At 44.4% G+C, this 121,896-nt stretch overlaps 1 protein-coding gene across 2 annotated transcripts; it reads right to left on the minus strand.

Annotated features, from left to right (window-relative positions):
* Positions 1 to 67,323: 67,323 nt before the first annotated feature.
* Positions 67,324 to 119,367, minus strand: Colq (collagen like tail subunit of asymmetric acetylcholinesterase). 2 transcript variants are annotated; one of them, XM_051177845.1, is made up of 17 exons: positions 119,182 to 119,367; positions 96,108 to 96,220; positions 95,449 to 95,547; positions 92,496 to 92,540; positions 92,143 to 92,169; positions 90,554 to 90,625; positions 88,336 to 88,398; positions 87,948 to 87,974; positions 87,268 to 87,312; positions 87,063 to 87,098; positions 83,397 to 83,477; positions 78,505 to 78,610; positions 72,595 to 72,734; positions 71,873 to 71,992; positions 71,394 to 71,514; positions 69,754 to 69,856; positions 67,324 to 67,620 (listed from the first exon to the last, which is right to left on the minus strand). In XM_051177845.1, exons 1-17 carry the CDS (start codon positions 119,285 to 119,287, stop codon positions 67,551 to 67,553), a joined length of 1,374 nt encoding a protein of 457 aa, XP_051033802.1. In that variant the 5' UTR covers positions 119,288 to 119,367; the 3' UTR covers positions 67,324 to 67,550. The 2 variants fall into 2 exon arrangements, with proteins under 2 accessions (XP_051033802.1, XP_051033804.1); XM_051177847.1 differs by lacking the exon at positions 119,182 to 119,367 and adding an exon at positions 100,944 to 101,187.
* Between the last annotated feature and the right edge of the window lie 2,529 nt (positions 119,368 to 121,896).

Consider the following 121,896-nt stretch of genomic DNA (forward strand, 5'->3'; position numbering starts at 1 on the left):
CTCCACAAGCCTTACCGCCTACTTCTTTAGATTCTGGCATACACACAAGACTGGCTACAATGTTCATTCTTGTGGACTGAGCAACTACTCGACTCTTGGACTTTCCATTCATTCTCAGCCATTAAAGGTTTATCAACACAGCCAGTAACACACTGCAAAATCCTGTCTGTCTATTTGCCTGTCTGTCTGTCTATCGAGAGATTCATTATTATAATGGCTGTTACTCTAGACAGCCCTGACTAACACACCAGGAATGTGGAAAGGACATTCTGGTGCAGCTGGGCTCTCAAAACACTCTCATCTCACTTATGAATTCCCAACTGCCACCTTCCCTTAACCTTATCCTTCCTGGGGAGCCTGTTCATATCAGAGCACTCAACCCTCCACCTCCACCTCATCCTGACCTAGTTCCTCTGTATGATTTAATTCTCATATTATTGTGTAGGGATGTTGAGTTGTGGAAGAGTCAATTGTGGGCAGTGTTTATAAAATGAGTCTTCAACTTCCCTTGGGTGAAAGAGTAAAAGGATTCTACTCAAGCAGAGAGGACTCTCTAGCTTTGAAAGGATGAGGACTCAATGGATTCCCCTGTGCCCCAGCAGAGGCTTCTGGAAAGGAAACCTCAGCTTCTGGTCAGTCCAGGGACAACAACTAACAAGGAGGCAAAGGCAGTGCCCCATGACATCAGCAGTCCCTTCTCTGGACATTCCTTTGTACCCTGGAGAGCTCTTGGAACTCCCTGTGATGTCACCAGTGTTGTAGCAACACCAAGCCTCTCAGCCCATTCGTTCAGTGCCTATAAGGTTCACCTATAGACATGTTGTGAAGACTGAGAAGTCTTCTTGGGAGAGAGAATGAAGAGTATAGAGAGACCAGAATGAGACAGAAGGAGCATACTGTAGGTCTCACTGGAAATCATGGAGAAATAAATGGTCCTGGGTAAGTCAAAGGGAGTTCAAGGAAGGGGCTGTGGAAACTTATGGATGTTGTGGGCCTGAGCCTAACGTGGCTAGGGCTCAGGCACTGGAAGCTTCTGGAAAGCAATAGGCATATCCTGTTTCTCTGGGTCCCAAAAGAGCCCACTACATCAAAGATTCATGATGGCCATGATGGCTCAGTCTGCAATTGACAAGGGTTTGGACCTTGTGCTGGGGACCCTCAGCTTTCACTCTTGGAGGAGAAAGAAGCACAGAGACATTTTTAAGATTTCAATATGATCACTGAAATCTTCCCTACTGCAATGTTTTAGGTTGTGTGACAGTAATAGTTGGGAAAGGAGAGCACCCTGACAGAGCCGGAGGTCCTCACATTTAACATGAAAGTCACCAGCTGGGCGATAGCTACCAAATGCTACTCCATTCAACTGACATCTAATTTTTCTTGTTTTCCTATCAGTACTGGTACACAGATCTCCGGTTCACCCTGAGAGCTTTTAGAGACAGTGGCCCTGGACTGAGACTGTCCCCTTTCTGCCTGCTCTGGGAGTCCTGGGATGTCAGTAAGAATGACTTTGTGAATCTAGTCTTTGTGAATGTTTGGGCTCTGCATGTCTTCTCTATTAACACAAGACTCTGAAGCAAAGAGCAAGTGACTTGTGCATCCCTACATCAACTGAATGATGGTGACAGTAGCAATATTCTCCTGGTTCTGAAAGCATATGTTGGAGGTATCTGAAGCCAAGGTACTTACTCTATCCCTGTGAATAAGCTCGAGTAGGCTGTCCCATGGGTCACCTCATGCAGGGTGACAGGGGAGACCAGCTCACTACTGAGACATCCAGCTTCTTATAGAGAGATGGGAGAACTGACATCCACACAGTGGGAGACTGTCTGGCTTTGCAAACCTGCTAGGGCAAAGTCTCATCTGTCAGACATTTCCTACCCATCCCTCAGTATGCAGGTTTGACTGCAATGAAGTAGTGTTTAGGCCAGGCATTGCCCTTGACTTCTGGAATCTGGTATTGCTGAGATAGCTAACCTTGGATGGCATGGCTTGACAGTGTGATAATAGATAGAAAAGATAAAGTTTACCTGCATATCTAATTTTTTTCATGATCCACCGAATATACACCTAAAGGAATGGTCGAGACTTCTGGAGAATTTACAATCCAGGGAGAACATTGTGCTAGCTCTTTATTTCAATGATGTCAGTAAATTTAAAATTGTCCATGGAAAAGCTCTAGTGCAAATGACCATTTCAAATAAACTTACACATTTAATATCTAAGTTGCAAGTAGTGATGGTTTGTTTTCTGAATATATAATTTCTAGGTTTTTGTCCTAAAAACCTTTATTTGGAGGAACCTACAAAAATGGTTATATGGAATGGTTATACTCATTGTTTCTTGTTAACTGATTTCCCCAAATATATTACAAGTTACTTTGACTTATGCTGCTATATTAAAAATAAAACTTATGCTTGTTAAAGTAGTGCAGAGGACACTTAGGGTGTCCCAGCTTTACCGACAGGTGAACTAAGGGACTATCCATTCATCCACTACCCAGGAAAGCCTTGGAGGCATGCCTGCCCTTAGACACTGAAAAATAATAGCACACGTTTTGTCATGTCATTAAATAAGGCATATTCATGTAATGCAGACCGTTTCTGCACACGATGCCTTTTTAAATATACATGCATACATACAGACAGACATACATACTGACATACATACAGTGGTTAAACTCTTTCCCTTTTTTCCAGATGAGCCCACCTGTCCTTCATAACTTCTCAATCACTAATGGCATACTTATTTGGTTGAGGAAGATTTAAAGAATGTTCTGGTTTATAAAGACAGTGAGACCATTTTCCCATTATTGGAAGAGGTCTTTATGCTCAATGGAACTGTAGAATGAGATTGATTTAATTTGTGTAAATAAGATCAAACTAGAAATTCATGACACATATATCCGGACTGAACCTTTTGTGTTCATTCTTTTTTTTTTCCCCTCACTTTAAACTTGGATGGTCTAAAAATATTATTGATTCTTTGAAAAACTCAAAATGTTTCTAAAACTACTTCCACAACATTAAGATAAATTGATTACTGAAAAAAATTCACTCTTTCAAAATTTACATAAAGGTTCTCTTGAAGTAAATATTACATACATACTCTTTAGTAAGATATTTTCTTATTTTTTACGATAAAACAGTCCAGTGTAGTCTTAAAATGCATATAGTAGGTATGAAAGGTCATCTAATCCATATTTTACCAATTAATAATATCAATTATAATGTAACATATAAAGGGATATGTATGTATTGATTTGTCATACTCAATAAACACAGAATGAGCAAATATATGAACAACAGTATTCTTATTGTATACTTTTCACAAGGTAATAAAAAGTTAAAATAATTTCTTTCACAGTGAGTTGTTGTTCATTGGTGGGATTCATCCCAATAGATGATAAAAAGAAGCCCATTTACAGAACAATTAGAAACTGAGCACTGCTCAAGGCTCCCCAAGAGCAGAGGAAAAGGCTCTAAGATAAATAAATACAGACCTCATGGTCCCAAGGAAGCCAGTATCAACCTTGGGAAGCAAGGGTTCCCCCACCCCACACAATTGCAACTTTGTTACAAAAGATAAACCAGTGCAACAAGCACGACAAACCAGGGAGAGGGTTGGCTACTCCTACCAAGGCCTGTTCTTGGCAACATAATGAATTGTGGAATGTAGTAGTTTAGGGAGATGGTGACTGACTTGCTCACATTGACCTAAGAAAAATTTTGGAAACTCTTCCAAGGTAAGAGTTCTCACATCTGAACTGTAACTATTGAAAGGCCCCCACTATGCTTATTGCCTGTTTAAATTGCTCTTGCTAATTTGCCAAGGTCAAGTTATGAGAAAAGTACAGGAGGGAACCAGGTGCTGCTCTCATCCAACGCCAACCAGATATCTGTGGTCTGCAGCTTAGACCAAAGCAAGGTCAGCAGGACAGTGTCCAGTATGCTGAGATAGTCATAACTGAATTCTTTGTATTCTTTGTGCCCAACCCGAATAACCAACTGTCCTTGGTTAACTACAACTGCTACATTTAGATGACACAATGAAATCCCTGTAACCATGCTTCTGCTTCTGTAAGCCTGCTTCTTGCCACCCCAACCCTATATAAACTGCCTGAGTTGTAACCTCAGCACGCTCAGTCCCCCCAAAAGACTGAAGCGTCCACAGGTACCTGTGTAAACAATAAACAACCTCTTGCACTTGCATCCAGTGGTCTTGTCTCTTCTCGGGGCAAGGGCCTTCCCCCTGACAGGCTCCAAACTCTTGGGGTCTCTGGGGGTCTTTCACTATGGCTTTCATAGGAAAGAAGAGATGGAATGGAGTTCTTAGCTACTTATGCTGGGTAGATGTTTTTGTTTTTACTAGAGTTTTAACATATCTGACACCTTCCCACAACATAAGCACTCTGTTGTGAATATTTGGTTAATTTGTCCTAAAAGTTCCTTGGCTTTTATTTTGATAAGAACAAACCCTTGTAGTAATAGTAACAACAACAACAAGAAGAAGAAAATGAACTGAGTACCCAAAATGGAAGGGGCACCTCCCAGCAGAGTTTGAGTCCAAGTGCTCCGCAGGGCATCTAAGTATGGCTGTAGCAATGTCACCCTGCCTGGTGCCCCTGCAGCACCTCTCTGAATGCCTCACTGGTGCCCACTTCTCTCAGTCCTGGGAACAGAGACTATTGAGGCTGGCCGAGCTCAAAATCCACTCAGTGGATGCAGCAGTGTCCGAATAGGGGACCCTGGGGGTGGACATAGCATGGAACTCATGTCACATGGGCAAACAGGAGAGAAACTGGAAGCCAAGTGGTGACAAGGGATGTGAGTGGGTTTCACAGTGGGCAGTATGGGACCCACCAGGCACTGTGCATGCTGTGGAAGTAGGTGAAGTCCTTGCCCCAAGCAAAGCTGTGGGTGGAGATGGCCAAAGGTTTGATGAGTCTGCTCATCTCCAGAGTCAATGGAAAAGGCATTGTACCCACAGTAGGCTGCCCAGCAGGAAATTCATGGGTGTCAGGACTGGAATGTTCTCCAAGCTCCAGGAACATAGAGCAGTGTGGCTGCTCCTGCAGCAGCTTCCTAGGCACAACAACTTGGGGCATCTGAGGGCATGGAGTGCACTGAGGTGGGGGAGCAGGAATATGCAGATGAGGAACCAGATAAAGACAAGGAGCATGAGGACAGTGGCAGCATGTGTGCAGTGGGGCTGTAGAGCTTCAGGACAGCTCCAGACCCTTAGGGAAATGGTGGTGGCGCAAAGGGAAGCCCGAGAAATTGGCCACACATAAGGTGGGTCAACAGTTTTCTTGTTTCTGGAGGCCGCTGCTCACTCCTGCAATCCCCCCTCCTGTACTTTATGGATGAAATGACATAAACTGATGTTGCATAATGTGTGCAACACAGTTGTTTGTTGTACTTGGAGTACCAAGGGAGGCTGCACAGCTTACAGTGGCCCTGTGCAAACTGACACTTTGTCCCTTAATCACATGTGCTTCTCTCCTTGGTTGGTTGGTTGTCTTGTCGTGCACGGATTTGATCTGGGAGTCTGTGAGCATCTTCTGCTCTGCTGCTGTAAGTGCAGGAGGTGCTGGCTGTGCTCATCTTTCTCATTCAATGTGCCGTCCAGGAATTTGCTCTCCTTGTAGATGTGTGTCATGTCAGTGTGTCCTGATGGCTCCTGAGCCAGTAGTAGGAAGCCAGGCCACTTGTACCCACTGTCTGCAAGGGAGAATAAAGGGCTCCTTGAAACACTGGTGATCAGCTGCAGGCACAGGGCAATGGCGGGTGAGCACTTGCAGGACATTGGTTGGGAGGAGCACACTGTGAGGCAGGGTCTGGCTGAAGCAAGTTTAGTAAAGCGAAGGGGCAGAGAGGGATGGAAATTTGCTTGCAGAATGTGGGAGGAGAGAAGGGCAGCTGCAGAGTGGAGAGCACATTAGCAAGAGTGCAGATTTGAGTTTATTACTAAGAGTTTGCTCACTTATGTTTCAACAAACAATTTCAGTATTAACAACAACAGCCACAAAACTACATTAATGAAAGAAGAAAACCATCATGGAAGGTGAGGGGCCTTCCCAGCATAGTTTGAATCCAAGTACCTAGCCTGGTAGTAATTGGCCTGTGACTGTGTCACCTCCACCAGGGGGTCCCTGCAAACCTCTCCTAACCCCTCCCAGGTACTCCCTCCTCTCATCCATGCAGATGGAGATATCCTTGAAGATGGGTTACCCATGGCAGGGCTCCAGGCTGGGGGACTTGGAGCCACTGAGACTGCCAGACCTCAGCATCAGCTCAGGCAACTGTAGTGGTCTCCCAGTGAGTACAGGGAGAGGACATCCACTCAGTGAGTGAAGGGAACATGGACAACTCAGACAGAGGCTCAGCAGCTGAGAGCCTAAGGCCTTCAAGGGCAGCAAAAGGCCTCCAGGCCCTGCTGCTGGCTGAGGTAGTAGAGATGCTGTGACATTTGGTGGAGTGCTATATGATGAGGATATTCAGGTCCAGGCCCCAGACAAAGGCTTTGTTAGCACTAGACAGTATGAAGCAGGCAACACACTGGGCTCCTACTTTCCGGTGTCTAGAGACATATCTTGGCCTTTGTCAAACCCAGAATGAGAAAGATCCTAGGACACATGCCTGCTTCCCCCCTTCTGTCACATTGTCTCAGTGCTAACAGCGGGGCTCCCAATTATAGTTAGGCACAGGAAATCCAGAGTTGAGACATATATAGGCCCTCACATCTGGTTTGGCTATATATGTTCTGGCTGGAGTGCTATAAGCAGAAGAGTCAAGTGACTATGGGCAGCTCTCCTGAAAGGGCTGGGCCTTCTCTCTGCTTTTTCTGCCTGGAGGCCTGGCACTCTGGTAGCTACTGCAGGCTGCAGTGAATGAGAAGGCTCCTGTCTCAAAGGATGGTGGACAGTACCACTCAGCCTATGTATGAGTCCCCAAATGGCCACAGGAATTTTTGTACTTATATTAGGTTTTGTGCATGGGAGGACACCCAATAACATGTATATGCTTATTGTGGTCTGAACCACTGAGCCACATCCCCCTGACTCATATGTTTTCTCAGAAAAGAAAACCTTAAGGCATTTGGGGTTGTATCAGTTAGACATGTGGTCATGTTGTAACCTGAGGAAAGGTGACCATCAACTTTTTCCTGATATCCTTAGAAGGGACACTCAACACCATTCACAGCAGAACACTCTGATTTTTTCATGTATTATTTATGTATTCGTTGACATATGTCTGTGTTTACACACATGCACAGTTCCAGTGAGAAGTCACAGGGCAAGATTTAGGGGTTGTTTCTCTCCTCCTTCTCAGGTCCTCAGGCTTGCTGGTATACACTTGTGCCAGATGAGCCATCTCACCAAACCCATCAAGTACTTTCTAGAACAGATTCAGCTCCAAGATGACTTGATTTCTTTACCATCCAATATTGACTGAAATAGACAATTGGAAACACCCTCAAAAGGCACCAGTTTAGATAGGTACCATAGAACAATGAGAAAATGCTTTCCCCCTCATAGATCCATTGCCCATTCTGTCATCAGATACTACCATCACTCCCAGCTACTTAACCTATCCCTTGCTTGATGTTCAGATGGCTGTGGCCCATTTCAGCTCACTCTGGACTTTCTCCAGCCTAGAGGAGGAAGACAGTCTCATCCTGACTGTGCCCTGGAAGTGTAAGAGAAAACACACACTTTCTTGCACTAAAGTGCTTTCAGCCATGGTATTTGCCAGAACAAAGGAACAAACTGGGACACCTTGTTGAGACACAGAAGCCCAGGCTATCATCACAGAACAAGAACTTCAAATAGGGTTACCACACCATATTGGAGTCCATGTAGGGTTACAGAAGTTTTAAGAAATTGAAAATGCTATCAAGCACAGTGCAGAAGTCACGTGCTCAGTACTGCTGAGATTATTTCAGTGCTGCAGTGACCCTGTTGAATTTACTCATGAAGCCACAGCTGAGGACCTGGTTGATGCTCCTCCAATCCCCTTTCCCATGAGGAAGAAGCAGAGGAGCAAAGGTAGTTGGTTCTCTTCCACCTTGAACACCATCCTGAGGCACTGGACGATGTACAGGCAAAGCCTGGTACTCTTGTTTTAGTCCCTATACAGTTTGTTTCCCAGAAATAAACTTGTCTTTGGTGAAAGAATTAGGGTATTTGAGCAGCCCTTGCTTTAGGTGATAGTGCCATAGGAAGAGTTCTTGGCCAGTCTCAGCAGGAGAGTCAGTGGATGCAATGCAGAAGTTTGCAGTCTTCCCAGGGATGCAGATGTATGCCAGGAGTGTGGGGGTTCCTGGCAGCAAAATTGCCTTGGGTGCAGTCCCTGGTAGGTAGTGTGTCCAGAGGGTTGTCAGAGAAGGTACAGGTTTTTGGGATTGAAGCATGATTACATGTCCCTGGAGTCATTGGGTGAATAGAGGTAACTACTGAGGAATGTGCTACTCAGGGATATGCTACAACTGGGCATGTAACTGGGGGGCTGAACACTTTTTTTTTTTTCTTGAAACCTCCATAAGTCAACAGTAAAAGCTATTTATCACACACACCAACCACAGTATCTGCAAACATCCCATTGCCTTAGACTCTTGTGCTCAGGTACAGGGAGCAGGAAGCTCCTATGTGTTAGACAGTTTGGGGGAATTTATTGGAAAATTTTGATTGTCATCAATTCTTGGAAAGGGGGCTGATACTGTAGAGTTCTTACATTGGAGATGCCTGAGTTTGTGGGTAGGGTATTTCTATTGTTTCCAGGGTTTGTGTTTTGGAAATCTCAGGAGACCCTAGATGATGGACAGTAGGTGAACAGATGAGGGGTGCTCTTCAAATAGCTTGGAGTCAGTTCTAACTGCCATCACCTTCTCCTTCACTGTGACAATCTAAGGGCCTTTGTGGGCAGAGGAGTGAAGTCAGGCATGGAGGCCTGGGTGGGGAAAGGTCATGGTCAGATTTGGGCATGTGACCTTGTGGTGCTTTAGAACAGCCTTAGTCTCCAGCAGGAAGGCTGGTCAGTGAGCAGAGAGGCTGTAGGCACAGGCCTCAGTCCTGCAGGCTGAGGTGGTGGAGTCTTTGAGTCTTGGGAAGTCAGCCACTGTACATAAGCAGCAAATGGAATTTAGCAGCAGGCAATCCAGCTGAAAGGCAGAGTTGGGGGGCCTTTAGGTCCAACTCCTCACTGTTAATACCATGGGAGGCAGAGGATGAAATCAGCAAAAAGGGATTCTATGTGAGGGGCAGAAAGACTGAGTTTTGATCCCTCACACCTGTTTTAGACAATTTGACTCTTTTCTCTTTGTAGCTCTTTCTTCTTGCTTCCTGGAGTTCATTCTCCTAGCTGACTCAGATTACCTGGGAATTATGAACAGTGCCTCCCCCATTTTCCTTTGTGAATAATGAGGCAGAAAAGTTAGTGAAGATGCATTGCATCATGTTAAAATCCTAGTACTTTTGGGTGAGGCTCAGTTTCATTAGCTGAGAGCTGATGTCCTCTGAAGGACAGTTGGTGACTGATTCCTGTGAGCGGTGACCTTTGGAACCCTGTGGTCTTGACTTGGAAGTGGCTGGTTTGCAAATATGTAAGAGAGAGGTACTACTGAGACTTTGAGACAAGTGGTAGGCTTGTCCTCTCTGGGCTGGGGAGAATGGAAGACACTTTCTTCCATAAGGAAGGAGACATAGGAAGAAGGCAGAGTATAGATGGAATGGTGTGTGTTGTCACAGCATTGCTCAATTATCCACTTTAATTGCTATTAGAGGCATGAACCGCTTATTTGGGTTACATCTTCCCATCATAATTCATTTTTTTAGGAAGTCAGGACAGGAACTCAAGCAGAGAAGGAACCTGGAGGCAGGAGCTGATGCAGAGGCCATGGAGGCTGGTTTCTGGCTAGTGTGTCAACTTGCTTTCTTACAGAACCCAGACCACCAGACCAGGGATGGGTCCTCAAGCATCAATCACAAATGAAGCAAATGACCCACAGCTGATCTTGTGGCTGTGTTTTCTCAGGTGAGGTTCCCTCCTTTCAGATAACTCTAGCTTGTGTCACGTTGATATTTAAAGACCCACGGAGGGCATGAACCCTCACACCCCCCCACTCAGGATAGGCGGCCCTCCCAAATCACTCACAAGAATTGGTCTTGATGCAAAAGCATGAGGTCTTTTATATTCCAGTGCACTGGGGTTCGCAGCGATACTCCATGTGGGGCAGAGAACTGGGAACCCTGGGTACAGGTTTCAGACAGCTTTTATAGGGTTACAACAAAGCCCACGAATCACAAACCAATAATTTCATAGCAGTGCAGACCAATCAATTTGAACTATCCAAGCCCACATTTAGCCCAGGAACTCTGCTTTCATTAGGGCTTCTGGTTACATAAGTCCCAAATACTTTTGAAAACTTTTTCTACTCTGACATGTAAAACTTTCATTAGCTGACCTGGTCTCATTTGCATTTTCACTGATACCTTTCTAGGTGGGGGGCCTAACAGAACCTGTAATTTCCTGAGGCTTTTTCTCAATAGCTTTTCTCAAATCTTATATTAACCTCCATTCTTTCAATTTATTTTAACGACCAAAATTTAGGAAGAATTTTGTATTCTCTACTTGCTAAACTCTTTTGAGCCATCCATACAGCTTTCTCTGGCTCTCAGGACATTCTGGCTTTGACCATTTCCTACTGTTTCACTCTGCAAGACAGCCATGGGAGATGCAGATCTCCAACCCTGATGTCTCTCTCTCTCTCTCTGTTTTTTTTTTTTTTTAATATATATCCCAAGCTATTCAAGTAGTACCTATTGTTGGGATTCACACATTCACATATTCACAATCACACTTCAGACACTCAAACACTCACATGTGTGCCCACACCATACATACAGTATATACATTTTTCAGCTCTCTTTTTCTTTAGACCAAGATTAGTTTGCTGAAATAGAACATCTTTAAATGAAATCTTTTGAAGTGCAATTGTTGTAACTAAAGGTTGAATTATGAACATCCAAAATCTGAACAAATCCCAATATATGTCACTTTTTTTCTCTTATTTTTTATTTTTTAATGAGTCCTTAAAACCCTTTCTAACAGGCTGTATTAATTATTCCATACTCTTGACTGGGTGTTAGCCATGGCAGCAGCTCCTAAAGCAGCAGGCATCTAGGTCTCTTCCTGCCCTTGCTCTCTAGGCCTGGGCTGGCCAGCTGCAGCTCATCTGTGACTGCAGCTGTTTGAAAAGCAAGCAATCACCATTGCAACAACTCTGAGTTCCTGCTGACCTGGTGCATAAGCTGGGCAGCACCTTTGCTTCTCCAAGCCCCTATGCAGCTCTGAGACAGCTATGGTGGCTGCTTTCGGGAGGGAGCCACTCCTTGGGCCATGCTCCAGGGTCCTTAGGAAAGGCCCTGTCTTTCCCTGAAGATATGGTCTTTCTCTGATCTGCATGGGCACCTAGAGGCTTCTTGGATACACTCTTAAGCTCATCTTCCTCACTTTTACTAGCCTGTTGAATGGATTTTAAAATCCTTTGAGACTTTCTGTCTTTAATGCAGTTACCTGTTCCTCTAGAAGTTCCTTTAATTGAAATTCTAATTCAACCTTTCCGGGTGAATTCCCCATCTCTCTTTATTATTTCATTCTTTATTTGCTTATTTACCCCATTACATCCCTGCCAGCACAAGGGATGAACCCATCCACTTACCTCACTTTCAGAATCTCGGTGAGGACTTCCAATTGCAGCACTTGCTCTGCAGTAGAAGCCTGAGAAACTGGGGAAGGTTAATAACACTGGACTCTTGCTTGATATTAAGAAGGCTCTTTATTATCCCCTACTTTACTCCTGGGGCTAGCTTATTTACCCTGGCACCAGATGGAGGATGGGGAAGCAAAAGGGGCAGTTAGTCATCTCAGCTTCCAAGGACTGGTTAGGGTGCTTTCAGGGCCAAGGGAGCCAAGAGCATTAGCATTTTGCATTAGAAAGCATGTCTCCTGTTTTCCTGTGGTCACAGCCTCATGCCCTGAGGGCAGCAGGAGGGGGAAATGAATTCTCAGCCAAGGTCTTAATTCCCACAATGTACACATTTATGGCCAAATGATGAAGGTAAACCATTTTCCCTCTTGATTTAGGAGAAGATTGTATGAAAAAAAAGGAAGGGCTACCACAATTATGTTAAGGTGGGGACAAAATGGATTTGGAAGTTGTGGGAAAGGAAGGGAATATTGACAATGTTGTGACTGTAGAGCAAGGCAATGTCTTTCCTCTTTCCTACTCTGCTGGCTCTGAACCATTCTACCACCATTGATTATTTAACTGCATTCAATTTGGATTACTGGAGATGTTAATAAGCCTGTCTTTATCTTTCCTTAATAGGATGATTCAGCTGAAAACTATGGAAGGAAGCATATAGGGACATCATTGAAGGGAACATCCAATTAAAATGAGATACTATGTAGGGGGTGTGTTGACAGGACAATGACCCAAGCACCAGGGAAGTAGTAACAAAAAGATCCAGAGTCTTAGAAAAGCCTGGGCTATACAAGTGGGGAAACTTACACTGTTCTCAGACAACTTACTTATGACAGATCAGCTTGATCTGTTTGAGATGAATCCAAGTCTCACAACTCCCTGAATCTTATAAGAAATTTTTAAGTTCATAAAATGAGATGAAAATGTTATGTTATGTAAATTTAATAGCATTACCACTGTTTGTAATCCATACTGAAATCTTCCTTGTAGAAAAAGCAGTAGAATTATTCCTGTGAGACATAAAAAAAAAAAAAAAAAAAAAAAAAAACGTGGGGATCTCAAAATATTATTTTGGGTTAAAACATGAACACTTTTCTGATGTATCCAGCTGGTTGAATACATAGATTGAACAGTGGTATTTTAGCACAATTGAAAAGCACTTTTAAGTCTATACTTACAAAACAACCAAAGGAAGTTTCAATGTTTGAAATTGTAACAGAATAATAGTAACAGTAACAGTAACCAGCCTTGAATAATCACCTATCAGAACTGCATTGATTAATGTTAAAACTCTGAACTTTTGAAGTCTTAGTATAGCAATAGCATAGAGAGGAAGAGAAATCTCAAGCAGTTCTCATTTTTACAAAACTTAAATCAGTTCCTTAGACCTTTACAACTGGCATTTCTTTCTTAGAGCCCTCCAAGTTACATAAACTCCAAACCTGTTCTTTTCATCCAGTCACTTACCATGAGACACAGGTGGCTGATTACTGAGAACTGTCATTGTGAAGCAAGTTCCTTTAAAGAAAGGAAATAGTAAAAAGTTACATTGAAACTTGGTTTGTGAGTTTTTCTTTCACTGTGAAGTCTGTCACCAAGGTGAACTGTACCTGCCTGCCTTTCTTAGCAGACCTAATTAATAACTCTGGAAAAGTGAGCCCTGATTTTACATTTGAAATAAACTGAGTGAGTAGCTGTGGCCTTAGGGAGTTGAGTGTGACTGTTAAACTGACAAAGCTAGAGTTAACTGTCAACACCATCAGAGATCTGAGAAGGGTGAATTATTGTAGGAAGTATAATGCAAACAGTCTCTCTTTCAATGAAAATGACAGAGACCTCAGGCTACCTGGACAGTTAACCTAGGCTTCTGTGGTGAGCAGTTTCCCTAGGATCCCATAGTCTCACTGGCATCATGTGGCAGGCTGGGGTGGAGATAGGGCAAAGGTCATATGTCTTCTGACTGTCACACCAGACAGCATTATGTTGTTGGCTGCCATACAAACCAGCACAGCATTTAGCTGCCAAAACCAGAAGGTCTCAGAGTCTTTCCTGTGGAGGAGGTACTTGCTTTTTCATTAAACACTTTAAATGCCACATTCAGTAGATTTCTGAAGATTTAAGGACTGTTAGCTATTAAGCATGCCTGATTTTATTTTTTATTTTTATTTTTGGGGGCTCTGTTTCTAACTCATAAAATTATAGTAATGTTAGTACTGCCATCACAAGGTGGTTGTAATAATTATACTTATTAATATTTACAGAACACTTAGACGCATATGAGGTAGAAATGAATTCAGCATAGGTGTTTGTTGAATGCACACAATTAAAATTCTAAAGAAATTACAAAAAAAAAAGCATGCCTGATTTTCCACAAACATTAATTGTTTTTAGTTATTTGTTTTAGAGTTAATGTTGAAAACAATATATAGGAGTCTAAGTTTGTCATTGTAAATGAATTACATTAGTACTTGCCATAACTGAGCACAGTTCTAAGCACATTAAAGATTTGTTCATTTATAAAGTGACTGAGCATTACCTTGAATGTCTTAATGATATTCAACAAATTGCAAGTTAGTAGCTTATATAAATGTAGTACATTACAGCTTCATTTAGTGTGAGCCCTAAATATTATAACTGAAGATTTAATTGAAGCTCCTGTATCATCATCATGAATACAGTCCACAGAGAAACTAGGAACCTCAACTTTTTGATCATTTTATAGTGCACTGTTACACACTATCGGAGTTTCTTGAAAGACTCAGTTTTCCAAATGATATCACTATATGAACCAAGTTCGCAAAGACAAAGAATGTGAATATCTGTCTTTAACTCAGTTCCTGTTAACATGTGTAGACCTTAGGAAATTATAAACCTTAATTGTTAAACATACTGTGCTGGCTAGGCTCATATTTAAGGATGGAAAAATTTAGCCTAATTCTCCCTGGACTCTGCCCCCTAGCAGTGAGTAGGAAAAAGGTCATTCTTGACTGTTTACAAAAGGGCGGGTTTAGGGACAGCACCTGTGAGTGAATGAGAACAGGAAATGAGCCATGCCACACTACCCAGAAGCCCTCGAGAAAGCAGACTTCCTGGGCTAAGTGTGGGCTTGGATAGTTCAAATTGATTGTTCCACTCTGGATGCTATGAGATGATTGGTTTGTGATGTGCAGGCTTTGTTGTAACCCTTTAATAGCTGTCTCAATCCTGTATCCAGGGTTCCCAGACCTCTACCCCACGTGGAGTGTGGCTATGGACCCCAGTGCACTGGAATATAAAAGTTTTTGCATCAAGACTGAGTGATTTGGGGGGCCGATTTTCCTGAGTCGGAGCATGAAGGTTCACGCCCTGTGTTAGTGTTTAAATCATTGCATAATTTTCAGAAGTTATTAGGAACTATACCAATGGTTACATCCTTTTTTTTAAAAAAAGCATCTACTGGGCAATTTGTGATTCTTCTGTTGCGAAGTATATGTTTAGATGTGACCCACTAGTTTAGTTGGATTACTTGGTATTTTAGTGTCAAGTTCCTTGGGTTCCACATATTCTTTGGGGTTTAGCCCTCTGTCAGATGTGGGGTTGGCGAAGAACTGTTCCCATTATGTAGGCTGCCATTTTGTCTTATTGACATTGTCCTTTGCCATATGGAAGCTTTCTGTTTCAGGAGATCCCCTTTATTAATTGTTGCTCTCAGTGTCTCTGCTAATGGTGTACTAGTCAGGAAGTTTTCTCCTGCCAGTGTATTCAAAGCTACTTTTCATTTTCTCTTCTCTCTGGTTCTGTATATCTGGATTCATGTTGAGATTTCAGATCCACCTGGACTTGAGTTACTGCAGGGAGCTAGATAATGGTCTCTTTGCATCCTTCTGCATGACGTTATCCAGTATTGCCAGCATTTGTTGAAGATGCTTTCTTTTTTCCATTGTAAAATTTGTATTTGCTTGTCAAAAATATGGTATTCATAGGTGTGTGGATTCACATCAGGTTCTTTGTTTGGATTTCATTACCCCAACTGTCATATTTTCTGCCAACACCATGCTGCTTTTATTACTATAGCTATGAAGACTCAGACATGCTGGCCCTGCCCCTTAGCAAGTGGCAAGTTATGCACACTGACATTCATAGAGATAATTAGACAGCTCTCATGTGTTTTTTTGACTACTTCACAAGTTATGTGACTGCATATGGATTCCATATGCATGTGTAGCTTTCCCTATTAAACAAGCACCTCCCACCTATTTGTTCCTTTCCTCTTTCATTCCCCTTCCATCTCTGTTTCCCTTCTTCCCCTTCCCAACCCATCGCTGTTCCTTCTTGGCCAACATCTATACCCTACTTTGTTCCCTCTCCCAAATAATCTCCATGTGGGTTTAATTGAGTTTTGCAAAACTATATTTGGTGTCATAAAACTGGCTCTGGCTCTCCAGTGACCTGCTGACTATCAGAGACATTCTGGGACCCTGATCCTGAACCCACAGCCTGCTTTCCATCTCCCAGACTGCTGAGATCCCCACACAACACTGGCTATGATTTGGTAAGGTATCAAATCAGCATAAATATTTCCATGAACCCCTGTGTCTGATGATCGATTGCCTGGTACCCTTCTGGCATCTCTGGAAGCAGGGGGCACCACTAGAATTCAAGGACACAGCTGATCTCCCTCACTGACTATCACCTCCAATAGACTTCCCATGGGCATGGCCAAGCTCAACCTTTTTACTGGGCAGTGCATTTGATTTTCAGCTCCATTCCTTCGGCAGTTCCAAATTATTGCCTTCTCTCAGACTACAGAATCCTAGTGGTCTTAGACCTTCACCCTAGTTCTTGGATTGACAAGCTACAAGATTGACCTGTGCTTCTCTCTGCCTTGCCCATGGGAATTAAATTGAACAAAAATATATGCTCATCGATTCCAATGGGATGCCTGTTAGGAAATCAAAATATCCTTCACTTAACACTGCTTGTGAAGGCTCCCAGACTCATTCACCTGTGTGCTAATAGGTGGCCCAAATACCCCCTAGATAATAAGTCAAATTGCATGCTTGATGGCCCTTTAAATCCAGATACTTTATGGGACCTTTCCAACTTAGGACAACTCTATTGTAAACTCCATTATGCCCTCACCCTAGGACTAGATATGTAGGTCATTTTGTTCTCAATTTTCCTTTTCTTAGAGCATACTTGTTATTCACTGTTTTGTATATAGTTTTGTATTAAGCTTAAATCTTTTCTTTAGACTAAAAGGAAAATTGTAGTGAGATAGTCCATCTGTGGCACTGACCACGCCCATTGGGGGGTGGAGCGATGGGCGGAGTGACCTGTGGAAGGAGGTCTGAGGAGAACCAGGAAAGGCTCTCTCTTTCTGGCGTGACACGGACAGGAGAGGATCGGGTTGAATTTCCTGGTGTTCATCTGTCTAGGTTGTAAGTTATTTCTCCCTGAATAAATATCTATTCGGCCTATTTGTTTATCTTGATCCTTATTTCACCGCGATACATACTGACTGGTGTAAATTGCTTCTCAGACCCATGAGGGTTCTCTCTGGTTTTGTACCCTAGCACTCTCCATCCTGACAGGTACATTTGTTTCTCAAACATTTGCTGGTCTTTTGGATGTTTTGAACCCTGGTCTCTGGTGTCAGTGGGTTTCGTATATCTTTCTGCATCAATCCTGTATGGTGGTGGTGAGCATCAAAACCTGTTAATGGCAGTCACCATCTTCACTGATAGTGACCATGTGGCCTATCCATAAGTCTTCCCACTCCATGGGTTACTCTCTTGCCTCAGCCTAGGCAGAGGGATACTCTACACAGTTCCTGCTGACAAACACTTCAGCAAGATATAGTTCACTCAATTGTTTTTGTTTTTGCCTCTAAGTTCTTATTTGACTGGCTCTGTTGTGCATGGCTGCTTAGTGTAATGACATGCCTTTCCAGGACCTGGTAGGGCACATATCTCATGAAAATATCCTGCTCTCCACTGCCCAAAAGCACATACTAGAAGCCAAAAAGAAAGAAAGAATATTCCTCAAGCTGATTCACAGCTGCAGTCTTCTTTCAACTTACCCATAGAACTAACAAATCTGTGTATTGAGAAACTTGGAGAAAATGACTATGCATGATGCCTCTCTACCCAGTCTGCTGGAGTCTCTGGCTACTCGAAAAAGTGATATTGCATCCTGTCTGAACCTTGACTTTGTGAAACAACTACTTTTGCATGTTACTTCTAGCACTGCGCTTCCAAGCAAAAAGCAAAAACTAGGAATGGTCACTTATATAACAGCACATGCATTAAATAACAACGTAGTTTATGGAATATTAATAATTTTACCCACTCCCGACTGGATCATACAATCCCTCCTGCTCCTGTTCAACAAGACATCTGGCACACTTCCCACTGCTTGCCTGTGCATCTCTTCATCTGCTTCAATAAGATACTGATTGAAGGGTCTCCGAGGACAATGAGGGTAGTCACTCATCTGATTACCACAGATGGTCAGTACAGAGACAAACTGCACCTTGGTTAGGTGGCTTCACTACCCTCTTGCTGGGTTTCTTGGGAGCTTCCTTCCCCTCAGGCTTCCCCCTAACCCTTATGGTCCCCATCAAGACATCTCTTTCATTACTCTCCCTCCCCCTTATTCTGGAGCCCAATCAGGACACGTTAGATAATTTGGTTCTTTTCATCTGAAATTATTCTTCCCTGCTCTCTATGCTCAGAATTCACTACATACATGTATGATGCCTCTCTCTACCCAGTCTGCTGGAGTCTCTGGCTACTCCAAAAAATGACATTGCACTCTGTCTGAAACTTGACTTTGGCAATCGGCTCCTTATACATGTTCATTCTAGCACTCCACATACAATCAAAAACAGGGAATGGTCACGAATATACTGGCAAATGCATTAAAGGACAATGGAGTTTATGGAATAGTAATGATTTTACTAAAATGCCATACATTCTACAAGATACAAGGAGAACAAGCCATGATTACCTATATGGAATATTTTTCAAGACACAGAAGAGCTATTGGAGAGGAGCCAAATGGAAGGGAGGCATGGCTAGACCCAGGCTTGTGCAGCGAATGGAAAGGTGGTCAAGGGATCCCATGTCACATGGTTGTAATTAGTTGTGCAGAATGACAAAGCCTCGGTTAGATTCCAGTGTGGCTGCAGGTATGGCCCACTTTTCAGAAAGAGATGGTGACCAGTGTCACAGTTATTGAAATATGTACACTCCTGCCCAGAGAGTAGAGATTTCCAAAGCTACTGTTTCATGGAACCAAACTGGAACATACTGGAATACTTCCCTCACACATTAACTCTCAGTCTCAACTATCACCCTCAGAAGTCACATCTATTCCAGGGGTACTTCCAAAGAATTAAGCCCTCCTCTGGAACGAATCCTTCCTCAATACCTTCTGAGAGTTGTTACATTAAAAGGTAGAGTATCATCAACCATCCCACTCATTCTAAGTTTTGCACTGACATGCTCACTCCGCAAAAGAAGGTAGCACTACACTTACGTCCTAAGGACACCAAATAGCTTGTACCTCAACAGGCGACATTTGAAACCCTACATCCACAGGAGTATCTCCTTAATTCTGCATTTTTCTGCTGGGCCCAATCTGCACTGCCATCTAGGTGAGAGGTGACATAACTGAATTAACCTGATCCTAAGGGATTTTGAGGAATGACCCTGAAACCAGAGGCACTCTGCTTGAATGTGTGCCATCCCAAGATAAACTCTCTTGCCTTTGTCATGGGCTTTATGTTACCTTTATCCATTGCCCTGCTCTACTGCCTTGGGAACTGTACACTTTGGTACACAGAGAGCAGGCAAACTACCAGTACACATAAATATAAGTGAACGAATCTGAAAAAAGATTAGTGTGAAATAAGTAGTCCAGTCAACTGTACCTGAAAAAAATGTGTGTCCCAATATGCTTTAGTGGGGTTCGTTCTCTACCTTGCAATTATCACTGATGCTATCTTTGAAGGAAATCAGAAGCAGATATATGTAGGTTTCCTTATTTTTTTCTATATTCCCATAATGTAGGTGCATAGTTCCCGAGATGAATTAGAAGACACAGGTGAATTTCTCAAGAATACATTTCACATGATCATGTCATGTATATATGTGTATGTAGACTCCATTTCTTGGAATAGTAAATATGTGATGTCACATGTGAAGGATGGATCTTTTTCATCAAGTAGTGTCTGATAGGGAGTAGACCGTTCCGTGCCCACCGAAGACACCAACCGGGTTTGTTGCTCTGTCCGTCTGGGAAATAATAACCTGCCTAAAGTCACCAGGAAGATGCAGAGATTCATTTCCATCTGTGGAGTTGTGCAGTTACAGGAGTGTGACACCACACTTGAATAAAAGTCTAGTTTAAAAAGGAAAAGTCTGAGTTATCTTTTATTTACAAAACCAAATTCATTTGACTCAACAGGGTCTTCAACAGGGGATTTGATATATAAAACATTTAGCCTTAGCAACATATCAAGCATAGACCGAGAACAACAAAAAAACAAATGACAACTTTTCTTAGCAAAACAGAGAACATCAAAATGTCAAAGTAAGCAAACTTGTAATCAATGAACTAAACCAACAATTTAAGCCAAGCGCTATTTTTTACAGTCTGATTTAGTTGCAGGGACTCCACACCTTGGCCAGCTATGGACACATGATTGGAAGGCCGCCACAGATTGTTAAAAGTGACTCATGACAAGGATAGCCAGGCGTTTTAGGGCTTCGAAGTTCAAGCAATCATTAAGTATAGTGAGCCCTTTCATCCTCCTCCTGCCTCCCTTGCTTCCATAACCCATCTGTCCCACTCTTCCTCAGGTGCTCAAAGGAGACGGGGACAAGAGGCAAATGCAGCTGTGTCAGCTACAATCTGGATGCCAAGTGCAGAGAACAGAGAGTTCCAAAAGGAATCAAACACTTTCTTAATATGCCAACAAGAAATGACTCCAAGGATCTCTACCAATGACAGTGTGTCTTTCATTGCAGTTCACTGACAGTGGTAATGGGACAACATCCAGAGGTAAGGGAAAAATCAGCTCGCAGGGAGGATGGGAGACCCAAGGGGTGTAGTGTAGAGGACCCTTGGGGGAAATTTGCCACTTCCTGAGACCGTGCAAGATACCACTGTCATGTTGCAAATTGGTCCACTACCTAGAGAAGTGATCCTCAAACTATGGGTCATGACTCCTTTGGTGATGCCATGACAATTTCAAAGGGTGACATCTCACATATCCTTCACAGCAAATACTTACATCATAATTCATAACTTAACAAAATTACAATTAAGAAGTTGCAAGAAAATTGAGTTTATGCTTGCAGCTCACCTAAACATGACAAATTGTCTTGGAATAGTCACAGCATTGGAAAGGTTAATAACCATGGAGTTATACTCTATTAAGGGTCAGAGTCTGTTCCTGGGTGGAATCTCTGTCACAATTTGCAAAACTGAGTGTCAGCGGCACAGTATCAAAAGATGCTACCTAAGGATGCTTGCTCAGAGTCATAAGGCTAGACCCACAAGCATGGACATTGCAGTGCAGAGAAAACATTGGGTAGAGTTGTTCATTTCACAATGCTGTTTTCCCCTGGAAGATAGGCACTTACCAATAGAAGAGTGACTACTCATCCAGCTCTTGGAATTTACTGAAACCTTCTGAATTGTCCTCCTCCAACCTCTGTAGGTCGGCCATGACCTGTTTATGTTCCATCTTGATCTTTTCTAATAAAGGAGTAGGCCATTGGTAGGGCATGGAGCTAGAAGCAAAAAACCACCCTGAACAAAGCTTTCATAAATCACACAAATTCAGGCTGTGTCAAGACTACTGGAGCCCATGGATGGCCGCACCCTGCCTACTATGGACTTGACATCTTTCACTCATTACAACCACTGCCTTGAACCCCTATGCCAGCAGAGGCAGTGTGTTCCAGTGAAGAGAGGTGAGGGTGCATGAGCTTTTTCAGTAGGGTTGATAAATAGCTCACTAAGATATTTCCTGTCATCTACTTTACATGGGGTGTGCCCTCCAAAAACTGGGATGATGTGTTTCCTCTCTGCAGATCAGAAAATCTCAGTCCCACTGCCCGTCTTTCTGAATGGAGGCCAAAATGACACCATGAGCACTATTGTGCATGGGACTCAACATTTTGGAGAATGGAACTCATGGAAGATGTGTCAACCCCTGAAGGGGATTTCTCCATAGAACTAAGGTGAGCCCATTAAAGAATGGGGGGATCCATTGGGGACCCAAATGCAATCACCTGTAGGTATCACTTGGGGACTGTGAAATGGAAACTTCCTCATGCCCAACTACAGAAAGATTGCTTGCAGGGTCTAGAGGGAAACTGAAGCACAAAAGCACAGACACTTAGATATAGACACAACACACCTGTGTGTCTCGGCATGTGTGTGTGAGACAGAGAGACACAGAGAGACCGAGATATGCAGAGAGAGGAGCAAAATGGACTCCCTGCTAACCAGCTTCCTCATGACTCAGCAGAAGTAAGTTATTCCTGTGCATGATTCTTTCCTTGGACACAAAGCACGCCGTGTAGAACCCCCTTCTTCCAGGAAAACCAGATTTTCCTGATTTATTGGAAGTCAGTGAGTATATTCCACATGGGGATTGGACTGTTTTGTTCTATGGAGTAGGTGGCACACAGCCAACTGAATTGCCAGGGAGAGGGCCAGTCTTGTATGTTGTTCCTGGTCTATCCCACTACAAGGACGTAGCCCCACAAACTGAATAAGCTACAAGACAGGGGGCCTAGGCTGGTCCTATGCAAGCTCACTCACTAGATGTTGGTCCAAAGTCGTAGGTCTCCGGAGTTTAGTTCAGCTGTCTTTGTGGATTCATCCTTTCAAGAGCATGACCACCCACTCCCGACTGGATCATACAATCAATCCCTCCTGCTCCTGTTCAAGAACACATCTGGCACACTTCCCACTGCTTGCGTGTGCATCTCTTCATCTGCTTCAGTAAGCTACTGGTTGAAGGGTCTCTGATGACAATGAGGGTAGGCACTCATCTGATTACCACAGATGGTCAATAGAGAGACACACTGCACCTTTGGTAGGAGGCTTGCCTATTCTCTTCCTGTGGTTTCTTGGGAGCTTCCTGCCCATCAGGTATCCCCCTAACCCTTACGGTCCCCATCAAGACATCTCTTTCATTACTCTCCCTCCCTGTCATTCTGGAGCCCAATCAGTACACGTTAGATCATTTGGTTGTTTTCATCTGACATTATTCTTCTCTGATCTCTGCTATGTAGAGAGTTCTATGCTCAGAATTCGCTACGTCCATGCACGATGCCTCCTCTCTCTACCCAGTCTGCTGGAGTCTCTGGCTACTCCAACAAATGCCATTGCATCCTATCTGAAACTTGACTTTGTCAAAGAGCTCCTTATGCATGTTCATTCTAGCACTCCACATATAAGCAAAAATTGGGAATGGTCACAAATATACCAGCAAATGCAGTAAAGAACAATGCAGCTAATGGAATATTAATAATTTTATTAAAATGCCATACATTCTACAAGGTGAGAGGAGAAGAAGCCATGATTATCTATTTGGGACGTATTTCAAGACACAAAAGGGCTATGGTGAGGGGCCAAATTGAAGGGAGGCATGGCTAGACCCAGGCTTGTACAGCAAATGGAAAGGTGGTCAAGGAATCCCATGTCACACGGTTGTAATGAGAAGTGCAGAATGATGAAGTCTCAGTTAGATTCCAGTGTGGCTACGGGTATGGCTTACTTTTCAGAAGGAGAAGGTGACCGGTGGCACAGACAGCTATTGAAATGTGCACACTCCTCCCCAGAAAGTAGAGCTTTCCACAGCTATTGTTTGATGGAACCAAACTGGAACCCACACATTAATACTTCCCTCACACATTACCTCTCAGACTCAACTCATACCCTCAGAAGAAACATAGATTCCAGGGGTACTTCACAAGAAGAAAGCACTCCTCTGGAACGGACCCTTCTTCAAAACCTTCTGAGAGTTTTTATAGTAAAAGAGTAGAGTATCATCAGCCATCCGACTCACTTCCTAGATTTGCACTGACATGCCCATTCATCAGAAGAAGGTAGCATTGCATTTACTTCCTATGAACACTGAGTAGCTAGTGCATCAACAGCCATCATTTCCAAAAGCTACTTCGACAGGAGTATCTTCTCAATTCTCCATTTCTGTGCTGGGCCTAACCTGCACTGTCATCTAGGTGAGAGGTGACATAACTGCTTTAACCTGATCCTAAGGGATTTTGAGGAATGACCCTGAACCCAGAGGCACTCTGCTTGAATGCGTGCCATCCCAAGACAAACTCCCTTGCCTTTGTCATGGGCGTTTCTTTTCCTTTATCCATTGCCCTGCAGTGTAGTTTTGGAAACTGTATACTTTGGTACACAGAGGGCAGGCAAACTACCAGTACATATAAATATAAGTAAACGAATCTGAAAAAAGGATTTGTGTGAAATAAGAAGTCCAGTCAACGGAACCTTAAAATACCGTGTGTCCCAATATGGTATAGTGGGTTTTGTTCTCTACCTTGCAGTTATCACTTTTGCTATCTTTGAAGGAATTCAGGAGGAGATATATGTGGGTTTCCCTATTTATTTTTTTATACACACCCATAATGGTTGTTCTGTTTTCCTGAGATGAATTAGAAAGACACAGGTGTATTTCTCAAGAATCCATTGCAAATGATCATGTCATGAATATATGTGTATGGAGAGTACATTTTTTTTTGGAGTAGCAAATATGTGATGTCACCTGTGGAATATGGATCTTTTTCCATCAAGCAGTGTCTATCCAGGGAGTAGACCAAGCCATGCCCACCGAAGACACCAACCGCGTTTCTAGCTCTGTCTGTTGGGGAAATAATAATGTATCTAAAGTCACCAGGAAGATGCAGTGATCCATTTCTATCTGTTTAATTTTGCAATTACAGGAGTGTGACACCGCACTTGATCAAAAGTCTAGTTTAAGCAGGAAGAGTTTGAATAAACAAAGTCATTTGACTCAACATGGGCTTAAACAGGGCATTTGATACATAAATCATTTAGCCTTAGCAACATATCAAGCATAAACCAAGAACAAAACAATCAAAAACTTTTATGCAAAACAGAGAACATCAAAATGTCAAAGCAAGCAAACTTGAAATCAATGAACTAAACAAGCAAGTTAAGCTAAGTGCTATTTTTTTTTTCCAGTCAGATTTAGTTCCACGCACTACACACCATGGCCAGCCATGGACACACAATAGGAAGGCAGCCACAGATTGTTCAAAGCTTTTCATGACAAGTATAGCCAGGCGTCTTAGGGCTTTGAAGATGAAGCAATCACCAAGGAGGGATGCTTTGGTTCTTTAGTAGAGAATGCTATGGCTTGTGGTTTTCTGTGTCTTCCTTCGGCCTTCTGAATTTACTGAAAGGGTGCTGTGAGAGAAAGAAAGAAAGAAAGAAAGAAAGAAAGAAAGAAAGAAAGAAAGGCAATGAGATCCCAAAGTAGCCTTTTTCGTTCAATGACAAGACAGAATCAGTGCCCATCGACACCCAGGAGGCCAGAGTCAAGAGAGAAAATCCACCCAAAGAATGTCACAGTTTCTGGAAATGTCATACAATGGAAGGTCACTTGCCTGTCTCAGATGTTTAGCGGCCCTGCTGCAGCATCTCTGTCTGCCCGAGGCTCTCCTCATGCCCTGAAGCTTGCTCCAGTTCATGCTGTAGTTTTTCTGATCTGGTGGAGGAAGGAAGGCAGTTAGAGGACATTCCTAGTGGGGTCCTTGTGTGTCGGCTCTCAAACTCTGACCTCACCAAAAGACACATCGTGCCTGATGCTCAACGTTGATCTTTCGATGGAAGCCATTGTTTGTATCCCTAAGGAACAGCGGTCACTGATCCCTTAAATTGGAATGTTTTCAACCTTTAACAAGTGTCACATTTGATTGGAGTAATGTACGTATATGCTCTATGAGAAAGAATGAAGCATTCTCCATCAGTCCTGTGACAATATTGTAACAAAAGGAATAGCAAATTGAATCCATGCATAACAGCATGGGGGCGAAAACAGAATATTCGTGGTAAATAGCCATGGGCCACCCCAATTTATAGGTAGACATAATACAACATTGCTGCTCAGACAACCGGACAAAGCCACGGGACATCTTGATGCCTCCTGCTGAGAAGGAACCTTCCACCCGGGCAATATGCAGGATGGAGCCTACCATGGTGGAGCAGGATCGCCTCAGATGTGTGCCTGGGAACATGGAGTCTTCTGGGGGGTTTTGATTTAGTAAAGAAAACCGGCCTTGTTTTTCTAAGGATGAAAGCTGGGAATCGACACCCTGTTTCTCTACAAGAGTCTGCGATACAACTGGCCTTGTGAGAGTTCACAACAATCCCTCAGCAGACAAGTCTGTGTGGGTTCCCCTGGCAATGAGGGAACATAAGGTATCTGTCCAACACTTCCCATGGTAAATGGCCAAACAGAGAGAACAGGCAACAGAATAGCAAAGAGAAGCCAAGGATGGGAATCTCATCCATACAGCTTATGATTCTCAGTGAAAACGTATTTGCTTCTGGCATTTTAAGACACAGCTTTATTGAAGCCCAGGCTTAGGAGGCAAAAGCAGGCAGAGCTGTGTGAGTTCAAGGAAAAGCCCTGTGAGAAGATACCAGAAAACTCAGAAGGGAGCAAGGTGGGCATCATTCTACAACTCCCTGAATGTCGAGCATGTTATTACCTGTAGGGAACTTCTTCTTATCTGCATCAGCATGACTCTGACTTGTTATTCTTCTGATATTGTGGGGGAGAGGTGTGAATATGCAGATACCACAAAAGGCAGCGACCCGAGGTAGAAGAAGGAGATCCACCTGGATCCAAATCCCAACTCCCACTCTGGTACATACCTCATCAGGGAGACAGTCAAGTAATGCTGCAGTTTTTCTGCAAACTTCTTCTTCTGGTTGACCAGCTCCCTCTCCTTCTGCTGGGACTGCAGGTTTCCCTCCAGTCTCTGCTGCTCCTATTCATTAGAAGAATGAGTTCTTAGGAGCGTTTTGAGCACAGGCATGAGTACATTCGCTCACTGTACAAGCACGCAGGGAGGATACCAGGAGCTTGGTGGTCTTTCAGTTTTACCAAAATCAAAGCTTCTTGGTAGGAAGAATGCCCATTTCACAGCAGAGACTGACAAACCTGAAATCTCTTCAAGTGATTATGCACATGCTTGGTGTACTATATGCAACGCCATAGCGCCAAACACACCACCACCCACACTACGGAAAAAAAACAAAACAAAACAAAACAAAAGAAAACAAAACAAACCACCAAAGGGCAGAGACTGGGAGAGATCCAGAGATAGAAACGCACAGATGGAATCTGAGCACAAAAGAAGATGAGGAGGTAACATGCTAGATGATCACTTTAGTTTGGAATAAGCACAGCAGATATTTCAGAAGAATCCAATGCCTCTGAACTCCATATCCCAGGACTAAAATTGCATAGGAGAATATGTTCTGATTGGCCAGACTATGCTGCACTGTCTGGATTTTATTTTCTGAAAGCCTCAGAGCTCCCAAAAAAAACAAGCAGCCTGACACAAGCCCCTTCCCCATGCCTGGACAACCCATCGGCACCATACTGTAAGCTGCATGTAGGGAGACCTTGCCAAGGAAACACATAGGAAACGCTGGTGGCCACCTCGCACTGTGGTTCCTGACAGTGTGAAGCAAGAGTTGAGCGGAGTGAATTGACAACATTGGGATGCAGAGAATTTTAAGAAGAGAGGCCACATGGAATCCAACGCCGGGCCAATGAGAATGACTCTTTGACATTTGTAGTAGGATCTCCTAATTCCCAGCTGATTTCCCTGCTCCCAAGTGACGTCACATGGACTCTACAAAGGCAATGAGCCACGGCATAGGGAAGTGTCTCCCACAAGTCAGTACACAGCATCCCGACGATCTCCATGACTTGGAAGTGTATTTTGCTTTACTGAGCCCTCTCCCTACTTGACCTGAAGCTTCAAGAAAAGCAGCAGGGTTTGTTTGCCAGTTAATTCTTACAAGAGACTCTCTTCCAGAAACACTGATGAACAGTTGGATGTCGTCATGAGAATGAGTTGGTTGAATGAGTGTGCGAGGGCCAGGAAAGGGATAAGGGAAAGCACATTAGGACAGATGGGTAGACGGGCTAAGGTAACAGGAGGAAATGGTGCAGGGCCTAATCCGCAGACATCTGCTTGTCCCTACCTGCTGCACCTGGGTCCAGAAGACTCTGATGCCTTCTTCTTCCTCCTCAAAGATGACTTTCAGTTCCCCCAGATAGTGCTGCAGCAGGATCCATTCCCCTAGCACCTTCTTAGTCTCTTGCCTCAGCTTGTCCACCACTTTGTGCAGCTGTGTCTTCTCGTTGTGCAGTTGTTGCTGCAGATCACTGTGAACCGTCTCAGTATAGTTAGACCTTCCAGCCTCCTCCTGCCACCCCTGCCTCCATAACCCATCTGTCCCACTGGTGGTAAAGAAGACAGAGACAAGAGGCCAATGCAGCCACGACAGCTGCAATCCGGATGCCAAGAGTAGAGAACGGAGAGTCCCAAAGGGAATCACACCCTTTCTGAATATGCCCACAAGACAAGACATCCAAGGATGTCTACCAACCACAGTGTGTCCTTCAGTACCGTTCACTGACCATGGTAATGGGACAGCATCAGGAGGTAAGGGACAGATCCGCTCGCAGGGAGGATAGGAGACCCAAGGGGTGTAGAGGACCCATGGGGGCAACTTGCCACTTCCTGAGACCTTGCCCAACACCACTGTCATGTTGCAAATTGGTCCTCTACCCAGAGAAGTGATCCTCAAACTATGGGTCATGACTCCTTTGGTGATGGCATGACACTTTCAAAGGGTGATAACTCACATATACTGCACACCAAATACTTACCTCATGATTCGTAACAGTAACAAAATTACAATTAAGAAGTTGCAAGAAAATTGAGTTTGTGGTTGGAGCTCACCTAAACAGGACAAATTGTCCTGGAAGGTTCAGAGCATTGGGAAGGTTAATAGCCATTGAGCTCCATCCTATTAAGGGTCAGAGTCTGTTCCTGGGAGGAGCTAAGAGTCTCTCTCACAATTAGCAAAACTGAGTGTCAGTGGCACAAGATCAAAAGATGCTTGCAAAGGATGCTTGTTAAGAGTCCTAAGGCTAGACCCAGAAGCGTGGACATTGCAGTGCAGAGAAAACATTGGGTAGAGTCGGCCATTTCACAATGCTGTGTTCCCCTGGAAGATAGGCACTTACCAATAGAAGAGTGACCCCTCATCCAGCTCTTGGAATTTTCTGAAAGCTTCCGAATTCTCCTTCTCCAACCTCTGTAGGTCTGCCATGGCCTGTTTATGTTCCATCTTGATCTTTTCTAATAAAGGAGTAGGCCGTTGGTAGGGCATGGAGCTAGAAGCAAAAAAACCACCATGAACAAAGTTTTCACGAATCACACAAATTCACGTGGATTGCCACACCCTGCCTAACTATGGACTTGGGATATCTTTCGCTCATTGCAACTGCTGCCCTGACCCTATGCCATCAGAGGCAGGATGTTCCCGTGAAGAGGGGTGAGGGGGGCATGAGCTTTCGCCTTAGGATTGATGAAATAGCTCGCTAAGAAATTTCCTGTCGTCTGCTTTATGTGGGGTGTGCCCACCAAAAACTGGGATGATGTGTCTCCTGTCTTCAAATCAGAAATCCTCAGTCCCACTGCCCGTCTTTCTGAATGGAGGCCAAAATGACACCATGAGCACTTTTGTGCACGGAACTCAACATTTTGGAGAATGGAACTCACGGAAGACATATAAACTCCCCAAGGGGATATCTTCATGGAACTAAGGTGAGCACATCGGAAGAATGGGGGAATCCACTGGCGATCCCAATGCTCATCACAGGTATCACTTGGGAACAGTGCTCATCACAGGTATCACTTGGGAACGGTGAGATGGAAACTTCCTCATGCCCAACCACAGAAACCCTGCTTGCAGGGTCTAGAGGGGAACTCAAGCACAAATGCACAAACACATAGATATATACACACAACATGTCTCTGTGTTTCTGCATGTTTGTGTGAGAGACGGAGAGACAGAGAGACCAAGACACGGAGAGAGAGAGAGAGAGAGAGAGAGAGAGAGAGAGAGAGAGAGAGAGGCGCAAAATGTGCAGTGGTTGATCAGTTCCCGGACTTTTATCTGTACATTGAAGTGTGTCAGCAGGCATCTTGCTTGCCTCTTGAAGAAGCCAGCACGCAATGTCTTGCCAGACAAATAGAGAACCACCACAGACTCACAGAGGCTGATATCTCACAGAAGCTGCCACTTTGGCATCATCTCTCCATATGCAGCCTGGGAACTCACAGCTCTGTCCCAATCTCTGAGTTATTTGACTGGGGCCAGAGTCGCTTGTTTTCCTTCGGAGGAAACAGAAAAATAGTGCCTCCCAATCCCACTCCTGCCGGGTTTCAGGTTCTTCTTCTTGGAAGCATGTGGATCGATGGTGTCTAGCAAAGGTACTCTGTGCAAGTGTAGATTGTCAGAAACTCTGATCCTAGATGAAATAAACTAAGAGTGAAATTGTGGAACCGAGATGGTCACCAAGGCATTGGAATCAATGAATACTTAGTGTCAGGAGATCCTTCCGTGATGGAGGTGAGGCACTCTCTCAGCTCCTTTGTTTCCATGGACACTTGATCTAGCTGGCTGCTCAGACTGTCCACCTGCCGTTTCAGCTCCTTTTTGGTGAGGAGGGCTGTGGGTGGTGAAGGCTCTCCAGCATCCCCTGTGGTTAGAAGAACGCAAGTCAACTTGCATTACGACAAGCCATAGAGGATACATCGATCACTCTGAGCCCTAAAATATGTTTGTGAAAGGTCGTGTGCCTGTCACTCGATGACACACCAATGTTGCTGACCCCAGGCATCTGCTGCCCTGCAGGGAATCTTAGATCTCCCATCTGTGAATGTAGTTGCATGTCTCAGCCAGCTGCTCTCTCCTCTGTCCCCTCAGCGCATGCTTCAAGGCAAGAAAGAAAGAACGTCCTCAAGCGTATTCCTCAAACCATGGAGGATTTGCAGATCCCTCTGAGCCCTCAAAGTGTTGAAGAAAGCTCCCGTGCCTGTGACTCAGTGACAAACCAATGGAATTTGACCCAGACCTGAGTGACCTCTGCAGTGGATGTCAGTTCTCTGATCTCTGAAGGTAGTTGCATGACTCAGCCAGCTGCTCTCCCCTGCCCCAAAGCACATACTAGAAGCCAAGAAAGAAAGAAAGACTATTCCTCGAGCTTATTCACAGCTGCAGTCTCCTTTCAGATGACCCAGATGACCCGTAGCATTCACAAGTCTCTGGGTTGAGAAGCTTGGAGGAAATGACCACAGTCCACAGGCACTCAGGTGTTTTTTAGAGAAGCCAAAACATCTTGACCTGTTATTCAAAGCACACGTCTACAGGTGGGGCAGCCATACGGGTGCAGACCATGAGCACCAGACTCCCAATGGGACATCACTGGCAACTCAGGGCACACAGAGAAGGTTCACAGTACTTCAAGTTATCCACTCCCGTTCAAGTACAGTGATGACCTGCCTTATGCTGAGCACACGCCACTAGTCCCTCCCTCATTCTGGTCTCATTTGGATGCTGGTCCTCCATCAAGCCACACTGTCCTGTAAGACTGAAAACCAAGCGCTCCCAGCCGGACTTGGAGCTTTTGCCCTGCCAGTTCCTGACATTTGGGAGAGACAGATTGCTAGCCTGGAATCCTCAACTTCCCAGAGACGTGTCAGGAAGTGGAGTCCAATTTGTTCCCAGAGACCCCAATTCCTGCGCCCCCATTACCCCAATGCCAGCTAAAGGCAACCTTCTCCACAGAGCTCCTCATCTCCTGCCCAGAACTTACTGTTTTTTCTTCTGAAGCATTTATTTTTTGAGCCTTGAAAGTGAGGCTGAATGTCAGCTTTCTTCACTCTCTCTCTGGTCTCTCTCCCCTGTCCGTTTTCTCTCCTAAGGAGATTCCGCAGTCTTGCCAACATGTTCATCTCTGAACCTTAAAGGCACTGAAGTACTCGCCAAGCCAAAGGCAGTTGGAGTTGCCACAACACAGGTGACATCACAGCATTCTATTGTGTCCAGGATACAATGGAATGTTGAGGAGAGGGGCTGCTGGTGTCAAGTGGGATGAAAATGGACTCCCTGCTAACGAGCTTTCCTCATGACTCAGCAGAAGTAAGTTATTCCAATGCATGATTCTTTCCTGGGACACAAAGCACGCCGTGTAGAACCCCCTTCTTCCAGGAAAACCAGATTTTCCTGATTTATTGGAAGTCAGTGAGTATATTCCACATGGGGATTGGACTGTTTTGTTCTGTGGAGTAGGTGGCACACAGCCAACTGAATTGCCAGGGAGAGGGCCAGTCTTCTATGTTGTTCCTGGTCTATCCCACTACAAGGAGGTAGCCCCACAAACTGAATAAGCTACAAGACAGGGGGCCTAGGCTGGTCCTATGCAAGCTCACTCACTAGATGTTGGTCCAAAGTCGGTAGGTCTCCGGAGTTTAGTTCAGCTGTCTTTGTGGATTCATCCTTTCAAGAGCATGACCACCCACTCCCGACTGGATCATACAATCAATCCCTCCTGCTCCTGTTCAAGAACACATCTGGCACACTTCCCACTGCTTGCCTGTGCATCTCTTCATCTGCTTCAATAAGCTACTGGTTGAAGGGTCTCTGATGACAATGAGGGTAGGCACTCATCTGATTACCACAGATGGTCAATAGAGAGACACACTGCACCTTTGGTAGGAGGCTTGCCTATTCTCTTCCTGTGGTTTCTTGGGAGCTTCCTGCCCATCAGGTATCCCCCTAACCCTTACGGTCCCCATCAAGACATCTCTTTCATTACTCTCCCTCCCTGTCATTCTGGAGCCCAATCAGTACACGTTAGATCATTTGGTTGTTTTCATCTGACATTATTCTTCTTTGATCTCTGCTATGTAGAGAGTTCTATGCTCAGAATTCCCTACGTCCATGCACGATGCCTCCTCTCTCTACCCAGTCTGCTGGAGTCTCTGGCTACTCCAACAAATGCCATTGCATCCTATCTGAAACTTGACTTTGTCAAAGAGCTCCTTATGCATGTTCATTCTAGCACTCTGCTTCCAAGCAAAAATTGGGAATGGTCACAAATATACCAGCAAATGCAGTAAAGAACAATGCAGCTAATGGAATATTAATAATTTTACTAAAATGCCATACATTCTACAAAGTGAGAGGAGAAAAAGCCATGATTATCTATTTGGGACATCTTTCAAGACACAAAAGTGCTATGGTGAGGGGCCAAATTGAAGGGAGGCATGGCTAGACCCAGGCTTGTACAGCAAATGGAAAGGTGGTCAAGGAATCCCATGTCACACGGTTGTAATGAGAAGTGCAGAATGATGAAGTCTCAGTTAGATTCCAGTGTGGCTACGGGTATGGCTTACTTTTCAGAAGGAGAAGGTGACGGGTGGCACAGACAGCTATTGAAATGTGCACACTCCTCCCCAGAAAGTAGAGCTTTCCACAGCTATTGTTTGATGGAACCAAACTGGAACCCACACATTAATACTTCCCTCACACATTAACTCTCAGACATGACTCATACCCTCAGAAGAAACATAGATTCTAGGGGTACTTCACAAGAAGAAAGCACTCCTCTGGAACGGACCCTTCTTCAAAACCTTCTGAGAGTTGTTATAGTAAAAGAGTAGAGTATCATCAGCCATCCGACTCACTTCCTAGATTTGCACTGACATGCCCACTCATCAGAAGAAGGTAGCATTGCATTTACTTCCTATGAACACTGAGTAGCTAGTGCATCAACAGCCATCATTTCCAAAAGCTACTTCGACAGGAGTATCTTCTCAATTCTCCATTTCTGTGCTGGGCCTAACCTGCACTGTCATCTAGGTGAGAGGTGACATAACTGCTTTAACCTGATCCTAAGGGATTTTGAGGAATGACCCTGAACCCAGAGGCACTCTGCTTGAATGCGTGCCATCCCAAGACAAACTCCCTTGCCTTTGTCATGGGCGTTTCTTTTCCTTTATCCATTGCCCTGCAGTGTTGTTTTGGAAACTGTATACTTTGGTACACAGAGGGCAGGCAAACTACCAGTACATATAAATATAAGTAAACGAATCTGAAAAAAGGATTTGTGTGAAATAAGAAGTCCAGTCAACGGAACCTTAAAATACCGTGTGTCCCAATATGGTATAGTGGGTTTTGTTCTCTACCTTGCAGTTATCACTTTTGCTATCTTTGAAGGAATTCAGGAGGAGATATATGTGGGTTTCCCTATTTGTTTTTTTTTTTATACACACGCATAATGGTTGTTCTGTTTTCCTGAGATGAATTAGAAAGACACAGGTGTATTTCTCAAGAATCCATTGCAAATGATCATGTCATGAATATATGTGTATGGAGAGTACATTTTTTTTTGGAGTAGCAAATATGTGATGTCATGTGTGGAATATGGATCTTTTTCCATCAAGCAGTGTCTATCCAGGGAGTAGACCATGTCATGCCCACCGAAGACACCAACCGCGTTTCTAGCTCTGTCTGTTGGGGAAATAATAATGTATCTAAAGTCACCAGGAAGATGCAGTGATCCATTTCTATCTGTTTAATTTTGCAATTACAGGAGTGTGACACCGCACTTGATCAAAAGTCTAGTTTAAGCAGGAAGAGTTTGAATATTTATTTTATTTACATAAACAAAGTCATTTGACTCAACATGGGCTTAAACAGGGCATTTGATACATAAATCATTTAGCCTTAGCAACATATCAAGCATAAACCAAGAACAAAACAATCAAAAACTTTTATGCAAAACAGAGAACATCAAAATGTCAAAGCAAGCAAACTTGAAATCAATGAACTAAACAAGCAAGTTAAGCCAAGTGCTATTTTTTTTTCCAGTCAGATTTAGTTCCACGCACTACACACCATGGCCAGCCATGGACACACAATAGGAAGGCAGCCACAGATTGTTCAAAGCTTTTCATGACAAGTATAGCCAGGCGTCTTAGGGCTTTGAAGATGAAGCAATCACCAAGGAGGGATGCTTTGGTTCTTTAGTGGAGAATGTTATGGCTTGTGGTTTTCTGTGTCTTCCTTCAGCCTTCTGAATTCACTGAAAGGGTGCTGTGAGAGAAAGAAAGAAAGGCAATGAGATCCCAAAGTAGCCTTTTTCGTTCAATGACAAGACAGAATCAGTGCCCATCGACACCCAGGAGGCCAGAGTCAAGAGAGAAAATCCACCCGAAGAATGCCATGGTTTCTGGAAATGTCACAGGATGGTAGGTCACCTGCCTGTCACAGAAGTTTAGTGGCCCTGCTGCAGCATGTCTGTCTGCACGAGGCTCTCATCATGCCCAGTTCTTGCTGTAGTTTTCCTGATCTCCCGGAGGAAAGGAGGCATTTAGAGTACATTCCTAGCGGGGTCCGTCTTTGTGGGCTCTTAAACTCTGACCTCTCCAAAAGACACCTTGTGCCTGATGCTCAGCATTGATCTTTCGATGGAAACCATTGTTTGTATGCTTAAGGAACAATGAATGGCCACCGATCCCTTGAGTTTCAAAATTTTCAACCTTTAACAAGTGTCACATTTGATCGGAGTAATGTAAATATGTGCTCTATGAGAAAGAATGAAGCATTCTTCATCAGTCCGGTGACAATATTGTAACACAAGGAATAGCAAATTAAATCCATGTATAACAGCATAGGAGAGAAAACAGAATATTCATGGTGAATTAGACATGGGCCACCCCAATTTCTAGGTAGACATAATACAACATTGCTGCTTAGACAACTGCACAAAGCCACGGGACATCTTCATGGCTCCCGCTGAGAAGGAACCTTCCATCCAGGCAATATGCAAAATGGAGCCTACCATGGTGGAGAAGTATTGCCTCAGATGTGTTCCTGGAATCATGGGGTCTTCTGGGGGTTTGGATTTAGTAAAGAAAACCAGCCTTGTTTTCCTAAGGATGAAACGATTCCTAAGGAATCGACATCCATTTTCTGTAAAAGAGTCTGCGATAGGCAACACCTTGTGAGAGTTCACAAGGATCCCTCCGCAGACACATCTGTCTGAACTTATGGTATCTGCCAAGCACTTTCCATGGGAAATGGCCAAACAAGGAGAACAGCCAACAGAATAGCAAAGAGAAGCCAAGGATGGGAATCTCATCCATACAGCTTATGTTTCTCAATGAAAACGTAATTTGCTTCCGGCATTTTAAGACACAGCTTTATTGAAGCCCAGGCTTAGGAGGTAAAAGCAGGCAGAGCTGTGTGAGTTCAAGGAAAGCCCTGTGAGAACATGCCACAAAACTCAGAAGGGAGCAAGGTCGGCATCATTCTATAACTCCCTGAATATCGAGCATATTATTACCCGCAGGGAACTTCTTCTCATCTGCATCAGCACAACTCTGACTTGTTCTTTTTCTGATATTGTTGGGGAGAAGTGTGTATAGGCAGATACCACAAAAGGCAGAGATCCAAGAGAGAAGGAAGAGATCTACTTGAATCCGAATCCCAACTCCCACTCTGGCACATACCTCCTCAGGGAGACAGTCAAGTAATGCTGCAGCTTTTCTGCAAACTTCTTTTTCTGGTTGCCCAGCTCGCTCTCCTTCTGCTGGGACTGGGGATTTCCTCCAGTCTCTGCTGCTCCTATTCATTAGAAGAATGTGTCCTTAGGAGCATTTTCAGTACAGGCATGAGTACATTCGCTCACTGTACAAGCTCAAAGGGAGCATACTAGGAGCTTGGTGGTCTTTCAATTTTACCAAAATCAGAGCTTCTTGGTAGGAAGAATGCCCATTTCACAGCAGAGACTGACAAACCTGAAATCTCTTCGAGTGATTATACACATGCTTGGTGTACTATACAACTCACATAGCTCCAAACCCACCAACACCAACACCACCGACAAAAACAAAACGAAACAGAACAAAACATGAAAGATCAGAGACCAAGAGAGATACAGAGACAGAAATACACAGATGGAATCTGAGCACAAAAGAAGATGAGGAGGAGATAACATAGTAGATGATCACTTCAGTTTGGATTAAGCACAGCAGATATTTCAGAACAATCCAATGACTCTGCACTCCACATCCCAGGACCAAAGTTGCATAGGAGACTATGTTCTGATTGGGCAGACTGTGCTGAACTGTCTGGATTTTTATGTCTAGAAGCCTCCGAGCTCCCAAACGACCAACCAGCATGACACAAGTCCCTTCCGCATGCCTGGACAACCCATCAGCACCATACTGTAAGCTGTGTGATGGGAGACATTGCCAAGGAAACACACAGGAAATACTTGTGGCCACCTCGCACTGAGGTTCCTGTCAGTGTGAAGCAAGAGTTGAACATAGTGAAGAGACCTCATTGGGATGCAGAGAATTTTAAGAAGAAAGGCCCCCTGAAATCCAACACAGGGCCAATGAGAATCACTCATTGACACTTATAGTAGGATCTCCTAATTCCCAGCTGATTCCCCTGCTCCCCAGTGATGCCAAATGGACTGTGCAAAGGCAATGAGCCACAGGATAGGGAACTGTCTCCTTCAAGTCAGTCCACAGCATTCTGACCATCTCAATGACATGGAAGTGTATTTTGCATTGTTGAGCCCTCTCCCTGCTTGACCTGAAGCTTCAAGAAAAGCAGCAGGGTTTGTTTGCCAATCAATTCTTACAAGAGACTTGCTTCTAGAAACCCTGATGAACAGTTGGATGTCCTCATGCGAGTGAGTTGGATGATTTTGTGTGTGAGAGGGCGAGTAAAGCGATATGTGAAAGCACATTAGGATGGATGGGTAGATGGGCTGAGGTAACATGAGGAAATGGTGCAGGTCCTAACCCGGAGACATATCTGCTTGTCCCTACCTGCTGCTCCTGGGTCCAGAAACCTCTGATGCCTTCTTCTTCCTCCTCAAAGATGACTTTCAGTTCCCCCAGATAGTGCTGCAGCAGGATCCATTCCCCTAGCACCTTCTTAGTCTCTTGCCTCAGCTTGTCCACCACTTTGTGCAGCTGTGTCTTCTCCTTGTGCAGTTGTTGCTGCAGATTGCTGTGAACAGTCTCAGTATAGTGAGCCCTTCCAGCCTCCTCCTGCCACCCCTGCCTCCATAACCCATCTGTCCCACTGTTCCTCAGGTGCGCAAAGGAGACGTAGACAAGAGGCCAATGCTGCCTTATCAGCTGAAATCCGGATGCCAAGGGTAGAGAACGGAGCGTTCCAAGAGGAATCAAACTCTTTCTGAATATGCCAACAAGAAGAGGACTCCAAGGATCTCTACCAACCACGGTGAGTCCTTCAGTGCCATTCACTGACCATGGTAATGGGACGACATCGGGAGGTAAGGGACAAATCAGCTGGCAGGGAGGATGGGAGACCCAAGGGGTGTAGTGTAGAGGAACCGCAGGGGCAATTTGCCCCTTCCTGAGACCCTGCCTGATACCACTGTCATGTTGCAAATTGTTCCTCTACCCAGAGAAGTTATCCTCAGACTATGGGTCATGACTCCTCTGGTGATGCCATGACACTTTCAAAGGGTGACAACTCACATATACTGCACACCAAATACTTAAGTCATGATTCGTAACAGTAACACAATTACAACTAAGAAGTTGCAAGAAAATTGAGTTTGTGGTTGGAGCTCACCTAAACACGACAAATTGTCTTGGAATAGTGAGAGCATTGGGAAGGTTAATAACCATTGAGCTCCATCCTTTTAAGGGTCTGAGTCTGTTCCTGGGAGGAGCTAAGAGTCTCTCTCACAATTAGCAAAACTGAGTGTCAGCGGCACAAGATCAAAAGATGCTTGCTAATGATGCTTGCTCAGAGTCTTAAGGCTAGACCCAGAAGCGTGGACATTGCAGTGCAGATATTAATTGGGTAGAGTTGGCCATTTCACAATGCTGTGTTCCCCTGGAAGATTGGCACTTACCAATAGAAGAGTGACCCCTCATCCAGCTCTTGGAATTTTCTGAAAGCTTCCGAATTCTCCTTCTCCAACCTCTGTAGGTCTGCCATGACCTGTTTATGTTCCATCTTGATCTTTTCTAATAAAGGAGTAGGCCGTTGGTAGGGCATGGAGCTAGAAGCAAGAACCACCATGAACAAAGGTTTCATGATTCACACAAATTCAGGCTGTGTCGAGACTACTGGAGCCCATGGATGGCCGCACCTTGCCCACTATGGACTTGACGTCTTTTGCTCATTACAACTGCTGCGGTGACCTTATACCAGGAGCTTGATGTTCTTTGAGTTTTACCAAAATCAAAGCTGTTTGGTAGAATAAATTCCTGTTGGAGATTAGAGCCACACAAGTGTGAAATCTCTTCCAGCCATTATTTACAGGATTGTGTTGTACACCACTCACATAGCTCCAAACACCCACCATCCATACCCCCCAAAAAAAGAATGTCAGAGACAAAGAGAGATACAGATGTAGAAATCCACAGATGGAATCTGAGCACAATAGAAGATGTGGAGATAACATACCAGATGGTCATTTCAGCTTGGATTAAAAACTACAGATATTTCAGAAGAATCCAATGACTCTGCACTCCATATCCCAGGACTAAGATTGCTTAGGAGAATATGGTCTGATTTGCCAGACTATGCTGAGCTCTCCCAGAAATCCATCCAGCGTTTCACAAGCCCCTTCCTCATGTCTGGACAACATCATCACCATAGTGTCAGCTGTGTGATGGGAAAACTTCCCAAAGTAACACATTGGAAACATTTTAACCAGCTTGCACTGAGGATCCTGTCTCCCTTGTCCATATTCTCTCCTAGGGAGATCCCCAGTCTTGCCCAAAATTTTATCTTTGCACTTTAAGGGCACTAAAATACTTTCCAATGACAGTTGCTGTTTCTACAGCACAGGTGACTTGATAGGATTCCGTTGTGTCACAGATATAATGGAATAATCATGAGAGGGGCTGCTGTTGTCATGTGGAATGTAAATGGACTCCATGCTAACCAGTTTTTCTCATAACTCAGCTGAAATCAGGTATTCCTATGCAAAAATCTCTCATGGCTACAAAATTCACCCCGTAGCGCCCCATTCTTCCAAAACCAGAGTTCTCTGACTTTTTGTTACTCATTTAATAACTTCCACATGGGTAGTGAAATGTCCAGGTCTTAAGATATTCCTGACCTATTCAACTGAAAAGAATCACACAAAAAGAATAAGCTACAAGAGTGTAAAATACATGCCGAGTGCTTATGATGGTTCTCTGCAAACTCATTAGATGGTCGCCCAAACACAGTAGGTCTCAGGAGTTTATTTCAGCTGTCTTTTTGGATTCATCCATCAAGACAATGACCACCCCAGTCCTTACTGGATCATACAGTCACTCTGCCTACTGTTCAAGTAGACATCTGGCACTCTTCCCACTGCTTGCCTGTCGATCTCTTCTTCTGCTCAATAATGTACTTGATTCAGGGTCTATGAAGACAATGAGTGTAGTCACTCATCTGATTACAGCAGATGATCAATACAGAGACCCACTGCACCTTTGGTAGTAGGCTCAGCTGGTGTCTTCATGTGGAATATTGGGAGTTTCCGTCACAGCAAGCTTCTTTCTAACACTTTGTGCCCGAACCAGACTGGAGTACATTCACTACAAGTTAGATAATGTAGTATTTCATCTGAAATTATTCTTCTCTGCTCTATGCTATGTAGAGATCTATGCTGAGAATTCACTATATCCAAACATGATGCCTCTCTCTACCCAGTCTGCTGGGGTCTGGCTACTCCACAAAAATTGGATCATTAATGAATGTTGAATTAGTCAAAAAGCTCCTTAAGCATGTTCATTCAAGGACTCCACTTAGAAGCAGAAATTTGGAATGGTCATGAACATACCAGCAAATACTTTAAAGAACATGCAGTTTATGGAATATTAATCATTTTACCACAATGTCATACATCCTACAAGATTTAAGGAGAAGATGCCATGATTATTAAACTGGAACATTTATCAAAACATCAAAGAGCTATGCTGAGGACCCGAATGAAAGTGAAGCATGGCCAGACCAGACCCTTGCCTTGTTTGGTTGGGTGACATTTAATGAGTGTTTTATTTCCTTAGGGTTGTAGGTATATTAAAATTATTTCTCTGGTTTGAATTAATTTTACATATGCTCCCTATCAAATTTCATTTCTTGTATAAATTTGCAGTCTTGGGAGTAAAGTTTCTTATAATATGACCTAATGATATTCTGAATTCAGCCATTGTCTGTTCTTCTGTCTCCTGTTTTATTTTGATTTTTTTTTAATTGGATACTCTGTCTCTACCTTTTCTTTAGTTTGGATATGGGTTTGTCTATCTTGTTTATTTTCCCAAAGAATCAACTTGATTTTCATTGATTCTTTGTGTTGTTTTCTTTTATTCTCCTTCATTGATTTCAGCCCTGAGTTTGATTTTGACCTGCCATCTAATCTTCCTATCTGAGTTTGCTTATTTTTCTTGTCCTAAGTCATTAGTATGTAATTTTTTCCAAATTTGTTATGTAGGCACTTAGTGCTATGAACTTTCCACCTAACTTGTTTTCATAGTGTCCCATTAGTTTGGGTATGTTGTACATTCTTTTTTGTTGACGTCTAGGATCTCTTTAGTGTCTTTCTTTTTTTATACGTGATACAATGGTAATTCAATTGATCTTTGTGCCGTTTCCTTGAATTTGTATTCTTTATGTAGTTTGTATTATTGTTAAATTCTAATTTTAACTGATGGTACTCAAATAATGTCAAGGAGTTATTCCAAAATTTATATCTGCTGAAATTTATTGATGACCAAGTGTGTAATCTATTTTAGAGAAGGTCTTATGAGGTGATGAGAAGGATGTATATTTTTTGTGTTTGTGGGAAATGTAAACATATGTTAAGCTCATATGAGACATAATTAAATTTCCTTTCTCTGTTAAATTTCTGTCTGGTATATTAGTTCATTGGTGAGTGTGGGGTGTTGAAGAATTGATGTGTGGAATTAATGTGTAGGATTGATATGTGGTTTAAACTTTCTTTTGTGAATGTGGATGCTCTTGTATTTGCATAGATATTCAGAACTATAACATCATCAAAATGGATATTTCTTTGATGACTTTGAAATTTTTTTCTCCATCTGCTTTGATTATCTTTAGTTTGAAATTTATATTGTTAGATTTTTAGGGTAACTACATTGGCAAGCTTTTTAGGTCTTTTTGATTGGAAAAAGGTTTCCAACCCTTGAGTTGTGTTTTTTATAATGCAGAAGAATGGACCCTCTTTTCATATCCTTTTGGTAAGCCAGTGTTAATTTATTATCAAAATGAATCCATTCATATTAAAAATACCATATGAAGTGATTCTTTATTTTTTTTTTATTTTACATATTGATGCCTATTCCCTTTCTCTCCCATCTTCACATGCCCCCAACCACTCCTCCTGTCTCATTCTCCACCCACTCCAATGGAAGGGTGAGGCCTTTCTTGAGGGATTCATCAAAATCTGCCAAGTCATTTGTATTATGGACTAGACTCTGTAAGGAGTAAGGTTTTTCCACCCTTGTCCCACCGCTGTGCCAGCCCCAAATAACACATCAAGACTCTGTATTTGATATAATGCTGTTGGCCAGTTACTTGTTTCTTATCAGCTAGCTCTGTCTTAAGTATTAACCCATTTCTGTTAATCTAATATTTCCATGTGGTCTTACTGGAGAGCCAGGGCCGGTGGTTCTGTTTTCTCCCTTCTCTCCATCTTGACACCTCCTTACTACTTCCTCTTTCCTTCTTGTCCCCTAGTTCTGCCTATCTTGCTTTCCTATTGGCCAACAGTGCTTTATTCATTAACCAGTATGAAAAACATATTTACAGAATGACATCTCCCATCAAGACCCTCCCTCCTGTCTCTATGCTAAGAGACTATCCCCCTCCATGGGGAATGTGCTCCCAAAGTCTTATCCTGCATCATAGATATATCCTGGTTCCACTGTCAGAGGCCCCATAGACTTCCCAGGCCTTCTAACTGAGACTCGTGTTCAGAGGGTTTGAGTTGGTGCAATGCTGGTTTCCCAGCTATCAGTCTGGGGGGGTCCATGAGCTCACTCTTGTTCAGGTCAGCTGTCTCTGTGGGTTTCTATAGCCTGTTCTCCTGTCCTCCCCTTCTCTCTCTCCCAATCCCCTCTCCACTCATTGCCCCCGCAGCTCCCAATATTGTCAGGAGATGTTGACCCATTTCCTTTCTGTGAGGGACCTTGTTTGAATCACTTAGGTTCCTCCTTGTATCCTAGTTTCTCTGGCTGTGTGAATTGTAGGATTGTGATCCTTTGCTTTATGTCTAAAATCCATATACAAGTCAGTATATACCATGCTCCAATTTTTGTGACTGGGCTACCTCACTCATCATGGTTTCTTCTAGTTCCATTAATTTGCCTGCAAATTTCAAGATTCCGTTGTTGTTTTTCCCCCCACCGAGTAATATTCCATTGTGTAAATGTAGCACATCTTTTTTATCCATTGTTCAGTTGAAGGGCATCTAAACTGTTTCCATGTTCTTGCTATTATAATTAATGCTGCTATGAACATACTTAAAAAGATGTCTTCATGACATGAATGTGGATCTTTTGTGTATATTCCTAAGAGTGGAATTTCTGTGTCCTGTGGTTAGACTGATTCCCATTTGCATGAGGAACTACCATAGTGATCCCCAAAATAGCTGTACAAGTTTGCACTCCCACTGCAGTGGAGGAGGTTACCCTCCTCCATACCCTCTCCAAAATCAGCTGTCCTAGGTGTTTCTGATTTTAGCCATTCTGACAGGAGTAAGATTGTATCTGGAGTTGTTTTGATTTGCATTTCCATGCTAAGGATGTTGAGCACTTTCTTAAGTGTCTTTGAGCCATTTTGGATTCTTCTATTGAGAATTCTCTATTCAGTTCTGCACCCCACTTTTGAATAGCATTATTTGGTGTTCTGGTGACCAGTTTCTTGAGTTCTTAGTATATTTTATAGTCCTCTGTCAGATGTGAGTTTGGTCCCATTCTGTGAGCTTTTCCCAATCTGTGAGCTGCCGCTTTTGTCTTTTTAATTGTTTCTTAGCCTTACAGAAGCTTCTCAGTTTCAGGAGGTCCCATTTTTCATTGTTGATCTCAGTGTCTGTGCCTCTGGTACCTCTTTTCTTTCTCTCCTGTATCCCTCCCACCTCACTATATCTTCCTGCTCCTTCTTGTCCTCCTCTTCTTCTCTTTCTCTTAATTCCCTCTCTTTTTTCTCAATGCTGCCAATTTTCTCCAGACATCTTGTATTTTCTCCTTCACTGATGAACTATTTATGTCACTCTTGAAGTCCTCCTTGCTTCTAGCTTCTCTAGCAGAGTGGGTTATAAGCTGGTAACCCTTTGCTCTGTGTCTAATAACCATACATGAGTAGAGTACATACCATGTTTGTCCTTTTGTGACTGGGTTACTCACTCAGAATGGTTTCTTCTAGTTCCATCCATTTGCCTGAGGATTTCAAGATTCCATTTTTTTCTATTAAATACTCCATTTTGTAAATGCACCACATTTCCTCTATCTATTCTTCATTTAAAGGACATCTAGGTTGACTACAAGTTCTGGCTATTAAAAAATTATGCTGACATAAATATAGTTGAAGATATCCTTGTTCCATGTGTGTGCATCTTTTGTGTATATACCTGAGAATGTAATTGCTGTGTCTTGAGGTACACTGATTTCCATTTTCCTGAGGACCTGCCATACTGATTTCCAAAGTGTGCACTCCCACCAGCAGTAGAGAAGTGTATCCCTTTCTCTGCATCCTGACAGCTTAAGCTGTCAATGGTGTTTTTGATTTTAGCCTTCTGACAGGAGTAAGATGGTATCACAAGATGTTTTGATTTGCATTTCTCTGATGGCTTATGATGTCAAGCACTTTCTTATGTGTGTTTCAGTCATTTTAGATTCCTCTATTGAGAATTCCATATTTAGGTTTGTTCGCTACTTTTTAATTCAATTATTTGATATTTTAGTAACTAGCTTATTGAGTTCTTTGTATATTTTGGAGATCAGTTTTCTATCAGATGTGGGGTGAAGATCTTTTCTCATTCTGTGGGCTGCTGTTTAGTCTTGTTGACTGATGAAATTGGCCTCATGGAGTGTTTGGAGAAATGAAGACCTTCAGACATTGCTAGGGGTTGGTTCTACATCAAGTAGTGAGAAGACACACAATTCTTCAGCAAGTTAAACTAGAGTTTTCATGTAAGCCAGTGAATGCAGAACATGAAATCCCTGTCCACAGAAAAGCTAGGGTACATCAGGGTCAAGCAGAAAACCTCAACTTAGCCTTGGTAGAAACAATCCAGATGTCCTACATTCAATGAGTGAAAATGTACAGTGTGTTTGAGCCCTTCCATGGAATATTGTTCAGTATGAAATAATACAGGCAATCATTTGGTCATGTGTTAGCCAGCCTTTTGTTACTCAGACAGATCCCTGACAGAATTTTCTTACAGGAAGGATTTGTTTCTTATGGATCCAGGTTGTGAAGATTTTGTAGTTTCCACAGCTCATTGCTTTGCGTTGGAAGTGAGGCAGCATGTGGAAAATGGAGAACTGTTTGGATGATGGCAGATGTCATTCTGTAAATATGTTTCTCTTATTGGTTAATGAACAAAGCACTGTTGGCCATTAGGAAAGCAAGATAGGCAGGACTGGACTAGGAGACAAGAAGGAGAGAGAAAGTAAGGGAAGATCCAAGATGGAAGACTGAGAGAGAACACTAGCCCCTCTCTCCGGTAAGATAAGACCACATGGAAGTAATTAGATTAACAGAAATGGGTTAATCATTAAGAAAGAGCCAGCCAATAAGCAATGATAATAACAGGCTTACAGCATTATATCAAATACAGAGTCTCTGTGTATTATTTGGGGCTGTCACAGCAGTGGGTCCAGGCCTGCAAGGAAAAGCATACTCTTAACAAATGGCATCTGTAACGTGCCTAATAAGAACCCCCACTTAAAACTGAACAAAAGCTTAAGAAAGGGTTTTAGAAACAAAAGAACAAAGACAAGCAAGACTTCTTGGTAGCAGCATTTTTCTCAGTTGGACTCTGTTTTGCTAGAGACAAGCAGAGATTTGTGCAGTTTCTTTAAGGGAGGTTTCCTGACTCAGCATATGCAGCAAAAAAAAAAAAAAATGGCAAGGCTTTTACAGAGCACAATTCAATGGTGTGTACAAGAGCTGGCAATGGCAGTGACCACATCTCCAAGCTGGCAACATGCTGCTAGATGGCAGCGTAGACCAAGGCAGTGCCTACAGCTCTCAGTTCTGGTGGTAAAAGTACCTGCCTCCATCTTTGATAGACCGTGCTAATACAGCTACAGCTTTCATTTTAGCAATGTTGTTGTTTCATTTTAGCAATGTTGATAGAAAAAGATAAAGATTTACAGTAAAAACAGATTCACATTAAGAAAATCTGCTAAATGTTTACAGTGTGTTTTAAAATATACATTGGTTTGAAAGAGAAAAAGAAACAGGATAAAATGGTTTAAAAAAGAATAATAAAAAGACAGAGTAGCTGGGTGTGGTGGCACATGCCTTTAATTCCAGCACTCGGGAGACAGAGGCAAGCAGATCTTTGTGATTTCAAAGTAAACCTGAGTAAATTCCAGGACAGATAAAAGTTACACAGAGAAATCCTGTCTCAAAATATGAAAAAAAATAGAAGTAGAAGAAATGGAGTAATACAAAAAAAAGCCACATAAAGATGGAAAGCACAGAGACACTTTGGATACTATACACTAGTCTGTTGTCTTTAAATTGTTTGACTGCTGAGGAAATAACAACTGTTAAAAAAAATACTGCTAGATTAATTCAATTTATATATTTTAAAAAATACTTTGACTCAAAAATTTAAATCTAAGGACAGGTTACTGGGGAAAAGGATTTCTATTTTTGTTTCCACAGAAAATGGAAAGCTGTGGATTCCTTCCAGACTAACATGGTTTGATCAAGCAAGACCCCCTGAAACAGCATCCCAGGTGATCCAACATTCAAAACAGCTGGGACAAGGCAGCCTTGCAGACTACAGCCAAGATTTCTGCACCTTCTTAGGGTCTCCATGACAGCACCCCCTACCAGCAGGAAACAGTTTTGAAAGAACAACACCCAAATTCCTAAATATTGTTTATAAATGTTTGTTTCCATTTAAATGGTGTTGGTTATAAATGATTAATGATCACAACCAATCTCTTTTTAAAGGTAAAAAGGGGATTATGGTATAAATATGAATACTTTGTTTTGGAATGGATTTTCATTTGTTGATACAATTTAAGGTCAAATTTGTGATATGTATATTTCTATTGTTTAGGTATTGCATTTATATAGCTCATTTAGAAATATAATGTATAATTTAGTACAGATTATAGACAGTTACCTATAATCGTCAAAACTTTAGTTAGTTGAGTTAGGTTTTCTAGATATATAAAGATGTATTTGAGATGGATAGGCATTCTTCAAACCTTTCAAAGACCTTTAGAATATGGCATTTAAAATGGTTTAGGGTTTTTCTTGACATGAGATGTAACTGCTCCTGGCAACACCACCTGCGTAAGAAGGAAAGAAGGACATTGAAGAAACTCATTATGGAGTTTGCTTTCAATATGGAAAGACTTGGACAAGATACTGCTCTTATCTGGACTGTTTGACTTTATGCTGTATAAATTGGACAAACAGGATCCCAGGAAAGTGAATGCTGATGCATGATAGACATTGCTACAGGGTTTCTGCTTCATAGAAAAGTCTGCCAGACATTCTGCAGGACACAGAGAAAAGTGACTGACAAACTGCCATCACAGGTGGACAGTTTAAAGTTTCCTGCTTTGCTGAGGAGTCTGGCAGACATACTATGGCCTATAGGATGAGGATGAAACATTACAGAAGAACTTCGGGTGACTGACCAGGTGAGATGTCTCTGTCATTTCTAGAGTTTATACATTATTCTTCTGTGGTCTTAGAAGGAGTTGAAGACAAATAGTTATGGTTATAGTTTTTCTTAGTTAGGATTAAAGATAAATTACATATAAGAATTTAGACTCACACAGATAGGATAGATGATAGAATATTTCTTTAAATCTTACTAAATGTTAATGGACTAAACATTATTAACTGATTCTTATTTGATAACTGTTGTGTTATATATTTTGCTATGCTAAGGTCAAAACACTTCTTTTTTATTTTAGACAGAAAAGAGGAGTTGATGGGAGATGTCATTCTGTAAATATGTTTCTCGTATTGGTTAATGAATAAAGCACTATTGTCCAATAGGAAAGCAAGACAGGTAGGACTAGGAGACTAGGAAGAGACAGTAAGTAGTAGGGAGGATATCCAAGATGAAGGATGGAGAGAGAAGTATGCCAGCCCCTCTCTCTGGTAAGATAAGACCACGTGGAAATACTTAGATTAATAGAAATGGGTTAATATTTGAGGCAGAACTAGCTGATTAGAAACTAGTAACTGGCCAACAGAATTATATCTAATACAGTGCCTCTGTGTGTTATTTGGGGCTGATGCAACTGTGGGACCAGGCTGGTGGGGAAAACTACTCATTACATTTGGAGGAAGTTGTTCAGCTTGTAGACAGCTAGGATGAAGTGAATGAGATCAGTGAGCTGGTCCACCACAATCCAGTCATCTGGTGCTTGGAAACATCCTACACTACACAACCTGAGGAACTCAGTACAAGTGATGACTATTGATCCAGAACCCCAGAGGGCCACCTGTGTCTGCATTAGGTTAACAGCATAGAAACTTCAATGCCTGACCTGCCACTCTCCCATGCCCAATGTGTTCTTCTCTCATCCAACTAAAGTTGCCCTTCTTTTCAACAGTATCTCTGGTAAATGCATTGAGTGGAAACTAAACATTCCCCTGCAGTACAGTGTACTTGTATGTGTGCATATATATACTTATGTGTGGTCATGAATTTGTGTGTGTGCATGTGAGTGAGCAAACCTCCACTGAGAACATAATCTTTAATGAACTGGTACAAGAATGCATTATGAAAGACAGAAGAACCTGCTGAGGTGGAAGGAGCTGGTCACAGAGCAAAGGGACTTGGCAGAAGAGATGTAGCCTCAATTCAGTGTCTCCAAAGCAAGGTAGGAGCCCAAGCTCACATCAGTGCTTAGATCCCAGTAGGACTGCAGTACCTCGATCTCTACCCTTTTGGAGATTCTTGCCTTCTTGATGGCTCTCAGACACAGCCAGGGAAAGAACACCTCAGTGTATTGTGCTGGCCCAGTCAACAAGGAGTTCTCCAGGAAACACTGTTGGATCTTTAGTGTTTCTGGGTTTACTGATTATTGCCATCAGAGTTCTCTGGTATTTTCACAGTACCTTGTCCCTGGGTCTCTCTTCAAGTCTCCCTATGTAACCCTAAATCTAGCAGGGTAAGTGTCAGTTGTGGAGGACAGTGTGTGCTCCTGCTACATTATCTTCCTTCCGGAACATTACCTTTAGAGAGGAGAACCTACCTTTTGGCAGATCTGTAAACAGCTTACTCCTGCACAATACAGGCTCTCTGCAGTATGCCTCTGTTTCCAGAGAAAAGGTTTTTCTGGTTATAGAAAGATTTTGGGGTGGAGGAGTTGAACCTAGACAGATAGTTTTCCTGATTGTGTAGGCTCCACCAGAGGCTCTACATTCAGTTTCCTAGATTAGTCATACTTACCTCATATCTAATTCATGGGAAAAAATCTGATTTAAGCACAAACTTTGCTACACTTTTAATATTTTATCAAAATTATCATACATAGATGATTAGAGAATACTTGCCCAGCACACTCACCTCACAGTTTGTCTTCTCATGGAGTATAAAAGTGAGGAAAAATACAGGCTCATGTGCACTCTAGCCTCGTCCCTTGGGGAATGCAGGGAATAACAAAAGTCATGTTATTCTCACGGAGATCTTGTCTGTGCTAGGCTAGGAAGGGAGATGGATGGTTGATTCTGCTCTTTTACCACAGCAGAGATCAGAATTTATTGAGAAATGGTTTCTTTCAGATGACTGCTTTTTTTCTTGTCAAGTTCCCTTAGAGTCACCATAGCATTATGAAGATTGAGAACCAATATACTTGGAGGTCTTGTTGATATACAAATTTCTGGGCTTTGGCTAGACCCACTGGTATAATAAGCCTGCTTCTGAATACTGTTCAAATAAACACTAAGATTCCAGTGAGCCAAAACTCTATGAAGTACCTCCAGGAAGTGTTAAACATGTTTAAGAATATTGCTTTCATTTAAGATATGAGATCATCCCTGATATACACCTAGGGCTTTCATGTTCTGAGGCCAATAACTATCTCCAAGGCCTTGTCTTTACTGGCTGGTAAGTGAGGTTCTGCCTGTTGCATATAATCCAGGTTTATCTCTCAAACAGAGGAGAATTAAAACTGAAAGCTCTGGGCGACCAGACATGAGAACCCACAGAACCAAGCCATCCCATGTTTCCAAAGATTGCTCTGTCAACATTCCCACTTCTTCACCTCTATTTTTAGTATTATTTCTGAGAGGTCTCATGTAGCCCTGATGTGCCTCTGCCTCCTCATTATTTTGTCACTAATTCCCTGGCACTGGGGTCGCTCACCACACTCTCATGCATGGGATCTCATCATTATTGGGTAGTCCATTCAGTAATGTCCATTTCTTCATGCTGACACTTTAGTGATGGGAGATGTCATTCTGTATATGTTTCTCATACTGATTAATGAATAAAGCACTATTGGCCAATAGGAAAGGAGATAGGAGGGACTAAGAGACAAGGAGGAAAGAGGAAGTAGAGAGAGTCAAGATGGAAAGTCTGGAGGAGGCAGAATCACCAGCCGCCTCTCTCTGGTAAGACCACGTGGAAATACATAGAAATGGGTTACTAATTAAGAAAGAGCTAGCCGATAAGAAACTAGCACCTGGCCAATAGCATTGTATCAAATACAGAGTCTCTGTGTGTTAATTGGGGCTGGCACGGAGGTGGCGGGACAAGACCAGACGGCGGGTGGAAAAACCATACTTGTTACAAATGGCGCCCATGTGGCTAAAACTGTACTCAATACACTTTAGAGACCTTCCATTATTGTCATCTATGGAAAACATTAAGGGCAGATGAAGACTCACTTGTTAGTAACTAACAGTAATCCAAATAGAATTCAGTAAGTGCTAAATAGTAGTAGAATGTGCCAAAGCCAGAAGGAAATGAAGGGGAAAAGACATTTTCTCCCCTCTGTCATCACATCAGGACCAATGCTCCCTCTCTATGAATATTTGTTCATTAGGAAAACCTCAAGATGCATGTGTGTATGTTGTTATGCACAGATCCAGGTATCCTTCTTCCTCTGTGTGCAAGAAACCTCTCAAAACACCCCTTGAAGGCACTGTGATACTTGAAGAATGCCACCTGTGACAAGTGGCCTTGTGCTGCAGAGCATGTCAGTGGCTCAGATGTCTGTTCTGCATGTCAGTGTGCTCAAAGTGGTTGACGCCAAATATGTTATCATGTTAGGAAATGATTTGAAATCTGAATGTAATACTTGAATAGATCTTTATGGAGTTTGGAATTTAGTTTGGTTTATGACTTATATTGTATTTACTGAGCTAGCTATTAAGCTCTGACTGTGTGAAGCTGTGACTAATAATTAGTCTGATATTCAAGAAAAGAATAGAGATGATTTGAAAGAAATTGAGAAATTCTGTTTAGATGTGAATACTGGATAGATCAAATTGATTTCAGAGGTAAAAAGTACCTTCTGATTTGTGTTTTAATCCTTTTTAAAATTGAAGACATTTTTTTTTCCTCTTGGTCAGTCTGTGTTGTTTGACTCCACCTCTTCCACCAGCCCTTGGCTAGAGGTGAGTCTGGGCCCAATTTGGGTGGCCTCTTCCCTACACCCTCCCTGTGGAACTCCCTAGATTGACCCCAGATCCCCCTGCTCCTGTGTCCTGTCCGCATCAAGAGAGCTCTTGGAGCTCTGATACACCCCTATCCACCCCCACCGAAAGCCTGCCCTCCCCCTACCCTGCCCATTGTCCCACCACTCTGGTTGAGCACTGGGACAGAGGGTGGAGCCAACAGTCCACATAACTTCGGGGAACTTCTTGGAGTGGCTCTGAACACAGGAGACCTATCTATCCATGTGGGACCACCTGTAATTTCCACCTTCTTGGTCTCTGACCCCCACCACCGGTCCTCTCCTGTAGTCCCGGGCCCCTCCCAGAGATGCACCTATCTCTGTGGAACCACTCTGAGTTCTTGCCAGCAAGATCCTTGACCCCCATAGCAGGGCCTCTACTAAGGATGCCTCAGCTGGAGAGCACCAGGCCCAGGCTAGATCTGCTTATAGGCACAAGGAACATCCAGAGTCCTGGCCTTCGGGATCTTTGACCCCCATCACCAGTATTCTACTGGAGCCTGATCGCTGACCCCATCCCCGGGCCCCTGCCTGTGGAGAGACCTCCTAGAGAATTTGGACCACCCAGAGCTACAGATATTGAACCTCTGACCCACATAAGCCTACCGAGGAAATACCATAGAGAGAGGGAGAGACCACACCAACATCTACTGGAAGAAGCTATGGGAAGACAGCAATACAAACATTAGATTTTTAATTTAATTTTCCTCAGTACTTCTAAACAACTCCCACTTGATGGGGTTGTATGTGGAGTCAGGGGGTAATGGGAGATGTGTCATACATATATATGTATGAATGTATGTATGGTATATTCCAAGTGTATATTTGTCAGTTAGTTTCTTGGAGCAGATATAGGTTTTGTATGTACACAATTCCTGTAATTTGTGTGAAACTGGCCTTTGTCCATCATTTTTATTCAAACCAGTTGGGTTTGGTTGTGTTTCAGCTATTTATTTCTTCTTAGGTGGGAAATTTAAATGTCAATGTTTTGTTTTCACCATATGACTTAACATTTCCTTGCATTATTAAAGTGCAAAAGTAGATTAAATGATATTGGATGTATACTACAATAGAATACCTTGATTCTTCTTGTCACACACATTCATCATTTTTGCTCTTCTTAGAGAAGTTAGGCAGAGTGGCATGGGAGATCGTTCTTGTCTTCTGTCGGTCTGTAGTCTGAGCATTCTGTATTTTGCCAAATATACTCAGATGCATTTAAAATAGAGGTCTGTTGTAGGAATTAAGACCTAGGCTAAGATTTCACTGCCCTAAGGGCAGGCAACTGTAACTGCTGGAAAACAGGAGAGATGCTTTCTAATGCAAAATGCTAATATATTCAGTGGTATTTGAAATAGAGCTCCATCTAAATTTTTCCCAACTACATTTTGGAGACAGATTAGACTTTTCAATGATAAGGGGTTTGTTATTGTCTTACCAACATATTTTTTACATAATCAAATGATATGAAGTCTTTTAATTCATTTTTAGTTCCTAAACTTAAGATAACTTCAGTATTATTTCACGTTCCTTTTTCTTTTTAAGGAATCAGATTTGCTTTGCAAAGACCTTGGGGTGGAAGTAAGTAATTTTCTTTCACTTAGGGTAAAGAGGAGAAGAAAATATTATTGAAGAGCTAGGAGCAGTCCCTCTAGACTTTTTTACTTGTGTATGGCCTTAATAATGATTCTCTTGATTTATATATTCACTAATTTTGCTTTGACACAGTTGAACAGCACTGGGGTTCAGTTCCTGTTGTTTGTGACGGCAATATATCTTAACTATATTTTAAGAATATCAATTCTGGCTTTTTACGGAAAAGATTAAAAATCTAACAGTGTATACTTTTTGAGATTTTTTTAAATACATAAGTATACATAAATATCACTTGTGATGGATTTTTTCTAATTTTTTATATTTCCTTACTATGTGGTAGATATACTGCTGCGCCTACATTGCAAGGGACCGAGGATCTGCGGAGGATGTCAGGATTAACAACACAGAACTCTTGCTTGATGTTAAGAAGGCTCTTTTTTCCTTTTATTTTATGTCAGGACTGGCTTATATACACTACACGGCACCAGATGGAGGAGGGGAAAACAGAGTAGGGCGGATAGTCATCTCATGTTCCAAGGACCAGTTAAGATATATACAGGGGACCAACACAAGGTTGTGCAGAACAAAGAAACAACAAACCTGTTTTTCTTTTACTGCAGTTACAGCTGCCTGCCTTTATGGCAGCAGGGGGAAGTGAATTCTTAGCCAAGATCTTAATTCCTACAATTTCCCCTTTTTTATTTTCTACGAGAGACCCCTGGTTTAGGTCATGTAGGGTGTGCCATTCCTTACTCGTCCTCGGGGGACCTGGCAACCCCATGTCTTAGGTGGGAGGTTTCCCTACAAGGTGCCCATCATAGAGGATCCTCATGCATCTGTAACCAGACCTCATGACTGTTGGGAGAGCCATGGGCCAGACTGAATTCCTTTTGTGAAAAGGACTGTCAGATTTTGCATAGCACAAGAATCCCTGTCCAAGCCGCTACCAGCCCCAAGACCCCTAGAGACAATATGTCACACCAAAGCTGTATCCAACCTCTGATCTGGGCCAAGGCATTCCACCAGCCCTCTGCTGAAATAGGAGTATTTCAGGTCTTATTGACCTCTAGTATCTGGTGAGCCAAAACATTGGTAAAGTTTACAAAAGACAAGGCCCCATCAAGTGTGCTTAAGGAGGTTGACCCCTACAGAGACATTTGCATTTCAAACAAGGTGACACAAGAGGAATGACAAAGAGTGTGAGCAGGAGGCCTGCTACACCAACCCAACACTCCAAATTGTTCCCAAAGTAAGGCAGTTTGCTGATTTAAGTTAAGGAGTCCAAACTGATTAGGAGCATTCAGGGCATTCTGCATAGCTAGAGCTTCACTGATTCTGCCCGCCAGCTGGTTAACAGTCTCTGCATTGGAGGTGGACTGAGTTACAGCAATCCCTGCAACAACGGCAGCAGTTCCTGACACAGCAATGGCAGGAATGATGGCAGCAGCAATATCAAAGTCCCTTCTTGGCGGTAGAGGATAATCTCTTCTTCCCCCCCTACCCCCACCCCGTGTCCATCTTCCATCACCATGGGGGCAAGGGCAAGAACTCGAAATACCAGGGCATCAGAGTCCATCAGGGACAAGCAGTTGTTCAGGAAGCAGGTTCTGGAAGAACAATTGAGAGATTCTCCCTCCCACAAGGACCCATTAAAGGTGTAGCATAATGTCCCCAAGGCAAGGGACTATGCAAGTCATAATTTCTTGGGGAGATTCCAGCAAAGGGGCCTGGACCATGTAGTAGTATTTCCCTGTTCCCACTGGAAGTTTATGGTATAGGACCTCTCTAAGTCCTAAGCAATTGCTCATACTGGCATTGGAGTGAAAATCAGCAATGGAAGTATTACTCAAAACTATGCATGACACCAAGAATGACCCATTGGGCAATTGAGAAACAATAAGCACTCTCTGGAAGCAAAGGCTCCCCTGTGTCAGGAAGGTCAAATTACTTAGTAATGAAGTCTCCAGCGGCACATTGGCAGCTGGTAGTCCCAGGGAATGATTGGTGGAAAATAAAGAGGGAAACAAGAAACTCTTCTGACTAACTGGCATCAGGACTGGGGGTTCCTCACCAAGGCCCAAACCATCCATCCCTCCGTGGGCCGGAGATTCCAGTAAAGCTGGACTAGATTCCTGATCAGGTTCCACAAGGTGAACATGTCTTTCTGGTAACCAAATAGGTTTTTCTGTTCCTGGGGAAAAAACACAAACAGCCCCTCAGACTCTAGCCAATAGGGGGGGTGGGCAGTTGCCATTGTCCTGTACTTATGTCTTTTCATCTGACCCATCCCAATGTTTGAGAGGGTTTGTTCCAATGTCTCGCCATGGCAGACAAGTTATTTTTATCTGTAGTCAGAAAATTTTAAATATAAGCTATAGTAGATAATTGAAAATTGGGGGAGGTCCTATATTCCCCTTTTTTTATTTTATTAAAATATTGTTTAAGGGTGGCATGAGTGTGTTCCATAATGGCTTGTCCCATAGGGTTGTGTGGGATGCCAAAACAATGATTAATATGATGTTCCTTGCAGAAGGCCACGAAGCGATGACTAGCATATGTGGGGCCATTATCTGTTTTTAAGATATCAGGAATACACATATAGGCAAAGGCCTGTAAACAATGAGAGGTGATATCTTTAATTTTTTTCTCCAGAATGTAGAGACGCAAAAATCACCTTAAAATATGTATCCACTGAAACATACACATATTTTAATTCTCCTGATTGAGACAGGTGGGTGACATCCATTTGCCAAAAATTGTTAGCCCTTAGTCCCTGGGGATTCACCCTCTCATTGGGGGAATTATGATAAGGGGCACAATCAGGGCATCGAGAAGTAATCTGAGTGGCAACAGGTAAGGAGCAGTTAGTATGATACTTAAGAGAGTGTGTATTTAGGTGATACCTCTCATGAAGCTGGCAAGCATGTTACTTCTCTGTGAACATGACTATTGGGGGCCAAGTTAAAGGATCAGCAAGTTTATTGCCCTGGGCAAGGGGTCCTGGGAGGCCTGTGTGGGCACGTATATACCCCATGAATGCAGGGTATATCCGCTTCCAGATAAGATGTTGAAGCTTAACTAGAAGAGAATGAACTTAAGAGATGGGAAGGACATGGAGAAGTCTCTCTTGTCTTTACAGTATTACCAACATAAATGCTATCAGTATATAGATTAAAAGGTTCTTTATAAAAACAACTGAAAGGCCATTAGGCAAGCAACCAATTCGTCAGCCTAGGCAGACATTTGCATTTGACCAGAAACTACTAGAGCAAAACCCTTATAGGAGCCATCTGTAAACAATGACCATGCTCCTTGAGGTGGGGGGAGGGGGCTTCTTTATAATCTTAGGAAAAATTATAGGATGCTGCCTAAAAAATGACAGCAAGGGGCTATTTGGGCAGTGGTTATCAAAATTAGCTCCTGTAGAAGTGATCCATCCATCATGAGAGGTCTGTAAAAGCTCTCCTGTTTTAATGGAAAAGGGGGGGGGGCAGATCGATTGAACATCTCCCAGAAACTTTTGCCAATCATGAAGAGTTTTCAAATTTGAACAATCAATTAGGAGCCTTTGAGGATGGAGGACAGTCTGTTGGATTTGATGGCCCAGATAGGTGTAAGGAGGTTTCTTTTGAACTTTCTCTGGGGTCAAAATAAATTTGCGAGCCTCTAGGAGCTCCTGCAATTTAACAAACTCTTCAAGACATCTCTCCTCAGTGGGTGCTGCCAGCAGAATTTCATCCATATAATGGAAATTGTAGAGATCAGAAAACTTGTGCCTGATAGGATCCAGGCAGGCAGCTACATAAGCCTGGCATATTGTAGGACTATTAGCCATCCCCTGGGGGAGAACCACCTATTGAAAGTGAAGGGTGGGGTCCCAAAAATTAATTGAAGGAAGGCTAAATGCAAACCTGGGGCTATCTCGGGAGTGCATCAGAATGGAAGAGAAGCAATCCTTTAAATCAATAACAGTTAGATTCCAATCTTTAGGAATAACCACAGGTGAGAGCAAGCCAGGCTGAAGGGCTCCCATGGGTGTTGTCTTCAACAGTGAGGACTTGTCAGTTTGTGGGGAGCACTCTATAGTTAGCAACAGCCTGGGTTATTTGGAGAGTCCCGTGGAAGTCCTTCTTTAGCCAACAACTCAATTAGATGTAACCCAATCCTGGTACTGGAAGCTTCATTGTGTGACAAAAACAGCCAGTTGGGATTCTGTCTCTCTGGTCAGAGTGCTTGAGGCTTCCCAGGGATAGCCTGCTGGAGTTGGGAGCTGGGACAATGCGATGAGTGGGGGAAGGGAGTTTGGCAGGGAAGGTCTGTGAGATCCATTGAAGGTGGGTGCAGGAGGGGAAGGGAGACTGCAGCAGGGGCTCTGCCTGGAGCTGGAATGAGACTGGAGGTTTAATTTATGGAAGAGGGAGAGGTGAAGATCTGAAATTAACCTACCCAGTTCTCTTGTTTAGTTTTTAAAAGCAGTTCTCACAGTGTAGCCCAAGCTATCCTGGAACTCATCATATAGCCCAGGCTGGCCTCCAAATAATGGAAATCTTAAGGGCTTATATTACAGGCCCTTAACATCTTGTTTTTGTTTTTCAAGATGGGGTTTCTCTGTGATTTTGGAGGCTGACAGATTGGTCTCGAACTCACAGAGATCTGCCTGCCTCTGCCTCCCGAGTGCTGGGATTAAATGTGTTTGCCATCACCACCCAGCAGGCCGTAAACATCTTAAAAACAACCTCACAGGGGAAAGAAAAGATTCTTAGGCCACAAGAGAAAAAAAACATCCACCTCTGGCAGCCAGCTTATCAGTAGAAACCTTAGACTGTCCTTGTTTGTTTTCTGTTGTTGAAGTAAAGACCATGACCAAGAGCAACCTGTGAGGAAAAGGTTTGGCTTACACATGCCCTTTACGGTCCCTCGCTGAGGGAAGTCAAGGCCAGAGCTAAAGCGCAGCAGGAGCCAGGCACTGGCAAAGAGAGACGGAGGGGAACGCTGTACCCTGGCTTCTTCACCATGACTTGTTCAGTGTGCTTTCTTACACAACCCAGGACTACCTGCCTAGGTGTGGCACCTCCCACAGTGGGCTGGGCCCTCTCATGGCAATCATTAATTGAGAAAATGTCCTACAGACTTGCCCCTAGGCCATCTGATGGAGGCATTTTCTCAGTTGGGGTTCCTTCTTCCCAGCTTGTGTCAAGTTGACAAAATTCTGATCAGCATTCAGAGCAAGAGAAAATGAGTGAGAAAGACTAGAGACACAAGTTGAGGAGTGACTGTCTACATTGTCGTCGGAGCAGGACAGGAAGACCAGGGGTTCACCGTCATCCTCAGCTGCATAGTGAGTTTGAGGTCAACCCGAGACTTTGACTAAGAGGACACTAGGAGAATTCTCTCAAATGGAACAAAAAATGGCAAAGGGCTGGAGAGCTGGCTCCAAAGTTAAGAGTACTAGCTGCTCTTCCAGAGGACCCTGGTTCAGTTCCTAGCACCCACATAGCAGCTGGGTTAACTCCAGTTTCAGGAGGATCTGGCGCCCTCTTCTGGCGCCACTGCATGCTCACAGTACACAGATGTACATACAAAACACACACACACATACACACGCCCCTTTAAAAAATAAAAGAGATGTCAGCAAGTAAGAGGAAAATGCCAATAAGGATAATAATGCCTAGCTGAACTGGCTCAGGGGTTGAAGGTATACTGCTGCTCATACAGATGCCTGAGTCTGTCTTCTAGCACTCACATTCAGTGGCTCACAACTGTCTGTAACTCTAGGTCCAGGGTGATCTGACACCTCTTGCCTCTGTGCCTCCATAGGTACCCACGTCAACATGTGTATACCCGTACACACACACACACACACACACACACACACACACACACACACACACACACAATTTAAACTAAAAAAATAAGTAATTATGCAAACAAATGTCCTAATATGGTAATCATGGTGCATAAAAATGGGATTCTCACAGTTGTCTTCCAATGTCTACACACATGGCTGGACCCCCCCAATAAATAACAACATTTTAATTTGAGAATGTATCCCCTCTTTCTCTTTCTGTTAAGGATTGAACCCTTGGTCTTATAGATATGAGGCAAATGCTGTACTCAGCTATACCACCAGCCTGTTTCAAGGAACTATTTTAATTTTCTCCTTGGTTTCTTCTTTGCCTAATGATTGTTCAAAAATAAATTTTTAGGCAGGCGTGGAGGTGCACATCTTTAATCCCAAATCCCAGTGCTCAAGCAGCAGAGGCAGGGAAATCTCTGTGAGTTGGTGTCCAGAATGCACACTGCTCTTGCCAAGGACCCAAGTTACTGGGAAGTGGGAGATGTAGCTCAGTTGCTGGTGTGATTGCCTAGTGTGCATGACCTGATAGGTTTCATCCCTAGCACCACACAAAACAAAGTATGGTGATAAATCCCCATAAATTTCAGCATGTGGAAAGCGGGTGGTAAATTTAAGGGCAGCATTTGGAGAGGAGCTGAGAACATCCTGAGTTTGGAAACAAGACAAGGATGTCTCTTCTCACCACTTTCAATCAACATAGTTCTGTGAGTCCTGGCCAGAATGAGGAGTCAAGAGGAGGAAAGGATGCACCAACGGGAAAGGTTAAAAGGTTTCTCTCGGTGCAGATGGCATGATCTTATGCGCAAGTCTTCTCCAAATACCACCCAAGAGTATTATAACTAATAACATGAATTTAGAAGAGTTTCAGGGTACAAAATCAACACTCAAAACTTAGTAATTAGTTGCACTGCTAAAGCTAACAGCAAATACAGTGGTGTGTGTGTGTGTGTGTGTGTGTGTGTGTGTGTGTGTGTGTGTATGTGTGGTCACCAGAGCTATAGAAAAAAGTAGGAAAAATAAAAATCACACAGCACAGGTGAACTGAGTAGAGATGCAAAGACATGAAAAGATGCCTTTGTTGATGGGTTGAAATAGTTAATACCGCTAAAACATCTGTGCTATGTAAAGCAATTTACAGATCAGCACAATCCCTATCAAAACATGATGGCATTCGAATCAGTTACTTTTCTTGTTACTATGATAAAATAAGATGACAAAGCCACCTCATGAATAATGAGTTTATTTGATTACAGTCTATGTCAGAAGAAGTCACAGCAACAGGAGCTTGAGGCATTTGGCCAGTTTGTATCTGCAGCCTGCAAACAGGAATGAATGCTGGTGTTTAGCTAGCTTTTTCCTGAATATGCAACACAAGAGACCTGCCCGTGGGATGGATGGTGCTGTCCACACTTAGGGTGAGACTTTCTACCTCAGTTTAACATACTCTGGACAATCCACCTCACAAAAGTGGCCCGAGAGTTGTCTCCAGGGTGGTTCTAGATCCTGTCATGTTGACAATCAATTATAATCCATCACATAAAATTTAAAAAGAAAAGGAGGGAGGGAGGGAGGGAGGAAAGGAGGGAGAGAGAGAGGAAAGGATGAAGGGAGGAAGGAAGAGCAATAGGATCTCCGAGGCTTCCAGGGCTCTCAGAAAGGAAATCCCAGTAGGAGCAAAGACTAAGCTCTAAATTTCTCTCTCTGGTTCCTGCAGAGGGCGCCAAACACAAGTCAGCCCCTGTTAGTTATTCCTACACATGCACATACACCACCGTTCATGCTGTAGTTTGCTTCCTTTCTCCCCTTCTATTTCAAAAGCAACTTGAAAGAGGAAAATGATAACCCATGGTAGAAGGGCAGGAACTCAAAGCAGCAGCTCGAAGCAGTAACCATGGAAGAATATTGCCTTCCTGGCTTGCTCCCTCTGGCAGCACCAGCTACCCATCCTGCACAGCCTACCCCAGCTGCCCAGGGGTAGCATCACCTGCAGTGGGGTTGGTCCCTCCCATGCTCAGTTAGCAATGAAGAAAATGCCCACAGATGTGACCACCTGATAGAGGCAATTCCTTAATTGAAGGTCCTGCTTTCCAGGTATATCAAGTTGACAACATTCCAGATTCCAGTTACCATAAGAAATCACCTAAAACAACAACCATTTTATGTCATGGGCTCTGCTGATTAAGGTTTGGGACTACACTTGGCTGGGCCACTCTGTTTCTGTGGCTCCATTCATGTATCTGGTACCCAGGTGGAGATGGCTGAGAAGCAGGTACAAGGCCTGCATGGCCTTGCAAAGCCATCTCAAGGGAGCTGGCTTTCTTATGACAAAACTGGCTCCTCTAGGTATATTCTGAGAAGCTGTGTGACCTATGTCCTAACCTGAGGAAGTCATAATATTCCTTTGGTCAAAGCAGTCCCTCCCTTCAATATATTTAGAGCCTCATTTCCTAGCCCCTCTTCTCACTCACTTCTGCCTCAGCTGCACCATTGGAACCTGGAGATGTCAGAGTCTTGCAACAGAAAGTGTCACAAGTGACCCCATTCACATTACAGAAGCTAGGAGAAATCCGTCACTAAGATTGTGTTTCTTGGAAAGTTGTCTGGGACTGGGAAGAACTCAGGGTGTCAGGGTGTTCCCTCAGCAGGGAGTCCCTCAGATAAAGGCACTGTGGGCTTACTCCCTCTGTAGCTCAGTGGAGTTGGCTAAGGGGCAGTGTGGGGGGGGGGCTCCCTTATTCCATCACTCTGAAATGAGGACTTACTGTGTGGATCTGGATGGTTTTGAACTTGATATGTAGTCTAAGATGGCCTAAAGTCATGATCCTCCTGCCTCAGTCTCCAAGTTTTGGGATCACAGTTGTGTGCTACCACATCCAGTTTCACTCTTGTGTCATATGCTGAGTAGCCTTTGCTCCTGGAACCTCTAGGCACGTGTTTAATTAATGGAGGAATGAAATCCTTGGTCAGTGGCCAAGAGCCCTGACCTGTCAATCATGATGAGCTTTAAAGATTCCCCCATCATTGAGCCCAGTGTGTTCTCCACGTCCCTCATCATTGAGCCCAGTGTGTTCTCCACGTCCCTGTTAGGTTGGTTGACATTTGTGTGTCGCAGGAAATACTCAGAAATATGTTCTATTACTTTTCCTAAGTATTAGTTGCTAGACTTTCTCCAGAGACCATGCTTTGCTTACACATGTCAACTCTACAGCTGGGTAGTCCTGGGCTGACCTGACAAATGTGTCCCTGGGAGTCATTTGGGCAGAACAGGGTCCTCTCACTGATGAAGTGCTTTAAGCCAGTTCAGTACTGAAAGTATAAAACTTCAGCCCAGGAGGGGTCAAAGCCATCTGATGCCACTGCCATTCATCAGGCACCACAAAACCAGCTACAGAATTAATGGAAAGTGACATTTCTCCCAAGGTGTTGTCACCACAGTGGTCTTCTTTCCTAAGCGGCCACTGCTTCATGTTCGGTGGCATTTCCAACCTTGCTTTGTTACTATCGTCACCTGACATTTCATCACTGCCAGTCTCAATGACTGAACTCACAGGCTGTTAGTCCTCTGTGCCTTGAAGGTCAATCAGTATGAATGGAGCGTTGCCTGGGAGAATTGACCCCCATGGGTCACACTGCCCCAGAAAAGCAGTTTCAACTTCTAGCCTAAACATAGGATTGCACCACCACCACCGTGTGTGTGTGTGTGTGTGTGTGTGTGTGTGTCTGTCAACTTCTGCCCCTCCCTCTCTGTTTTCTTCTTTCTCCTCCTTCTCTCTTATATGTATGCAAACATGCAGGTACATGTGTGTGGAAGTTAGAGGACACCACCCTCAGGTGTTGAGTTGTTCTCTCTCTCTCTCTCTCTCTCTCTCTTTTTTTTTTTTTTTTTTTTTTTTTTTTGAGGCAGGGTCTCTCACTAGCCTGGAACTCACCAAGTAGGCTAGGCTACCTGCTGGCCATTGAGCCCAGGGTTCCACTTGTATCTGCCTCCTTGGATGTGTGTGTGTGTGTGTGTGTGTGTGTGTGTGTGTGTGTGTGTGTGTATATATATATATATATATATATATATATATATATATCTTTTATTTTATGTCCATCGGTCTTTTGCCACATGTCTATCTGTGTGAGGTGTCAGAAACCCTGGAACTTGAGTTACAGACAGATGTGAGCTGCCATGTGGGTAATGGGAATTGAACCCTGGTCCTCTAGAAGAGCAGCCAGTTCTGCTGAGCTCTCTCCAACTCAGGGTAATGATATTACAAGTGCACACTCCCACACCTAGCTTTCTTTATGATTTCAGTTCTGTGGATAGTACTCAGATCCTGGTGCTTGTCTGGCAAGCCCTCCTCAGCCTGACTGATCTCCCAACTACCAGCTAATTCCTGGCAGGGTTCCAGGCACAACATCCCATACTCATCTCAACTTCATAGTCTACAAAGAACCAGGCCCTGCACCCATTTTTACCATGGGACCTGATGTCAATTCCCTTGGTGTAGCCTGCTATGCTCAGGGCTTAGTTCATCACTGTCCAATTTACAGTCATTTTATAGGTATCTTTCCCCAAATCCTGTCCCCTCTGTCTTGGCTTGAAGAGCTGCCCTTGTTCTGGTGTTCTGTCTGTCTCCCTGCAAGGCAAAGAAACTACATTGGTGTTTTTTTGCCTCCTGGGTGGGATACACTGAGAGATGACTTGTAGCCGCATAAGAAACATTGTATTTTTCCCTATTTTGTAAGAAAGGATGTGGTCCAAACAGGTTCCCCAGATCAGCTCACATAACCAGTTTTTTTGTTTGCTTGTTTGTTTGGTTTGGTTTGGTTTTGGTTTGGTTTTTCGAGACAGGGTTTCTCTGTGGTTTTGGAGCCTGTCCTGGAACTAGCTCTTGTAGACCAGGCTGGCCTCAAACTCAGAGATCCGTCTATCTCTGCCTCCCAAGTGCTAGGATTAAAGGCATGCGGCACCACCACCCAGCTCACATAACCAGTCTTAAGGGAGAAACAAAAATGCTGTTGTCTCTCTAAGTAGGTGATTTATTAGCCCCACACCAGTAAATAATCTAAATGTGGGAATCTAATCTCCTTTCCCTCCCCCTAAGTTCTTCCCCATCTTTCTGGAGCTGTGGTACCCTGTGAGTCAGCCTCTCTTAGTAAGCCTAATGGAACTTCTACAGATTGGGTATGCACAGTCTTCCTGAACATCTACTGCAAGTGGCTGATGCCCTGTCAGAAAGAAAAGATCCAAAGTGATGGCCCCTGTGATGGAGGGTACTTGCATCTGTGATAGCTTTGTCAATGTGATATGATCTAGAGTAACCTTGGAAGAGAGTTTTGATGAGAGGCTGCCTGGATCTGTGGGTGAGTCTTTGGGGCTTGTCTAGACTATGTCATCAGTATATGACAAGCAAGCCCACTGTGGGTGGCATCGTTCCTGGAAGAGAAAGTTAGCTGAGAGGTAAGCATGCACATTCTAACTCATTGTTCTCTGCGCTTGAGTGTGCATGTGATGTAACTAGCTGCCTCACGTTCTGCAATCTTGACTTCTTCACAATGATGGACTGTAGCCTAGAGTTGTAAGTAAAAACAAACCCTTTCTCCACTAAGCAATTCCTTGAAAATATTTTTAAATGAGAGTTATTGTTTATCCTCTGTGTATAAGTATGTGGGTGCATACATGTGGAACTCAGAGAACAGTATGTCAGTTCTTCTGCCCATCATGTGGGTCATAGGGATTGGACTCACGTCATCAAGTACAGTAGCAGGTGCCTTTACCTGTTGAGCCATCTCACCACTCCACCCCACGCTACCCCCAAAGCTGTCTTTGTCAGGGTATTTTATCACAGCAACTAGAAAGGAAAATAAACAGCATCCTAACCCGTTTCTTGCCATTATTTTTTTTTGGAGAATTCTCAGAGGATAAACTAAGTGTAATATTGCAACCTTTGCCATCATGGGTTCAAGAACCCAGCTCTGATGGACTCAGTAGACACCATATTTCTGGCTGTTTTAAAGCAGACCTGAAATCCAAAACAGGCTGAGTAGTCCAAAAGCAGGATTTATCTGAGGCCCCAGGGTTGAGAGCTTGTGGAACGGCTGTTTTCCACTCCTCTGGGTTGTACTGGGGAGCAGATGGAGCTCACATTAGTGGAAGAGATCCTGGCAGCAGAGAGGAGGCCGGGAAATGAAGCAGGACCTTCACTGAATGCTGGACACCTCATGTGTGACTCAGTAAATACCACCCTGTGGCTGGCCTAATCTCATTTAGTTGCCAGCCATATCTCTGAAGACCTAGTCATAATCTCAGCCACTCATAAGACAGCCTCGAGGACAGTTGAGGGAATCTCTCACCATCTCCAGGGAATGCCCCATCAGATTATAGAGCAGCATCTACTTGGGCAAACTGGCAGAGTGGGAAGCTGGCTGACTCTGGGAGAGATGCTGTACCAGATGTGATCAGGGAGTATCCTCTTTTCTTCTTCTCTCCACACTGTAGCCCCTCATCCAGCTCCACATTGGCTATAAAATTACCTCAAGGAACATTTAACTGGCACATGGCTATGTGGCTGCCTGTGAAGAGCATCAAGTCACCTAAGACAGTAAATGTTGCTCCCCACGGTACGGGACTCAGGACAGAATGTGTCTTAACAGGACTTAGAGTGGCACTAGGTCTCCACCCAACAGGTCCTAAAGCAAGGTGAGAGCCAGGATTGAGCTAACAGGACTAGGCATGGTGATCTTTGGCATGTCTCACGCCTCTCTGGACATCGGTTTCCTCCATTACCCTCAAGGAAGCTGTGTGCTCTAAAAAAAATACAGCCATCTGAGAGTCTGGGAAGTAGAACCGAACCCAATCTTTCCACTCCATCCAGGATTGGTAAGCACTGACCCCAACACCCAAGGGAGAATGGACCACAGCCAGGAATTACCTTTATTCCTTGCTTGCCCACCCAGAAGCCCCAGAATAGTAATGTAATATAAATAGCATAAATGCCTGCCTGCGAAGACACAGCCTCCAGCTAATTTCTCTCAGTATATACAGTTCACAGTTCTGACTTGCTGGGTAAAAAGGTGCTGTCTTCTGAGTTCCCAAGACTTAGGCTCACTGAAGAGCTTTGTATAACAGCCCAGGGAGACAGCCTGTTTGATGAGAAGGTACTTGCATGTATTCAGGAGAGAGACAAAAAGAAATGTCTTTCCAAAAGAGAGCCAAACCCCACTCAGGAAATATGGGAAAGGCAGTTCTCAGATAGGCAGTGCTGAGGAAAAATGAATCCCAGGAAAAAGGAAGAGGTCAGGCACACTGGGAGAAACACAAGGGTGTACAAGATGCAGGCATGGAAGAGGCTCACAGGGCCATTCCAGCAGACAGCAGACAGAAAGGACTCAGCGGTGGAACCCTAGACCAGGGAAGCCAGCAAGAGAAAATACCAGCACCTGCCCTGGTGAGGGTGTGTGGAGTGAGTCTCCCACACAAGACATAATTGTGAAGGGTACTATCAAGATAGAGGCCAAGATGGCACCCGGGACTTGAAGCTATAACCACTGTCCCTTTGAGAACTTCAAGAAGAGTAAGATTTCTGTTCCGACATGGTTCACAGGGCAAAGTGACTCAGCTGAGCCTCCACCCTTTTCTTGGGAGTGAGCTTGGGTCATGTGGCTTTCTCAGTACTTCCAATTCCACCTGAAGTTGATCGGGCTCTGGCCAGTTGAAGGGTCGCTCAGCAGGTCTGAAGCTGGGAGCTGCCCCAAGAGAATATGCTCACCTTCTGTCTTGTGGTTCTTAAATCTTGACAGACCTAACAGCTGGCTGCCTTGGGTGAGAACAGCTGTGCTTGGAGGTCTGAAGGGTGTAGAAACCTGTGCACAAGCTCTCCCAAACCCAGATGAGAGCAGAACAAAACACACGAGCCCTGGCAATTCCCATATGTCTAACAGCGCTAAACCAAGTTCATGATCTGAGCCAGCATCTTTCCAGAAGAGATAAGGCATTACAGCCAGCTGTTTAGCCAGATGATGGGAGTGGGTAGTCCCCAGGGTGGGCATACAGAAGGTTTCTGGTTCTTTTAATTAAGACAGGATGCAGTGGTCCAAAACTCTTCCAGTTCCAGTCAAACTGAGTCAAAAGCATGTCTTAGCAGCAAGAATGTATCCTTGTTTTGTCACATGAAGGTCATTGGACACTGGCCCAAGAGAGAGTAAGGCCAGCTTGATGTGTGGTGCAGAGATACAGCCACCAATGACATGGGCTGCAGCCCACCTGTTCCTCCAGTCCCTCACGTGAAGTAACGGCAGGGTGTGGAGTCGATGTAGCAGTACTGGGTGCACCGAAGGTCTCCATATGATCTGAGGAAGACAAGGATACTGATCAGGGCAGAGACAGCAGACAGCACAGTGCGCAGGGAAAGGCACATTCTAAAAAAATAACTGGTGTTCCAACTGCATTGAACTACCATACCCCCCACTGAGCACCAAGGTCCAGGAAAGCTTTTCTGCCTCAGTTGGGATATGGGGCTCAGGGAGGATGAGTGGGGTTTCTGGAGATTTCCACATTAAGCTCTAGCAGAGAGACTATAGTGGGGGGGGGGAGGGTATGGTTAGCTCAGATGTTAACCATCTTCTGTGAGACAGTCACCCCCTTCTCGATGCCTGAGGGCTGCCTGTGAAATCACTCAGTACTAATACAAATGTTCTTTACTTGTGCCCAAGGGGCAGCATTGGCCTGGTATAGATGCTGAGTTCTCAGAATTTGGCTAGTGTGACTGAAGACCTGAATTAAATACACTAACAATTTTAAAATTAAATATCTACTTGGAACAGAGGCTGCCATATGGGACAGTGTACTCTACACATCTGCAAACACAAATGATAATCCACACACATTCACAGCTGTCTCTTGGAAGCTTCTAAAGATCACAGGAGTAGCCCTGGTTAGCTAGTGAATAAGCCCCCGGCTCTAATGTTAACTCTTTTCAGATGTTGACACTATATGACTCTATGAAGCCATTAAGGAACTTAATCAGACAAGATCCAGTAGGTAGCTGTCAGGAGCCTTCCTTAGTTCAGGCATGGGGTAGTGCACACAGACACGCATGTGTAGTGGGATCCTGGCTGAGTCTACCCAGGGTTGAAGTCTTAGGGTGACTTGAGATGTGCAACTAATTCAGCCAGATTACATATGCTAAGATGTGTTGGAGGGTGAGTTTTGAGGAGACTGGGATGGAGGTAATTGTTGGATAGGTGATGTCTATTTCCCAGTCTGCTGAAGGTAAGTGATAGAATCCAAAACTGAGGACATGGAATTGAGAGACTCAATGACCTAAAAGATAAGCACACAATTAGCTCCCTAGAGCACCACACAGCTGATTCTGAGACAGTCAGGTGAGCTCAGGATCATTTAGCACCATTCTGTACTAGAAGGTTACATTCTGCAGAGGGGTCTTCAGATAGTTTGAAGATGCCATTGTGAAAGCAAGGACCCTAACACATTTGAATACCCACTGAGGATGCTCAGCAGTAGCCAGACAGATCCTTGAAGGGGATGTTTTCTTGAAGGGACAATGATACTGTCAAGGTCAGATATTTTTCCTTTTATTTCTTAAAAATTATGTATGTTTGTCTCTCTGTGTGTCTCTGCCCCTCTCTGCCTCTCTCTATCTCTGTCTATGTGTGTGTACCCTGTGTGTATGTGTGTGTATGTGTGTATGTGTCTGTGAGTGTGTATATGTGTCTATGTGTGTATGTGTGTGTCTGTGTATATGTGTATGAGTCTGTGTGTCTGTTTGTGTGAATATATGTGTCTGTGTATGTGTGTCTGTGTGTGTGTGTGTGTGTGTTTGTGTGTGTGTGAGTGAGTGGTAAGGGTGCCACGGTGTGCATGTGGTGGTCAGAGGACAACTTTGTGGAGTCAGTTCTCTCCTTCCTTTACACAGGTTCTGGAGGATCAAAATCAGGTCACCAGGCTAGCATGGCACATGCCTTTACCCCCTGTGTCATGTTGCTGGCCCTCCTTTTCCTTTCTTAAGGCTTTCTTAAGGAACTGGGAATTGGGTCTAGATTTACTGAGCTATATTTTACATCCCTAAGGTTGCATATTAACTCTGGTCTGCTCTCATTTAGATTTGTGGGAAGTGGGCATTGTGCTCTAGGAATTAAGCTGGGTGGACAGATGGAACCTGTCCTCATGTTACCCGCTCGCTGCCTTCCTCTCTACTTCCTCCTAGGCCACAGCCCAGGAACCACTGGAACTACCAGACCTGGAACCTGCTGCTCTGACCTGTCCCAGGAAGATGTTGATAGCTGTGACTGCTCTGACTGAGGCCACCTGGGGACTGTGACTCTATGTGATCACTAGGGGAGCATGGACTCTATCCTACCTCAGTGTCTAGAAATTACCAGAAACATAAAAGGCCCTTAAAAATATCTGTGAAGGAAAGCAGGCGAGGGGAGATTCTGGAAGAGTATAGAAGGCCTCCCTACCCAGGGAGATAGGTCTCGCATGTCAAGTAGCCAAAGTCAGAGCCATCACAATCCTCCACGCCCTGGTGCCGGTAACCGTCTCCACAGTAGGCCCGGTGACAATCTAGGGGGACAAAAAAGTATAGCTCTGAGAAGCAGCAAGGTGAAACATGATTGCCTACACAGTAAGGTCAGTGTGGCCCAGTGGAGTTGCTAGAGCTTTCCACCCACTTGAGAACCAATTTTCGGGAGGCTTCAGACTTACCCTGGACTAAGTGTCATACTGGCATACCAGGGTTCTGTATAACACACCTGCCATTTACTTGTCAGGGGACAAGATCCTTCATGTCATCTGTAAAACTAGGAAGGTGGCATTGCCTCCCCTTCATATAACTACTGTGGAATGTTGGTAAGGTAAGGCGTAGGGGACTGGAACAGCAGACTCCTGTGAGAGAGCATGTAAGGTTTCTGCCTACTACTAGGCTCAGCCTGTGTTCCTGATGGACTATGTGTCCTCCACAAAGACCTCTGTCTTCATATAAGCAGTAAGACTCCATCCACCTACCTACACCAGGGTCTTGCTATGTAGACCATACTGCCCTTTTTACTTTTGGCCATCTTCCTGCCTCAGCTTCTCAAATGTGCCACCATGTGTGGCCCAACCTCATTTTTAGATGAAACGGAGACCTCACTACTTTCTTTTGATGGTGACAACTCCTATTGAAGGATTCTGGGGAAAGCTATTGAAGGAATTCTAGGAAAAGCCAATACCCCATAGATTGTCATCCAAAAGCTGCAAGAGCCTGGTGCAGATAGACTGGGAGAAACAACATCCTTCTGCTTCTCAAACCCACCCTGGATAGAACTTCATCCCAGTGTCTGTCATCTGTCCCCTAAGGACAAGGACAGCAATGGTGCCCACACATTCCTAGTTTTCAGCAAACCAAGTCATGGATGAACGTACTGACCCCAAGCCACATCCAGACAACTCCCACGTATGTCAGCTGGAGGGACCTCTGAAGACACGAGCCCCGGGTCAAGCCTCTCTCACAGTCAAGAGAGCCAGGCTCAGCTGGAAATGGTCTGCTACTGCCATCTCTGGGTGGCAAAGAGCCAGCAGCTGGACAGTTTTGACTATGAAAACTGTACTTCTACCTCATCTCCTGCTCTGACCACTTTATGTAAAAGACAAAACAACAACAAAAACAAACAAACAAAAAACCCAAATCATCGAAAATCCCCCAGATCCAGGTCCTAGCACTATCACAAGAGTTGCAGGCAGCACTGGTGACTCTTCTCTCCACTGACAGACCATGCACCTGCTGTTCACCTAGAAAAGGAGTTCTGACCCCATCTCCTTCTGCTTTTCTAGGGTCCCAAGTGAGGGACATCACCTTCCTCTTCTAAGCATGCAAAGAAGTAGGGCTTGGAAGAAAAAGGGCCAGGTAGGCCTGTCTGGGACAGCATGATCCTGAACACCTTCCCTATTGACATGCTTGTGTGAGGGAAGAATTAACATGCTGCCTGGAATTGGGAAGGGGCTCTCCAAAACAGTCCCTGGTATACTGCCTCTTGTCTTTGCCTCAGACCATCACAGCTGGTAGCCAAGGCTTACCCCATCCCCTCAGCTGGTCAAGCCCCCCAGGCTGGGCCCCACTCACCAATGCAGTCGTCCCCCACATCGCGATTACCATCGTCACACTCCTCTCCAGGCTGTAGCACCCCATCCCCACAGGTGCCATGCTGGTTTATGGTGTAACCCACAGGGTAGAAAGGGGTCAGCTGACCAAAGAAATACATAGCCATTAATGAGTGTGCCATGCCCAGACATCCACAAACAGGCAAGTCTCTGGCATCTGGGAACAGATGCCCTAAGTCTAGGGGACACCCCTTAGCTTCCTTCAGGGAAGGGGTAAGAGAGACTATCTTTCCCAAAGGAAAGCCCGGCTCAAGATGAGCTTTTGTTTGGGGATGGGGCTGCTCACAAAACCAGGGAGGGAGGATGCATAGCTCTCCTGCAGGCACATAGCAGATGTGTAGTCCAGCCCCAACTGTCTAGCTGTCCTCCCTTCTAATAGGACTGTCCCTTTCCTGAGTGAGGACAGAAGGATCATAGCCCAACAGGCCTGCCCCAGAGTACCTGGATGGGAAGCCAGCCAAGGCTATCTTTGAAGTACAACGATCGCTGGTCTCTGCGAAAGGCAATGGCATTCTGGGTGTTCAGCTTCTCAAGCTCTTCCTGGCTGTTCACCACAAAAATCTGCCAGAGAACATAATGGTCAAGGCCCAGAAAAGATGTCCCAGGTCAGGTGGGGCCAGAAAAGCAGACTCAGTTTGTTCCTCATAGGGAGGAGTGTCAGAAAGCCCATACTATGTCAATCTGGTTCACAATGCCCGAGTTTGACATAAAACTATCTACCTTGATGTAACATGTTTAAATGTTTTTTCTAACATGTAGCCAAGGCTTGAAAGATGATGCTATTACATAGGTAAGTAATTTGACATCTGGATCAACAATGTTCATTCACCATGATGACCATTACAAGCAATACTGTGTGTGGAACTCAGGGCAAGCTCTAACCACCGAGCTGCATGCTTAGCCAAAGCCCAGCTCTTTCAAACAATATAATGTAAGCCACATTTGAGTTAGTCCTGAAAGTAAAAAGTGGGGAAAATGTCCCTGAAGACTTCACATCCAAATTAACAGTCTGCTTATTTTCTTTTGATTTTGTCCCCACTTTGCAATTTCCTATAGCCAATGGGTAGCCACTGTAACAAGGGAAATTGAACTTTGCTAAAGTACATCACAAAGGTACAGAGCATCCTCAGCACCCACTCAGACCGTGCCCTGAAGGGCCTTACAGCAGGAACTCGAGGGGAGCCAGGCCCATACATGGAGTCCCCATGGGAGGGGTTATTCATATTCACAGGGGGTCCACAAAGACATCTTCCTGGAGGCCCTGGAAGTCCTCTTTCTCCTTTTAGTCCCATGACAAGTTGTCCTAGGAAGCAACAGAATGTTACATTACTAGAGCTAAACAAATCAGGAGATGTGGGCAACCTATACAAGAAGAAACATGAAAGCTGCAGGCAGATAGAAGGCAGGGAGAGGCTCCTGGCCATGGTGTGGAGGAGTAAGGGTAAAGAAGCCATTAAGCGATGGGCCTCCTCCTCAATCCTGCCTTGAAGACACACACAAGACAGCTGGTCTGTAGCAGCCTTAGTTCAATTACTAACAACCTGTGGGAAAGATGAGGGTTTTGTGGGACGTAAAACTCTGAGAGTGACAACTAGAGGCAGAACCAAACTAACAGCTTGCCTGTTGATTATCTCTAGGTTTCTTATAGGACAACATGCCCTATTTGTGACCATTATTAAAAGGGTCTTCTTGCAGATGGATATGCAATGGGTGAAAACCTTTTACTGTATTTTTTAATGATTATTTATTTAGGGGAGGAGGCTGTGTATATCAGGGCACAGGAATGGAGGTCAGAGGGAAACTCTGGGGAGTTAGTTCTCTCTTCTCCTCCCACTAATGAGACCTGTAGACGAAACTCAAGCCATCAGGCACCTGTACCCACTGGGCCTCCTTGCTAGTCCAACTTTCACTGCCTTGTTGGTTTTTGTTTTTCAAGACAGGGTTTCTCTGTCCTGAAACTCTCTTTGTAGACCAGGCTGGCCTTGAACTCAGAGATCTGACTGCCTCTGCCTCTAGAGTTGGGATTAAAGGTGTATACTACTGCCCAGCCATTTCACTGTCTTTTAAATTTCTAATATGGAGGATAATTATGGAGGAATTTTGTGGTGTGTGTGGTTTTGTTTGTTTGTTTCTCCTGGAAGAAAATAGAACATTTCCTGCACAGGGCATTTCTCCCTCCAGGTACTAAGAAAAGTCAGGGTATACCCAGGAAGAGTGTCGTTAGGAAATGCACTCCCTAGCAATGTCTAGGTCTGTAGTTCTCATTTTGACTTTCACTTTTACTCATCATTTATTATTTTATTTTTCAGATGAAGTCTTACTACATTTACTAGCCTGGCTTTGGACTCCTGGATTCAAGCAATCCTCCCATCTCAGCCTCCAAAGTGACTAGAACCGCTTACCCAGTTTTGCCTTGGCTTTTTATTGTGTTTCCTGGGTGCTGTAGTCCATGCTGCCCAGGAACTTGCTACATAGACCATGTTGCCCTTAAAGTGGTGACAATTCTCCTGTCTCTGTTTGCACAGGTGCTGGGATTGCAGGCTTAAATTATCATACCCAGATTCTTCACCTTGGCTTTTAAAGGCCTTGATACTTAAGTCACACCCAAACCAATTCCATAGGAACCTCCAGATATCCATAGGTTTGTTTGTTTCTTTTTTTCAGTGCTGTAGATGGAACCCAGAGCCTTTGCATACACTCTGGCACTGAGCCACACTCCCCACCCTTGGGCATCCATAATTTTAAAAGTTTTCAAGATGTTCCCATTGTACACCAAGAGAGAGAACCACTAGGGAAATGGTATGTGTGTAGAATATCCCCCCATCAAACCATCTTCCTCAACCTCCATCCCTTCCTTCTCCAAGGGCCTCTTAGGTTCCTTCTGTTCTCAGTTAAAACTTCACCTCCTCAGAGAAGCCTTCCCAAATCCTCCCCCTGTCACATTGGCTTTGGGACATTCACTTACGACTGTTCCTCACGATACTCCTTTCTGCTTACAAGCCTACACACTCAGATTACTCCATTAATATCTGTATTCCCGAAGGCTAAATCTGACAGGGGCAGGCTAAGGCTTGACACATATTTGGAACAGGGTGTCTGTTCAATGATTGAATGATTAATTAGAGAGCAAAGGTCTTTGTGAAGGATTGGAAGCCACAGCTGTGCCTGGACAAGAAAAGAGAGGAAGGGGCAGGATGAAAAAATTGAAAAGCACATGCCCCTCCTCTGGGAACAATAAGGACCATTGGAAATCAGCCTGTCCTTGGTCTTACCCAGTCAGTGGAGGCAGACAGGAACTGGGAACAGAGTCTGTAGATGGCACAAATAAAGTAAACCCAGGGTGCAATATCTGGTCAGGACCATAGGGAAGAGCCCACACCCTAAAAAGGACCCAGGGGAATGAACCAACTCACAAACTGGTCCAACATCAGATGTCAAGTTACAGCTCTAACAAGGAAAGGAGTAGAGTTCTGTGGGAGAAGCACCAGTCTTGGGTTCTGATTTTTCAGAAGACTCCAAGGAGACAAAGATACCATCAGCTCCAGAACTGGGTTTTAAAAGCCTGGGAACATGAGGATTTTCTACCTGGAGAAGTGGGGCTGTGACAAGGAGAAATGTGAGAGTGTCAATGAAGCAGCCTTCTGGAATGTTCTACAACCCCAGAATGCCTCTGGAACCATAATATCAATCAGTGGTGTGACTGAGATCTGAACTCATGCTTCTCCTAACTGTGTCCCATTCAGATGGACAGATCCAAGAATACAGGTTCTCTCAGGTAGCTGTCATTCCCAGGTACCACGTGGATTCATTTACCCTGTCTAAATAAGGAAAGAATTATCCAAATCTGTAATTACATTATTGCAAATTACATCTTAAATTTTGCCTTTATTCCTTCCTCATCCTCCCCCAACCCTACTGCTTTCCCTGTAACTTGAGTAATTAAAACTTCCTACCGTCTTTGACTCCTCTAGCACCAGCTGGCCACGGGGTGCTGAGAGACAGACCTGAGGTAGCCTCCCAACAGGACATGGCAGGGAGCCTACAGCCACCCATGGACTATGCCCACTGCTTCCGCTTCCTCCCAGTTGGCAGAGAATATCCATCATCCTGCCAGCTTCCTGCCACGACGCCCTGAAGGGCACAGCGACTTGAACTTCCTCACCTCAGCTTTACTGCCATGCCCTGTAATCAGAGGACCTTGCTCCCCATCTTTGCCCAGGAGCTTCTTGTGGAAAGCAGGCCAGAAGGGGATAGTGTGAGAAGGCAGAGGAACCAGAATGACAATCAAAAGTCTGTGTGGAAGATTTAGGAACCACGGGTGGGGACTGGACTGTGGTGACCACTAGTCAGCTCTGTAACCTTGTGGAAGCTCAAGGCTTTTAGACATAAATGAACGACTGAAACAGACTTTACCTTGTGTTCTCTGGGGCTCAAGGATATCGCAAGAAAGCACTGAGGAAGGGGCAGATCTTCTTGAGTGGCTTTTGTGACTCTTTGTTTGGCCTATTTTCTCTTAAAGTCTTAAAACTTCCCATACTCTTAAATAGATACCAGCCTATGCCATAATACCTGGTAGGTTTGTGGCTTTTATCAGTGGAAATTCACTCCAGGGGACTTCTCTATATTATTATCCAAGTTAGGTATAGGGATGTCCCTTCTAACCCCTATCTATACTTCCAGCCTCCCTCCCCGTTTTTCACAAAGAGCGGGGAGACTGCCCCCATTTTGCCTCTGTTGCCTCTTTATCCCTCTTCCTCTGAGTGGCTCCTCAGAGAGGAAGTAATTTGAAAAAAAAAAAAAAGGTAGAGGGAGAGAACATCAGTGAAGAGAGGCAGCCTATAGTCCTGCTAGACTGCAGGTGTAACCCAGAGGAATAGAGCAAGTCCCTGTAGGCTCCAGTCACTATGTGGTTCCAACCACCAGATGCCATGGGGGATGTGATGCTGACTCACTTCTCAGTGTGGTTGGCATATAGAAGGAAGATTAAACACATCTGCAGAAAGCAAGAGTAAGCTGGGGATATAGTTTAGCATATATGAAGCCCTGTGCTCAGCACCACACACACACACACACACACACACACACACACACACACTGAATGGCTATATCATCTGATTTGGCCTCAATGACACATGTCTGTAATCCTAGAACTTGGAAGATAGAGGCAGAAGAATCAGGAGTTTAATGTTATTCTCAGCTACATAGTGAGTTAAAGGCCAGTTGGGTGTCTTTAATCCCAGTACTTGGAAAGCAGAGGCAGGTGGGTCTCTGTGTGTTCTAGACCAGCCTGGTCTACAAGAGCTAGTTCCAGACAGTCTCCAAAGCCACAGAGAAACCCTGTCTCGAAAAACCAAAATGAACATCAAAAACAACAACAACAACAAAAAAGGCCAGTTTGAACTATATGACTATATAAGACACTATCTCAAAAAAAAAAAAAAAAAGACACATACATAAAGAGGGAGAGATAGAGAGGAAAGTACTCAGAAGGCAAAGACACTCACCAAGCCTGATAACCTGAGTTTGGCCCTCAGGTGAAAGAGAGAACCAATCAATAAGTTGTCCTCCAACCTCCACATGCAAGCTGTGGCACAGTCATACACACATATTAATAATGATAATGATAGTAACAATAATAGTAGTAGTAAAGAAGTAAAAGGAGGAAAGAAGGAAGCAAATTGCCAACACAGACCCATAACAGAAAGAACAGTGCAGTGCATCTTCTCGGGAGAGCACAGGGTAGTTGGGGGTGGAGGGGTGTAGGCATCACCATACAGAAGAGATGGAACTAGAAAGTCAGGGAAAGAAAATAAAACTGTGCTGGCTGCTAAATCCTTGGGTTCCAGTTCTCAAAACTGATGACACCAATATGGCTTTGTGAGAACCTGCTCACAGTCCCCAGGACCAGGAAGGAAACTCAAGTTGGTTTACAAGGACACAGAAGCACAATAGGAACATTAAGGTCTGCCAGCCTTGTATGCATCTACCTCACCACATGTCCCCAGAATCCTCCGGTTTTTAGCACCTAAACACTCCAAAACCCGAGAAAGTTCTTTCCACCAACATGCTTCTACCATGCTGTCATCCAATTGGTAGTGCATGGTGCTCCAAGAATTTTCAGTTCTAAAGATGCTGTGATGTACCATAAATGTAAATAAGAGGTGGGCAAGGAGCAGGTCAAAGTAGGAGTGCCTTTCCCCAATGTGTTCCTGCCAAAATTTACCATGATCTTCACCTAAGTTGTTTGTGGCAGTTAAAAAGGTAGGAAAGAAATAAACCCAAAAGATTGATTCTTCATGGCATCTTGACAGGATGGAATGCTACAGTAAACTTTCTTTTGGTTTAAGGGATCTAACAGAATAGGATTTTTTATGATAACCTCACTATGAGATGGCAAACATGTTCCCATAAATACAGTAGGCATTGTGGAATTTTAAAATGTTTTAATTTTATTAAGATAAATTAAAATTATGATTCCTGTCATATAGCTAAGGACAGACCTAGGAATGCTGTCTTTTTAGGTTGAGCAGATAAGGGAATAAAATAAAGGGCTTAATTAATCAAATTAAATAGTAAAACAGACCTAGTTCATCTTCTCTTCAAGTACTAACCAGGCCCCCATAATCCACTCTTAATTTCTTTTTAGAAGTTCCTTACAATGTACTCAACATATCCAATGCAAATAAATAATCTTTCATCACACTATGTAAGACAGAAAAGGTTGCAATGCCTTCTGGGTTTAAGATAATGTTTAGAGCCATGAAACATGTATTTCTAGAAAAAGATTTTAGTTGATAAAATAGGTATACTTTTCACTGACAGTATAAATGACATCACCAATGTAATTTAGTCCCTCTCAACTTCCTAAGTGTATTCTCCAGAATGTTAAAACAAAGTTGAGTGAACCAAATCATATAGAAATTATGAAGGTATGCAAAAGAGCTTCTGGCAGTTTCTAACAAGAGACAAAGCACAGCTCTGCTGGCATCTCTTTATGGCCTCTCTGGGGACCTAGTTAGATGGGAAACTGTGTAGACCAAGTGAAGCTGCATATAGGGCACCTGGGGTCTTACCTGCAGATGGGGCACCTGGAGGCCCTGGAGGACCTTGACGACCAGGTTGACCAGTAGGCCCAGGCTTGCCTGGTGGGCCCATAATTCCACTGTCTCCCTTTTGACCCTGATAGATAGAAAGATAAATCCTGTTGTGATGTCATGGCATGCCAAATTCCTTCTCTGCTTGCCTCTAAATCAGAGACCACTTAGTTCAGACAAGCAAAAACTCATGGTGGGATAGAATTGGTCTCCAGCACCCAGCCCTTGAGAAGGGCAGAGCAAGTGATCTGTGCATATTTTAAGTTCTCATTAAGCTCTCATTCTGTTGTAGAAACATGGCACAGGACAACAGAACCAATCCACCTCATTCCCTGGCAAGAATTAGGAAATGGAGTCTCAGGATGTTTGTGCAATACCTGAGTATTGAGGTAGCTGAGGTAGACCTATAATTTAAGTTTTCATCTACTTGTTAGGATTATTTTCCTTCTATCAGAAAAGCTGCTTATACCCGTGGACTTCCCACTGCTCTCTTGGTACAGACCCAGCTCCTTACTGAACATGGCCTGCTCTCCAGCCTTCAGTCAAAAGGGTTTTTTTGTTTGCTTGTTTTATTTTGTTTTTGTTGTTGTTTAAGACAAGGTTTCTCTGTGTAACTTTGTGGACCAGGCTGACCTCAAATTCAGAGATCCACCTGTCTCTGCTTCCCTAATGCTGGGATTAAAGGTGTGCTACCATGCCTAGCCAGAGTTTTTTGTTTGTTTGCTTTTTATTGTTGTTATTGTTATTTTTGTTTTTATTGTTATTATTGTTATTATTGTTATTTTTAGTAAAAAAACACCATGATTCTTATGCCACTTCTAAGAAAAACCTTTTCTCTCTGCCCTCAAACCTTCTCCATGCCTCTTTGTTTCACTTTTCAGCTCTGATATCTAAGCAGTAAGGTCTCCCTTGATCTCCCCAGGCTACACTGGTGTTCCTCACCACATTCTCTCAAAACTTTCTTTTTCAAACTTTTGTTGAGGTACATGCCTGTCATCACAACACTCAACAGGCTGTGGAAGAGGGATTGTTGCTAGTTTAAAATCAGCCTGAGATACACAGTGAGCTCTAATTCTAAGCTACCCAGCGCTACAGTGTGAAACAGCCTCAGAAACCAAACACACACACACACACACACAGAGAGAGAGAGAGAGAGAGAGAGAGGAAAAAGAAAAAGAAAAACATGGTTCTTCCTATTTATTTCAGATCACTGACCATAGATTATTGCATGGTCATTTAATTACTGTGCCCTAGGAGACATAAGTTCCATGAGTGCTAGAATCTACCTTGTTCATCTTCTCTCCCCAGACCAAATGAAAGAGGAGAAAGAAGTTGGCAGCAAATGGGGAGGGAGTTTTGGCAATCTGTCAGTCAGGATGTTTTAGCTTGACAGTGAGGCTGTATAAATCATGTCATTGCTTTATGCCTTGATTTTACCTTCTCTAATGTAGGACCAGAACATGCATACCCATCTAGGTTCATTGTGAGGCTAACAGAGATGGCAGAAGTGAAAATGTGGTTTGTGACGAATGAAGGGTGATGGGAGAAACAAGCTGATTGTCCTGGTGACTGGCAGGCTTCATCTTCACCCATGGAGAAAGAAGTTCTGATCTCCAGAGAGCTTTGTTATATCCTAGCTGGGAAGCATAACTACTTGTATACTCTTAACCAAATAACAGTCCTCTACTGGAGAAGGTCATCTTTAGCCAATCACACAGCTTTGGATGAGACACCAGGAGCAGTGAGTTCCCTCTCAACAGCCAGACCATCTAGATCAACCACAGTGGCCAACAGAATGACAGATGTCCAAGCTGAATGTTCCTTACACCTAAGAAGTCCCGATTGTGCAAAGAGAGTCACACCTGTAGATACTCTATTTCCAATCACAACACTGGTTCTGTGAGGTGTTCTCCTACTAACATGGCTTGGGGGGGGGGTCTTCTCCATAATACCAGAGATGTTTCTAAACTTGTCCCAGGAGACCCATGAGGTTAGCTTGTTTCCAATTCCACCCTCACAGAGGAGGCTGTTAATCCTCAGGCCAGGCTGAAGCATTCCACATGATAACCAAGATGGGTCCCAGGATGGCAAAGGAAGTCACACCAGCTTAATATAGCTGTTAAAGCTTGTTTTCCTAACAGCCAGGCCAGCTGGCTCTAAGCACAGGAAGTGCATGACTTGAAGGAGCTGGAAAAACTCCTTGGCTCTGACACCAGGAATAGAAGAGTGTTCTTCTTAGTTGGTCAAGTGCAGGTGCCATGTCTTTATGGTAGGTTCCACTGAACCAAGTTGTCCAGGAAAAGGATTCTTTGTCCCTTATTTGCTGTGAACTCAAGAGGTTTCTCTTGAAGTTGTTCTGTCTCCTTAACTGAAGTTTTGTTTTGTTTTGTTTTGTTTTGTGGTTCTGGAACTTGAACTCAGGGCCTTTTTCTCACACTTGGTAAGCACTCTATCTACCATTGATCCATATCCCCATCCCCTGAAGGTTTTTATGATCAGGTTAATAGCAGCTTTCCTGAACCTGCCTGGAGACAAGTCTGGAAACAGGGCCATGATAGAGATCCATAGCAAGGGGAAAGAACATGTGCCCAAAATTCTAACCCTGGCCTTGAAGTTGGCTCAGCTGAATGGGCTTAGCAAGCAACTCCACCTCACTAGCCTCATTTCCTTGTGAATAAATGGGAGAGATATGAAAGGAGAGATTGGATTAAATGACCTCTGAAATCCTGTGTTAGAAATTATATTCTGGAATCTTCCAGGATTTTTATTTCCTAGTTTGGTATTAGTTTACAGTTACTTGATATATGGATATATGACTTCTGGATATATACTCTACATAAGGAGTGAATTCACCATATGAAGGAAGCCCCAGGGCTGGCTTCCAATAACAGTACAGGTGTCTGCAGAGTGGAAAGGCAATGTGGAGGGCACAAGGTAAACTCCAGCATCTTATAATAAGGATCAGCTTCTTTACTGTCTCTTCTGAATCCTCCAAGTGACGTTGATGTAGCTCTTACTGTCATTCCAATGTACCTCCCGTCATCAGGATTGATACATAGCCTACTTGACTTTGGCTTTACCAGTAAAGACAAACACCGCCCCAGAAAAAAAAAGCTAAAGGACAGAAACCAATAGCCTCTCCTTATATTAATGTGGAACATTCTAGAATGAAATCATAGTAGGGGAGAATTTTCTCCCTTTTTCTTTCTTTTTCTGAGCCTGACACCTGTGATGTGCTTTTGAAGCCATGTGACCATCCTGTGAAAACTGTCAAATGGAGACTAACATTTTGTGACTTTATTTATTTATTGGTTTTTCAAGACAGGGTTTTTCTGTGGCTTTGGAGGCTATCCTGGAACTAGCTCTTGTAGATCCACCTGCCTCTGCCTCCCAAATTCTGGGATTAAAGGCATACACAACCACCCCCTGGCTCATTTTGTGACTTCAAAATCAAACTAAAAAAAAAATCTTGCCATATTTGATTTGATTAATTGTACAAAAATAAAGGTGTTGTTTTCAATTGAGAAACACAACACTGTCACTGTGATATCTGAACTATCCAGAGCCAGGTCACTCCTGCACTGACTTAGGGAAGAGCACATAGTTTCCAAGAGTTACGGTGATTCTGACTCCTGGCTACACATTAGCATCCCATGGGTGGTAGGTTCAACAAAACAGAGCATATGCTGAAGTCTTTAGGGAACGAGGTCCAGGCCTAGGGGCGAGGTGTGTTGGAAGGTGCAGCCACTGTAGCTGGAGGGGAGTCTGGGTCCAGTAAATGCCTTAGTAGTGCTAATGTAAACTGGAGTCTGAGGGTACAATGGAAAACCTTTGCTGCCAAAGACGTGCTCCTTTCAGTATCACCAATGTCTGGGCGAGCCTCTTCTCCAAGTAATCTATTGCTTCCTTGTTTATTAAATATGATGTGGGCATTTTTAGAAGATTTTTAAAAATGCATTAATATGTACAACAACAAGATGCTGTATACATTGTGATTTTAAGCTGTTAATGAAGGACAAAATAACTACAGAAGGAAATAATTTAAAATATGAGAAGAAATGCTTCTCAACCACATGTAACATCAGCATGTCTGAGGTGGAAGAAGGAGTAGCCAGAGTTTGAGACCAGCCTGGGCTACATGAGACTCTATCTTAAAGCAACAACAATAAATGAATAAACAAATAAAGAAATTTTAAAGTAAAAGAATTATGGAAGGATATAATAACCATAGCCACCAAGAGAAAGGAGATAAAAAGCCCACTAGAAGGATAGATTTCAAATATTATCAAGGTCTCATAGTGAGACCCTGTCTTCAAACAAACAAACAAACAAAAAGATATGACACATCTTTTGGGTGTATCTGTACATTATCAAAAATGCTAGTATTCCTGTGGGCATTTAGTGCAGACTTCAAAACCAGTGAGCACCCCTCCTTTTCCCAACTCCTTAACTTGGCTTACCCTGATGACCAGATGGCTCAGAGCAAACAATTCCCCAAAGCTCTTAGCAAACCCAGTGAAGAGGATCACTTCCAAATGAGGGGTTCATGTAGTAAAATCCGTCACTAGGGTTCAAAAGACCTGTTAGCTGCAAGGACAGACCTAGGCAGTTCTCTAAAACTCAATGTATAGCCAGTATACTGAGGCAAAAAGGAGTGTTACTGGTGTGTTACTATGACCTGGGGCCACTCTTACTTCTGACCTTAAGGGGGTCCTGTAGCCTTGAACCATGGCTAGCTGGAGAGAAGCCTGAACATTGGTAACTAGGCTGTTCTGTCCAGTAGACCTGAGGATGCTTGAATCCAAGGCTATGCATGCTACTCCACACATCCCCAGGTGTGCCCTCAGCAGGGTAAACCCCAGGATCCTTACCTGCTTGCCTCGCTTTCCTGGTCTCCCGGTGGGGCCTCGGTGTCCTGCTAGCCCAGGCTCTCCCTTTGGACCCATTTCGCCCTGGGGAAAAGAGAGAGAAGCAAGAGCAAGAGTGGACACAACTGTGCTGGTCTGTTCAGCCACTGGCTGCCACGGCCTCCTCGCCTCTCCTAAGTCTTTTCCAGGCGGGCTGTCCTGGGAGCATGGGAGACTGATGAGCTCATATCCAAGGAAGAGGAAAGAAAGAAAGCACACCTCCAGGGGGTGACTTCGCGCTGTAGAGCAGCTGGTGCTCTGGTGGTCAAGCAAGAGAGACAACCCGGTCCACAGTATGCATCGGTGGTTCCTTGTCTAGTTAAAAAATGTGCAGAATGGTTTGTTGTGTTTTCTTTTTAGTACAAACTCATACATATGAGTTGGGGTTTTTATGATGTTTGGGAACAGTCTTGTCTACTGCAGTGTTTGACATTTTAAAGAGTTTATTTAAGATTATACAGCTCTTTTCTCTTTTTCCTTCCTTCCTTTCTTTTTTCTTTCTCTCTTTTTCTTTTTCTTTTTTGAGAGAGGGTCTAACTATGCTGCCCTGACTGGCCAGAAATTCAGTATGTAAGCCAGGCTAGTCTTGAATTCCTAGACATCCAACTGCCTCTCCCTGCTGGTACAAAAAGTGTGTGCCACTCTGTCTGGCATTCTCCATACTTCAGTAGATATTATTCTGAGTTTCAGCTCACTTCTATCTATTCAGACAACTCCCTTTTTGAGATAGGGTCACTTGCAGCCCAAGCCAGCCTCTACCTCTCTATGTAGCTGAAGATGTCCTTGAAGTTTTAATCCTCTTGCCTCCTCCTCCCTTGTGCTGGAGTCACAGAAATGTACCACTATGCCCAGCTCAGATGAAAACCCTTTATGTGAGGAGCGATGTTTCAAGTATGTGTTTAAATAGTCACCATAAAAATATTATTAAAGGCTGGAGAGATGGCTCAGTGGTTAAGAGCACTGGCTGCTTTCCAGAGGTCTTAAGTTCAATCCCTAGCAACCACATAGTGGCTCACAACCATCTATAATGAGATCCGGTGACCTCTTCTGGCATGCAGGCAGAACACTGTATACATAATAAACAAACCTTTTAAAAATATTATTAAAATATGAAAAACAATGTAAATTGCATTCCTGATTAAAAATAACTTTTTCATAGTTCAAGGCCAACCTTTTGCAAAACTTATTTCTCAGACTATCAAAATGGCTAAGTTGGAAACAGAGAAACAACGAGAGAGAGAGAGAGAGAGAGAGAGAGAGAGAGAGAGAGAGGGGAGAGAGAGAGAGAGGGAGAGGGAGAGAGAGAGAGAGAGAGAGAGAGAGAGACTTTTTTTCCTCTAAGTTTTTCCTTAGCTTTGCCTATCTAGGATTCCTGTCCCACTTAAGTGCTTCTGGAGATTGTGGATCCATGGGGCACATTATTTCTACTTCAAGCAATTGCCCTGCATCCTAAACTGCACCACCATTATGGTCAGTGTAACAATTGCTATCAAAGATGCTGAAACTGACCATGACGGACAAACCTAGCCACTCAGAGACAGCAACAGACACCCAGGCTTCTTTTCAGACTCTCTACCACAATGGAAAATTCCAGATACCAATAGATAGTGAGGATCAAGCTCAAGCTGACCTGCCAGCCTAGCAACTCACTCAGCAGTTAAGGATGCTTACTAGTATTCCAGAGGACTCAAGCTCAATTCTCAGGTGGCTTACACTGCCTGCAACTCCAGGCAATTGTGAATTGTCACAAAACTTCCAACTCCAGAGGGGTCCAAGACCTTCGATCTCACACATAGACACACATGTGAATAAATATTTCAGGAAGAATTGCTCTTAAGTCCATGTAGTCTTTCTACCATGTATTTTTCAGGATTCTCAGTGGTGAGATTATAATGGGTCAATGGGCCATGGAGGTGTTTCACAATTTCCCTGGGCTGGTTAAGGGGCCCAGGGCATGTCTTGTTTGGCTAGGAGAAAACATCAGCATAAAAAAATATGAATTCATAAAAACAGATTGTCAGAAGGAAGTGTGGCCCTTCTCTTTATCAACTAGAAGCAGCCAGTAATTTCTTGATCTAATTTCTCTCCTAAGACCTAATTATGGTTATCATATCAGCTCTGTCTTAAAACAGCCTGCCATGAAAGGGGAAAGACAGCTCTTTTGTTGCCAAGTCTAGTAAATGGTGCAGAAGCCAAAGAAGCCATCATATTTAATTTTACAGTGATTTATGAATCTTTGATGGTCACTGTTGCAGGGAATGAAAACCTAGATTAAATATCTTAAGGGACTCACTTGTGTTTTGAATTTTGCTTCAACTTTTTATATAATTACTCTATTTTTAAAATGTAACATCCCATCTAGGATAGCAGGAATTGAGTTTCTGACAGGTTAAGGTAAGGATAAGTCATAGTGACTTGAATAATGACTGGAAGTACTTCATCCTGCCCTGATGGCTGGGTACTGCCCAGTAAAAATGTTATCCTTTAGGAAGTAACACTGTAAAGTGAATGTTTAAAAAGAATTAAAAATACTAAGTAAACACTTGTTCGCATATTTGAAGAATTTCAGTTTGTGACCTAGCTAAAGATAATTTGCAGTGCCAATGCCTTACAACATGAAGATACAGCATTACCATGTTATCTTAGGTGGCTGTTTGAATGAGAACAATCCCATAACCTCATGTATTTGAGCCCCAGTTGGTGGGACTGTTTTGGAAGGATTAGAAGGTGTGGTCTTGTTGGAGGAAGTGTGTCCCTGGAATGGGCTTTGGGTTTCAAAAGACTTGTGCTGTGACCAGTGCATCACACACTCTCTCACTACATCCCATGTGTGGATCCAGATGAAAATTCTCACCTATTCAATACCATGCTTTTCCTCCCCTATCATGGACTTAAGCTTCTGAAACTTTCTTTCCTAACTTGTCTTGGTCATGGTGTCTTGTCACAGCAATAGAAAAGTAACCAAGACAGCTTAGGGGCTCCTACATGGTCAATGCTTTATGTGTCATGAGGACCCAGTGTTTTCGAGTTAGCTCAGGAGCTGTACCCTATGGTCAATGACACATCATTAGGACCCCACACCTAAACTGTTTCCTTTTAAAATGAGGCCTGTGCTAAATGAGATACTAAATATCTCACTTATTAAATAAAATAGGTGTCACCTATTTAAAACAATCCCGTGCCTCCCCCAACAGTATTTGCCACCCTTGAAGACCATATTGAGTGTTTAGGCAGCAGTGAAACTAAATCCCACAAATCCCCACTTGGCTCCAGGGTCTGAGGGGTAAGATGGTTTCTCAGATGGGAAATAGGAGTTTCTGCTCCACACAAAATTTCCAGTTTTTGAATCTTGCCATTGAACTCCAGGAGGTAGGAGAAGGAAAGAGGGGCCTCTCTCCATGGCGGTGGGAGTGGGGAATAGCCTTTCCCACTAAACTGTAGGTTGACCTCAGACCTCTCTACTACCCTCTGCCCAGTGGATAAGACAACTTGGTCCCCATCTCAACCTGGAACTTTCCACAATTAAAATCATTATCTCCTCAATATCTCTTCCTGAAGGACCAAAAGAAGGGATCCATTCACTGTTTTTAGAGGACATGAGGTCTGTTATTTCTACTTCTAGATACGTACTTTCTGCCCCAGCATTCCAGGAAATCCAGGGAAACCCTGTGAAAAGAACAACAAATATTGTGAGTGCTTTGAAATGCCACTTGGAACTGGCTGTGGATAGATTTGGTCAGCCATTTTCAAGATGGCTATCCATCAATCCCTAGTTTGGGGGAGCAGGAAGTCCCACTTCTAGTACAGAATCTCTCTTGTACAGATTTGTCATTACCTTCTCTCCTTTGGGACCCACGTCACCCCTTTCGCCTCTGGATCCCTAGGAGAAAACCAAAAGAGAGGGTCAATGCACTAATATTGTGCTTGTGTGGGGGATGGGTGTAGGGACAAGAGCATTTCAAACTGATGGACTGCCTAGGCCAACACCCTCAGTTTTGCAAAGCTCTAGGCTCAAATAATAGGTAACTTGCCCAGTCAAGGAATTTGTCCTGGTTAGATTCCTAAGACATCTTACTGTTAGTTACTAAAGGGAAACGCATAGAAGGTTCTGGGTCTCAGATCTTCCCATCTCACAGGATATGATGTGACTGCAGGAGCCTGTTAGTTTTGTTTTAGCAGATGAGAAGGCTGTGTGGTAGAAACCTGGCCTAAGAACAATTCCCCTTTTTCTAGCACCTCTATGCTGACTGACTGAACTCCCTACCTGCTTGCTCTCGTTTTCTCCCTGTGGTGGGGGCAAGAGCCTCACTGGGAGATCCTCTTTACCAGAATTCCCTTCCTCAAGAGGCCCACACTTCATCCTCAGTCCATACACAAGTAAGGACCAAGGAACAGCTGAATGATGGCTGCAGTTGATATCTGAAGAGAGAGAGCTAGGCCTGTCTTCCACCCACCACCAACTCCAGAGCTGAGCCCAGACCAGGATCTGGGATGCCACAAGAGATGAGGACTGACCTTTTCCCCTCTGGATCCAGGGAAGCCCTAAAAGAAAGCACAGTGTTTATACTCAGCCCCCAAGACTCCCTGAATATGATGCTGACATCTGCGCTCTACTGTAGTTTTAGGGATCATGCAGCAGCAAACACAAAGATGTTTATACCAGGCCTAGAAACAACATGCCCTCAAATGCCTAATCTGGAGACAAAACCTTGATAGCTAAAGAGAACAATAGGAACCGAATTCTGGTGTCCCTGTAGCCCAGGGCATGATGTCCCACAATGGGCTGACTACCCAGCACATGGTGACAGCCCCCCAGTCCTGTCTTTCCCATATTTGTAAACAGCTGCTGCTCCTCAGTCTTAGAAAGAAGGCCTGGGAATGCCCATCTGGACCACATACTGACCTTAGAGCCCATTGGTCCTCTTGACCCCGGCAAGCCCATCATACCCAGGTCACCTTTTTCACCCTGTGGCAATCAGAAGATGAAAAGAAAGCCCACAGTGATATTTCTTGCAGAAACAGAAACAGGAGTTGTGGGCAAAACTGGGATGGAACCAGGGTGTTGGAGGTGGTTATGAACTTGAGGTCCCATATGCCCCTTTGCCTCCTCCCAGGACTCCACTTTCCACCTTTTATTGTGGTCATTGAGATTAAATAGAGAACAAAAATGCCCAAGGTGGTACAGATGCCAAACTAAATACTCACTAAGAAGTTGTAAATGGTGATGTTTGATCTTTTCCTGGAAAGGGTTGTGAGAGGGCAGGGGAGACAGCATGAGGGCCTCAGAAGATAGGCTTGCCACACACAAATTCTTTGCCAGATTTGCTTTTTGCATAGGGAGGGCCTTTCAGACATCTGATTATATTTTCACCCTCAGTTTGAAGCCAAGCAGAGGGAAAATCAGTCTCTGGATATGTACCTGGGAGGGAGGTGATTAATGCATAGGATGGGCTCCCTCTACCTCAAAATAAGTTTGAATCTTAAGCATTCTCTATACTACATAACTGCATGTCACCTCTAATTAATAGAGCTATAAAGTCAACAATATGGAGATTGGTTGATTTACTTATGGGTTTTTTTGTTTTTGTTTTGAGGCAGGGTCTCATGTATCTCTAGCTAGTTGCAAATTTAGGTGAAGATAACCTTTAAACAGATGCCCCTGCCTCTCCTCCTGAGTGATAGGATTATAGGAGATGTACCACCATGCCTGCTGCATATTCTGAATTTTAAAGGTCTTTATAAATTACCTTAAGTAAACTAAACAAGTGAAATTAGTTTTGCCGATATTTTACTTTCATTTAATCTAATTGTCACTTCAACATGTACTCATTGTAAAATAATGAGATGTTAAAATTACATTTTATTTACTCTGTGTGTTTGTGAGTGTGTGTGTGTGTGTGTGTGTGTGTGTGTGTGTGTGTGTGTGTGTGTGTGTGCCACAGAACATATATGGAGTTCAGAGGACAACTTCTGGAAGTTGGTTCTCTCCTCCTGCCATGTGGATTCCAGGGATGGAACTCAAGTTGCCACACTTGATGGCAGACACCTTCACTGACTGATACCTCCCCAGCCCTGAATATAGTTTTATGAATTAAAACTTGGGTGAGTTAAAATTAAACCTTCAGTTCTTCATTTATATTAGTCACATTTTAAGGGCTTCACGGCTATACAAGGCTGTCATGGTGGATAGCTTAGCTCTCTATAGTGGAGATTTCTGCTTTTTTGCTTGTTTGATTGTTTGTGGCAGGATCTCATTCTGGCTGACCTGGAACTTACTTTGTATCCCAGGCTGGACACTAAGTCATGGTGATCCTACGTCAGCCCTCTGAGTACTAGGTTTGTGAGTATGAGCCACCATGCCTGGCCACATAGTGAACTGAAAGTTGCCTGCATGTATGAATGCATCCCATGTACATGCCTTCTATGCACAGAGGCCAGAAAAGGGCATTGGATCCCCTGGAACTGGAGTTACAGGTGACTGTGAGTGGCAATTCAAATGTTGAAAACTGAACACAAGACCTTTACAAGAGCAAAAGTGCTCTTAACTGTGAGCCATTCTCCATCTCTGCAGCCCAGGATACAGTGGGTTTAAAGAGAAATCTCCTTCGGATTTTTGTATTACCAATACAGCCAGGAAGGTGGGGCAGCAGAGGATATCTGCTTGTCTTGCCCTGGCTTTGGCTGGTCATGGCCTCTGCATTCATGACAGGCAGTGAGAACATAAACCAAGAGAAGATGGGGATGTGTTTGCTTTGCATATTCTCTCCTGTATCCTTCCAACCTACCAATACTCCCCAACTTCCCATCTGCCAGATCAGCATGACAGGTGATAACTTTCCAGACCCAAGTTGCCTTTGGGTCATCTAAGAGAAACTAAAGACTAGAATACTAATTCTCAGGACAAAGGGGAAATGGAGCTCCTGGGAAAGAAAGGAACAGCCCCCACTTTTCCACAGGAGCAGAGTCACAGTACTGACCAGGGTCTGCAGGCCACATGAAGGAGAAATGCTTATAGGCTGGGAGCTGCCTAGCATCTATTCTCCCTCTCAAGGAAATGACTATTGGCCATCTCCCCCTCATGTTCTGATACTACATGAGCCCCAAACACATGTAACACTTACCCTGGGTCCTTCAGGGCCTGGCCAGCCAACAGGCCCAGGCATGCCAGGAACACCTGGGGGTCCAGGTCTACCCTTCAAAGACCAAGAACAAAAGTCAAGATACCTCAATATGCTTCCCTCCAGCCAAGAATATCTGAGGTCCTGATAAGGTATAAGGCCACTACATGTGTTCCCTTGTACCTTCATCCCTACCCTATAAAGAATGAGGGCCTAAAAAAGCATGGCAAACAGATATGAGTTAGACTTTTGGTGACATATTATCGTACCAAACAAGGTTTTATTCTATTTAAGAAAGAGAAAACAGTGGGCAAGGGGACTCTAAACTTGTTGGTTTTTCAGTTTTCATTACCTCTATTCTCTGTACCACTGGCCTTGCCCCTGTGAGTTCTCCACGAGGCTGTCATGTGGCATGAGCTGGGACTAACTACATGGGGGGCAGCATCAGGTGCTGTTGGAACTCCCTCAAAGGCATCTTGCCTGCTTGACATACCATCCCCCTGTGGCTACTCTGTTGGCTTCTATCAAAGCCTGAAATCTTGAAGTTCATTTTGGGGCCTTGAAGCTTCCCACTCACTTACAAACTTTCCTTCCTTCAGCCAACATCCTAGATCTCTTACCATCAAAGTATCAAGGACAGACAGACAGGCAGGCAATCCACACTCCCAAATTCAGGCTACTCAGGTTGATGACACCCTGCTCCACTCTTCAAGAGCTCCTCTTGACAGTGCTCCCTTCGTAATGCATTCACTTGTATGTGTCTCTGCTTCCAGAGAACCCCACCTCAACTAAGGGTTATAAAAGAGTAATTCTTGCGGAAGGGGATGAGAGCATAGACTTGAGCTCCACACTCAGCGCCTCACTTCACAGTTAACTAGGGATTCAAAAGGTTCAGCCAAGAGTCCAGTGATGCTAGATGCTGGTATGTACATTCTACTTTTGCTTTCCATGCCATGGCAGACATTATTAATCAACACAGACCTTGATACATCTGCACCTAGATCCACAACAAGATTGTCTCCAGGTCAGCATTCAACACAGCCACTGATCTGTGGCTCCCCTTGTTATTTGTACCTTGCAAAAGTCTGTTTATGGCTTCTGTTGATAATAAAGTCACTGGCATCTTTTTGGCTGGATTTGCTCTTCCTTCAATTACAGTCAAGACCTAGAACTTAAGTGCCAGCACCCACTGACTACAGCAACATCACCTGCTGGTTCTTTCTCTGACTCTAATGAGGGCATGTGGCTGGTTCACTCTGAGCCACAGTAACTTCCAAAGCAAAGCCATTTGTTCCTGTCTGATCAAGCACTTTATTCCAACCTAATTTAAGTAGTGAAGGTCATTTGTGTCACTATTTGGGGGCTTGGAGAGTTCTCTGCTAGGTGGCAGGGTGAGGCTGGGGAAGTGTTGCCAGGCCCAGCAGCCTCTGGAAGGTTTGTCAGATGCCTAGCAGCCACAGACCCAGGAAATGGAAAGCATGCTGACATCCTCAGAAGGATGGCAGCACCAGCACTCCACTAGGTACTGGTAGCCACTGAACACACATGCATGCATGCAGTACAGTTGCTCGACAGAGCAGCATGGGTCATACCTTCCTTCCTGGGCGGCCAAGATCCCCCTGTGCAGAGAGAAGACAGATAAACAAAAGTTGTTTGGAAGTGACATTCTGGAATCAGAACGCTTAGTAGGGTTGGCTGTGGCTCAGTCAGTCAGCTGGTCACTTGACCAGTTATAGCACGCCTGCCATGCCAGTGGCCCGAAGCAGGACACAGCAATAGCAGTCCCTACTACAGCTGCAGCCATTCATCGGGGAGCCCTCCTCATCTGCTAAGACAGAGAGAGCACATATTTTGATATCTCAACCAGAACATTCTCAGTGGCACCCCCAGAAAGCAAGCTGTAACTACCGAGGTGAGGTGGGACTAAGAAAGCAGTGGCTCATACCTTTTCTCCCTTTGGTCCTGTCTTGCCAGGAAGCCCCGGTGGACCCTACACAATTGAGATAAGAAGTGAAGAAAGCATATGCCCAACCAAGGAGAGACTGCAGGGGAGGGTTTGTGGTCGGGGTCTGTGGCACTGGGCCATTCTTTACAGAGCAAGCAGACTCTGGGTGTGGGGACTCCAGGCACCCCTACAGGAACCTTCCATCCTGCAGCCCACTCTGCCCTCTGTTCCTCTTCCTCCTGAGCTTTCTCTGGATTTTGCTTTCCTCTTGAGAATCCTTCTGTGCTTGGTAAGATCAACAACAGTCTTGAAGAAGCCCCTCTGCTGAGACCATGATACTCCTCAGCCTCAGGAACCCTTCTTTCACTGCCTTGCTTCCCTGAGGCCCCACCAGGGGGCAGAGTTAAGTTTTGCATTGAGAAGCAGCTGATTCAGATACCCCCTGGAAGGAACTGGGTGTTGGTGGCCCACTCCTGTAATCTCAGCACTCAGAACTGGAGACAGGAGGATTTCAAGGCCAGACTTGGCTACATAAGCGAGTTCATGGCCAGCCTGGATCACTGTCTTACAAATAACAAAAAAACAAAAAAGAGAAATAAGAAAAGAAAAGCATTCCCAAAAATGACCTGTGGATTTCAGGTGCTGAATAACATTCTCCTCCCGCTTTCCTTAATGTAAGGATCGTGTATATCTCAATGTCAGCAATAGGAGATTGCTCCAGCCAGAGGCTGTAAAAATGCCAGTGTTTTCCACATCCACAGCTGTTTTCTGCTCACACATTTGTGGATGGCTCAGTTGATGACTGCTTTCCAAATTCCTGGGGGTGGCAGAGAGAAATCCACCCAAACCCCTTAGCTTCCACAGTATCCCTACTGTTTGCAGGTGAACAACACTAGGAAAAGTCTGTTGGAAATGTAGCTTCTCCAAAACCTGTCATTGAGTTACAATTTCCCCAGGATCTTTGAAAAAAGCTCAGGCCATACCCAGACCAATCGAATGACTATCGGGACTATGGGAGTTGGTGAGAAAATAAGCATCGGGAATAAGTGAAGTTCTTGTGAAGATAAAGACACCACCTTTGGTTTATCTGCCTTCCGCTTGGGAAAGTGGAGTTCTTTGTTCTACCAAGCCTTCCATTTCTTGAAATGGTTAGAACTATTCTACAAGATTGTTGAGCTTTGCACCCATCAAACAAATACTGTTCTGATCGAATGAAGGAGGCAGCAGAGCCTCCATGTGACTCAGAGGAGCTTGCAGGAGCTCAGAGATGCACTAATGTGACTGGGGCTGCTGTTCTGAGGTGAGCAGAGTGTGGCACTCCTTCACATGCCTATTGCTTCTCAGGAACATCAAGAGCCATCAGAGGAGAGTGCTGACGGTGGAATGCAGGAGTCCACCTTAGAGGAATCTCATCCAGCCTTTCTACAGACTTCCAGCGCCTTTATGAAGGCCTCTGGCCTCTGAGCTCAACTTCATTTTCACTATACCATTTATCTATAGATGCTTCCATTGTTTGTTTCCTTGTTTATTTTCCTTTTGAGACAGGGTCTATTACTATGTATGTAGCCTAGGCTAGTCTTAAACTCGGGATCCTCCTGCCTCAGCCTCCCAAGTGTTGGGGTAATAAACCTGTCATCATACCTGGGTCAACAAACGTAAATGGAGAACAGGCTAGCTATAGCCCACAGGTGGGATAGATTGGAAAGTGGGATGAACAATATCCCTGTCCCTGCAGACATGGGATCAGTAACTTTTCCTTTACAAAGCCAGAGGATAATTCTCCTAGGCTTGGAGAGTCACATCTGCTGTCTGCCAGGCTCTGCAACCCTGCCGTGATGGTCTGGGAACAACCATAGAGAGTAAAACGGCAGGTAGAAAACCAGATGGTTTTAGACTTGGTTACTGCAAAAGTTTTCCTCTCCACTGTTCTCCTCCCCTCCCTACCGCCTCCTGAGATATGGCTTCATTCAGGAGTCCAAGCAGTCTCGGAACTCACTATTTAGTTCAGTCTGGTCTCAAACTCATGCTAATCCTCCTGCCTCAGATTTCTCTGGGTGCTAGAATTAGAGCTCAGTGTCACCATGCTTGACTGAGAAAGGTATCTCTAAGGAGGTAGCATGGAAGCCAACCTCTGAGTGTCTAGGAGGAACTATGAAAGGCAGGAAGAACAGCAGGGCCTTGTATGCACAGACCAAGGCTAAGATGAGCTTGGTGTGTGTGGAACCACAGGCAAGCACTTTAGCTAAGGCGAAGGTAGAGGGTAGGCTGATGGAGCACTCCAAATCAGGGTCCACTAGTGGGACTGTGTCTTCCAGGTCAGGAAGCTCAGCCTTTTGTCTCCTAACACAGGGAAGCCACAGGAGGTTCACATAGCTGATTAGTGATGTCTATGCCTTCTGCCAAGATCAGCACTCAGGACCTGTTTGCTCCTCCCCCCTGGAGGACCAGAGCCTCAGAGCAGTTGGAAAAGCCCTCATGGCAGCAGGCCAGCCCCAGGATGGGGGGCCTGGAGTGCACTCCTGTTTGTCTAGAAAGTTCTTTCCCTAGCAACTTGCTTGTTCCGCTCTTCTCTTTTACCTTGGGTGGGGGCTGCTTGCAGCAGTCCCGAGCCAGGAAAGCTTGCGTAACCGGTCCCTCTGACCACCACATTCCTGAACTTTTAGGACAGAGGGTAGAGTGGATGGTCACATCTGTATTTGGTGATGGTGACAACAACATCCACTACCATATGGGCAGCATGCTATATGAGACCCTTGAATCTGTCATGGCAGAGGCTACACAGGTGAGATGAGATTCACCAAGAGACTCTTCTGGGCTCTGGAGCTAGCTGGAGAGGAGTTACATAAGAAAACCCAGCATGCGGCACATCATAAGTCAGAAGCTATGAGGTACTGCCCACTAGGCTTCCTCGTCTACCGGAAGACACAGGAGGAGTCTGAAAGGGTGCACCCACCTGGGGCCCAGGAGGCCCAGGAGAGCCGAGTGAGCCTTGAATGCAGGGTGACGGTGAGGCCTCAAGTTCCAGAAGATTCTTCATGTCTGGAGAGAGAAGCTTCAGAATAAAGCAATGGGTTAGAGATCAGACCAAGGAAAGAGATGCCTCCCTGGACCCTGCTCGATTTCTATGCAATGGGGCCTCTGAATTCTTTTTTTCCCCTATGTGCTTTTTGTTATTGTTATTGTTATAGAAAATAAGTCGCCTTAATGCTTCATATCTAACTGCTACTCTATCTCTATCCTCCACATCCCGTTTTTTGTCTTCCCTCCTCCCATTCTTGCCCCCATCCCAAGAATTTCATAAATACTTTATTTAAAAAGGGAATGGGGAGTCCTCCATCTCAACATCTATCTATGGGGAATGAATGCATCCTAGTGTTTTCAGAAACTCCCAGGTAAGAAAAAACTCTCTCGTTCACAGCTTCAAGATGGCGGGAAAACAGATGTATGGCACAATTAGCACAACTGGCACAACACCCCCTCCGGCCTTGGCCCCTGAGGGAAGGCACAACTGCCTCTCTCAAATGAGACTCTGAAGTGGCTATGTTGAGCCAGGTATGGGGCTGATACGGAGGAAGCTGGAGACTTTCACTCACCCAAGTCCAGAGCACTCACCGGGCTTCTGCTGCCTCTGAAGAATGGTGGTGGGAACAGCGGGGGAGGGGGAGGTGTCAGCAGGCAGCAAGCTTTGTGGCTGCTCCGCCTCTTCTGATCCAGGCCAGGAAGGGCTGTTCAGAGAAAACTGCTGCTCCTTAGCATGGGGATAAGGTGATGCCCTGTGTCATGCCCACCATGCGCAAAGAACACTTGTGCAGTCACCTAAGATTTCCAAATGCAATTTCTGACCTGTTTGAGATGTAAGTACTCAGGACTCTGTTTGCTGCCTGACCCAGACCTTCTCTTTGTCTCTGATGGATGGGGGTGGCACAGACACTGGTGTGTGTGTGTGTGTGTGTGTGTGTGTGTGTGTGTGTGTGTGTTTTCTCCTTCAGAGACAGACTTTATAGGTGTAACGAGAAATGAAAAGTTTAGACAGACCTGTAACATGGCAGTGCTGTGCTTGTGGACACCTGTGGTACTGTCTCAGGAGGAAACTGTTTGGACAGAGATGTAACCAGGGACAGAGGTGGTGCTAACTCCAAGGTGCTTAAGCCATGGTTTGAAACAGACTGTATATACTCACTCGGGCACTCCATCAAATGTGAGTCCCACTTAAATGTCTCCATGTAGATGACCAAATCCCCAGCATAAGGAGACTAATAGGCCACCGGTCTTCTATAGCGTTTGGCCTTAACAGATGGTGAATGTCATAGAATGCAACAAGACATGGATTCTACGGTACCGCACAACAGAGTTCTACAAAGTAAACAGCAGAGGCCTATGAATGCCAGCCTCTGTGCTTTTCCACACCCACTGGATCTTAGCACCAGGGTTCCATCATGAAGTTGCTTGCATTTTATGCAAATTGAATCTTACAGCGTGAATTTCTATGTTTGTCTTCTCTTACTCAGCACAGTGTCTGAAGAAATGGCACAGACTATCATTTACAGTCTTGCAGAGTTCCACCCTGTGGCTAGACCATAATGAACTTATCCATTCTGCTGAGCATCACTGATATGCATGGGATGATGCTGATGTTCACACACCAGAACAGCTTCAATGAAAAGGCCAGGAGACGAGCGTGGCGAGGATGGGGACAACCGAACTGCCATTATACACTAGCAGACAAGAATGGAGACCCGTATCTTCCCTGAGACATTTCTTGGTGTTTTCTATTAGAGCAGGACATAGACACACACCACTGCTCAGTGATTTCACCTCTAGGGATTTACCAATAGAAAGGTGGGTACACTAGAATGTCTGAAGCAGCAGGAAGCAATGTTTTTCAGTTCCTAGTTTTCCTGACACTGCTACTTCCCTCTCTTGCTCGGACATCTGACCTCTCAGAACAAACCCAGGTGGGCCTCTGCATGCCTCTCATCACTGAGCTCTATGTTGAATTTATCAGTAGGAAGCTTTCCTTCACTCACACACCAAGCTTCCGGGGCCTAGCTACTCTTTTCTCTGGGTTTATCCCTGTGTCCCTTCTTCTCCATGGGCTCAAACAGTTTCCTTCTTTATCCCAGCATGAGTTGTGTTTCCTGAGAGGGGGGCAAGGGCCAGTTTCCAAACCTTTTAGACACTAGGCCTTGATAAAAGGTTGCTGAATTAACAATTTAGTGACAAATACTAACTACATGTGAGGCACCATTTGTGTGGTTCATAAATACAAACATGTCAAATCTTCACAGCAACCCTGAGTTAAGCACCATCAACACTGCTGTCATCGTTCCCACTTTACTGATTAGCCAGGTGAGTTAATGAGCGTAGGGTGGAGCAGTGACTCAGCAGTGGCGCCTATACTTGAGCACTAGTAAGCTGTTACCAGAGCTTGCTCGTTTGAACTCTGACTCCAAATGGGTAAAAATTAAGATGGCAGAGGCCTCCCATAAGGCTACTTGAGACCACTGTGTCAATGCCTTCCAACCAAAGACTGTTAGAAACACAGTCAAAGAACCAAATTGGGTTTGTTGGTTCGTGGCAAGGGAGAACACACACAGGAAGAACCAGGAAGCACAAAGAGAATCTTATTCTAGGATTCTGGCTCCTTGCAGATCTGTGGAGGAAACTGAGATGCAAAAGTGTAGCTTTGCTTTGGAGCAGCTGACTTAGTTCTTCTCTAGGAGGAAAGAGAATGGAGCAAAACACATGCCAGTTACATACAAGAATGAGAATGGTTGTTTTGTCTGTGCTTGGTTATGACTTGGGGATGTTCTTGCTTTTGTCCTGACCCACCAGGGTCACAGAGCAGTGCTGTCTGAGGTTGAAATCTATGGAATTATGTGACACAGGGGATGCTGTGTACCCTGGGCCTGGGCAGCTCCAGCTGTGGCGGCCACTGTTCTTCCTTTCTTCCTTGTACATTTTAATTCACCTGTATGAGTGTTTGGCCTGCATGTATGTCTTTCCTGGTGTATCTGAGACAGCCAGTAGAGGGCATCTCCTGGAGCTGGGGTAACACCAGCCATGTTGTTGCTTGGATTTGAACCCTGGTCACCTGTAAGAGCAGCCAGCATTCTTAACTACAGCCCCCACTGCTCTCTTTCTTGGCAGAAAATGATAGTTATATTTTCAAGCTTTACTCTACCACCAGCTCTTTTCCAGTGCAAGAAGCCAAGAGTAGACAGCTTCAGCTTCTCCAGGCTACCTAGAGCTAGTGAAGAAGGTGGCAGGTACATACTATCCTCAGAAACCTGTTAGAGTCCCCTCCAGATCCTTTCCCTTCGCCTTCCTATTGCCTCAGTAGACAGAAAGCTCCAAGGCTACAGTTCTCCAAAAGCCCCCCCCCCCAAAGAACACCTGGGAGCCTGGCAGCCCATGTGGCTAATTTGCACCATCACCACTGATTTTCCAGTCCATATATGGTTTCCAGTGTGGCCTGGCCAGCACCCTGGGAGCCCCGTAATGAAAGAGCTTGGGTGTCTCAAGGCAATTGCTTCTCTCACTTCTTCCTGGAAACTGGAGGCATCTTTACTGAACATAAATTATCAGCTGCTTTTGCTGCCAAAGCATCTGCCTTTAACACTACCCCCATCCCTCTTCATTCTCCCCCTTGACCTACTTCATCCCAACAGGTGGAGGGCTTGGATTTCTTCCCCTCCCCCAACTCCAGGAGGTGTTTGTTTTTAGCACAGTCTGGTTTATTTACAGCTCATTCCAGCACTGAGTATTTCCATCAGGTGGATGAGTTTTGGAGCGGACCCTCCCCCCACCACCACCACTCATTCTCCATGTCAACTAAGCCAGGGCTTCAAATGTCTATTTTGGTGTTGAGTGGCCCATGGGTCTCTCCCAGGTCTGTGCTGTCTCTGCTGAAATAGTACCTAAGCTCAGGGACCAGCCTGGAAGAGCCCCAGAAGACTCTAATGTAATGGAAACTTGTGTGTGTGTGTGTGTGTGTGTGTGTGTGTGTGTGTGTGTGTGTGTGTGTAGTGTGTGTGGTGCCTTTTGTGGCCATGTGCTTGGCTCAGTCCCAGGCAGCTGCCTTGGCAATGTCAACTACCAAGGGTCTCCAAGACCACCAGCCCTCGCTTAAAGGTGCCAATCGTGGGTATGGCACTGCAGAAGTAGAAGCAACTGTCTGATGAATGTTTTGGCAAGTGTTTGCTTTTTCCCTCATTGGAAAGAATCCCTTTCCATGCTTTATTTTGAGAAAATGGGTTACATTCTTGGAAAGTGATCTACACCACTGGACTCTTGGAAATACAGGAACTCAAATCTAAGAGTGTGCATCTGGGGGGTATGTGGCCATGTGACACAGTACAACTCATTTCCTCAGCCAAAGTACTGTGTTTCCTGATCTATACCACCAAGAGTTTGGCATACACTGCGTCCAAAAGCAGTTCTTAAGGTAAGTGTGACACCAGGATCACCATTAGGTCTATCTACATTTCCTACATGCAAGACAAGCCCAAGCCACCAAGCAAGGCCACCAAACAGCTGTTCCTATTTCAATCTCCTACACCAAACAGCATCCCTCAGGGCAAGCCAGCGTGTCACTAAAAGCCACCAAAGGAAGCAGTTTCAAAAGAAGAAGGTGTCCTGCGGAAAATGCCAAATGCAGCCATTCGCTAGTGATTTCGCACCTGCCCGTGCATAGGGTGGCAGCCTGTCACGTGTTCACTTCTCACCCACCTTTGGAGTTGTGTTAGAAGGAAACAGCAGAAAAGGCAAGGTAAAAGGCACGTTCTATGGTGTCACTGGGTGCCACACAATAGCTACAATTTGCCCAACATCATCTACAATTCACATATCCCAGAAAAGCCTGACTCCAAGGACTTTCCCCCAGCTCCATGCACTGACCATGCTGCCTTTGAAAAACAAATTCTGATCAAAGCATTTTGAAATTCTTTGAAAGGTCAAGGGAGAAGTTTACACCAGAGTGGGCCTGGACAACAGGTAAGGACATAGATGCAAAGAAAGTGATTTGGTGGTTTGGTGACTGCTGCCTTGAGCCAAACCAGTCACCCAAACCAGTTGGCCTGGAATGATGGCAAGCATCCCAGCCACCTAATGTGGGGGGGGGGGGGAGTAGGGGGACAGGGGGAGATCATGGACCACAGAACACGGTTTTACTTCAAAGTCAAGGGGACAGACAACAGCTGCCAGCCACCCTGGAGTCAAGGTCACAAGAGAGACAACAAACAAATTCACACACATAGGCATGTATGCAAGACCCCACTGACTCCATCACACCCCTTTACCCTGTAATCCTAACACTAGCTGAGGAGTCTTTAAAAAAAAAAAACAAAAAAACAAAAAAAAAAACGAATGCACATATGATCAATTCTTCCCTCTCCCTCTCCCTCTCCTCTCTATAACACACAAACACACACAGGAACACACACTTACCCAAGGAGCCAGCTGAGTGACAGAGAAGTCCTGAAACAGTGAGGAGTTGAGTGAAGCTGAATGATGGGCCCGTCATTGTGGAGCAAGGCCCAAGGCAGACTGGCCGGGAACACAGGCTTGAGGCAGGCTGAGATTTGTCACGCCTCCACGCTGCCCTCGCCTGGCCTGTTTGGCATTTGTGGTGGGAGTCAACCAATCCTGGCTTTGATGTTGCTTCTGCCCCAGATGCCAGGCTTTCAGGGGCTAGTCCTGAGCTCCAGGGAGCAGGGACAGGTCAGCAGCCCTTCTCTAGCTCCTCACTGATGCTTCTATAGGGCAGGACACAGAGACACAGTACCTTCTGCCCAGGGGAGAATATGTGTTTGGGAGCTTAGAGCACTGATCACCTCATACACCACTGGTAAAAAACAACACAGTCTGTCAGCCAGGCGGCTTTTCATTTGCCTCAAGACTGCCTCATCAGTGCTGCTCTGGCATGTATCAGAGTCACACTCTACAGAGGGTGTCCAAGGAGACTCTGCCCTCCTCTGCTTCAGAGAAGGCCAACTGGCTCAGGGTTTGCTATGCCTGGCAAGGTGTTGTCAATAAAGTCACACTCAAAATCACAAAACACAAACCCTAGATCTCACACACACACACACACACACACACACACACACACACACACACACACACGCATGCACGCATCATTCCAAAGACCATGAGTGTTGAACCCAGGACCTCATGCATGCTAAGCATGTAGTCTACCACTGAGCTACATCCCCAGCCTCAAACCTTTTTATAGGAATCTTGTCTACAAAATAATAAAGTGGCACATGTCAGATACACACTGAAATATGCTGCAAGATACTTTACTATGTATCCAAAGCATGTATCCAAAGCATGAACATACATAATATTCTAGAGCACTAAGAAAGACAAGGTTATTGACACTTTGCAAAAGCACTAATTTAAGCATTTTAGTGATGAAATTTACAACAAAAGTAGAAAACTTTTTCTACAAACAGCTGATATTAAATATTTTAGGATTTAGTCTCTGTGGCAAACAACTTTGCCATTATACACAAAAGCAGTAGTAGGCAATATATATAAAGATATGAGTGTGACCAAGTTCTGATAAAACTTAATAAAAAATAGGAGGCATGCTGGTTTTGGCCCCTGAGCTGTCGTCTGCTGACCCCAGCAGTATACCATCAAATGAAAGGACAGTGCCCATCCATCGGATGCGTCATTCACTAGGAACATGTAGAGAGGGCCAAGTGTGTAAACATACAATGACTAGACTTGATTTCCAGCCTCAGGAACATGCTGTTCAGTGTTAAAGAAACAGTACCAATCCTGGCATCAGGCAAACATGGCTTAGGTCATGGTCTTGCCACCTAACAGCTAGGTGCCCCTGAGGAAGACTGTATTCTCATCTTTTCCACCCTTAAAGTGGGTGTTACCCTTGAAGTGGGTGTTGTATAAGCTACTTTGCTACTCAGTCAAGAGGATTAGAGCCAGGGCTTTTGACATTTCTGGCACAGAGGCAGCTCTTTATCAGGTGCTGGATAACCTTTTCAGGGTGAAAGAGTGGATCATAGGGAGGGATGTCTGGAGAAATTTGCAGGAGGAAGAGATAGCTGACTGACAGAAAATGAAACGAGCAGTTAGAAAGGCTTCCTGGAAGAGGTGGCATTTGAGCTGAGTCTTAAAAGCAGAGATTTTTCTGGCACAAAGTGGGGAGGAGGGGGAGAGGGAAGGCTCCCACTCAGTTCCTCTGAGAACTATGTCTAAGATACCAGAGCCAGCACTGTTTAGAGGTCCAAGAGTTGCATCATCTCCCTGTTGTGATCATAGTCACTGTGATGGTTTGAGCAAGAATGGCCCCACAGACTCATCTGTTTGAATACTTGGTCCCCAGTTGCTGGATTGCTTTGGAAAGGCTTAGGAGGCCTGGCTTTGTTGGAGGAGATGTGTCACTGGGGGGGCAGGCTTTGAGGTTTCCCAACCAGGTGTGTGTTCTCAGCTTTGTTGCCACCATGCCTTCTTTTCAGCATCATAGATCTAACCCTTTGAAGCCATAAAACAAGTAAATGCTTTCTTCTATAAGTTGCCTTTGTCATGGTGTTTTGTCACAGGAACAGAAAAATAAGTAGCACAGCCCCATGTTGTCCCTCTTCTTCCTCCTCTTCCTCTTCCCTTTTTTCCCTATTCATTTATTTTTATTTTATTTTATTTTTTTTTTTTGGAGAGGTCTCATTCTACCCTAGGATTATAATTCTCCTGTCCCATGCTCCTGAGTACTGAGATTACAGGCATGTACCACCACATCTGGTCAGAACTTCATTTTCCTCCCCCAAGCATTATCTCACAAACCCTAGGAAGTTTTCCATTTTCACAGAAAAACCATTCTTTCTTTTTTTTTTTTTTAATACCATGTAGCATCTGACTTTAAAATAAATATCTTTTAAATCTTTTTAAAATACTTATTCGTTTTATTTTATGTGTGAATGTTTGCCTGCATGTTTTTATGCACACCATGCATGTGTGTGCTTGGTACCCTCAGAAGTAAGAAGGGGCATCGGAACTCCTAGAACTGGAATTATGGGTGTTTGTGAATCACCACATGGGTACCGGGGATAGGACCTAAGTCCTCTACAACTCTTAACTGTGCTCTTAACTGTGGTGCTGTCTCTTCAGCCTTCAACATTAACCAACTCAGCTGGCCTCATGTCACTCCTGTGAAAGTCAGTAAATGGCCCCCACAGTCATTGGGCCATAAGCAACTCTGAATTTCAATTTGTTCTTAATAATGGGCTTCGAGTGTGCATCCTGCATCTTTCTGTATGTGTCCTTCAGCTGCTCTTTTCTGTCTGTCTGTCTGTCTTACTCCACTTTGAACTTTAACCTGCTCTCTTAATCCTGTGTCATCCCAGACACCACCTTCCTGCCCACTCCCCTAGCTCCAACCAGCCAGGGACTTAGGATCCCTGGCAGGAAATTGCTGTTTGAATGTGGATGACACATATGCATATGAAAGGGCATCCAGCAGGTGAGCTCTGAGCTAGGCCCAGCTTCTCCACAGAGGTTGCACTTCCTGGATACAGATGCTCTGAAGGGCCCTGAATAGAGGGAGGTGCATCCCTCAGCCCTGGTATGAAGCCTTGTCCTTAGCTTCACTCCTATGCCTGGGCCCAGGCCCAGCTTACTACTGATGAGCTGCCTGCAAAATTTCATTCATAATCAATTTCTGAGCCATCCTGCTGCTGTCAACAGGTGTCACATTCACAGTGCTTTGTCTTAATTGTGGCTCTGGGATTTATCACCCAGGCCAGAAAACCTCTTCTGGGATATTGCCTCCCTGGGCACCATTCCAGAATTTGCAGTCCCTTTGCAGCACAGGGGCCTGTCCTTGCAGATCACAGCCAAAATGGATTCTGTCACAAAGTCTGCCTCCCCTGGCTCACCTACCACTGCTGCATAGATAGATATCTGTGGCCAAGCCAATTCTAGTACCTGACTCCAGGGACCCAGAGTTCTCATGTGAGGAAAAGGTGTCCATACTTGAACAAGATATGGTGGTGAACAACCATGTTCCTGTAACCCTGGTGCTCCAGAGACTGAGGAAGGAGAGTGTGAGCTCTGGATCAGCCTGGGCTACATAGTGAGACCGTATTTCAAAATTCAAGGAAAAGAGTCATTGAGATGGCTCAGAGAGTTAAGGCACTTGTATTGGGAGATATCATTCTGTAAACATGTTTCTCATATTGGTTAATGAATAAAGCACTGTTGGCCAATAGGAAAGCAAGATAGGCGGGACTAGGAGACAAGGAGAATGTGGGAAGCAGTAGGAAGGAGATTCAAGATGTAGGATGGGGAGGGCAGAATGTCAGCCCCTCTCTCCGGTAAGATAAGACCACGTGGAAACACTTAGATTAATAGAAATGGGTTAATATTTAAGACAGAGCTAGCCAATAAGAAATGCTAGTAACAGGCTAATATACTTGTCATCAACCTTGACCTGAATTTAGTCCCAGGGCACATGGTAGAAAGAAAGAACCAACTTCTGCAAGTCAACATTTGCTCTCTCAATACATGCCACACACAGGCACACACAGAATACTTTTCAGATGTCTACATGTTTGGGAGAAGAGTTCAGGATCCCACCAGTCATAGGGCACTTCAAATCTGTTGTCCCATCTCCAGACCTTCGTGGGTAGTGTAGTTGAAGAAGTTCACTGACAGAGACTGCCCCCTCCCCTTGACCAAATTTTAGTCATGCTTCACTGACTCCTCTTGACTAAGACTCCAGCTTGCACTTGGGCTCCTGCATCCATTCTTACAGATATAGCTACCCTACACCCACACCCACCCCCCAACTAATCAACCTAAAGGAATTTCTTGTTCTTGACATCAGCTCTAGTCCTCATTTCCACTCTTGACACTGAATGACTCTGGCCTGCTTTTGACAAAAATCTTGTGAGCTGGTTGTGCCAGAATCCCCCTGCCCTAGTACTTTTCCATCCATTCATCCAACTGGCTCCTTTAAGACCCCACTTTTCCTTGTACTGGAGTTGATCTAGACCTTTGTCTCCCATAGGGCTAGTCTTTACATCAATACCAACAGCCTTAAGTTCTACTAAATATTGCCTCCAGATCCAGTGCTTTTGTTGTCTTGGGATGGCTCTATTGAACATTCTACTAGAGTCCACAAACATTTATTCAATGCCTAGGCATGCCAAGCTTTGAACACTATAATAATGGTGATGCTGGGTTAGCACTTTTCACACATTTTGCCATTAGTGCTCTTAGCTAACCATCTCTATTTTGCAAAGGGGAAAATAAATGACTTTTGGTATTTAACTGTTAACAGGTCTGGGCTCCACAACTAGAACAAACTTGGAGATGGAGTTCATAAGGAATTTTACACATAGCTCTGTGAAGAGGTGGCCTCCCACAGCCACCTGAGCCAGGCTTCCTTGACCCCAGCCACTTGAACCCTTCCTGTTCTTCTCAATACTTCTGTGGAGCCAGCAGCCTCCCTTCACTCTGATCACTCCCTACCCATCTGGCTACCTCCCTCCCAGCAATTTTCTATCCATCCCCAGACTGTCTGGGAGTTGGGGCTTACAGGGAAGGTTGACATTTCCTTAAAGAGTTCACTATTCCACAGGCCACTGCAACCCCTGATAACTGGAGCATGTGGCTCTTCTTCTTGTGCAGAGGATTCTACCCCTGAGGAAGGGTGGAGCCACAATATGGAGAGGACCCCAGCCCAAGTGTCTCCTAGAGCTGAGTCATCCCCCCACCGGGGATGCTGAACTGTGATTAGAATTTCTTTTCTTTTTTCAAAATTTATTTATTTTGTATACAGTGTTCTGTCTGCATATATCCCTGCAGGCCAGAAGAGGGCACCAGATCTCATTACAGATGGTTGTTAGCCATCATGTGTTTGTTGGGAATTGAACTCAGAACCTCTGGAAAACCAGCTAGTATTCTTAACCACTAGGCCATTTCTCCAGCCCTGAATTTTTCTTTTCTTTAGACAGGGTCTATGTAGCCATGGCTGACCTGTCATTTACTAAGTTGGTCAGACTGGGGACATAGTGTACAGTACCACCCAGGGAACAAACACCTAAGGAAGCCAGAGATTGTATCTAAAAGTCTGTCTGGCCATTTACCAATAGTAGAAACCTATCTATATTTATTTTATTTTTAATTAGAGCATAATGTCATAGGTTTCCTATGATCATATTCTCACTCATATGCCATCATTCCTTGTTCTTATTTGGCCCTTTTCTCTCCATCCCTTCCCCCCACCACACACACACACACAAGCAATCCCCTTCTGTGTTCATGCCTGATTTTATATATATATATATATATATATATATATATATATATATATATATATTATCACACAAGAAAACACGAATGTATTCTTCCCCCCCCCTCATTAATTTCTCTTGTTTACCTTTCTCCCACTCTCTTTAGATTCCTTTCTCCCCTGTCTTTGCAATGAAACTTTATGATTGTTTATGGATTACTCATTTTGGATGTCTTTATGACTCTACAGTCATAGTCAGGGCGCAATCAGATGTGCTGGCTGGTTGGCTTTCTCAAACACATTTACCCTCTCTAGGCTTCTCTTCAGAGTGGGCAGAGTCTTCAAGTCACTTTAAAATCTACCAAAGTAGTAACAAAAAGGAGACAGGAGTTTGAACAGATTATAGAGTGAACATGGCCAAGCACTGCTTGAGGAGAATTGAGGTGGTTGGTGGATTCACTGTTGAGCTGTGAACTGATATATCCCCGATCCTCATAGAAGTCCCTAGAAGTCCAAAGCCGACATGCTAAAGGTTAGATTCTCCTGTGTCCTTCCTCACTTGACTCATGGGCAGCTGGATGCCATCTTGCTGTGTCCTTCCATGCCTCTCCCCTGGGCCTGTGTCCGTGGTCTCTCTTAGTACGACCAAGTCTCCGTCTTTAATAAGGTCACTGGTTAGAGTGGATTAGGGCTCACCCTAAGGCTTTTTTTTTTTCTCAATTGCTTCTTTAAAGACCCCCATACCCTCAACAGTCCCATTCTGATGTACTGGGAGGAGGGGCATAAGGAATCTGGACGGGGCATCATTCAGTCCACAGCAGTGAACTGAATACTGGTGGCCTCTGAGTGGTTCTTTTCACAATTCCTTTTAAATTGTTGAAATTAGTTATAATAATAGAGAAATTTTAAAATTTTAAGAAAACAACTTAGAACTATAAGAGAAAGATTGAGGCAGGTCAGCCCTGCATCTCTGTTGACCAATTAGGGGCCCTGGGGCTACACAGAGCTTAGGTGTCAATGCTTTGAGGAGTTTGCAGCCACTCATCACCAGGACAAGACACCTTCCCACCCTGACACATGCCATGAAGAAACTTTGAGAGGAGCTGCAAGGAAGAACAGAGCTACCTCCTGGTTGACATTATTTTACCCAAGCCACATATCAACAGTGCCTCCTTTGCCCCAAGAATGAAAGAGAACAAGCCCACCCCCCTTTCCTCCCACAAGGGAATTGTTTGGGATCTTATCTAAAGGAAGGCATCTGCTTCTTTGAGTTCATGCTCTAATTTGACCAAATGGCCTGTGGTGGATGGAGAGGGAGGAGGAGACAATGTTATTAGGAGACCAGGGAACATCAAGAAGCCTCCTCATGCTGGCTGTGCCTTGGCTGGGAATTCAATTACAACAGCCAGCATCAATCAGCGGGCACTATTAAATCTTCTGCTCAACTTGACAGGGAAGGCCAAGTTTGTGGAATTGTTCAGGAAATCTGGCCACAAGTCAGCTGCCCTGGGCCTGTGAGGTGCAGGATGAATTATTTCCAACATCTGCTGACAGCTGTGGAATGCCATCATTTTTCCACATTGACACTATGGAAACTTGAAATACAAAACTACATGGATCGCTTAACCCCTTCCCCTAAATGCCCTTTCCATAGGAACCTGCCATGTAACTTGTCTGGGGTTCCACAAGTAGGAAAGAGAAAAGCTAGATTCCTGAGAGCCCTTAGCTGCCAAAAGCAGAGACAGGCATCTGGCCAACTCACATGAATCCCTGTATTCCAGAAATTGAGGAACACAGGGTTGCCCTTTGGATTCCATTGAGGAACAAAGCTTCAATGGAACAAATTGCCAAGATAAAACCTGAGGCTTTCTGTAACCTTCTAATTGCAGCCTCAGCTTTCTTCACTATGTGACATCATGTCTAACCCACTTAGCTCATTTACACACATATCCAAAAGATTATTCTGTGTTGATACATTAAATTCCACTTTATTAAAAAAATGTATTTGGCCAGGTGGTAGTGGTGAACACCTTTAATCCCAGCACTTGGGAGGCAGAGACAGGAGGATCTCTGTGAGTTCAAGGCCATCCTGGTCTACAGAGTTTGTTCCAGGACAGGCTCCAAAGCTACACAGAGAAACCCTGTCTCAAAAAAAAACAAAACAAAACAAATCTCCCAAACTTTCTTTTAATAATCTTATACTTCCTATTTCATATTTAAAATATATTTATATTTGTATTTTACTTTTTCTCAGATGACAACTTTTTCTTTTTACTAATTTTGTTAGCCTACAAAATAATTATGTGTGCATGTGTGTGTGTGTTTGTGTGTGTGTATATATATATATGTGTGTGTGTGTGTGTGTGTATACATACATATATATATATATATATATATATATATATATGAAATTTGTCATACTCATATGTGCCTCCTATGAGCAGTCTTTCCCCCCATATTACTTTTGTTGGTCTCTCTTCTCCCAAATAGCCTTCCTGCATATTCTTGTGTGTGAGTGTGTGTGTGTGTGAGAGAGAGAGAGAGAACAGAAGACATATTTTTGTGCCTTAAAACAGGAAACAGAAATCTTCCTATAAACTTAGTCAGAGCCCATGGCTAGGAAGGCACAGGCTCTTCTGGGAAGTCTTGTACTGTTAGTTATTTTGTACTGTTGTTCTGTGGCAAATGCCTTTGAATGTTTATGTTTGTTTCCATACATTTGGAGAAACTGCCTTTTGTAGCAATTAATGCAGACACTCAAAACTGTTCAAAGTGCTGAGATTAAGTAACTATAAGCATACAGCCATAAATGAGCTATTTGCACACACACACACACCAAGGCTCAGGGGAAAACATGGCAGAGGGGGGCAGAAACCATGTAAGAGCTGGTGGGGGCGTGCTATGAAATTAACATGGCTGCTGAACTCATAAACTCCCTGTAGCCATGAGTACCTGCACAAAATCAAACTGCATGTAAGTACAGACTCTGCATATGAGAGAAATATTACATTTTGTCTTTCTTCCTTATTACTCTTTCTTGTTCCCCTCTCTATTTAGGCCATTTCATCCTTCCATATAGGTCCTTTCCTATTGTCATATGGAAACATACATGTTAATGTTTTTATAATTGTATGCAATATAATTATAAACACGTATTATCTTTGTGTTTGTGAATAGTGTCTAGAGTCCTTCTATGAGAAAAATGTGATAATTGTCTGAATCTATTTTGTCCAACATGATGGCCTCCAGTTGCAGACACCTTCCTGAAAATGTTGTTCTTTACAGCTGAAGAGAACCCCATTTTGTTTACATGCCACATTTCCCATTGTGTTTACATGACACATTTTCCTTACCCTTTTATCTGTTGATGGACATCTGGCCAGCTTCCATATCTTGGTTTCTATGACTAGCACTATAATCAACATGGATCTCTGGGAATATCTGAAAAAATGCTGATGTGGAGTCCTCTTGTGTATGTGCCCAGGAAAGCACAACTAGGCTATACAGTGGCTCTCTCTCCAGTTTTCTGAGAACTCCACATGGACTTCCTAGTGGCATCGCTAGTTTTGCATTCCCACCAGCAGTGTGCAGGGCTCCTCTCCTACCCCACCCTTGACAGCACTCACTGTTGCTTGCTTCCTTTTATTTTCCTTTCTGGCTTTTTGAGGTAAGGCCTCAGTCTGCAGCCCAAGTTAAACTTAAACTCATTTTGGTGCTGCAGCCTCAGCCTCCCTAGTGCTGGATTTACAGGGGCAGGCACTGTGCCCAGCTTGTTATCTTATTAGCCATTCTAACTGGGATTTATAAAAAAAAAAAAATCAGTGTAGCTTTGATTTGCATGGCCCTGATGGCTAAGGATGTTGTACACTTTTCCCATACGTTTCTTGACCCTTCTTGTTTCTTGTTGGAACTGTCCATTCATTCCTTCACAGGGTCTGACTCTCTTTGAGCCATCTCAGGGTTCTACTTCTGCTTGCTACAGACATTCCACCAGTGAGGGAGGATGTCACCCAAACCTAAACCAATGTGACGTCTAGACTCTGGAGTCTTCATCCCTCCAAATACTAACTCTCCAAGTTGAGAATTTGTTTTCTGTCTCACCACAGAGAATGTGGAAGCTTCTAGAAACCATCTTGAAGTTTATCCCCAATAAAACTGATCTTGGAAAATAAGTTGTCACTGTTTGAACACAGAGCGGCCAGTTTTAACCTCTCCTGACAATGAGTTCCTGCAAACCCCTCAGATAAGGCACTGGAGTGAAATACGGTCACGGCAAGAAGAGAGCTCCAGTTAAGTAGGCAGGTTTCTGTAAGCTGTTTTCACCCACTCCCTGCCTTCCTGTGTCACTGCAAAGCTCTACATGCTGCTTGAAGCTAAGAAGATATCCCTGACACATCAGTCCCAGAGGGGAGTCCCTGAAGCAAGAGGACAGCTGCTGGGGGTTTTCCCAGTCTTCAGAGAGGGCTGGAGAGTGGGGGTGGGGACAGGGCTGGAGCAGAGGCGGGTCCAGGGAGGCATTCATGCTTTGCTTCTCTCCTTCCTCTTTTCAGTTCACTGTGAGACGACACCAGCCACGGGCTTCCTCTCAGCTGTCCGCAGCTCCAAAAGCAAGCATCTCCCCCATGTTTTCATTGGTTGCCATGGGGACATTGGTTTGAATGGAAAGATGCTTGGGGTTCAGAGATAGAAGAGTGTCCGGTTTATTTTTAAAGACACCAAGGAAGCCATTTGCCAGGGAAGGAGTTCTTACCCAGTAGCCCAGCATCTCCCTTCTTTAGGGCCTGCTCGACAAACAACATGGTAGAAAATGGAAATTCATGCTTTAATTCACTAAGTGTGTTAAGCAAAAAGTTATTCAGGCCTTTGGGTTTACTGTGAGGTAACCTTTTTATGTATGTCTACACACAGTACACACAGTGAGAGTTTGGAAACAAGATCAAGAATGTTTGTATTTCCCCAGGTTATATGACAGGCACCATTCACAGCACTGTAATGTTCATAATGAGCCTCCCCAACCTCGAGGATGTATCATGAGCTAGGTACTTTAGTGTGGTGCATGGCCATTTGCCTAAGGTCACAAAACTATGAGAAATATAAAGTTTGACCCCAAGGAGCACAATGCTCAAAGTGCTACTCCCAATGCCACTGAAATTGTCTCTGTGATGATTTGTAAAAAAAAGTTTGGTCCCCAAGACTTGGTTTGTAACTATCCCAGCTCCTTGTCTTCCTGGGGACCCCAGTAGCATTGAAATCTAATGTCCCATGTGGTGACCAGTTCAGGAAAGCACCTTGCATGGACTTTGAGTTTCATTGTCATCATTGATCCACCAGATAACACACTGATTGTGCCCACATACCTGTCTGCTGTGTTTAATGTGCTAGCATTTAAACAAAGCTTGAGATAAACATGGCACACTTAATGGCCCCATCAGTATCTAGACCTGAGCTTTGGTGCTTGTACCTTAAGTGGGAAAGGGGGCATTGTGGGTTCAACTAAGATATTTGAAGGGAGGAGACAATACTGGGTTAACTGGGAGGTCCCTAAATATAATCACAAGTGTCCAAGTTAGAGTGCTTGCCTAACATGTGCAAGCTCCTGGGTTCACACTCTGGTGCCACAAATAAACACAAGTGACTGACAAAACAGATCTGAGAAGGCGGGCCATGTGAAGTGAGATGTAGCATGGCTGCATATGCACACAGGAAAGAAGGCTGGGAACCAAAGAACCTGAGAAATGCAACTTCCATCTAAAAAATGGGAGGGGACTAAGTCTTCCATGACCCTTGACCTCCCCCAGTGGAAATTATAGACTGTGGGCCTCTAAAACTGTAAGAAAATAGGGGTGCCCTATGCCAGTGTCAGATGTGATCCATGTCCACAGGAAGCTAATGAAGCAACTCTGCTGTGAGCTGGAATGGTGGTTTTCAAAGTGTGGACCACAGGCCTGCAGCCTAGCAGCATCAGAGACACCACAGTGACACATGCTTGGGCCCATTCTAGAACCTCAGAAACCAAAACCTCCTGAGGTGGGTTGCAAGGATTTGGACTTTAGCAGGCGCTCACTGTCTCTGATGCTGGCTATAGTGCAGTGGTTAGCCACGGGTAAACCTTTTCTGATCATCAGAAGAACTTGAAATGCTGCCCATGCCTGATCCACAGCCTACAAATTTGGGCTTCATTGGTCTGTTCAGCTTAGATGCTGTCCCTCTGTCACGCTACTTAAGTGGTTCTAGCTGGGCTGAGAACCCGTACTGTGTTATGACAGACTGGGTTACTGCTGTGGAGTGCTCCCTCCAGCGCTGTGCTTTGAGGATTACTGCTGTGAAGTACTCTCCAGCGCTGTTATGTTGGTTGCTGATGTCAAGTGCTCCCTCCAGACTCAGCTATGCAGAACTCTGGAAACCTAGAAAGCCATACTGGAGACTGAGAATGGAGGGAAAGGCAGAGGCCAAGCCAGCAGGGCTTCCGGTCCCAAGGCCAGAGTAGCTTAAAGAGATAGATATAGTTAGAAGACTGAAGCAGGTATAAGGCAGGTGGAGACTGGGTGAGTGGGGAAAAACTCTCCATACAGTGACATGACATCCTAAAAGGAGAGATTAGGACCACCAACTCAGCATTCCAAGAGACTTTTAAACATTTGCAATTAAAGCAATTTGACCCTCAATGCTCTGCTCTCTCCAGGGTCCAAAGTTTGAAGGCAGTAACCAGCAGGCCAACTAGGACAAGTTCTCAGAGATGATTGATAGAAATTCCCTGTGGGTAGGGTAAACGTCTGTGTGTGTTACAACACACTTGCTGGCTCTCATTAAAATTTAGTTGAATGAATCAATACTCCCAGACTATCCCATTTAAGAGAAGAGGAAATTGAGGCCACCCCAGTGAAGTGAACTTCATCACCATCCAGTTCAGAGCCATGACAGTTAGAGCTCAAACCCAGGACCTCTTACTGTGAGGGATGCTTCAAAGAGCAAGTACTTCCATAGCTGACAGAGCCTCTGTAGCAGACTGGTTGGGGCCACTGGTAACAGTCTCGGGCAGTATTCATGAGCCTTGGGAACATGTACGGAAGGCCTGACACAAGCTTCTTATGTGTCACATGGAAGCCAGAAGCTCTCTGTCTCCAAAGAAACTGTGCTGCTTCTGTGTGGCATGCATCTGAGGAAGGCAGCCCTGGGTATCCTGAAAGGCAGTACAGAGAGGTGGAGGGGGTGACTAAAGGGAGAGCCTTCCACCTCCCTCATCACTTCCATTTTCATGGAGTTGGGGAGTGGAGAGGCCCTTGCTTCTGTAGAGGCTTTCGATAGGGGTGGCAGATGCCTGAGACCCCACCCCCAGAGAGCCCTGTAAGTTAAGAACCTTCTCTGATGTTATTATCCAGGGGAAATATGAGGAACTAAATAAGAGGAGACGGCTTGCAAGGGCATTATGGGACATTAAACAAGAGCTGATCGGCATCAGACACAAATAAATGACCCATGATCTGGTGCCAAGACTCTGGATGGTCCCCAAATGGTGGTCTGGCTAGCTTCCAGTCAGCAGAGTGGGTAGCTGAACATCATATAGGCCACAAAATATAGCAACAGAGGATTCCAGCATCTGAGCTGGAGTGACCTCACTCTATTGCACTAGATTTGTGTCTTTTCCCTGATCTGGATTCTGACATGTGGGTCCACAAACACCCTGGAGAGTTCCTGTCTGCCTCCTTTCCTGCCTGGGAAATTCTCTATGAAGAGGAGCATGTGCGAGTACAGGCAGGGGGTAGGATGTCTCACAAGGCCTAAATAAGTTGTGGGAGTGCCTTGGTTACAGGAAGGTCCTATCCTCCAAAACACCCCGATTCAAGCACATCTCACGAGCACATCCTTTAGGTCTGATATTTTTAGCCTTCCACTAAAGTGGAAATACCAGAGAGATAAATCAGTGGCTGGGCAAGCCATGAACATGTTTATAAAGCAATGGTCAAGCTGAAGATGTGTGTTTGTGATCCTGTCACTTGGGAGACAAGATTAAGAAATATCGTGATAACTAGGGCCACTCCAACCTATGTAGCAAGTTCAAGGCCAAGAGGACAACACAACAAGATCAAAAGACAACAGCCCAAACCAGTATTCAATTGTTTGTTAAAACTTTGGACACTGACAACCTGAGGACAAAGTAGGAGGGAGTGGACAATGAAGAATATAGAGGAGAGTTTCCAGGGAAGGTGAAGGGGAGGTGCGGGCAGGGGGTTCGGGCAGCCTTGCTGTACTGAAGAGGCCACTTGCAGGCCAAAAGCAAACCTGGTCTACATTAATAAAAAGCCCTGGACTTAGATGTAGGATTCCAGTTCTCCGACAGCCAGCTGTGTGGCCTGGAGTATGTTGTTTAACCTCTCTGTGTCTCTGCATCTTCTTCAAAGAAACAAGAGCATTTCTCCACATCCCCCCAAGCTGTGTGTGGATATCGCATACATCTTACGGGAAAGATTACCTTTGGGCCTATGCCTTGTCCTCCTGTAAGTCACAACCATTGAGTTCTACCTATAAGTGGACACTAGCACCAAGTCAGTCTATAGACAAAAGCAGAACCCAGCCAGGGTCAGCTCAAACCATGCCAGATGAGATGACGCTTGGGTGACCCACAAAACATGAACTTCACTAATAAACACTTCTAGTTTTAAGTTTCAGATGGTATTACCCAGCAAATGGCTAAGGCAGTGCACTCCAGGCTCCCGGCATTTACTTATAACAGCAATTGTTCTGAGATGTGTCTATCACTTATCTGCTTTTGGAAGGAAGCACAATAGAGGGATTCAGTTCCTTGGTGTTAACTGGACCACCCGCGATCACTGTGATCAAGGTCACCATGATGAAAGACAGTTCCTCTGCTGCAGCAGCCAGTGTCATCCCCAGGGGCCATGTGTCTCATTCCTCTCGACCACTCTTTGTGGTTTCAAAATCACTCCCTAGCTCTTTACCACTTTTCTCCCCCATCCTCATACTTAGCCCAAGCAGCCTTGGACTTGACCTTCTCCCACTTTAGGTCACCAGAGTACTATAATCACAGGTATGTATCATCACACTCAGCTTGTTGTCATCAGACTTGCCATCTCCCTTTCAGGCTAGCTTCATGGTTTGCAGGGAAAGGCACCTGCCACTAAGCCTGGAGAACTAAGTTCCATCCCTGGACCTTTGGAGAGAACCAACTCCTATAAGTAGTTCTCTTGTCCTCTGACCATGTGCACCCCTTACCATTACACATTAATAAATAAAAATGAAAAAAAAAAAGACCTGCCTGATGTCACTGCATCTACCATAGACAGCGTGTGAGCCTAGAAGAAGGATAAGGATGCTTAAAGATAACAGACTGGGAGAAGAACCTGAGACAGTAGTGTGTCAAACACCTGAGCTCAGGAGCTGGGTTAGTCACAACCTTGGTATCTTTGTGCTTTCTGCTCCCTGCTTGGTTCTTCTCTGTGGCCCAGTGGAGGCTGCCAGGAAATGCACACATGATTCAGAGAACTGAGGCTGTTGCATGGTTCAGGAGCAGGGTCCTTCCTGTAGAGAAGGAAGGCTGCCCCCCACCCAACATGAGGGTGAGCGCTTCCTTCAGGGGGACCTTCCTCCACTGCAGACCTGAGAACTCAGTCTGTGCTTGCACACAGCCCCTAGAACACGGGCTGCATCCTACTGGCCTCCGAGGAACGCCGAAGCACTTTGCACACTGTCTGCACACAGCAGAGTCTCCTAAGACACAGTAGTCAAGAGAAACAATTTTCCTGGAAGCTCTTGCTTCAGCATCCATCCTCAGAATAGTAAGAATGTACAAAGATAAGACAGAGAACATCAGATCAAGTCAGATTCTAGGTGAATATTTGAGAGTTCTATCTGCTGACTCGGGGGACAGTTTCATTACAAGCCTTGAACTGATTTCAAAACCGTGCTTTGGGAAGCCATGGCAACTAAAAGAGGGGAACAAATGAAGTGACTCCCGCAGGGGACAGCAGATACTTGTGCTAGACTGGTAACAATGTCCCTAGTTGACCTCATCGTTTGGCCAAATGTCTGAAGCCCACATCCCCAATCATAAGACCCAGAGTTAGCAATGTATCCAGAGGGCCGGTGGGGCTAGGGGTGTCTCTCGGCTGTGGAGTGCTAGCACAGCATGTTCAAGGCCCTGGGTTCAATCCCTAGTACCGTGAGAAGGAAAAAGAAGTAAAGAGGATGGGAAAAGGAAAGGAGGGATGAAGTAAAAGGAAAGGGCAGGGCAGAGCCTGTGCATGGTAGGGAACTTAGCCCATGTTTTCCTGAGCCCCACACATTGATCCCATCGTATGCATGAAGGTGCTCCTTTCTTAGAGCTCTGCTTGGGGTGGGTTTTGGACAATGAGAGGCTCTGCCAATAGGTGGTTGGAATGGGAGGAAAGAGAGGTGGGAGACTTCCCTCCTCCCTGCTCTGGGTCCCTGTGTGCCACCGCTTATGCTTGGCAGCCCCTCCTTCAAGGCTTCAAGGCTCCTGGGATCCATTTTCCCACTTCCTTCCTCTGCCTTCTCAAGCACAGGATGGTAAAGTCCTTCTCGCAGTCACAAAGCCCTGTGTTCCCCCACATTGCAGGCGTCCTTGACCTGACTGCCTTGAAAGTAAGCCCTTCACTCCGTTTTTTTTTAACTTTGCACCATCTGAGCTGCATCTTGTCACTGTTGTGTCCCAACAAGTACAACCTTTAAAACCCTTCTCTAAGAGATGTCTACACTGTGGGTTCATCCTCTCCTAAGTAAGCAGTTCTCAGAAATTACTTTTCTCTCTAGCTTTATGAAGGCCTTAGTGACCTTGGTTTTTACATAACTTAAGTAATGTGGATTATTTCCCCAACCTACAGACGGGGAGTTTTTGGGTTTTTTTGTTTTATTTTGTTTTGTTCTTTACTCAACGAGTAGCTACTGAGCATCTACAGATCCAGCAGTGTTCTGACCCTGGAAATATTTATGCCCCCATGGTGCTTATCATGTATTCCCAACTGCTCCCAGAAGTCAGACTGCACATCAGAGGTGGAGCTAAAACCAGAGAAGTAAGTATCCCTAGTTCCTAAGTCCTCCACAGATTCCCAAAGAAATCTATAGCCCAGATATAACAAAGAAACAAATACCAGGTCAGACCAAATCAGCCACTGAGTCTCACATGTAACCCAGTCTTGAACACACTATCCTCCTGCCTCTGCTTCTCAAATGCAGTCATAGGAGGTGTCGCCACACTCAACTATCAAGCTTTCCAGTGGATAAGAAAAGAATGCTCCACAGACCAGACAAACTTGTGAGACACCTGCTGACACACACTCTTGGTGACACACCATCTGCTTTTTTTGCTTCCCTCCTCCCCCAGGATTCTCTTGGGCCCTCTCTTATATCTTCCCACTTCTTCTGTTTCTCACACTTTTATAATTAGCCTCACAGCAATCTCCCTGTCACTCTCTTAGGGCCTGCAGAGTTTGGCAGCACAGCTTGCCCATGAGCTGTTTTTATGAATGGAGAGAGGCTGGGGGTGGGTCCAGAGGAATGCCCTCCCTGTATTTCACAGGCAAAGACACAGAGGCAACTGCATGCTTAGAAAATAAGGCATGACTAGAGATGCCCTGGAGCAATGGCTGAGGTGAATGAGGGGGCTGTGAGGAGATAGGCAGCAAGCCTTGGGCTATCAGACTTCCTCAGAAAGGTTTGAAAAGGCTATACCAGTAACCCGATACTTCCCCTGTACCAAGTCAAGGAGAACAAAGACAACAGCCTGGTGCCTACAGCAAAGGTTGCCAGGCTAGCCTTCTCCAGCCCTGAACATCAGCACGACACATCTGGCTCCAGGCCTTTTGACCCTCTGGAAGCCCTCACCACTCCTAGTACCTCTATATGAGTTGTCAGAGCTGAAGAGAAGAAAGTCCAACAGGAGAGCAGTCAGGGCTGAGGATACAGAAGGCTAGTCCTGAGCCAGCAAGGGAGTTAGGAACTCCCTACTGAAGGGGCCAGGCAGAACCCCCAGCCCTTCACCAAGGTTGACAGAGAGACGTTTGCTGCCCATCATCTGAGGCCCCACTGGGAGGAGGTCAGAGATAGACTTACAGAAACACCTGGGACTCACTTCTCTAGAAATTGTACTTCTATCTCCCCAGTTTCCAATTTCCTGACCCAAACAAATCATGCAACAAACAGGAGAGATGGGGACACAGAAGTAACTGTTAGAGTCTGGCTTTGAGCAGCTGAGTAGCAATGGTTGGAACAAGGACAGAAGGGCCTTCAGAGACAAGCTCCGGTGAAGGAAACATCCTGGGTGACCATCTCTCCCAAGCCTTCCTCTGCTGAGAGTAAAATGTGAAAAATATCAGGACATACTGCTACACAATCTTGACCACCCCCACTCCCCCTTTCTGTCCCAGCTAGATGGAAGCTACGGTTATCAGTTACCTGCTGAGACTGGAAGAACACTGTTGATGAAAGTCGGCTGAGATACGATGGAGCGGAAGAAGAGTTGGAGATAAATTCCAAAAGTCATTGGAGTCAGGACAACCATGCTGGCCAGGTCTGGTGAATATCAAGTTAGTGCGCAAGGCTGCTGGGGGCTCTCCCAGCTCCGCTCTGTGCTGACTGCTGTCTGCCTCCTCCCTCTCTCCCGCCTCTCTCTCTCTCTCTCTCTCTCTCTCTCTCTCTCTCTCTCTCTCTCTCTCTCTCTCTCTCTCTCTCTCTCTCTCTCTCTCTCTCTCTCTGCTTGCCTCCCTCCCTCCCTCTCCTCTCCCCATGCCTTTATCAAGAAAGAATGCCAACCATTTCCCATTATACCTTCTCCGTACTATACAGGGTTATATTTATCTCAAGCACTGGGTCAAATGCCCACATTAAAATTAAGATGTCAGAATTTTCTTTTTTTGAATCTGAGGTCAGTGGCTATTGGAAAGATAATAAAGAGGCAACCATGTCTACAGTGTTTACATGCAGCCATCGTCAGGGGCAGACAGGTTTCTTACTCTCTTACCCACCATCATCTACATACATGAAACACAGGGGCTTGCCTTAGCACTAATCAAGTCTCCTGATGCAAACTGCCTTTCATCAGGACAAGCTGCTGGCCTTGGACAGTCTTACCAGAATGTAACAAATGCAAGTCGAGCTGGAACTTTCTGTTGGGGAACTTGCATTTCCAAACAGCTGTCACTATGAAAAGAACCTCCCAGCTCTGCCCAAAGCTGTAACCCTTTAACCTCATGCAAAGCCAAGCATATGAGAGCAGGTAAAGGACATAAAAGTGAACTATTAGCTATCAGAATGTACTCGGAGCAACAGCATTATCTACTTAATCTTGCTTAGACTAAATTTCTTCAAACAAAAATAATTAGCAGGGCTAGAGAGATGTCTCAGCAGCTATGAGCATGTGCACACAAAAGGGCCCAAGTTCAGTTCCAGCATCCATGCTAGATAGCTCACAACTTCCTATGACTCTAGCTCCAGGGATCATGTGCATATAGTCCCTGCCACACATACATGTGCACATACCCCCCACACACAAATGCATATGCCCCCCATGAATGTGCAACACACACACATACATACCTCACACACACACATGTGCACATACCCACACACACATGCATATGACCCCCACAAGCATGCACAAGCCCCCCACACATGTGTGCATCCCCATACTCATGTGCACGTACCACACACACAAGTGCACATATCCCACATACACAAGTGTACATAACCCCACATGTGCACATACCCCCACGCATGTACATATACCCCCATGCGCATGCATATGCCACACACACATATTCACATACACCACACACACACATGCACATACCCCCTAATGCATTCACATGCCCCCCTACTCATGTGCACATACCACTTCACACACATGTGCACATGCCCCCTGTGGTAGTTTGAATGTAATTGGCCCTGATAATCCCATAATCTCATAGGGAGTGGCTCTATTAGAGGTTTGGCCTTGTTGGAGGAAGTGTGTCACTCGGCCGATTTCCTGTTGCCTGCAAGATGTAGGACACTCAGCTATTTCTCTAACACCATGCCTGCCTGCATGTCACCATGCTTCCAGCCATGATGGACTGAACCTCTGAAACTATAAGTGAGCCCCTCAATTAAATGTTTTTTTTTTAAATAAGAGTTGCCATGGTCATGATGTCTCCTTATAGCAATAAGAAACCCTAAGACACCACACACACACGCATGTGTACATATGCTCATATACATGTTCACATATTTGCCACACACAAGCACATACCCCCCATACATGCATATGACCCCCACATATGTATATACCCCTACACATGTGCACATACCACACATATACATGTGCATATACATCCACACACAGGCACATGCCCCCCACACACATGTGCACATAACCCACACATACCTGTGTACATGCCCACACATGCACATGCCCCCATACACACTCATACACACATACACCCTCATATGTGCACATATGCCTCCACACGCACACCACTCCCACACTCATGTGCACATACCCACACACACGTGCTCATATCCTACACACGCATGATTTAAAAAATATATAGACAGAGGTTCTGGTCCCACAGCTGATTAGTCCTGAATAAACACACAGAGACTTAATATTAATTATAAACTGTTATGCTGATGACTCAGGCTAGTTCTCTCTTAATTATTAACCCATAACTATCAATCTATGTATTTCTACATGGCCTTATCTTATCAGAGAACACCCGGTGTGTCCTGTCTTCCCAGTAGCTCTCTAGCCACCTCTCCCTCCTCCTTTTCCCATAATTCTCCTCTAGTAGCCCTACCTACCTATACCTGTTGCCTGGCTACTGGCCAACCAGTGTTTTATTCATCAACCAATAAGAGAAACATGTATAGAAACACATCCCCCATCAAAAATATGACCTTAAAAGAGTTTATAAAGATTTATAAGTGATTCTTAGATTTAAAAATCAATTAAAGCACCTTTCCCCTGGGCTCTACACTAGGGCCCACAGCTGTACTGAAGGCCAGAGAGATCCTAGAGACCCCAGGAAAGATACTGCCCATCACCCATTAAACACCTTTAGGCTTATCCAACAACCCAAGATTAAACCCCCACCCCTGGACCCCATATCCCAGCCTACTGCTTTGGCAGAAGTC

Source organism: Phodopus roborovskii, unplaced genomic scaffold (assembly GCF_943737965.1).
Source record: "Phodopus roborovskii unplaced genomic scaffold, PHOROB, whole genome shotgun sequence".
Classification (NCBI taxonomy): Eukaryota; Metazoa; Chordata; class Mammalia; order Rodentia; family Cricetidae; genus Phodopus; species Phodopus roborovskii.

What these genes read in the sequence shown, in the direction of transcription:
- Colq (XM_051177845.1), bottom strand. Translation starts at nt 119,287, where the DNA reads ATGGTTGTCCTGACTCCAATGACTTTTGGAATTTATCTCCAACTCTTC. An exon ending in CAGGAAAGCGAGGCAAGCAG is followed by an intron (nt 78,611 to 83,396) that starts GTAAGGATCCTG and finishes TCTATCTATCAG; the next exon opens with GGTCAAAAGGGAGACAGTGG. An exon ending in TCCAGGTGCCCCATCTGCAG is followed by an intron (nt 72,735 to 78,504) that starts GTAAGACCCCAG and finishes GTTGCTTCCTAG; the next exon opens with GACAACTTGTCATGGGACTA.